The following is a 121896-nucleotide window of genomic DNA, read 5'->3' on the forward strand; positions in this document are numbered from 1 at the left end:
ACAAAATCTGTATTCTTAGTGTGAGCTACACACTTTACAATAGCAATGGCAGCTGGACCTTGCAATGCTTCCAACAACAGTCGCACAAATTCTCCATTTCGAATGGGCGAACCAGAAGAGGTCATGTAACCTCTCTGAGACCACAATTGCCCGAAATCGTGAACCACACCGAAACCATATTGGCTGTCAGTGTATATGGTGACTCTCCTTCCGCTACCTGCTATACAGGCACGAGTTAATGCAATGATTTCTGCTACCTGTGCGGAATGTACTCCTTCCAGGCAAGCGGCTTCCACAACTCCAGTAATGGTGCAAATAGCATAAGCTGCTCTCAACCGACCAGTATCGTCTCTTAAACATGAGCCATCGACAAAGTATATTTCATCAGAGTCAGTCAACGGCTCATCCACGATATCTGGTCTGGGCTTCGTGCATAGTTCAGTCACATCAAGGCAATCATGGTCTTCACAATCTTCGCCTTCTATTACACTTGGTAGTGGCATCAGAGTAGCAGGGTTCAAGACAGAGCATCTCTTAAGGGTCACGTTCTCCACAGCAAGGATACTTTGCTCGTAGCAAGTGAGCCTACTATTGGTCAGATGCTGCGTCTTGGTCCTGGTCATTAACAATTCTACTGAATGTGGTACATACACCACTAACTGGTGTCCCATGACAATACTCTCACACCTTTCAATGCTGACACCCGTTGCAGCAACGGATTTGAGACATCCGGGCAACGCTGCGGCTACCGGATCTAATGTAGCCAAAAAGTAGGCAACTGGTCTACGGGCATTTCCATGGGTTTGTGCCAGGACTGACAAGGCACATCCCTCTCTCTCACAGCAGTAAAGTGAAAAAGATTTCTCGTAATCGGGCATCCCCAGAGCCGGAGCACGACACAAGTCGTCTCTCAACTGCAGGAATGCCACTAGGCATTCATCGTCCCATGGTACCGGATCACTCACCTCCTTGTGCGTCAGTTTCTGTAAGGGCTTTGCTTTCAGTGAAAAGTTAACTATCCACTGTCGACAATAACCAACCATTCCTAGGAACATCCTAACTTCTCTCTGTGTCGTAGGCGCATTCATCTTCATTATCGCCTCAATCCTATCTGGAGACACCTTACGCTTTCCCTTTTCTAACCGGTGCCCCAAATACTGTACTTCTGTCAAACAGTACTGTAACTTACTCGGAGATACCTTATGTCCATTTTCAGCTAAATGGTTCAACAAGGCAATGGAATCTGTTTTACAAGCTTCCTCGGTCTCTGACGCAACAAGTAGGTCATCTATGTACTGAACCAGAACCGAATTCTGCGGCAGTACTAGATTTTCGAGATTCTTCTTCAACAACTGGTTGAAGATTGATGGGCTGTCTGTGAATCCTTGTGGGATTCGACACCATGTTAAGACTCGATTTTCCATTTTAAAAGCGAAAAGATACCTGCTTTCTTCATCCAATGGGATTGAAAAGAAGGCCTGGCAAAGATCTATCACTGTGAACCATTCTGCTTGGCATGGTATCTGAAACAGTATCACTGATGGATTCGGTACCACTGGACAACATGAAACAACTATATTGTTAATTTTTCGAAGGTCCTGAACTATTCTGAATTTCCCACTAGGTTTCTGCAAACCCATAATCGGGGAGTTACAAGGACTTCCCACGATTTCTTGTAGTATTCCCTGTTGAATCATTGACTCGATCACAGGTTTTATTCCTGCAATCGTTTCCTGGGACAATTTGTATTGAGGCGTTCTGGGATACTCGGCATTTGGCTTTACCATTATTTTCACTGGTTCTACCCCCTTGATCAATCCTATTTCCTCGCCTGTGAAATCCCATACCCCTGACGCCACAGCATCTTGTAGGTCCTGGGGAAGATCTTCTACAGTCAGAGTAGGATATAGTTCTATGCAAGATTTTGAATTGGCTACCTTGAAGGTAGCGTCATCGTCTGTAGTCTGTACCTCCACTCCTTGCGGGGTGCAGTATATGGTGCAATTCAATTTGCATAACAAATCCCTTCCTAACAGACATACAGGACTCGAATCACATACTACAAACTGATGTTCATTCATATGTTTTCCTATTTTCACGGATACTGGTTCAGTCAAGGGACTAGTCATCCTTTTCTTTGCAACTCCTACCACTTGAATTGTCTCCCCTGACATCGGTAAATCTGGAACCACCGCTGATCTCAGAGTTGATCGAGTAGCTCCAGTATCCACCAAGAACGTTGTAGGACATCCTGCCACTTCAGCCTCAACAAACGGTCCCCTTTGATCCACTTCTAGAACTGCCCCGAGGGTACAGTCCTCTTCTTTACTCACACGTTGTCCCGTCAATGGATCAATATAATAACACTTTTTAAAGACCTTTCCCCCTGTCGCGATTTTCGGTGGCTGTGGAAACTGAGCTCTTGGAGCCGAAGTCCCCCCTTTGACCACCTTGCTTCCTGGGACTGTCGCCTTTTGAGCTGGAACTTCTTGAACTGGCTCTTCTAATTCTAGCTCTCCATTTTCAGGGTTAAAGGGACACTCGCGTCTCCAATGTCCCACCTGGTGACACTGGTGGCACTTTGTCGTCTTCTTTAAAGTGGCAAAGTCTACTCCAGGTCTCTGCCCTTCTTCATTATCCTTGTTCTGACCATTCGACTTTCGTCCCATCCCCTGTTTCTGTTGTCCACCCTTTCCTGCCGACTGCATCTGCACCACCATCAATTTCTCCTTTAGATTTTTTTTTTTAGAATCTATTTCGTCACTGCAGTATCTCGCATATCGCAGGATCTCATCTAGTGGTTTGTTTTGCCAACAGATTAAATGTTGTTGAATCATCAAACAAATATCTGGTCTCAGCCCCAAAACGAACTTTGACACAAACTGTCCTATGTCTTTGGGATCCATTACATCGAGTCCACTATATTGTTTGAATATTTTCAGTAATCTTTCATAAAATTCATGAACTGTCTCCTTGGGTTCCTGTCTTGTTCTGTCTATTTTTACCCAATCTATATCTTGTGGAGGCACTTTATCCTTTAGCCAGGCTATTACTCTTTCATATTACTCCATGACACTGTCCGACGGTCCATTAGTTCTAGCATTCCTCTCAGGTTCTACATTTGGCCACTGGACACTAATCTTGCAGGTTACCCACAAATCCCCTGGAACCACAATGTCAAACAAGGTGTTCAAATCAATCCACAATACTTTGGAGATCTTTACAAACCTCTCTACCTGCTTATACCACTCAACTGGATTCTCCCTTAGCTTCGGAAATGAGTTGGTAAATGCAGCTAAATCTCCTCTACTCCAGGGCACATGTACATAATTTCCATTCGATATTTCTCGCAAAGGGAACGCCTCCATCTGCATTACCCTTCCCTCTGGAGACATCACACTTGTACTCCGTCTAACTGTACCCCTTTTGGACCATCTCTCCTCCCATTTGTCCAGATCTCTCCACACCCTTATTCCCGATATCAACTCTCTTATGTGTGTTTTTAATCCTGTAGTTCTCTTCTCGTCTAGGTCTTGGTCTGAGTACTGCAACCTATGGTTACTCTGTACCGTCTTTGTTCTGGACAAATCTACCATGTACCTGTCTGCCAGGTTAGACAGTTTCTCATGAATTGCTCTGGCCTTCCTAGTAATATCCTTTGCTATAAATAGCAGTTCATCTTGTTTGTACAAATCAATCCTTTCTAAAGGCACCGTCCCTTCTATAATCTCATCTAGATCAGATTTTAGGCTGGAGACGTCAAGCCTTTTAACCTTTATAGCTGCTTTCAGTACTTCGGCTCTAGGTGCTCCTTCAGCCTCTCTCCCATCCCAGCTCCTAGTTCTACGCCTAAGCTCTGGTGAGTTATGTGGAGTCCTCCCATGCTCCCATCTCTCTAGGTCCCATGCCTTTCCATCTTCTCGGGGTGGATGGTGAAACACTCCTTCACGCCTCATAGCCCCGCATTCCCCATCCTGTCTAGGTTCTCGGGATGCATGGTAAGTCATTCCGTTACTCCCTCTTTCTTCTCCATGCATCTGTGACCTCTGATCACTTGATGTATGACGTGATCTTTCACTGTTCCCTCTTTGCCAGTGTTGTACATCTTCCCCAGGTGCGTGATGAGTGCACCTAAACCTATCTCTGTACTCTTGTGTTCTTTGATCTCCCTCGTTTTGCATGAGGTGAGACATCTCCTCACACTCCATACTCCTACCATTCTGCTCCTGCTGTTCCCTCCCATTCATAGGACATGTAACTCCTCTATTCTCCTGGCCTTGTCCCTCTCGCCCCTGACAGCTTTCGCTAGCCCCGCAATGAGATACAGTCCCGTTACCTCGGTTTTCCCACTCGGGTTCTGTTCTCGACCTATTACTCGGGGTTACCGTGGACCCATCCCATTCTCTCAAGTCTGCTCTTAATTCTGTATAAGATTTCGGCCGTGGTCCCCTCAGGTCCATCGGTCCTCTCTGACCTGCCTGTCCTGTGTTGGGACCCACAGTCGTATCGAATGGGGTGTTCCACGTTATCGATCCTGGCAATTGCTTCCATGCATTTGTCATGTTATTCCTCCTTTCCATCTCAATCCTTTCTCTATCTAACCGTGCCTGCTCTTCCCCTCTCCCATGATCTGGATTGTAAATCGACACTATAGGTCCTATGGTAACAGGTACTTGAAGAGCATCCGGTAATCCAAAAGACTCAACCTTTTCGGTGATTGGCGTCTTTTGTACCACAAACCTTCCCACTACACTCTGTATAGTGTTGTTTTGAGGTGTCTCCTCGCCTTTAATAGGTGTCCATTCCGATATAGGGAGTGGTGTAAACCCCTATATGGCAGTCCCATCTTCCCTTGCTAGTCCTCTATCTTCAATTTCCCCAACTCTCGGAGGTGGTCTGTCTATCAACAATCTGTTTATCACATTGTCCTCCGAATCGCTCTCCTCATCCTCTTCCATGAGGTTCCTCCCACCTACCACGTCCCTCATTGGATACAACTTCTCTACCTCAATAGCCTGTACCCTCCATCTCTTTGCCTCTTCGTCCCATTTAGAATCTCGCACTGCTCTTACCGATCGAGTCAATCTTTGTTGACGCCTGTTCAAATTCCTGTCATGCGCTGCCCTAATCCATGCATTAAGGGCCTCAAACTGGGTTGGTCTAGGCGGGGGTTTCAATGAGGACATGGTTGCTTTTAACCGATGTAACACTTCTAACTTAAACGTCCCATACTTAGGGAACTGCATTTCTTCATTTCCTTCCGTAAGCTTATTCCAAGCCCCAATCCATAATATCGTATGCAGCCCCACATTCGCTGCCATATAATGAGCTGGTGTACCCTCCGGCGGTGCCTCTTCCCCGTAATAATGTTCACTTCTTTTTCTTTTAACCTTTCAAACACTTAAAGCACTTCATGATTTCTCTTTTCTCCGCGTTTGTTTACTTCCTGATGACAATCTACCAATCACCGCGCTGTTCTCGCTAACTGGCCTATCCGATCGCGGCTGTCCTCCGACGTCACTCTAGCCGCCCAACCAGAGCGCGGCTCTAGCTAATGTCACACCAACCGCTCAATCGCAGCGCAGCTCTAACCTACGTCACCCGTCCCCCTCTGCAGCAGTTCCCCTCCTTTTTCAGCTCGTCTCCTCGGTCATGCGTGCATCCCATTCATACTCTGAAAAATGATTACTTCTGTCCAAGCGATCCCCTTTCTTGACTGTACGCCCACAGTCTTTCTGTAGTTGTCACCTTAACTTGACGAAATGTCTTTCCGTTTACTTCCAGACAATCGCCTTCTCTGATAGGTTACTCACACACAGTAACTTCCGACCAGCGTCCGTTACTCATACGCTCACTCTTACACTCCCCCTATCTCGGTCCCACGGCGGTCAATGGTACCTCATGACTTCCGTACTATGGTCGACAACTACTCTGGATGTTCGATACACCCAAAACCACTTAAGCTCTGGCCTGAACTTAAGATTCACCAGTTCACCCGTTTACCAGGTAACCGGTTTACCAGGTTGCGCGCGCTCACAACCTTCTCTCAATCACACTACAGGCATTCAACTCCGCAAGACATTACAATCCAACTACCACACAAACACCGCAATCTGTTCACGCATGACCCTTGTTATACTCACTCTCCTCCGATACTGCTGCTTTTCTCGCACCGTCTGCACCTTCGGCGCACGATTCTTCCGCTGCTCGTCTCTCGATGTCTAGGGGCCTTGGGGTAAACTAACCTATCTAGATTACCTTCCTCAAGAAGATAACCATCCTAAACTGCTACCAACTGTTAACGCGGGGTTTCTGGTCTCTAGTTACCTTACCAGATCCCAAATCATGTCGACTGAATCGTTGGTACCTGTCATTGAGTAAAAGGTAATCTACTACTAGGTTAGTCAATTAAGAACTTACACCACTCTAAAGAATCACTTACCACTGGGAAAGGTTAAAAGTTTAATTCAAAGTCAAAAGTATCTGAAGATACAAACATCTCAGAATAAGATTCAAAAGGTATACAGGTATTAGTACAAAAAGATACTCTCTGAATATCCTTAAACGACAAAAGGAAATTATCAAAACTACTTAAAAAAGCATAAGCGTTGCAAGAATCGCTGTGAGTTGCAACCTGAGAGTCATTTACAGAAAAGGAAAATATAAGTTTAGTCTGTCCCTACACTAAACTAAGTGACATCCATACTTAACAAGATCTTTACCTAAAAAGGTGTCAGCCGTGGTGACTTCCTAAGAAGATCACGCACTTCTCTTAGTCTCTTCTGTAAATCGGTCTCTTGTGATCAGCCTATCTGCCTACCCAACCGCTTTCTTAGGCTCCCAAAATCATCTGCTCCGTCTCCTTCCCGGGTCGCTTTCCCTAATACAAAATCACATTTCCGACAGGAACGCCCCTCGGGACGCCCCTCACGTGGTATCAATTTCAGCGGCAAAACTCCATGATGATACTCTTCGGGACCCTCGTTAAAGTTGACCTTGGTTCCCAGGCTTCTTCTCCAGTTCGCTGGTACCCCCTGAAATTCCTGAAACCTCCTCCAGGCCTGCGCCAGGCGTCGCTAAACAAATCTCCATTCATTACGACTGATTAGGACCCCTCGCACCTGCATTCAGACCATCCTACAGTGGGCCTCAAATTCCAGACTCCACCATATCTATAGGCCATAAAACATGTGTAAAACTCTGTACTTGGTGCCTCTCGACCTCTTCTCTAACGAGCACATTGCAGATCAAAGAAACGACATTATCCTTTCAGGCCTACTTGATTTACATGAAGCGGGTCCCTGCACTCTGAAAACATTTAACTTAATTTAAACAGTATTCTTAACTAGCACACGCTTCTATAATATAATGCAACACATCTATGTAAAACATATACTTCAATACTATGCCTAATAATACATTTGCACTCTAATGACATTAAAATCCACGTCACTAAAAGTGTAGCAGCATCTTTCATTTCCTGTGAAATGCCATGTGGCCTACACATTTTCATGGTTTGCAAAATTACATTTCGTTCTCACTTATTCATTTAACGTGTGACTCCAACATCATTTTAACATTTCTACAATCTCTACATTAGTTTTCCACACTTATATATGTATCTATTCTAATAAAACCAAACACTCATATATTTTCTCTTATATAAGTTGACACTCTTGTGCAATACAATTTAAACTAACACTACGTGCTTGTAAATATGGTGTACTTATACATTTTTTCAGATTTGTGCTCTCTCATGACCATTAAAAGTCTTCATAATATACTAACTGGAGACGATGTGCTCCTCTCTCGCTGCAAAGTTACTGTTTGAATATGCACTCACTCTAAACGCGACCCGCTCAACCACATCTCCCTAAATTGTTACTTTTTTTCTTAGTTCCTAAAACTTTCAAATGTACACTCCTCTTACAAGTGTGCAATTGTATCAGCATTTTCTACATATTTTTCTGCATCCGTGTGCCTTATTAGACACAAATGTTTTCTACGCATATGTAAGTCTCTGTTGTACATGATTCTTTGATAGGATTGTTTGTCTGATGTCTGGATAAAGAAACGTGGGTTGTGAGTCTCCTCTATTTCTCTGGGTTATCTCCAAAAGAGCAAGCGATTTCTTCTTATCTGACAGATCTTTTTTTGCCTGCACAAAGATCACTCACACTATTCTCCCTACACTCATACCCTTCTCCCACACCTCTGATTATTAATCTGTAGGCGAAACCTAATGCATTTACCAGTGCATGTTAATTTTATCATGTGCTTGCCTGCAGATGTTTTCTGTCTTTCTATTATAAGTGTTAGCATAATGTCCACACCTAACTGGGCTGACATATTTCTGTTGCTTATATTATGGCCGCTGCCATAACATTATGAACCTTTACAGTTGTTAGAAACGGGGTAGGCCAGTGCGGAGCGGGTAGGCTAATCTCCGGAGGATTGTGTAAAGCATCTGCGCAGCACACACTCACAGGCGACACACTAGGCACACTACAAAAGAGAGTCCACACCGGATTGTGTAAAAGTAGCTTTTTGTATTAAGAAAGCACATTAGACTCGTAATCACAGTCACATACAACACTGTGCCAACTGGCACCAGGTAGCACTTTTACAGGGGAATTATTTACAGGGCAGGGCCCATCGGGCCGCTGCCAGAATCATCACAAGCACAGGTTGCAAAGGATAAATGCAAAACCACCAGTAATCACCACCAATAGCTACTGGTAAATAAATGAACTCAGCTCAGCACATTAGCATGAACCCCATTAGGCATAAAAGCGTTAGCATGAGGCCTACACATAACCCAGCCATGTAGGCATTAGGGAAAAACATTATCATGAAGCAGGAAACAGAGTAGGCATACGCACGTGAGCATCTGGCAACAACATTCGCCTACAAGCGTGACAGTAGGCATACCTCATTAGCATAAGTCACAGTGACAGTGGCCAGAACCGCATCAGCCTGCGGCATAGAATGAAAACAGCATTGTGTGACGGGAAACAACCTTTAAAACGCACGCATTACAACACATGTTTTTTACCCCGCATGCCATTACAACGAAAATGGCTTGCTGTAGGGGGTATAAGGTGTTGGATTTAACTTCAACACCTTCCCTACTATTGCACACACTGGAGTTGGAATAGGAAATTATACTATTCCAAACTCCAGCGCATCCCCGACAACAAGTCGGGGTAAAAAATTGTGTTGCAATGGCATGCGGGGTAAAAGCATGGGTTGTAACGTCATACAACCTTACGTGACATTAGTATTAGGCATCAGATTAGCATAGGTCACCTTGGGCATAAACAATACAGCATGCGTATCATTGGCATAGAAAACCTTATTAGCATAGATGCATTAGGCATAAATCATGAGGCAGAAAACCCATTACACAAAAAAACAGCAGGGTAGCTATATTTTACATAACATTACATTCAACCACCTTATGCCCTAAATCATATGAGGCCGCAAGTCTCGCAAGCATATACACTGTCTGCCCCAATCATTGCCACTGCCCACTGTCCAGCGGGGCAGTTGTGTAGGGTAAAGTTAGCACGGGTCCGTTGGAGCCCCTCCCTGGGGCTCGGTAATCAAAAATGCCCCCAATTGGGTTTTTAATATCCCTCTCAACGTTGCAGCGGCCCGCAACTGCAGTACCACTGTGTGTCACAAAGGGTCACTGGCCCATTGGAGCCCCCCTCCCTGCGGCTCCAATGGGCCAGTGTCAGATGGGGCAGCTGTAGACAGTGCAGCTGTAAAATCAGCACAGGCACCACAGCATCCTCAGAGCAACATAGGGGGAGGCAGGCACCGACAATGTGCCCCAACACCACCCACCCACCAAGCTAGGACTGAGCCCCACTCACCGGGCTCTCTGGAGACGCTGCTCTTTGCTCGGGCTCCTCTCGTGCAGCAGCCAACTTCCCCGGGAAGCCGGCGGTCAGCATGCTGGAACTTCAATGCGGCGGGGCAGGCACCGACAAAGTGCCTCGGGCCCCCCTAGGCCTTACTCTCCAAATGGCTGGTGTAGCTGCGGGGCTCTTCCTTCACCCTGGGATCCCCGCTGGACCTCCGCAGCACTGCTCCCGATGGCTGGAACCTCTCTCCCCTCCTGACTTCACCCGGGCCCCCACCTGCAGCCTGGGACTTTGATTGGGGAGCTCGCAAGGCTCAGGACGGCTTCCCACAGGCAGAGGGAGGCGGAAATGTAATTGTGATTGTGAGTGAGATTTATATAGCGCACGAAAGCCCGTGGGCATCCAGGCCCTTTCATAGCGGTGGAGAGTGCGCACGAAATTCCAGCTGTGGGAGGGTTAGTTTGAGAAGAGCCATGTTTTCATAAGCTTTCTGAAACCGAGAAGAGTTGGGAAGCTTTTGATTTTTAATGGGAGTGAGTTCCACAGTTTCGCTGTGCCCAGGACAAAGCTGCTTCCGCCCCACTTGACTTTTTTAATATTGGTGTATAAAGGAGTTAGCTCTGTGCTGAGCGAAGGTGTCTTGGGGGTGGTACCAGATGAGTACCGGATGGTCTCCCTCTGCTCCTTCTCTCGTTTTCACTCGTTTTTTTACCCTTTCTATCTTTCACCTTTCTGCTCTTTTCTGCATCTCTGCTCTTTTGTGCCTTATTTCTGCCTATTTTCCCTTTTTTCTTTATCCCTTCTTTCCTCCCTTTACCTTTCCCCGCCGCTGCTGCCCCCGCGGCCCCTCCCCCCCCAGCCCGACCGGCCCAATCCAGCTCCCCTTCCCACTCCCGCCTCCCAGCTGTCCAGCCCTCCCCGACCCCTACTTAATGGCTGCCACTACGCGGCCGCGCAGCGGGCAAGCACGTCTGCGCCCGTCTGCGACCCGTCCGCGACCAGCACCAGGAACCCTGGACCTCCGCCCCGCCAACGCTACGACCCAGCAGCACTCCACGCACTCAACCCAGGCTGCAACAACAACTGCAAGCTAGCATCACCAGCCGACACCCATGGACCCTTCAGCTGTCACCGCTGCCGGCACACCTGCAGCACTGCCAAGAACACGGATCCAGCACAACCCGCCCGGATCACTGACATAATATCGACGACACAAATATCGAGATACACAAATATCGAGTCAAAAATATCGATTGACAAAATATCGACTCCCTATCTTCAAACAGGTAAGTACCAAAATATCGACTCCAAAATATCGACTTACAAAAATATAGACTGTCAAAATATCGATTTTTTTAAATGTCTTAAAATTAAGTTAAAACTAATATAGTAATAAATATATTTAATATAAACTTAGAAATAATTTTTTAAAAAATGTAATTTTAATAAACAATTTATATAATTAAAAAAATTATATCACCAAAAATTACACACACACATATATATATATATATATATATATATATATATATATATATATATATATATATATATATATATATAAACATATTATTAAATAAACATATATAACATTTTAGAAAATGTTTAAAATTTATTGTTACAACTATAGTGAGTTCAACATTAGCAAAAGTGTTGGATAGCGTAGAGGTAAAATTTACTACTCCCACTCCAGTGGGTGCAACAGTAGGGAAAGCGCTGGATAGCGTAGAGGTTAAAATTACTATTCCCACTCCAGGGATGTATGACGTTACAACGCATACTTTTACAACGCCTACCATTACAACAAAACTTTTACAACGCAAAAACTTTTACAACGCATACATTTACAACGCAAGATTTTACAACGCATATACCTTTACAACGCATACCATTACAACATAAGTATTGGTAAGTATATAATAATTTTTTGAATATAAATTAATAACAAATATTATAATATAATTTAATATAATTTAATTTTATTAAATAAATGTAATTTAAATGTAATTTTACTTTATTTTTACAAAGTACCCCTTTACCCCAAAAACCCAAAACTGACCCTGAACCCTAAAAATACCCCTTTACCCATAAACTGAAAACTGACCCTGAACCCTAAAAATACCCCTTTACCCGAAAACTGACCCTGAACCCTAAAAATACCCCTTTACCCCAAAAACTGAAAACTGACCCTGAACCCTAAAAATACCCCTTTACCCAAAAACTGAAAACTGACCCTGAACCCTAAAAATACCCCTTTACCCCAAAAACTGAAAACTGACCCTGAACCCTAAAAATACCCCTTTACCCTAAAACTGAAAACTGACCCTGAACCCTAAAAATACCCCTTTACCCAAAAACTGAAAACTGACCCTGAACCCTAAAAATACCCCTTTACCTACAAACTGAAAACTGACCCTGAACCCTAAAAATACCCCTTTACCCCAAAAACTGAAAACTGACCCTGAACCCTAAAAATACCCCTTTACCCAAAAACTGAAAACTGACCCTGAACCCTAAAAATACCCCTTTACCCAAAAACTGAAAACTGACCCTGAACCCTAAAAATACCCCTTTACCCCAAAAACTGAAAACTGTCCCTGAACCCTAAAAATACCCCTTTACCCCAAAAACTGAAAACTGACCCTGAACCCTAAAAATACCCCTTTACCCAAAAACTGAAAACTGACCCTGAACCCTAAAAATACCCCTTTACCCAAAAACTGAAAACTGACCCTGAACCCTAAAAATACCCCTTTACCCAAAAACTGAAAACTGACCCTGAACCCTAAAAATACCCCTTTACCTACAAACTGAAAACTGACCCTGAACCCTAAAAATACCCCTTTACCCCAAAAACTGAAAACTGACCCTGAACCCTAAAAATACCCCTTTACCCAAAAACTGAAAACTGACCCTGAACCCTAAAAATACCCCTTTACCCAAAAACTGAAAACTGACCCTGAACCCTAAAATTAAAATATTTATCAATTAATCAATTATAATTAATTACCAATTATATTTTAATTAATTACCAATTAATAATTAATTAACAATTAATTTTTAAAAAATATCAATAAACAAATTAACATATTTAATTAATTATAATTAAATTACTTCCCACCCTATTCCCCTATAAACCCACAACCCGCTACAGAAAATAAATTACTAAAATTAAAATATTTATCAATTAATCAATTATAATTAATTACCAATTATATTTTAATTAATTACCAATTAATAATTAATTAACAATTAATTCTAAATTATTATCAATAAATAAATTAACATATTTAATTAATTATAATTAAATTACTTCCCACCCTATTCCCCTATAAACCCACAACCCGCTACAGAAAATAAATTACTAAAATTAAAATATTTATCAATTAATCAATTATAATTAATTACCAATTATATTTTAATTAATTACCAATTAATAATTAATTAACAATTAATTCTAAATATATATCAATAAATAAATTAACATATTTAATTAATTAGAATTAAATTACTTCCCACCCTATTCCCCTATAAACCCACAACCCGCTACAGACTTATATTACACAAAAAATAAAAATTATTATTAACTTACCTTAAATTCGATATTTTTGTTGTCTATATTATGTCTAGTCGATATTATGTCCATTCTATATTTTTGATTCGATATTATGTCCATTCTATTCGATATTAATTTTCTCTAGTCGATATTTTTGTTGTCTATATTATGTCTAGTCGATATTATGTCCATTCTATATTTTTTACTCGATATTCTGTCCAGTCGAAATAATTGACTCGATATTATGACTGTACACCAACCCGCCCACAAGAACACAACCGAACTGAAGACCCTGCAATGCATCCTCCTCAACGTCCGATCCCTCCACAAACACACCACAGAAATCTGGGACCTCCTCGACAGCACAACCCCAGACGTAGCATTCTTCACCGAAACCTGGACCAACACCACCTCGGGACCGGACATCGCCATCACCATCCCCCAAGGATACAAGATCTCCAGGAAGGACCGCCCCATCCACCCAGGAGGAGGAATCGCCATCGTCCACAAATCCAGCCTCCGCCTGAGCACACTCCCTGACGAGTCCACAGAACTGATGGAACACCTTCACTTCAAGATACTGGCCAGCCCCACCGCCGCCCTTCGAGGAACCCTCATCTACCGACCCCCTGGACCCCGCGGACCCTTCGTCAACTTCATCACGGACATTATCTCCCCGCAGGCCATCGCATCCACCAACTACACCCTGCTGGGAGACCTCAACTTCCACCTCAACAATCAACTGGACCCCAACACCACATCCCTCCTGGACAACCTCCACAACATTGGACTCCGCCAGATCGTGACCGAGCCCACGCACTCAGCAGGACACACCCTCGACCCCCTCTTCACTACAGGAAACTCCATCACCTTCAGCCACACCACCGAACTCCCATGGACCGACCATCGTTGCGTCCACTTCACCTTCAGAACACCCACCATCCACAGACACCAGCACCTGCTTCCACAAAGAAACTGGACCAAAATCACTGATGACCAGCTCACCTTCCCACTCAACAACTCCACCCCAACCATCGCGGAAAACGACGACCCCAACACCGCAGCCCGAACCCTGCATAGATGGATCTCGGACGGCACCAACACCATAGCCCCCCTCAAGAAAAACAACAATACCGGTGCCAAGAAAGCCAGATGGTTTACCACCGAACTTCGAGAGTCCAGGCGCACATGCCGCCGCCTCGAAAAGGCCTGGAGAAACACCAAATCCACAGAAGCCCACAACAACTTCAGAGCCGCCACCAACGCCCACCATCAACTCATCAGAGAAACGAGGAAAAAAGCGATTGAAGACAGAATCTCCACCCACGCACACAACAGCAAGGAACTCTTCAGCATCATCAAGGAGTTCGCCCAACCCACCAGCGAGTCTACCGACATCCCTCCCTCACAAGACCTCTGCGACAAACTCAGCATCTTTTTCCACCACAAAATCAAGAGCATCTACGGCAACTTCGACGAAGACAACCAACACACTGAACCCTCACCAACCACCCCCGACACCCGGAAACCAGCGATTGATGACTGGACAGCCCTCACCACCGAAGACACACTGAAGACAATGAAGTCAATCCACTCAGGGGCCCCCACGGAACCCTGCCCCCACCACATCTTCAACAGAGCCGCCAACACCATCGCACCCATGCTCCGCCAAACCATCAACCGCTCCCTGGCGACCGCCTCATTCCCCGACGACTGGAAACACGCCGAGGTCAACCCCCTCCTAAAGAAACCCTCAGCGGACCCCACCGACCTCAAAAACTACAGACCCATCTCCCTGCTCCCGTTCCCAGCGAAAGTCATCGAGAAAGCCATCAACAGCCAACTCGCCACATTCATTGAAGAACACAACATCCTCGACTCCTCCCAATCCGGCTTCAGAAAAAAACACAGTACGGAAACCGCTCTCCTCGCCGCAACAGACGACATCCACACCTTACTGGACAAAGGAGAAACAGTAGCCCTCATCCTCCTCGACCTATCAGCGGCGTTCGACACAGTCTCCCACCGCACCCTAATACGCAGACTCTACGATGCAGGAATCCAGGACAAGGCCCTGGACTGGATCTGCTCCTTCCTCTTCAGCAGGACGCAGCGGGTCAGACTCCCCCCTTTCCTCTCGGACCCCACACCGATCACCTGCGGAGTACCCCAGGGCTCCTCCCTCAGCCCGACGCTCTTCAACGTCTACATGGCTCCACTTGCCCCCATCGTCAGAACCTACGGACTCAACATCGTGTCAAATGCAGACGACACCCAGCTCATCCTCTCCCTATCCAACGAGCCCAACACCGCCAGACGCAACTTTCGAGAAGGCATGGAAGCCGTCGCCAAATGGATGAAAAACAGCTGCCTACAACTAAACACCAACAAAACAGAAGTACTCATCATGGGCCCAAACCCCGGCGCCTGGAGTGACACCTGGTGGCCCACCGCCCTCGGAAACCCGCCAACCCCCACAGACCACGCACGCAACCTGGGAATCATCCTGGACTCCGAGCTCAAAATGGGCCGCCAGATCAACTCTGTCTCATCTTCCTGCTTCCACACCCTCCGCCTCCTTCGGAAGACCTTCAAATGGATCCCCCTCGAACACCGAAAGACAGTCACTCACACCCTGGTCACCAGCAGACTCGACTACGGCAACGCACTCTACGCCGGAATAAACAAAAACCTCATCCGCAAGCTACAGTACAGAACATCCAGAACGCCGCCGCAAGACTGGTCCTCAACCTGCCAAAACACTGCCACATCTCCCAGCACCTGCGCACACTCCACTGGCTCCCCATCGAGGCGAGAATCACCTTTAAGATGCTCACCCACGCACACAAGGCCCTCCACGGCACCGGACCAGCATACCTGAACAGCCGACTCAAATTCCACGCACCCCAAAGGACCCTACGATCAGCCCAGCTTTCCTACGCTGTGGTCCCCCGCACCAGAAAGACCAGATCGGGTGGCCGCTCCTTCTCCTTCCTCGCGGCCAAAGCATGGAACGCCCTTCCGCTCCACCTCAGACAGACAACATCGCTCCCCATCTTCGCAAGAAACCTCAAAACCTGGCTCTTCGACAGACCCCCTCCTTGATGGAATGGAACCTGCACCCCCCAACCCCCCCCCCACGTCTAGCGCCTTGAGACCCTTACGGGTGAGTAGTCGCGCTTTAACAAACTCCTGATTGATTGATTGATTGAGATGAGATGTTGTCTCAGGTATGCTGGTCCATTTCCATGTAGTGCTTTGCGTGTCAAACAAAGGGCCTTGAAATCTATTCTCTTCTTCATGGGGAGCCAGTAGAGTTTTTTTAAGCCTTCTGATATGGACTGGAATTTTGGGATGTTCAATATTGTTCTGGCGGCGGAGTTTTGTGCGCGCTGAAGCTTGGCCATGTGCCGTTTTTTTGGAGGCCCAAGTATAGGGCTTTTCCATAGTCCAGTCTGGCCAGGACTAGAACCGTCACTGGAGTTTTGTACTGCTTCAGGGGGTATGAAAATGCGTATTTTTCGAATAGATTTTAAAATCAGAAATATTTTTTCCTTTTTTTAGTTTTATATAGCGCGAACTAGACCTGAGACATCAGGTATCAGAGCGCTTTACATGAGCACCAGTTTCGTTACAGATGAACACATTCATTTTTGTTAGGCACGGTAGATTAAGTGATTTGCTGAGAATCGCAGGATTTTGAGTATCATTGCCGAGACTCGAACCCAGTTCCCCAGGTCCGAGGTCGACTGCTCTAGCCCCAAGGGTACATCCTCTCCCCTATATCATTGATACAACCTTGTTGACCTGGTGTTGGAAGGACATTTTGTCATCAAAGATGATGCCCAGGTTCCTTACTTTTTGAACTGGGATAAGGTGAGCACCCATACTTGGGGGCCACCAGTTCTGTGACCAGAGAGAGGTGTCTGATTCCAGTAGGAGGACCTCTGTTTTGGTGCCATTAAGCTTTAAACAGTTCAACCCTGCTTGAGATTGATACCACAATTTGTGTGTCATCCGCATAAGATATTATTGTGAAGCCATATTGCCTGATGATGTTGGCTAGCAGAGTCACATAAAGGTTGAACAGGGTGGGGCTCAACAAGGAGCCCTGAGGCACCCCACAAGGTAGCGTACACTGCTCTGAATGGGAGTCGCCGACCTGAACGAATTGGTGCCTGCTGTTCAGATAGTATTTGACTAGTTTTAGAGCAGTGTTCCTGAGTCCTTCCTCTTGGATCCGTTTGATTAGTATATCATGGTTCATGGTGTCAAAAGCCGCTGACAGATCCAACAGGATCAAGGCGGCCTTGGCTCCTAAGTCTAGTATTGTTCGAATTTCATCTGCTGCCATAATCATGGCAGTTTCTGTGCTGTTCCCTTGTCGGAAACCGTACTGGGAAGGATCCAGTACGTCTGCCGAGGTGATGTAAGTCGTTAGTTGGGAGTTGAGAACTTTTTCCAATACTTTGGCCGGAAAAGGGATCCTAGCTATTGGTCGGTAATTACTATGATCGCTGGGATCCAAATTAGTTTTTTTTAATAAAGGCAGAATTTACACCGTTTTCCAAGCGTCTGGAAGGACACCAGGTGTTATGATTTCTTTGTAGAGTGTGCTAAATTGTTCGCTGATCATGTCTGGTGCCATGTAGAATATCATGCTCCAGATTTTATGGATTGGATTATCTGAGTCATTTGTTCAGTACTGGGAGGAGTAAAGGAGTCTAAGACACTGGTGGGACAAGGGATGTTTGTAGCGGGAGTGACTGCCATGCCATCATCCCAGTCTGTGAGGGATTCGAAGATGCTAAGCAACTTGTCCTTAAAGTATCCTGCGAGTTGGTTGCAGAATGCTACACAAGTATCCTTATTTTGTGGTTCTGGAAGTTTGACAAGCTTCTTCAGTGTAGAAAATAGCTCTTTGCTGGAATTGCCTGCTTTTTGGATTTTATCTGAGAAGTATTTACTTTTCTTCTCCATTATCATCTTTTTGTAAGTGATCAGTGACTGGAAATATAATTATTTTCCGGCTATTGCGTAGTTACTTCTCCAGCCCCACTTGGCCTGTCTGCGGGTCTGCTCATGTTTGCGCAAAGCATCACAGAACCAGGATTCAGAATTTTTGGTGCGCTTGCTGGAAATGCAGCCCGCTAGGCTTTGACCCAACAGGCCCCGCCCACCACCAGGCCTAAGCTTCCAGGTCGCCGTGGACAGCGCGGCGGCTCTCTCCTTGCCCTGGCCCGGGCTGCAGCGGTGATTTTGGTAGCAAGCTCACAGTGCGGGGTGGGCACCTGCAACAGGCTGCAAACATGCAGGGTGGGTACCCGACTTTGAAATAGATATGCAGGTGGCCGTTGTGCGGGGTGGGCACCCGCGACTCCAAATAACCATAAATGTGAGGTCGCAAACATGCGGGGTAGACTCCCGCGGTATTTGTAAATGATCGCCTCCCCCAGGCAACATGCGGGATGGGCACCCGCGACGGGCTGCATATATGCGGGGTAGGCTCCCGCTGTATTTTCAAGCAGGCAGTTCTTCCGGGCAGCGCTCCACTCCTTAGCGCTACCCAGCGCATTCAGGTCCCGGGCAGATTCTAGATGTAGCGCTCATGAGGTGCTAGAGTCCTCCAAAGTCCAGGGTCTCACATAAGCAAGTAGCGCCCACGCTCCTCACCTCATTGGAGTGCCAGCAAACGAACTGTGGTGCTCACGAGGCGCGAGGACAGGAGAGCAGGCAGGCAGTGCTGGGCAAGATCAGCAGTCAGTGGGCACTCATTGGTACAGGACAGCAGTTCCTAGGAACAGTCAACCCCCATATTGTGGCACTCCTACTAGCACAGCAGTTTTCACTCCAGTAATGGGCTCTCAGTGGCCCTGTGGACAGCAGAGGGGTATAGATGGGCACAGGGGCCAGCACACAGGCCCTTGTGGTGGTACCTCTTAGCAGAGTGTCCCCTCTCAATCAAAGTCCACACACAGTTCCCCACATGGAGTCTCAGCTCCTCTGTATATACACTCCTCACCCCACCTACCAGAAAGGGCTAGAACCTTCTAGAAGGCTCTCTGGGGAAACCGGTCCCAACTGGTTTTGGGGGAGGTGTAGAGCACCCTGTCTGCCAGGCTTCCCTCCAAAAGCTGGGGTGGTGTCAGACGGACACACCGAAGGGGGCCGAGCCAACCTTGGTCACTTCGAGCACGTTACCTGCAACCCACTTCAGGCAGGCACAAAACAGACAGAAATGGTGAATTCCAAAAATGACATTTCTAAAGCATTGAAAATAAACCTGCGTACACCATTGTGCAGCATTCATCATTTTCATCTCACACCACACATGGCCTACATCTTCTACCATGGGGGAGATATCCCCTAAGGTGGGATCCTAATATAAGCCTATGGAAGGCAGACGAAACTCGTACTTTGCACTGCTGACCAGCGTTAAAGTGTTCAGAACCCTGAAACCCACCAATACCATACAGTAAAAAGACTCGGGGGAAGGCAAAAAGTTCTGGGATGACCCTGCAAGCAGGGCCAAGCCAAACAACCGTGAAAACTGATTTGGGTCTATTGCATTAGTTATAGGGCCATATTATCTACATGTCAATTAATGTTTGTCACCACACTTATTTTTTTCACCTTAGGAATTTAGTGTCGCCAAACGTATAATCTTGAGATAAAATAGGCAATGATATACTATAAAAACGATGGTATATGACCACTAATTGGAAACAGCTTGGTACGAACTTACAAGCCAGATGTTGCGCTGGTTTGCTGGGACAGCCAGCCTCAGGCGAGGCTCCTCTGGGATGGGTGGAGAGAAGTGGCCTTCAGACCTGCACTGTTTACCATACCCGGGCAAGGGCTGTAAAAGAAAATAGCTAAAAAGATATTTTACACAGAAAGAAGGTATGCTGTGCGATCCGTCTTAAGAAACTCGATTTATAGTCTTGCTATTTTCTGCTTTTGTGAAGTTTTAGCTTAGCTGTTAGAAGTAGAGATAGGGTGTTAGGATGCTAGGAACTGTTAGGAATGGTCATATTGTTTTCACTGGCCTACTCATGCAATACTACATTTAATTTCTCATAGTGTGTGGTTACTATTCATATTTTATACACTAGACTTAGGTTATAAATGCATGGACTCAGTTCAAATAACTTTATTCGATTCAAAAAAAGAATCATAAAAGTATACTATTAAAATGACAAGTATCATACATTCAATCACAGATGGTATTTCACAGATCATGTTCAAAATTCCAAAATTCACGAACAATAAACACTGAAGGACTATACATTAATGAGGTAGATCGTTGAATAGTACTAGTTATAATCTTTCACGTTGACCTCCCATGGTCACTGAAAAAGTTTTTAAAGTGCAGTGCTTTCATAATATAAAAAATATCATATTTAAAAGGACATAAAATCAATAAAATGTCATCGTTCATAACGATTCCTAATCAAAAGTGCAGATCGGATAAAACTGAGCATAGAGCTACATATAGCAACAGATGACAAAGATCTCAGATACTCAAAGCCTTCCGTATGTGTACAAGGTCTAATGTTCTTCAGAAGGGATTTGAAAAATCGATCTCTTGGAACTTTATAAAGTGAACAGAAGAGAACAAAGTGCACTGTGCTTTGTTGGGCTGCATTATTACATGGGCAAGGGGGCAGTCTCTCACACCAGCCCCCTTGTTTCGGGAAAGCAGCCAAAAAGTGCAGTATTTGCAACCGAAATCTAGTCAAATAGAAACGCCATTGTGTGTGCGTGGTAAAAGACAAATAAAACTGTTGTTGTGATATGACCGCTTGATTATATGTTAATATTTCTTACCTATGCAATCCTTCAACAGTGTAATAAGCATTCTTAATGACCTTCTTCATGTTCAAATTAGTAGAGGCCGGATCATCATAAAAACTTTCTAACCCTATTTTATATCAAGTTTCCTTACATAGCGTAGCCAGGGTATCGACATGGCCTTATCGAGATTCATGCAATCCTTTAAAATTTCTTTTGAGAATGACAAATCCTCAGAGGTCCATATTTTTCCCCAGAGGAGTAAAGGGGACACATGAATTCTGTTCTTCACAGGTTGCAATCCCAACTCTGTATGGCAGAAAACATTTGGAGAACTGTTGGGGATTGATAATAAGCGCTTTAAAAATGCATTCTCCATGATTTGGATCTTTTCGCTTTTATGACATCCCCATACCCCTGCTCCGTAGGTCGCCACAGACACGCACTTTGATTTATATAGGGTCATCAAACCCCCTATTGGTTTTTGCCCTAATTTACTAGCAAAGCGGAAAAGGGCCTCTAGAGATCTAGATGTTTTTTGGATCCGAGTGTTTATCAAGTCATCCCAATTCAGTGTTCTATCAAAAAGATTTCCTAAATAATTAAAATGTTTGACTTTTTCAATGACCATATTGTATACAGTATATTTACAGGTCTTAATTCGGCCTGTGCCACAAGCCATAGCATATTATTTATTAAAATTGACCCTGAGATCTAAGCCCAACATGAATTCATTAAAGGCATCCAGACATTTCTGCATGCTGTTAGCCGTTAGAGTCATCAAAACGGTATCGTTCGCATATGACAGCAGCGGTACATAATTGCCGTTTATCTTGGGAAAATCTAAACATTTTTGCAATAAAAACTGTTCCAAACCATTTGTATAAATTAAAAACAAAAAAGGTGCCATGATACAGCCCTGGAGGACGCCTTCAAATGAGGCAATTTCCCCAGTTTTTTCGCCGCTTGGGCCATAATGTTCAGCAACAGATGTTGCAGCATGCAATCTACGTAACAGGGTGACCAGTGGCATGGACTCATTTTAAGTGTGCTATTCATTTATAAAAGAGGATTCGGAGTTCCGCTGTGTCCCTGAACCCTGAACTCATCTAGTGGAACTAATCATGAGCAGAAAACAACAGCTATGCAGAACTGCTCACTGCGATGTGTATGGGTCGCAGTCGAACTGGATTTCTGATTCGTGTTGGTGCATTGAACTAAGCCCATGCACCAGGGGATTAGAAATCCGACCCCTGCGTCTTCAGGAAGACCCCTGGAGTATGACTAGTCCAGAAGTCTTCTGAGTTTGATAATTCAGGGGAAGGTGCAAGGGGAGCTCTTCCCTAGCTTGTCCATCTCCGCTACAACATCGGACCCAAGCACAACCAATCCAGTGCGCTAAAGCTTTCATAACAACTCGACAGACAGAGGAATGTGGCTTATTTTGAGCGAAGAAGATTATCAGGGAACTCGTGATATCCTAGTTTGGGACCTCCAAATTTGGGGCTCAGGGTGTTTTGTGTACACATGTAGGGCATGTTAAAATGTCTTCAGTAATCTGTAAAGAAGAGCACTTGAAGCCTATAATATGCCACCCTTTGATATTCATGTAAAGACAATGATTACCAAATCCTACTGTTAATGGAGAGTTTGATTCAAGGTTTCTTGTATATTTCAAGTCACAAAGTCCTAATGGATTGCATTGCTCTGTGCCCTTTACGGTTATGGGCAGGGGACAACGGCAGAGTTCTCAAGTGTTATTCATTGTGGGTGAGAGTCACACGATTGAACTTTCACCCCACACCAGGCCTACTGTCACCAGACCTCCAGAAGCAAATCATTTCAGCTGTTAGGGGTCTTGGATGCTGTAGGAAGGTTCCCCTTCTAAAGGACCAGGCCCTTCAGTTTCTGGAAGGAGCACTCTGGACTCATCAAAGCTCTGGCCCACTGCATAAGTATAATACATTTTCCACATTTAATCAGGACAGCTGCCTCCATTATTTATTCAGTGCACATGGTATTCATTGATTATATATTGTTTTTAAATATATGGTGGTGAGGGGGCCGTAACATTGACATTATTTGAAAAGTGCTACCCTTACGGGCCTAAATGCTGTACATAGAGGCCTATCCCCCAGAGAGAGCCGCGACATTGACGCATGGGGAGGTGATAGAGGCCGTACAATAAACAGCAATTGTAAAGCGCTACCCTTACGGGCTTCAACGCGCTGTAGAAAGAGGCCTAACCCTCCAGAGAGAGCCGTGACATAGGCGTGTGGGGAGGTGCTGAGCCCGAACAATTTACAGAAATTGTAAAGTGGTACCCTTACGGGCCTAAAGGCGCTGTAGAAAGAAGGACCTCCCCTGCGAGCAAGGCCGTGACCTTTTGCAACTAGGCCTGAGGCTGCTGCTGCCAGGGGACCCAACCCTTCCCGTCCGTCTCCCTAACCCCCGAACACCCACGGTCACATCAACAGTTGACTGAATGGGGCAAGGCCGGGGCTGGAGCTGAGACAGTGCCCCTCACGGGCAATGCCCGCGTGGTGGGGCCCCCGTGGGCCGGGGAGAAGGGGAGGCGAAACAAGGCCCGCATTGGAGTAACCTCGTGGTCCGACGCGACCTTGATGCAGCAGCTGCAAAAGGCGTCGGGGTGAGGGACAAAGAGGCCGCCAGGTGGGCGGGGGAGGCATACATACCTCCCCCTTCCCTCACCTTGGGTGACGTATGGGACCCTGAAGGGGTCACCGAACACTAGGCTGTCCAGTGTGCCATCCTGTGGCACTAAAGGGGCCGCCCCCTTATGAGGGTCCCCTTCGGGGACATGTCGGTCGGCCCGCATTCATTGATTTTATATTGTTTTTAAATATAATTCATGACCAAGGCTGTGTGACCTCACTTCCTGTGATATGACCAACTATGCTAACAGTTAAGAACATTGTAAAGGTGATGCTTCTGGTGGGGTTCAGCTCCGCAACAACAGCATTGGGGCGTTAGCAACATGCAGAGAGAGGGTAACCGGGAAGAAAATCAATTGCTGTAGGTGAAGCGCCAAGAAAGCTTTCATTGAGGAGCTATATGTTGCCTTCAGTATGGGGCATACAGAATATGAGGACGTTGACAAGAAATATGTGCAGATCAGAAGTAAACGTGATCTCTACGCAGCCGGGGGACTGTAGGACCCTTGGGCCTTGTTATCACCGGGCAGCGCGCGTGAAACTTCCGCCGAGGGTTTATTGGCTGCCATTATCTGCTGGCACGCAAAATCGATACAGGAAAAGGGGGAGGAGCTGGGAAGAGCAAGGGTCATATGAGGTACAGGCGGCTGCTGGCTCCAATGCTTCCACAGCTCTGCGAAGATTCATTCTGTCCGCCGGCGGAGGTAAGTTGTCTTTACACTCTACCTTGTCAGATGTTTGTTTACTTGGTTTCCTTCTCAGTTGGGGCGTCTGGGCTGTGAGATCCGGGCCAAGATTAGCCACCCTCCGCTTTAATAATTTGATGTTAAATATCTCTCTTGAGCTGCATTTATATCAGGAACAATTGTCATCGGAAACAGTTCACAAGTGTCCGTTTTAGCGCTGCTTGTGTTTTTAACCAGTTCTACCACTTAGAATAGAAACATGACCGTGGTTGCATCCCACAATGTCCACAGCAGTTATCTGAGTATGGAACAGTACCTCTGCGGGTGCCCAGGACTGAAAAACACGGGGCGGGGGTGAAGGGAGACGCAGGAGGCATAGTGACAATAAACAAGTAAGCTTGCTTTAAAATGTATACATTTTTTTATGCAGCACGTGTTTATTCTGTGGGTCACGAGGGCGAAGCACTGAGTTAAAACACAGCCTACAGGCTCAGAGTTGTCTCAAACTTTTCATCATTAAATGTAAACAGGCTCTGCAGGTCCTGGCCAGAGAGCAGGTAATTCACCCGTGCTCACTCATACAGCAGTTTAAAGTGCACGTCCGGTGCCGAAGGCGCTTCTTGGAGCTGAAAACACCGCATTATTAACATTATTAACTCAGAGGGACCCAGGTCATCGACCTTTGATGAAATTCTGAGCGGACCGCCAGGATTCTAACCTGTAGCTATACGTTTATCAAAGACATTTGGAGCGAATACATCTTTAGTCTCATGAGATGTGTCAGTGGACATGCACACACGCTTCTGAGCCACAAAGTGTATTTGGGCAAGATAAAATTTACTGTCCTCAATCATACATTCATTCTGCAAACGTTGTTCACAGTGTGTGCCCCCCTGTGCTGCGCTGATGATGAGGAAAGTTGGCCCGGCATACAGTGGCGGCTGGTGACATTTGAAAATGGTAAGGCGTAAAATTATTGTCATACTGCACCGCAGCGAGCAAGCAAGCTCAAACAACCTAAGGGGGTTCGGGGGGCTTTCCCCCGAGAACATTTTGAAAAAAGATTGGACAAATGGTGCATTTTCCAGCAAATTTGAGAAAGCAAGAAGGTTAATATAGCAATTGTGAAAGTTCAGTTATTACCTTAAGAGATGTCATATAACTTAGGTAGCTGCTTATTCAGTATAACCACAGCGTTTCATAACAGAGTTCAAGATACAATGCATTGCTGAGTAATATCAAAGGGAGCATTTATTTATTAGCCACAGTGCTGTACCAAGACTCCAAGAGGTAATATGGAAACATGAAAAAGGATCAAGGTGCTGAAAAATAGCCTCGAACATAAGGTTCCCAGACCAGGACATGAGCTCAGCAGCACCCACATGTTTAACAGGCATACCTGCCTCGCCCAGGGAACTGGAAACCAAACACAGGGGAGTATTACATGTTTAACACGCCAGAAACTAGCTCCCCAACTTCAGTCTTCATACGGAACAAATCAAACATTCACCCCAGTTACAAATCTTGGTTAAATCTATTTTTTTTGCATGCCACGCCATGCAAAAAGTCCCAGAGTGACATAGTGTGATGGAACAGCTTCCTTCCAGCAACATCTAAAAATGTATTCCAGTCACCACATCGCCTCCATAAATTAGCACAACAACACTATTACCTGCTCAGATAACTACAAGCAAAAATCATTGAAAAGACGTTTTCCCCAATGCTGGAAATCAACTAAAAACTTTAAAGCACTAGAATTAAAATCAGATGAATTATGGATGTATATATTAAATAGATGTATCTGGCCCTTCACTGAAGGGCATCAAGTCCTATAATATATATATTATTTGGAGCAGTTACATTATTGAATTTCAACTAAGTTGTAAAGTCATACAGAAGCACCATTTACAGCTTCAAGCATCAGACTAGCCGGTTTCGATCTCACCCTGCATTTTCTCAAATGATGGTCTTTTAGATTCACTGCTCAGACTATTCTTGTTTATGGCCCAATTACGAGTTGCACTGTGCAGGGGTGCTGCAATTTCTGAGTCTGGGATCGCCGACTCCTGCCAGTAACTGCAACTCCATACAGTCCAGTTACAAGTTATTCTGCCTGGAATGGCTAATAGCACACATACCTGCTTTACTGGGTCAAAAGCAGCATGGGGATCCCATTCCAGGGTGAATAACAGACCATTTCTGCTCCCTGCTACCTCCATTCAGCAGGTGGTAAATGGAAGTGGGGGATTGATGCAGGCCAGGGACATGGGCGAGGAGGGTATCTGGGGCTTGCAGGGGGGGGTTGTTAAACGGCATGCAGAGTGTTTCATGCTCTCCCTGTGTTGTAGGAGGGGTGAGGTGGGGGCTAGGCAGCGTGTGTGCCCACAACCTCTACTCAACATGCACTCAATTTTACAAGGTACATTCCCCCCTAGTAAAATTGTGCTCAGAGTTCCTGCACCCAGTATTCCCCATACTTTAATTCACATTAATTCTCTGAGCAAGAAAGCATTGCTCAAAAATACATATGTGATTCCAGGCAAACTAAACCAATAAAATAGAATTTAGCCTTTTAAGTACCTTTCCCTGTTTCAAATTGATATCATGATTGTACCTGGATTTCTCTCAATTAATAATGCAGTGGAACCCATAATTAAAAATCGACCATGCTTTCTAACATTTGTGCATGTGTAAAATATTCCATAGTGTGGTCACCCTTACTAATTGTGCTAGCTGGAGGAACGGTACAAAAGCAATGCCTTACTTTTCATGATCAGAAACAGTTTGTAGACAAGGTGAAAAAAATGAAAATGTTTTCAGCGTATTTCAAAAAGAAAGAATGGCACATATGGACAAAAATACACTGCTACACTTCAGCCCATCTACAAATAAAATCCGACATGGAAGGTGTAATTAGTTAATCAAGGCTTTATGCGAGTTTAAAGTACTATCAACGAATCCAACCCTTCTTCATAAGCAAGTGTGAATCAGGCCCTTCACAACAGGCGCTTCATGACAATTAAACAAGTGTGCCTTAAGCACTTCATTAAAATGTAACATGTCTATCGAGCACTTCATCTGCATATAACAGGTATGTTTCATGCTTTTATTTGCCAATACAAGCGTGTAATGCACTTCTTCACAATTAATGGTGTGTACATAAGAGATTTCGTCACGAATAAACATGTGTGCATGTGCATAGCAGGCACCTCATCACCATTAAACACAAGTGTAGAAAGCATTTATCATCCTTGGCATGTGTGTACCATGCAGACATCCACTTAATCTCTGTGAGTCAGAAATTTTATCATCAGTGATCATGTGCATATCAGGCACGACATTAGCGTCACATGTATGTTTATCAGGCACTTCTTCACCAGTGACAGTGTGTATCAGTCACTTCGGTCCACGACGCTCCAGTGTATTATTAAACAGGTGCTCCTTATCAGTGAACAAGGCTCACTCGTGCACTTTATTCTAATTAAAGGTAGTCGCGGCTTGCAATAATCGTTGACGCTGTGGTACCAGCATATTCGCACCGTTTTTTCGAGGAGACCCGGAGCCGGTATTAACAAGACGAAAAGCTGTCGGCAATGTAAAGTTGTAGGTTGTAAATAACTGGAGGACCACTGGTTATGTTCCAGTAAGTATATTTATTTATATTGTAAATTACGAGCTTAATAGAGGAGCGCCGGCCGGCGCTGCCGTTCTGTGTTCTCCCCGGCGTGCAATGAGGAATGCGCGCGCAGCGCGCCAACATGGCCGCCGCACGTCACGTCTGACGTGACGTGCATAAACTAGAATGCGCACTCTACATATCTCCCCTTTTTTATCAAACTTTAACTGAGTCACTTACAGTCCAGTGTCCAACTCGAAATCTCGAAATCTGGAGGGCCTTACCACCGGCCTCCCACTTCTTGTAACCTTTACCGGGTTCTCCATAGTTTCTTGGCTCCCCTCCTCTTGGCTCTCTGCTCCTTCTCTCACAGCTCCCTCTTCATTCATGCTTCTCTCAAACCTGTCCATTTCCATACCTCTACTTCCGTTCTCTTCTTCCTCTTCTCTATCCATTTCTCCCCTTACTCTGTCTTGCTGCTCGCCGGCTTCTTGTCTCTTCTCCACGTTCGCACCTTCCATGTCTTCCCATTCAGTTCCATGTTGCTCCCAGCTCAAAACCTTATTGCACCTAGCCATCCGGTCCTGGGACCACACGTTTCCATCGCTCAGCAGAGCGGCTCGATCGTACACCTCCACAACTTGCATCGGCTTGCTGTACTTGCTGTCTCCCTTCTTCTGTAGAGTGGCCAACTTTACTCTCACCCACTCTCCTTTCTCCAATCCTGTACTTTTGACATTCCTCCGTTTATTGTAGTGGTCGCTGTAAATTGTCTGTGCTCTTTCCAGGTTGGCCCGCACCACTGCAGGGGACCATTCGCTGGTGACGACCTTTTCCTTCCAAATCCTGTTGTCATGGGTGAAGGGTTCACGTCCCCTCAATATTTGGAATGGGCTGTACCCCGTGCCAGTGGGGGTTATTCTGTACGCCCACACCATGTTCTCTAACGCCTTTTCCCAACTCTGTCCACTGGATATGGCAGCTTGGATGGCTCCCATCACTACCCGGTTAAATCTCTCCACTAGGCCGTTACCGGCCGGATGGTAGATCGCCGTGTGCTTGACAGTGATGCCATTCCTTTGCATGAACTTGTTCCACCTTTCCGACGTGAACTGGGGCCCATTGTCACTTAAGATCGATTTGGGTATTCCTTCCCGGGTGAAAGTCTCTGACAGGAACTTTATGATGTTTTCTGTGTCCATGGACTCATCTATTTTCACCTCCGGCCACTTTGAATATCGATCCATGAGTACGCACACGTATTTCTGCGTGCCTTGGTCATCTAGGACGGGTCCCAAAATGTCTATCGATAGTTCTTCCCATGGATTAGCGGGAGGGTCAAACTTCCCTATTGCTGGTCTCAAAGGTTTTAAGGTCTTATCTGCTCTTTGACATTGTGGACATTCCCTGACATGCCTCTCAGCCTTTATGTCCATGCCTGGCCACCAGTAGTTTTGCTTTGCCCTTGCTTTTAGTTTTCCTATGCCTAGGTGTCCTTCATGTAGCAGGTCCAACAGTTTCGAGGTGAGGTTCCTGGGGGGGATCACCTTGTCTCCTCTGTAGATGAATACCCCCTTGTCCCCTACTGACAGTTCCTCTCTGACTTCAAAGTACGGCTTGAGGCTCGCCCTCACGTTCCTTTTCTCAGGCCATCCTTGAACAATGTTCTCTTTTACTTCTTGCATGTCCGTGTCTTCCTCATAGGACTCTGACCATTCTTGTAAGCTTATCAACCTTTCTTGGTCCTCTATAAGGGCTACCAACTCTCCTTTGCTTGCAGGGTCTTCCTCTCCTGGTTCCATGGCGGCCGCCCTACTCAGGAAATCCGCCACTCGGTTCCGGTTCCCGGGAAGGTACTCCACGTCATACCTAAACTCAAGTAACTTTAGTGACATCTTGGATATTCGGGGAGTGGCACTGGCGTGTCCACTCGATGTCAGCACCTTCACCAATGGCTTGTGATCTGTTTTGAGTAAAAAATGTGTCCCCCACAGAAATTGCCTGAACCTCGCCATGGCCCACACAACCGCCAGCATCTCCTTCTCAATCACGCTGTATTTTCTCTCTGTATCCGTCAGTGCCCTGGACGCAAAACTGATTGTCTCCATTTCTCCTCTTCCTCTGTCTTGCATGAGCACAGCGCCCAGGCCCTTGTCGCTGGCATCCGTCGTCAGTACAGTGGCGCCTTGTGGATCGTAGCCCTGGAGGGGAACAGCTCCTATTACATCCCTTTTGATCGTTTCAAACTCAGCTTGTGCTTCCGGTGTCCATTGGAACACGGTGCTTTCCCTGGTCAGTAACCTCATGTTATGGGTCTTTGAGGCGAAGTGGACCACAAACTTGCTGTAATACTCCGCCATCCCCAGGAATGACCTGACCTCTTCCTTGCTTCTGGGTGGTGGAGCATCAGCGATGGCCTTTACATTTTCCAACTTGGGTGTAACGCCCTGTTGACCGATCTCGTGTCCTAGGTACGTTACCGACTGTAGTCCCAACCGACACTTCGCCCACTCCGCTGTAAGGCCTTTTGTTTCCAGCGTCTGTAGCACGTGTTCCAGCTTTCGGTCATGATCATGCTTGTCTCGGCCCATCACCAGGATGTCGTCCTGGAAATACTGGACGTCTTTGCAGTCTCTGAATAGTTGGTGCATCATCTTCTGGAAAACTGCAGCCGCCGAGGCCAGCCCGAACGGCATGCGACAAAACTGGTAACAACCAAACGGGGTGATGAAAGAGGTGAGACTTTTGCTGTCCGGGTGGAGTGCTATTTGGTGATAGGCTGATGTCAAGTCGATAGTGGAGTACCACCTCACTCCTCTGGTCTTGGCCAACATTTCTTCAATTCTGGGGAGAGGGAACTTCTCCACCACGATATTTTTATTCAGTTCTCTCAGGTCCACGCAGAGCCGGACCTTCCCATTGGGCTTCATCACGACCACCAGGGGCGCCAACCATTCCGCACATGTTATCGGTTCTATTATCCCCTTCTTTTCCAACTCCTGAAGTTCCTTCTGGACCGCCTCTCGTACCGCAATCGGCACGTTTCTCACCTTGTGAGCTACCGGTATGGCCCCTTCCTTGAGCACGATCTTGTGTTGGAACTTTTCCATCCGTCCCACCGTGCCTCCAAACACTTTTGGGTAGTTCTCCTTCCACTTATTCAAGTCCGGCCATTCCTCTTGTTCTGCGAGTAGTATTTGTTCCTTTCCACCTGGATCCAGCTTTATCCCCAAGTCACCCTGGTCCAGCCATCCAAGGACGGAGGGTCCTTTCTCCGCTATATATAGCTTGCACCACGCTGATCGGCCTCTAAATTCAAACAACAAGTGCCGGAACCCCATCATTGGAATGCGGTCGCCATTGTAAGTGACCGGCCGAATGTCTAGTTTCTCCAGCTCTGGGCCCAACTTGGGTCTGAACATTTCTTCCCACACTGCTCGCTGGATAGTGGTGAAAGGGGATCCGGTGTCTGCCACTACCGTGATGGTGATTCCTCCCATAGACATGTCCAGAATGGGTTTCGTGGATTTCTTCCCTTCTACGCTTAGTACTTGGTCGTATATACATAAGACTGTGATCACCTCTTCCTCTGCGATCTCCTCTAGGTCTTCTTCGCCTTGGTCTATGCTTTTCACCATTCCCTTGGGATTTTTCTTCCTACACACCTTTTCGTAGTGGCCCAAGATGCCGCAGTGTAGGCACTTAGCTCTGAACGCGGGACATCTTCGATCACGTGCGTCCTGGGACCAACTGCCGCACCTGTAGCACGATTTCTTGCCTTCATTGCCTGCTTGTTTCCCTTGCCATCTGTTGGTTCCTCTGGCCATCGGTTCTTTGCCTCTCTGGTCTTTCCGGTGGTCTCCCTCTTGAATCCTGTTCACCATCGTTGGGGGCGCTATGTCTTTCTTTGTCGCATCGGCACATCTCCGTGCGAGTTCCGCCCTTTTTACAATGACCATTACGTCTTTGAGTGTGGTGTCGCCACTTGCCCATAGCTTATCCTGGACATTTGTGCTAGTGGTATGCATCACGATCTGGTCCTTTATGAATTCGTCTTCCCACAATGCGTATTTGCACGGGGCAGCTAGCTTCCTCAAGGCCGCTACATATTCCTCAATGTTCTATCCCGGCCGTTGTTTTCTCTGCTGGAAGTTAAACCTGTCCACTGATACGCATATAGTGGGGCGATACCGTTCGTCCAGATCTTCCAATGCGTGTGCATATACATCCTTGTCTGCATCGTCCCTCTTTTTGGGCACCAGGCTCTTGTAAATCCTGAGGCCCTCCGGACCCAGGTTCAGTAATAGGATCCGTTTCTTCCTTTGGGGGGTGAACGACTCTTCATTTTCATCCTCCAAGACCCCTATGAAATTGTCGATATATTCTTTCCAGTCCTCCCACTTCATCAGGGGGTCCCCTGGTTTCGGTAGGAATTGCACCGGCGCAATCGCATAGCCTGCTGGCGTGCTCATCCTCACCTCCCTGATCGCTGTCGAATTGACGTCCTTGCTGGTGGGACTCCCTGGGGTGCTGTCCTTCACCTCTGTGGTGGTGTCTTCCAGGGGACTCTCAGTGCTAGTCCCCGCCTCCTCCTCTTTGGTAGCCAGCGCTGTACCTCCAGGGCCCGGCGTGGTGGTAAGGGTTGCACCGTGGGCTGTCTCCTGTGGGGCGTGCTGCAGCCTCTCCAGCCTCTTCGCCGCCTCTCGGTTGACTGTGGCACTGCCACGCTCCTCTGCTCGTGTGGTGGCTCAGCTGTGCCTTCCCATGAACCCTCTGCAATGTGGGCTATGTGGGGCAGCTCTGCATCCTGCTGTAGTAGTGTGTGGGGTTGCCTACCCTGCTGCTGTCCACGTGGGGGTCCGTGTTTTTTTTTTTCCATCCACGTGGGTGGTCAGCTGGAGCCTCCCGACCTCGTCGCCACTGTAAAGTTGTAGGTTGTAAATAACTGGAGGACCACTGGTTATGTTCCAGTAAGTATATTTATTTATATTGTAAATTACGAGCTTAATAGAGGAGCGCCGGCCGGCGCTGCCGTTCTGTGTTCTCCCCGGCGCGCAATGAGGAATGCACGCGCAGCGCGCCAACATGGCCGCCGCACGTCACGTCTGACGTGACGTGCATAAACTTGAATGCGCACTCTACAGGCAACACCCGGGAAACACTTAAGGAACACGCCGGTACTGGAGGGTTAAGCAGCAGCCTGATATATCCAATTGGTAACGTGCGGCGATATTTACCGAACATTTTATACTCTAAAATCCATAATTCAGATTCGAATATCCGACCGCAACATTGTGTCACATCTCTTAACGAACTCATCATTTAGACGCCGCGCCATATATTCGGGACCTCACCTTGAGGAGTGCTGCCATCTAGATCATTAGTCCGTGGGTCTGTTGCGCATTCTCGACATTAAATCGTAAGGATGATACTGTACAATTGCTCCATTTAACATTATAATTTTGTATATATGGGCGTTTAATATTATCCACAACGATATACGGACAGAGCTTAAACCACAGCATATCTAGACAATCGTTTTCTTCTGGAGTAGTGGACTGATGAAGGCATGTATGCCGAAACGCGCGTTGTAGACATCTGCCGCACTGCCTGAGTCAACGTCTTCGCCTACCACCTGGACTAGTATATTCTGTTGAATTTGTATTAACTGATTTATTTGTAATTAATTGTTGCAATTTTGATTCAAATTCTTTTATCTAAGTCTAAACATCACAAAACTAAAAAAAATAAGACAGACATGATATATATAATAAGAATAAATAAATAATTTGAACAGTTATAAAAGTTCTATTCTTGTTGTTGTAGAATGCTTGTCTCGCACAGTCACATATACCAGACTTTACAGGGTATTCTTTAAGGCAATAACTGTTTAGAATAAGTTTCTAGCTATAACTTCCTTACACTAGTTTGCATTCCCTATGTTATAGCTAGTCTGTTTATAGGGGTCCCTTGTTTTCTAAACGTACCAGCATATTCTGAAAGGCCTTTATTTCAACCCACACAAGTTTCTGCCAAGCTTCACTTGCCTTCAGAGTGCCATCTGTGAAAGGAGCCTCCCTCATTCCACATTTAAAGCAATCAGTCATTAAAGCCTTCCGAGTGAGCAGCCTACTGTTAAGGCACAGTAATCCGGAATGCCAGCCGGCCTGCGTAGAACGAGGGTTTAAAATGGCCTGCACCCATGCCGAGAAGTGTTGGCCTGCTTTCTCAAATTTAAGAACAGCAGCAAGTACTCCTTTCCTGTCAATTTAAACGACTATCGAAATTTGATAAAAAAAACCTTTATACACAAAACCGGAGATATTCCTTACAGAAGTTTAGAAATGCAGGCTTTTCAGTTAGCAAAATAAAATGACTCATTTACGTAACAAGTCAACAAGCCTACGGAAGCAAATATGATTTTAAGCAAATAATGTAGGCCCACGCATACACCAAAAAGGTGTTAGAGAGTGACACAAAAAATAAGGATTGTTAGTTTAAGTCCATTTGAGTAAAAGGGACATACGTCATCTCTACCGGCAAACCAGCAAAAACGGTGTGTTTATCACAGCAGCCCCAGAGCATATCCCCTGACAAAAAACAGTGGGGGAGTCGCGGTGGGGGGGGGGGGGGTATCGCGCGGGGGTGGGGGACCGGGGGTTAAATATAAAGTTAAATAATGAAACCTTGAAAACTTACCTGACATGGTCGTCCGTGCAGTGTGTGCTCCTGGGCCGGAGTCCAGGTTGGCGCCTTCGTAGTGACTGGTTGCAACCCCTCTCTCAGCCAATCCAGACGCTGCTCCAGCAGCGCCAGGATTGGCTTGAGCAGGGACTGTCCCCGCCCAAAGGTGACCGGGGGCTGCGGCCTCTGGCCATTAGCAACCCTCGCCCTCGCTCGCTCTCCTAATGGAGAGCAATGCAGGCTAAACTAGTGCGCATGTTAGGGCTGGGTAGAAAAATGAACAGCCTGAACCCGAACATGCGCACTGGACCTGCCCGACTGCAGCTGCCTGTCAGTCAAACAGAAACAACAAACACAACCCTGCAGTGAGTGCTGCCCCACCTCCTTCAGAGTCCTGACTCCTGACGGCCGATTTCGCGTCAGGACGGTGTGAGGAAGATTACGACCATGCCAGTTAGTGGGGCAACGCCCCCAATGGACGCACCGCCACTGCCGGCACAGCTGGAGGACGCCTCCTGGTTCAAGTAACATCTAAGCCAAGCACATATGCAAAATGTATATTAGTAACGATATCACGCTAAGACCTACGATTACAAACGCTGAAAACTCATTCAATGCACCTTCAGCATCGAAGAGCAGGACAGCGACTCTGATTTCTGACCCCTGGATAAACAAACCTCTTTTGGCGCTGGGTTTGAAATTATGATCTACGATTTAGTTGGTATTAGACTTGATATTCTTGAGATAGTATTTCCCTAAACTGTTTGCCCTTTCCTCCTGGGTTATGCTGATTCTCTTTTCATAGCCCTAGGACTCGTAGCACTTTCCCACTGTAAATACTGTGTGAAAGTGCACATATCCTTCCTACACATGTTAGGAAGTGGTGCTTACATGGTGATTTCAAACATGTCAGGGCTGCCATTAGGGGCCTGTGTATGCGCACTTGCACCTGTGGTGTGTTTCAACATGTGTCAAGTTTGCTATTGAGGCCTGTGTATGTACACTTGTACCTGTAGCGTGTTTCAACATGTGTCAAGTCTGCCATTGCAGGCCTGTGTGTGCGCAATTGCGCTTATGCTCTGGTTGTCCTCTCTAAACCACTGGTTAATCCTGCCCTGACCTTTCACTGCCCCTAGATTACCGCTGGGGCTAAGTCTTAAGGGGTGAAGCAAGTGGTAGGTGAAAGGCAGGACAGGTACACATGCGTGCTCCTTGCCTAGATCGTGAAGAATACCCATGTGTGTTTTCACTACCTGTGAGGTCTGCTCTTCCCTTAGGTTAACACGGGGGAATGAGTGGCTTGAAGCTGCAATAGTGGCTTACAGTGAGCAGCCTCATCATGGTAATTGGATTCACAATGACAAACCCTCCCTTGTGGTACAGGTGGATTTGTCATTTGTAGCTTAAAATTGCCACACCTGGAAAGTGGGCATTTCTTCTCTAAAACTCTTTATGTGCCTTTTTGCTTGGCTCCAGTCCACACCAGAGACTGTGGTAGCACATCCGTGAATTCCCCAGCGACAGCTATAAACATTGGGCATGCAACTGGAACAACAGACCTCTGCCATTTGAGGGTCTGGCTGGATAGATTGGAGGGAGAGATTTAAGCACTTAGCCTCTGGGAGCCACAGCATGGCCCACTACAGATTAAAATCTGCATTCCACAGCCTCATGGCAGACAGGACTGAAATATTGGGAAGACATCTGTGCTTCGAAGGGAAACCCCATGAACCACCTCCAACTTCGAAAGCACACTACAGTATAACTACTGGTGCCATACTACAGCTTGGCAGAGATACACTTGTGGGGGCGCAGGACCAGAGATCCTGAACTGTGTGGTACACGTTGTCAGAGGAATATGCACAAGGAGGATTACTGCCATCGGAAGGGACTAAGGCCCTTTATGAATAGTTGTGGCCTGGCTGACTTCCTGCTGTTCTGTGACACCCTGAAGTGTGCTCTCCAGGGGCTTGTTGGCTTGCCCTCTGTTCTCTTGTGGAGGTCTCAAGGACATCAAAGTCCTTCCGCGAGGTGCTCACACCATTTACTGTGACACCTGGAAAGCGGTATCTGGTTGCACGTCGTGAGCGTGAACCTAGGCATTGTGCCTGGAGACCGGATTGTTGTGTGTGGAGCCACAAAAGTACTTCCCCCATCTGAGGTCTGTGGCCCCTGCATCGTGGGGCCTCAACACGCCTAAGTGCCTTGTTTGTAAACAGTGGATTTATCGGTTGTGGGATCCAGTGCGGCCCATTTCCAGCCGCGGTCGGTAAGGGAGTACCTGCCGGGGCGGTGACATGGGGAGGGGGAGGGGCAGGGTGGGGGTTAGTAATGTATGGATAATGAAGGTTTGCAGGTAAGTAAACATTTAAATAAATCAAACGAATTTCGTTGCGCGCACTGCATTGCATTTGGGGATGCAGTGCACGCAACGAAATTCGTTTGATTTATTTAAATGTTTACTTACCTGCAAACCTCCATTATCCATACATTACTAACCCCTACCATGCCCCTCCCCCTCCCCACATCACAAACCCGGCAGGTACTCCCCTACCGACTGCGGCTGCCCATTTCGTCAATGGTACTGCATTGCTCTTGTGAGACACACTGAATGCAGGCTCATTGTGTGCATTGTCCGATCCATAGTATGGTCTCATTCTACCTCATGCGGCACTGCTGAAATTATGCTTGTGTGATTGACTGGAATTGTCTGGTGCGGCCCGTGCCTCATTTGTAGGGAAGTATGGAGTTTACAACTCTTCGTTGTGCATGACTAGAATTGTCTGGTGCTACTCGTATCAATGCACACCAAGAGTTGTGCCTCATTTCCAGGGAGGTGTGCAGGAGCAGATTTGGGTTCTGGGGTGCCCGGATTGCCTGGGCGCTACTTGGATTGACATGTGCCTGACGCTGTGCTTCCTTCTTCTGAGAGGCTCCCCTGCTTCATCTCCCCATTCATCAATAGTTCCTTTTTGTGCCTCAGTGCAACAGACCAATTGCCCTCTCTTATCTGGCCCGACGACTATGTGTTGCCAGTTATTATTGCCGGAAGGGTCTTGGGGGTGAGAGTTAGCGATGGGCTGAGGAACGCTTCAGAAAGCAATTGGAATTGGGTTAAGAGACTGCATGACCCCCTGTCCTTCGCAGAGCTGTGCTGGTGCTTCTCCCACATCCTGTGGGTGAACTTTCTGAGTGGTGCCCAAACCCCCATTTGTCAACTGCCTCCTTATTAGCCCTGCTACCTACCCCGCCTTCTTCCCTGGCACCCTGACTAAGTGACTCAGCTCACAATCGCCTTTTCTCCGGGGGAGGTCTATCTCCAGCCTGTGGGTGTAGGGTAGTTGGGGTAAGTTGAATGATGGAGGAGGGCTTGGGCCACGGGGTCTGCATGTGTATCATCAACAGACTTAGCAGATATCAGTGGCATCACGTGACAGTGCGGTGTGCGTGCGTGTGTGAGTGTGTTCGACACGGACCTGCCTGATATCCATTGCATTGCATAGCGGTGATGAGTGAGTGTATAGGAGTGGCTTCGCGGGGACTGCTTGGTATGCAATACATCATACAGCGGTGTCATTTTACACATTGATTTCTTGCCAAATTGAATACTACGTTTGGCATTGGTTTTTACCCATTGCTGTTTAAAAAGTTTTGTAATTATCTGTGTGTACACACTCCTGAAATCATTGTGATCTGGGGTGCACTCTATAACTGTGTAGAATTGAAATGTAATAATTGGCAGGGTGGGCCTAGTTCATACATCGTTTGGAGCCATGTGAGGGTGCTGTGGTGGGGGGAAGTAGGATCTTTCCCAAGTGCGCATACTACTGATGTCAATTTAACACGGTTGGGCCTAGTACTGCTTGTAAAATTTCCAAATCTGATTTATTTCCAGAAATACATGATGTTCATGTTGTGCTTAATACAAACTTTATTTACATACACTATGTGTGACATCTCTTTTGTGACGCTCAGTGTATTTATTGTGTGAGTGAGTGCTGTTCCAATAGTTCACACATTGCCTCTGTGATAAGCCTGACTGCTCAGTGCCAAGCTAGGCAAGGGTGAGCGCAAGTTATACAGTGAGTGTAATCACCCACCCCTGATGGGAACGGGAACGGTAGGTTCTGCCTGTCCAGGGCACCACCTCAGCCATCCCGCAAGTGGCAGTTCCAATAGTCTTTCATTACATTTGAGTAAGTCAAGTCTGCCGGAATTTAACAAGCAAAGTGTACAGTATTTATGGTACCATGTATGTTTTGGTCTGGTAAACACAAAAATCTAAATGTTGTTCCCAGCAACTCATAGTAGGTGATATTTATTGCACCCAATAAATAAGCTACTTCAGGGTTTCTCTATCCGGTGCGATAAAAGCACCTGGATTCTGATGAACTCAGAAGCAGGGACATAGTGTGGTAATACTAGTTTAAAAATATATATTTTTTCACATTATGGCAACAGCCAGCCCAGCACACATTTGACATGCAACATATTTTAATACGGGAACAGTTGTGTATATAGATTGGCATCACCATATAATCAAATTTCAATTAAAAGTTCTAAACACAGCAGACAGACAGTCACATTCATGGGGGCATCACCGGAGAGTCCGGGGACTACAGGGAGGGAGAGGGGTGGTTGGACACTTCAGTGTGACAAAGGTAAGTTTGTAAGAGAGCCCAGATGTCTTTGGGATGGACGGAAGGGTGTATAATCTCGTCAAATTGTTCAGTCGTTCCTAGGCAATAAGTCGAGTCACAGTGCCATTGTTTTATTAATGGCACATCATTGCATCGAAAGTATGGCGACATGCCTGTTATCCAGCACAAATGGAATGGAGGTGAGCCGCCGATATCCAGTAGGTACGCCTGATCGGTCGACCAACAAAGCTGTCTGGGGGAAGGGTCGAGGGGAATCCTTAATATCTCAGTCTTGCCAGTGCTTGTAAGTGGGGGCATGCCCATGCAAAATGCAGAAAATCAGCAGACATAGTTCCCCATCTCCCACATTGGCTACGTTTATCCCCATCAAATTTAGCAATATGATACGGGGTGTAATAGTATTGGTGTAAGTATTTAAATTGTATCAGCTTGTGTCTGTATTGGAGAGGAGCGTACTTTACTTGTGCACAGAAATATGCCCATGCCTTATCAGTCAGCTTGTAGTCTAGGGAGTCGTCCTATTTTCATCTAGCCTCAGTAGGCATGTCTGTAGTGCTGGCCATGAAGTTACAGTAAAAGCAGTGGCAGCCACCATTAGCCAAGTGTGGTAGGGCGAGTGAGGGACATGTCAAAAATAAATAAAATAATGTACCTACCACCGCCGGCCACCTCCTGCGTTACGTCACTCCTGCTGGCCTCTTACTTGTCCCAGTAGCCGCTGTAACAGACTCTCATTCAAACCCCGTGCAGCAGAGCAGCTTGGGGATTTGCCTGAACGGGCAGGAAAGACGCTCCGCTCAGGTCATGTAGTCTTTGGGGTTTCTCCGGTGCGACTGCTGAATGCAGCTTGGCTGGAGAAACCTAAGTGCGCATGTGTGTTTTGGTTGGTGGGCCTGAGACAGCCGGCAAACACATGTGCGTACATAGGGAGTGCACAAGCACTCCTCCACCCACCTCCCATGCCCCGCCCCTCCATGCACATGCTGGCTCCGAGCCGGCAAATGAAAAATAAAACAATATGCGCCAGGCAGTGGGGCGCTGTTCCTCTGCCGTTGTGGACGAGTCGCCACTCAATAAGTAGGTGGTAGAGTGCCGATTGTCAGCCGGGCCTATGCAGGTCATAGAGAGTGGCATTTCTGTTTGCAACTCGTGAAATGTAGGGAGACCTGCTCTGGCTGTTGATAGTAGCTTGAGGTAGCAGAATGGTGCTAACGGTGTTGTGCCAGTATGGGCACAAAAGGTGCGTTGTGAGATAAATGTGACATTCTGATGGAGCTCTCCTAGCATCATCAGCCCCGGACAGTAAAATTGGACCGTGTCGATCTTTTTCGTGGTGGGTGGGAGCAAAGAGTTACATCGAGATAGCAGCGGTGAATATGTTTGTTCAGGTTGCTTTCCCCTCGCCAACTCTCATAATGCCCAACACGTAGTTGCAAGGATGTCTACATCACATCGAGCCATGCGTGGTAGTGCTCTCACCACCTCGAAATAGATTGTACCCTTGCTCTAGCTTTCCGTTCTGACATGCATTGGCACTGTCTACGACGGGCCCAATATTTTAAATAATGAGCTTGTGCAACTAGATACTGTGTTTAGAAATTAGGCAGTGCAAGTCTGCCTGCCTGTAACGGCCTAATTAATAAGTCCTAGCGCACCTGTGACTGTCCCCTTCATCCCCATCCCCCCAAACCAACTGAAAAAGGCCTGACATCAGTGCTTAATTTGTAAAATATTAAGTGCAGGTACTCATATTTATTTTTAGAAGGCCACCGCCACTTCCCACTGCTCCACCCACTTGATTTGCTGGCTCCACCAATTTCCTTTATTGGCTTCACCCACATCCTCAAGCCTCAACACATCAGAGCCTTCTCTTCACTTCTTGAGTCTCGCAAGATGCTGAATACGTGGCTCCTCACATATGCACCACGGGGACCTCTCACCTACCCACCTGCCCAAACTCCTGAATACCCTCTGAGGTGAATAGTGCATTATACAAATCAATATAATAAAACAAAACTTATGGAAAGCCTATGAAAACAACTCAAAAGTTAACTCAAATTTGTGAATGTGTGTACATCTCAAAATTCTGAACAATCAGAGGGTTTTGAAGGAGGTCCTTTGTTTCACAAGGAGCCAGTGGACCGTGGACCCCCAGCTGTGCTGCCAACCTCGCCTGCACCCCTTCCACTCCCATGGCTTTGAAATATGTGAAATAATCCATGTTCCATGAGCAAAGGCTCTCTTATCCAGAAATAGCATACTACAGGAGCTTACAGGAAGCCATGCTCCGATCCCTCGGTTGGTGATTCAGAAAGAAGCAATGCACTGAGGAAAGCTTTGAACAGATACACTGCGCAGGGTTCTACGGCAGAAACATGTGCAGTGTATCTGTTTATAGCATGTGTGTGACCCCATATTACTGAGTCATGACTTGTAACTCTGTTACATCAGTCACATGGTCTGTGACAAGCATGCTGTGAGTAAGTGCCTCTTTTACATGCTTAGCCTCCCACTTTTTGCCTGGTTTTAAATGTAGTACACAGGGTCCCTGCCAACCAGGTCCCCTCTGCCAGTGCTCCTTCCCTAAAACAAACTCCCAATTGGTACTTTTGCCCCCCGTAAGCGCTCAGTAGATGGTCCCCTGGGTACCTTGCGACTGAGAGCTGAATAGAGTCTCCTGGGACCCCCCTTACAGTGGCCATGCCACTGCCCTTGCAGCCTGCATGCCCCTGTTAGGGAGATAACAACAAAGGCGACAAGACACCCTGCCTGGGTGCCATGCCAAGTTGCACTGCCTGGCAGCATAGGTAAGTCACCCCTCTAGCAGATACCTCCCGGACCCGGTAGAAGTGGGTAGGTTGTGGCAAACGCTGAAGTCACTTAAATCCTTCACTTATAAGCAATGTCTTACGCGTGACCTACCCGGTACTGTTGAAGCCTGGTTAGTCTACAGAATTGGGTAGTTCAAGGTCAAACAGGTACATAACTAGGTAGTTATTTGGTTGATGTGAGAATGATTCCATGTCACTGATTCTAAAGAGTACATAGTTTTACTGTTCTGGTCCTGAAGAATCGCAGGTAGAATTTACTTTAAGCGAGAAACATGTTGACCTTCACTTATCAATAGGGACGCTCAACCTCAAGACATAAAGCTTAAGAGAGCGCCTCATTGTTTGTTTTTACTTAGGGTAGGAGACCCTGAGAATAAAGTTTGGATGTTCTGGTACTCCCAGTCCTATTTTAAATCACTCCCAATAATCATACATCTACAAATTTCTGGCCCCTCACCCCCACTTCACCATATGGTTATTGGAAAAAAATCTCAGATAAAGTGCCCCTATTATAGGGAGCCCGTTGGGTATTGCACCGCCGACCCAACGAGGAGCAGCCCAGATGATGAAACGTGGCACCTGAAAGGGTGTGTGAGAGTATTACAATTCAATATATGGATCCCCAACTTTGAACCTTACCGGGTCAAGTTAGTTTTTGGTTCCCCCACTCTGACACACTATCAATGAGGAACAGCATAAGTATCGGTTCTACCCCTTTAGCAGATCCCACAGCCCTAAGGCAGGGTGCACTATACTACAGGTGAGTGCATATCTGCAATAACAGATATGCCCCTACAGTATTGGAGTCCATTCGTTAATATTTTGCCAGTGAAGCCATCAGGGGTACATGGGCTGGAAACTCGACAACTCAAGTTCCACAGCAGCATGATGGCTTCACTGAATACTGGAGTGTTTGGTACCAAACTACTCCTTTCAATAAACCCACACTGTGCTGTGTGGAATGTATTGCCCCATGTACCCACAGGGCACCTTAGTGTTGCCCCCTGAATCCCTGCCAACCCTAGTGTGGTCTCTGACCGACTGTAGGCAGCGAACCTCCACCAGATATGTTTTCGGACCCCTGGGTACAGAGCCCTTGCTCTCTGGGACCAGAAACAATGCACCTCCTCAGAAGAGATGTCATGCCTCCTCTACCACGATGAGCCAGTGCTCAAAGAGGGGAGCTTCAAAGGCCTGCCACCTTTGTAATGTGACACCCAGCCTCTGCTGCTAGTAGCAGATGGCAGCCCATGGTTTACACCCCCACTTTCTGTTGCAAAACCGGCAAGAAAATTAAAACGGCTAAGAGGTGTGCCCAGCTCTGCCAACTCCACCCATAAGCGAGGTGAAGCACAAGTTTCAGTCACCACCATCTTGAAGATGGGGGACCCCTCCAATGAGGGCTAGGTCTATGTCCAATCCCACAGGAGGGTGGCATACTATAGGGTGTAGTCACCCCAGGTAAGGTAATACTCCCCTAAAATGCCTCCTAAATTAATTTTTTAGTTGGCTCCTCCAGACTTGACTCACAAATCTGCGACAACCTAAGAAGAAAGAAGACACTCTGCAGCATAAGCCAGAAGACGACAACTGCCTGGCCCCAACCCTACTGGGTTGTTTCCAGCTTAGACAACCCTGCAACCTGTCTTGCAACAACAATCTCCATAACCCTGGGCCAGACTGTTGCCTTCAATAAAGACTTTAATCTCCTGAGGAAAGCAGACCTGTCCAGAAGAAACGGACTACGGATCCAGGCGGATCCTCGTCTCTGGCCACTCTGCACCTGACGCCCACGGGCCGAGTCTGAATGGCTTACGTGTGCAGTGAAGTCTCCCCAGCCGACCCTGTGCTGCTGGCGGTGTATGTTTGGTGCTGCTTTGCCCCCCCTGTGCTGGTGTAACCCCACAAAGCTTGGCCCCTCCAACCGATTTACCTTACCTGCAAGCAGTGTGGCTCCAGGCACCCCCTGGCTCCATTGGAAGGCATTGGATCGAACTCCGATTTTGACCTCTGCACCCGCCCCTTTGCCATTGGTGGTGCAGTTTTGGTACCTACCTGACCCTGGGTCTTACAGACTATTGGCTCTGAAGACTGAAATCGCAAGTTTGATACCTATTTAAATGCAATATTCTTTTCCCCATAGGATAACACCGGACAGTTTAAAAAAGTTTCTAAGTGTCAATTTTTTTAAAGTGAAAAGTATTTTTAATTAAAAACTTACTTACCTGATTACAAATACCTGGGTCTTAAAATAAAGTGCAAATAAAGTATAATTTTATAAAATTGGTCTGGATCTCCTTCTCGAGTCTTGTGTCCATTATTGATCATGTGTGTACAATAAATATCTCACACTTCTCTGTGTTAGGCCTAAGGCTGCTCGCCCACACTTCCACTAATAGAGCACTTTGGGTTTTGCATTGAGCCCTGTACACTTTGGGGGAGCCCCTTGACTCTGTGCACGGTATTACCACCTAGTGGCAATATCATATACAGAGCTAGCTTCCTTTCACACCCTCCTTCAAATGCAGCTACCTCTGACTCCACCCTTTCCCAACTTCTCACAGGGTGAGACGGGGTCCAGTTGTAGTTTCTGACCCCACCTCAACCTGTGACAACTTGGGAAAGAGTAGGGTGGTGAGACAGCCCCAGAATGATTGACAAGCAACCCTGGTAAGTACAGATCTGATGCCCTAGACACCTGGGCCTTCTTTAAATTGTGACACTACTGCATGTCATCTGTGGATGGTTCCATAGGAGCCCCGAGTATTGAAGGCCAGGGCTGGCACTAAGTCAGCCAATCGTAGTCTGTGACTTAAAGGCACCCCAAAAATTGTTTGCTGGAAACTTCCTGACCCTTGCTTGAGCGAGAGTTAAATGCAGCTCGGAACCGAGACACATACTATTTTGTTAGGCATTGTTGTGGATAGTTATTGCTCTTAGCCGTTACCATAAATAGGCTTCACAAAATTGGGAGGGTGGAGCCCCCATCTCAAAAGAGTCGTCCCTGAACAATAGGTCATTGCAGACCCTTCAAACAATAGAAGGAGCGATCTCAGAACCAATGCAAGAAAAAGACACATTCTAGACACATTGTTTAATGGCTATACGATTACAAGAAACATGTTTTAATGGTTTTGACAATGTTTATAGGCTTCTAATAAAAGTCTTTAACCTCTTCCGTGCTCATGATGGCCCCTGGCCATCATGAGTCACGATGGGCGTGTGCGCATGACAGGCGGGGGCCGTCCGAGCCACACCCGCGAATAGAATATAACAGCACTGCGGAGGAATTAGCGCCGCAGTAAAGAGGTTAAAAAGAGAAATACTCTATTTAATTACTAAAAGCTGTTTCTTCAGATTTCAATACAAAAAACGTTAAAACAAGGTTTCTCATAGTTATTTCAAGACAACAGCCCTTTTTTGCAGAGGCTGCTCCCGAAGGGGGCTTGAGAGCCGGCGCCATAACCTGCGCCGTGCCCCCCCCCCCGGATAAAGTAGTGGTGGGGCGGCGTTTGGCGCGAAAAAGACAAAGAGGCCAAAAAGCCTCCCCCTCTCTCTTCCCCCCGCAGCAGCCACCGGACTGGTACAGACACCCCAGCCAATGGGGGTCATGGCGGGTTACAAACCTCCCCCAATGGAAAGGGGGGCCTAGCGGGAGGGAAGGCGAGCCAGGGGGCATATAAGGTCTGCTCCCCCAGGCATGCTCCTATCTTCACGGAGCGGGGGGAGCAGCAACGACGGCGGAGCCCAATCTTGTACCTGGGACGTAGTGAATTCTACAGAAGGCGAAGCTCTGCCGTGCTGCAACAAAAGGAAGAAAGCGACCAGGTAGCCAGGTGCTCTCCAAGGGAGGCCAAGCCTGTACATGCGCCGGAATCCTGGGCTGAGAATTGCGGCGGAGAACTGTTGGAGCGGGGAGCACAAGCAAGCACCAGTGGCCGGGGCGCAGGAGCAGGCCCCCAGAAGAGCACACGCAGGTCCGACTAAGGCCTGCCTGAACGGCGGCGCCATGGATAAGGGGACTAGGCCATAGGCGGCGAAATGGCAGAAGACCAAGGCGGCGGCAACGTTATGCGGGCCACAATCGGTGTAACTGGGACGGGGAAGCGAAGAACCGTCGACCATCAACCATCCGAGGGCAGAGGACCTTTAGCGAGGTGGGGCTGGCCGTTAACCCCCAAAGGAGCACGTACATGTCCAGGGCCTGCAGCCGGAACGGCGGTGCCATTGACAAAGGAGCCATACCATCACGCAAGACGATTTCGGCCGGAGGGTCATGCGCCACGCAGGGGTCGGAGCGGGCGAGGATGCCCCCGAAGCCTCGTGGCAGCAGAACGCGAGGTAAGCAATGGCGCAAAACTGGGACCCGCCCCCCCAGCAAAAAAGGGGCAGCGAGCGCGACTCGGGGGAAGCGGACAACAGAGACTCCCGACTGTAACGCGGGAGACAGGGCGAATCTCTCCAGGGCTCAACGAGCGGCCACAAAGTTAGAGGCCTCGGCTTCTTGTAAACAAATTATCAGCAATAATGCCCTAAATAGCCCAGTGAGGGCAGTATAACGCCAAATTCCATTATGTTGCCCCCCCCTCCCTTTGTTTATTATAACCGTCTTCGGTTGTACATGCTACGCCGATGTTTCTCCAACCCCCAAAGCGTCTTATTTATTCATCTTTTGCCCGCATAGACCAGAGCAGTTTAGACGCTAGACATCTAAAAAAAAAAAAAAAAAAAAAAAAAATGTTGTGTTTCAGTTGAATCCGTCACGGTGTGGCTCATTTCACTCCTCGGACTTAAATGCAAAGCAACAGCAACAAAATACTTGCTGGGCGAAAAGCCATGAGTCTCGCTCGGGGCTTCAGAGGGAGCTGCCGGATTTGCGAGTTATATAGTGTGCACGCCAGGGACTGAGGTCATATGCTACGGAGAGCAGCCTTCCACACGTGTGTCGTGTAGCACTCAAGAAATACTCACAGAAGTCAAGTTAAGGGATTTCTTCCGGCGAGTAGCGCATGCTACATGCCTACTGGGTCAGCTACCATGGCTGTTCTGGGAAAGTGTAAAGGCTGGCAAAATGTTCCTAGTTCTTATCGTTTCAGCAATCCACTTATCTTATCTGCAATAGTAAACGTGTATGCAGATTTTAAACACAAGCTGCTTTAAACAGGTTATAGTTTGGTTATTTCAATAACTCCGGGTCGTCATTCGGCGTTACCACATCTTTCAACCTAAGGTAGCTTGCTCACGAGGACAGAAAAAGTGAGAGCTCTCGGGCCACTAGAGGGCAGTATAAGGTATGGTGGAGGGAGCAAGTTCAGCGCAGTTTGAGAGTTCCCATTTCGGTGGGATGCAATGTCCGGGTCCAGAGGGTGCAAGCAGCGGAGCTAGGAAGCTGCTGTTAGGTGGAGTTCGGAAGCCAGTTTACCCTTGAACTGCAATAATCAATGTCACGGGGCTCTAATGACAGGGATAAATTTATATCATACCATTCACCATTCCCTAAAACGTAAGGGAAAGCCGTCACACCCAGGCCATATTCCAGAAATGCCTTAATTCCCGGTTGTGTAGAGGGCACGGCGACAGGCACTGAATCCCAAATACGAAATATACATGAAGGTTCTTTATTTCCAATAGAAATAAATCCACAACAGCAGGAACACCCAGGTCGGACTAGGGACGGCAGGACACTGTACATCCGACAGTTCTCAGGACCTCCTGAGTATTGCATGGAATAAAGTGACCGAAGCACAAATACATTCTGCTTATTTCATCACGAATATATGCAAAAAGAATATATTCGAATGACTGCAAGTGGCATACGAGGCCCGTTTCGAGGGGTATTACTTGAGAGTTTCAGCAGATTAGTTTGGGGGGGAAATATCAGAAAGCGTGCGCAGGGCCAGACACATTTCACATCGTCAGGAAAGCCACAGATTGCTGGGGCTCTAGGAAACAGGTTTGTTAGGGCCTGGTTGCAAACTAGACACTGTAAATACATGTTGCTATAAACTAGCAATAACATTCAACATATCGAGTTTACATTGTGACTGGTTTGGATGGACAGCATGAGAATAGAGAAAAACACAGATCTTTCATCCCTCAACTGAGACACAGGTGTGACAAGGCAAGGATCAAACTCTTGGGGAAGACCCTCGAGTATGCAAAGGCAGAAGCATACAGGCCATATCCGGGGGATCTGAGACAATCCGTTGTGTGAAAGCAGAAGCAATAAGAGGCAAATACATGTGAGAAAGCAGAATCATACTGACCAACCCCCTTCCACTGGAACTCCACCGTTATGCAAAGGCAGACACTGTGGTATGTTTTAGGTTCTGTAAGTCTGAATTAAAAATTGGTGTAATTTTAATCATGTAATGTCTAGCTAGTTTAATATGGCCTCTCATATCAGAATGAGCACTGGCACATTAAGGATTTGTGGAGCCTGGGGCAAGATACATGTTTAGCGCCTGGCCGGAATTAACAATTTATTACGCTTTTGTGGGCTCATTCAATCTCTTGTGATGCCAAACAAAATGGAATCATAGGTTCAATGTCCGACATGCAAATAGCCAAGCCTTTGCAGGCTCCCTGCATCCAGGCCACCGACAGTGCGCAAAGACACTCGGGCAAAGTTGAGTGCGCGTACAGCTAAGATTCACAGATAAGGGCGGGCGTTTGCAGGACTGGTAACCGGGCAGCAGCTGCTAAGGAATCCTGCTACTAACCTAGGTTACAACCGCCCTTGGGGCAGGTCACTGTCAGCGAGCAGGACACTTGTGGAAAGTCTAAAGGGTAGTGCCAGCGCTGAGCAATGGTTATAATAGTTCACTAGTAATGTGGCTGTTAACCCATGGGTCACTCTTGTCAGTGATTAGAGGCTAGGTCCAGTTTTTATGGTTCAGCCGATAGTCAAGGCAAAAGTGCAGGAGCAGAGTGGGTTTGTCCCCAACCGGCCAGACTGGAGTCACGCCTCCCCGTTGTCAGCACCCAGGCAGCCATCACTCAGAGATTCCTCAGCGGATCCAGATGGGTGGGGGTTTCAGGAAGAGGCACAGGTGAGGGCACTATCAACCACAGAGCTGAACAGGCACTTCCAATGGTTTATAATAGCCAATTCCATATTGGAGGGCACCGGGATAGGCGGGTGATTGATAAAGATCATACTACACACCCCAGCGGGAGGCCCGGTGAAGGTATAGCAAGTGAGAGGAACTTTGAAGTCCGCTGACAGATAGGCTGAGCAGCATCACAGGAATGATAATTGCACAAAAAACGCCTCGGCGTCGGGTAAGGCTCAGAGTGGGGCACGGTTTGGAGTGCATTGAGTTCTCCGTCATACGATGGTAGGTGACCGAGTCTGTGCCCTCAAAGAGACTAAAAGCTTCCAATCACGCAGCATATTCTGTAGAGAGGCTGGATAAGGTAGCAGAGGATGCCATAAGATGCTGGGAAAGAACTTTCACAGGCAGCGGGCAGTGCGGCATATGGGGCAATTGGTCCAGATAAATAAATACATTTGGAACCACTCGCAGTTAGATTTGAGTCTCTCCCAATCATTAACATTATGCAACAATCCGTTGGAGGCCCAGTCTAGGGACGAGGACAGGGTGGGCAAAGCCAGCACTGGGGAGGGTCCGGCAGCAAAACCTAGGTGTCCCGCCGAGGCTGGACAGGGCAGCGACAGATTGGGGCAACAATCCCATTACAGAGGCCCCCCTGAGGGCCGGCCGGAATAGGCTTGGGGCTAGTACTAACAGCTGCCAGCATCCTCCAGTGACTTGCGTGCAGACACAGCAGGGCAGCCGGATGTGGTGATCATCCACCCAAAGGGTGAAGTGCCAGGCTAAAAAAAAAAAAAAAAGGGGCAATCCTGCACGACATACAGAGAGACCTCACAGGCACAACAAGGGCGCTCGGGAAGACCTTAATGGTCTAGTCAGAGCGGTTCAGGTGGCACGAAGGGCACTGAGCAGACTCCCAGAAAGCGGGCGAGAAGTCCCGTCAGAAAAAGAGCCTCTCAATGAGTGGGGTTTGCAAGTGACAGAGCGTAGGGCGTAGTTGGGGGGGAGCCGCAGGAAGACGGAAGCCTCCCAGACGGCGTGGCGGAGAACTACGCTGATATCGGTTGGTACGGAGGCACACCGGAGGGCGGTGTGCCAGAATAGGTTCACTCACTTTCAGATGCCTCACGGCTGGTGAGTTGGCCTAAGGACAGGTGGTAGGACCACACACTCTGGGATGCCTCACGGCTGGGTAACTTGGCCTACCGAATAGGGGGGGGTAGCAAACGGAGACGGCGCTCGCAGCCCAGCCCCCGCCGGATGGCAGGGCACAACAAAGTCGGACAAGGTAGCGAGATAAACGTGTACGTTGGCTTTTCTTGTTATAAGAAGGAATACAGTACAGGGGGTATATATGACATACAGGAGGGAGTGGGGCAGAGTGCGGGGGTTATTGCACAGGCTGCTCCCGAAGGGGGCTCGAGAGCCGGCGCCATAACCTGCGCCGTGCCCCCCCCCCCGGATAAAGTAGTGGTGGGGCGGCGTTTGGCGCGAAAAAGACAAAGAGGCCAAAAAGCCTCCCTCTCTCTCTTCCCCCCGCAGCAGCCACTGGACTGGTACAGACACCCCAGCCAATGGGGGTCATGGTGGGTTACAAACCTCCCCCAATGGAAAGGGGGGCCTAGCGGGAGGGAAGGCGAGCCAGGGGGCATATAAGGTCTGCTCCCCCAGGCATGCTCCTATCTTCACGGAGCGGGGGGAGCAGCAACGACGGCGGAGCCCAATCTTGTCCCACCCACCCACACCTAAGGATTAGCAATGTCGCAGGGCTGAGGAAGAAGCAATGCGTGGCGGAGAACTACGCTGATATCGGTTGGTACGGAGGTACACCAGAGGGCGGTGTGCCAGAATAGGTTCACTCACCTTCAGATGCCTCACGGCTGGGTGAGTTGGCCTAAGGACAGGTGGTAGGACCACACACTCTGGGATGCCTCACGGCTGGGTAACTTGGCCTACCGAATAGGGGGGGGTAGCAAACGGAGACGGCGCTCGCAGCCCAGCCCCCGCCGGACGGCAGGGCACAACAAAGTCGGACAAGGTAGCGAGATGGCCTAACTCCAGGACAGAAGCTACTCCCTTCCCGCGCAAATGGGGCGCAAAAATCCAACCTACCAAAGGAAACGACCCAGAAGGGTCAAGAGACAATACCAAGGAAGTTGTAATAGCATGATGCAAAGTATATACATGTTTCCTTGTATTCCTAATAAACTGCGGCCAACAAATGACCACCACAAGATAAACGTGTACGCTGGCTTTTCTTGTTATAAGAAGGAATACAGTACAGGGGGTATATATGACATACAGGAGGGAGTGGGGCAGAGTGCGGGGGTTATTACCAATGTTTCAATAATTCCTTCTGTGAAATTACAGTGAGGTCATAAAATAAGTAACTTTAATTCCAACTTCAGAAAGACGCTCCTGCCTCCCAGTTGACCAAAGGTATGTTTTAATTCTGTTCCTTAAGATGTTGCAGCATATACTTGTTTGAGGCCGCACACATGTAGTGGTCTCAGAATAGGGAGATGTGTGGGTAATCGCACCTGATTTTGGTATGTGTGACTGGTAAATCACAGTTTGATTCCTAACGCACTTCCATTCATCCTGCTGTTGAAAAAGTGACAGCCAACCAATTGACAATAGTACTACATTTTAACCCCCTGTGCGCGGTGTTAATTCTCCTGCTGTGCGGGAGAATTAACGAGTGGGCGGGATTCGGATGGCCCCTGGCCGTCGTTAGCACACGCCCACCGTGACGCGTGACGGCCGGGGGCCGTCATGAGCATCGAAGACTCTGCCAGGAATCTGCTGTATCCTAAATCAAAATAAAATGGTTGGTGTTAGCACGTTATACTCAGCAGATCTCATATGAGGTGGCTGAGCTACGTTGATGCTGGAAGCTACCAGGCCTAAAGAACTGCCAAAGAGTAGATGCCTTTATATACCTTTGCAATGAATGCAGGTACACCTTCAAGATGCAGAACATATGGAATGTGTGACTGATGGGCGATGTCCTGCAAAGAAGTCACTCCATTATACCTCAGTAAGCTTGCCTCCTAATAGTTTGTGTTAAAATAACAAACATCATGCTTTTGGGTGCTTTACTGAAGCTTACAGCACATAAAGTGTCAAATCCACTAAAATATCTGTTGTTTTTAAATACTGCAGGGACAATGTTCATTATAAAGTACAACATTTCTTTGACATTTCTGCATAATTCCTTTGAGAGCAAGGGCCATAGTTTATATAATGGTTGTTCCTATATGTCTATACTAATTATAGCTATTAGCCTGGCCTGGGTATATACAGGTTCAATCTTAAATAGAGCAGAAGAGAGACACCCTGCCAGATTGTCATTGTAATACTGCAATATATATGCAGAAACTAGACTTTACCTTGTGCATTGGTTTTGCATTGGCAATCTATTATACACCATATCAGAGCCGTTCTGCTTTTGACAGACACAGGCTTAGTTTGACAGCAGAATAAGGTTTCTCAACAATGCAATGCCTACACAAGGGAAGTGCTGGTGCACTGTCTCTGCATAGATACCATTCTACACTGCCATTCAATGCCCTCAGGGAAACTGGTAATGGAGGCATTCACTTTAGATGGAAGGGGTATGCCTTTGATTAGATATAAATGATGGTCCTTTTTATGGGGATTAGGTGTAGGACAGCACAGCAAATCCTCTTGCTGTGCTGCCCTACGCCAAATTGAAAGGGTAGAAATGCACTGTATTTATGCAATAAGGCGCGTTCCTGTCCTTTCTCCCTGTGCTAGCGTTGTTTCGGCTGCCTAGTGCCAACGCAGGTACCCTTGCACTATAAAACTGTTTTTAAACAGTAAGGGGCATATTCCTGCCCAGAAACAATCGTAAGAGGCGTTTTCCTCATTCTATGTGTGATGCAGAATGCAGCATACATAGAAAGAGGAAATAATGAGGATAAATAAAGACATTTCTCCTCATAATGCCTCACCTTGGGAGGCGTGAGGATTTCGTGGTTCTCCAGGTTTACATGCACTTGTAAATTTAGGGCAGTGTCAAAATCAAGGGGTGTTGCATGACAAAACCCACAGCAACTCCCAAGGATCGCCTTCCGAGCACAGAGTAAGGCAAAGCAGCGATTTGTGCTGGCTTGCCTTAATCCATATCTATGAGGCCATTCAAAGCCACAATAGTGGCTCTTGCGTGGCCTCATAGATATGATTTTGTAATCTGCGCTGCTGGAGTGCCACAAAAATTGACACTCCATCGGCACAGGGGGATCATAAATAAGCCCCTACATGTTCAGACTTCACATAGTAGAGCGATCTCCCAGTCTGTCCATAGGTCAGGTGCTAGAGACATGAGCTATTCCTCAGACTACATTGCTCCATCACAAAAGGACCGAGCCACAACCCATCATTTCTGCTTGGTTTGTTCTAAAACTGCCACACGCCCTACTTCTAGTACCTGATTGTACAAAGTACATACATTGAAAACCTTTACCTGCAAGATATGATTTGAGTTCTTCGTTACAAAGTGCAATGTACGCCCTAAGCCTTCGTGGCACTAAACTGGCTAACAAAATCAGAAAAGGTGTGAAGATAACCAATAAAATAGATGAATTTATGCCCCGTCCTAAACATAAAAAGAACTTCTATGTTCGAGGCATATGAGCTGTAGATTGTATAGTTTAGCATAGATTACCATCTGGTGTTGGGCTCGGATGCTTGCATCTTGTGTTTGTTGAAGAGGTCTTTGTAGTCACGGGATAGGGGACTTCTCCTTATGGTGATAGTGCGCATGGGTATTGACTCCATCTTCAGATTGTTTTTTCCGCCATCGGGTTCAGATGTAAACGGCTGCGCTCTGGGTTGTTATCGTGTTCGATTTTCCTTTGACGCGCAATCCTTCACCGCTTGACTGTATTGTTTTCGATCGCGCTCCTCAAAGCAGATCCATAAATCTCAACACCTTCCATTCCAGTCGTCAACGCGGGCCATTGTGCCTATCCTCGCCATCAGGCCCTACAGCTAATGGAATGAACTCCATTCAAAAAATGCCCCCTGTGTGGTGCCAAATTCCCACACACTGATCGCCATGAGGTCTGTAACCTTTTCCTCTCTTCAGAACACGAGAACAAAGATTGCCCAGCCTGCACTTCATTTTGATAGATGAAAACCATACGTGATCGCCGGGCTCGACGTCATGTAATGGCTCGATCCACTACCTTGGTGCCGGACGACATCCTTGATGCAGGCCCCGATGCTCCCGAGGAAGAAGAACCGGATAATGAAGACATCAGCGTCCCCGAGACCGATGAATCAGAGACCGAAGATCAGACGTTTACTCCAGGTCAGCGAACTGTGAGTACCGGCATCAACACCCCTACCTCGTCTCAAAAACATAAAGCTCCGGTAACACCTTTGCCTTCCAGCTCAGGTTGACATTGTGACAAAACTTCTGACGCTCTGCCTTCGGGCTTGGCTCCGAAGCCCAAAGACAAGCCTTCAGGCGGCTTGAAACCGAGCCAGCCACACATCGGTACCAAACTACCATCCCCGGTACCGAAACCCAAACTTTCGGCACCGAAACACCAGCAGGATAAACACTTGCAACCGAACTGGACCACAAATCTACAGAGCCAAAAAAGTCCTCAAAGCCGAAGAAAGACCATAAGTCCTCAGTGCCGAAAAAGTCCTCGGACTACACAGCTAAACACCAAAACAGCTAAACACCAAAACAACCAAAATCATCAGTACCGAAAAATTCACCAGATGTCCCAGATCTCCCAGATACAGACTCCTACCCATCTAGGCCATCCCCCCAGGCGACAACATAGGTTTTGCACAGCTCATAAATTGAGCCGCACAATATTATGGGGTGGAATTACACTCAGACCCACAGGAGGAAGATTTTTTGTTAGAAACTTTCACACAGTCACAAAAATCAACAAGCATTCTACCCATGTTAAAAGGTATCATCAAACATGCACCTGACATTTATAAAGATCCCGTCAGAGATAGAGTTCTCAACCACAGGATTGAGAAAAAATATAAACCAGCTCCCAAAGATCCAGCTTACTCTAAAGCACAACTCCCTCTAGATTCCTTGGTTGTGGCAAATGCATGTAAACAAGCAAATTCCTAAACATCAGGGGATGCCCCACCTCCAGATAAGGAGTCAAAAGTACTAGATGCATCTGGCAAACGTGTTGCCTCACAAGCAGCAAATCATTGGCGCATTGCCAACACCCAAGCTTTGCTGATAGGGCTCATTACGATGAGCTTGAAAAGCTCATACAACATCTTTCCGATCAGTATTAGACCAAAGCCAATTACCTCATCCAAGAGGGAAAATTAATTACAAACAGTTCTATAAAGTGTGCTCTTGATGCAGCCGGCACAGCATCTCATGCGGTTAACACCAGCGTTTTACTATGCAGAAACGCATGGCTGCGCATATCTGGGTTTAAACGGGATGTGCAGTCCACAACTCTTAATCAACCTTTTGATCAAGAACACCTATTTGGACCCACTGTAGACACGTTTTTTCAGAAAATGAAAAAGGACTCAGAAACTGCTAAGTCCATGGGAGTCATGCAGGCAACAACCTCTAGAGGTTCTTTTCGTCGCTCCTTGTAGAGGGGTGCCTCTAAAAATATTGGCACAGACAACACCACATCCTCCTACAAATACAATACTCAAACCTCCCCTAACAGAGGCTATTTCAGAGTAGGCCATAGAGGCAACAATAACAAAAGTAGAGGCCGCGGTAATAACACCTACAGGTCTCCTACTACAGTGACTTCCCTCCACTTCCCCCCGACCATTCCACTCCAGTCAGGGGAAGACTATCACAGTTGCTACCTGTCTGTAATTCCATCACCACAGACAAGTGGGTAAGACAAATTATCCAGTATGGTTACGGCCTGGAACTCACTTCAACTCCCCCATTCATACCACCCAAACAACGTCCAATGTCCACAGAACATCTGACGCTTTTAAAACAAGAGGTTCTCTTCTTATTACAAAAACATGCAATAGAACTGGTTCCCTTACCTCATCAAGGAACAGGGGTTTACTCCCTTTACTTTCTTATCCCAAAGAAGGACGGTACTCTCACTGGCCAATACTGGACCTCCAACCATTAAATCTCTACTTACAGTCAGACCACTTCCACATGATCACTCTCCAAAAGGTTCTCCCACTGCTCCAACAGGGCGATTTCCTTGCACTCTAGAGCTCAAGGACGCCTACTTTCATATTCCTATTCTCCCCACTCACAGAAAGTATCTATGGTTTGTAGTGGACTACAGCACTCCGAGTCTTCACAAAATGTCTCACAGTAGTCTCAGCTCATTTGCGCAGACAACACATTCACGAGTTTCCTTATCTTGATGACTGCCAAGTCACACACACACTGTACACAATACACAGAGAACAATCCAGTTGCTTCATGACTTGGGATTCACAATAAACCTACCCAACTCACACCTTCGGCCATCTCGCCTTATTCAGTATCTTGGTGCCCCCATAGATACCTCAAAAGCACTTGCATACCCCAATCCAATCATGATAGCCATCATTCAAGCTCTCATATCAAGGTTCCAACCTCAGCACTCTCTTCCAGCTTGAGTGTTTATGCAGCTAATATGGATGATTGCCTCTTGCATCCTCATCGCTCCTTATGCAAGACTTCAGATGCGTCCTTTATAGGAATGTTTAGCACATCAGTGGAATCAAGCTCAAGGACAGTTAACAGATTTGGTGGTTGTGTACAGCCGCACACATCGCTCTCTGCAGTGGTGGAATACACCAAAACCCATCAAAAGGGTGGCCGTTCCTCGACCCAGTTCCACATATAGTGCTAACCACAGACGCATCGCTCACCGGCTGGGGAGCTCATCCCCAAAACCAAACCGTTCAGGGTATATGGACCCATCAACAAAAAAAACTCCACATAAATCATCTGAAATTACTAGCAATCTTTCTAGCAATAAAGTATTTCCAACTCTTGCTAAAAGGCAAAGCTGTCTTAATCCATACAGACAACAAGACAGCAATGTGCTGCATACAAAAGCAGGGAGGGACACAGTCTCTTCAGCTTTCATAACTAGCACAAAGCATATGGAGATGGGCTATTCCTCAAAACATTTACCTCCTCGCAGAACATCTACCAGGAGTACACAATCAGATTGCGGATCTCCTCAGTCGTCAAACACAGCAGATCCACAAATGGCAACTTCACCCTCAAGTTCTTCTACCATTCTTTCAAATATGGGGTCATCCAGACATAGATCTGTTTGCCACACACCAAAACGCAAAATGCCCAGGCTTCGCCTCCAGATATCCACACCCATGTGCTATGAATGAACTGGTCAGGCAGATTTGAATACGCTTTTCCACCTTTCTTGCTCATTCCGTTACTGGTTTGGAAGCTCAAACAACACTCCCTCACAATAATCCTAGTTGCTCCAACATGGTCATGCCAACCATGGTTCACAACCCTGTTGGAACTTTCAGTAGTGCCACATAAAAAGCTACACCTCTCCCCCAAATTCCTCACTCAGAACCATGGAGAGATAAGACACCCAGATCCCTATCAACTCAATATTGTGATCTTGCTCCTGACTAGAGTTTGGCTATCTCAATCTCTCACCAGACTGCACGAACATCATTAAAAAGGCTAGACGTCCTACTACTTGAGAATGCTATGCAGCTAAGTGGAAGCGATTTGTAATTTATTGTACGAATAACAAAATCGATCCACTAGATGCTTCAATCAAAAAATATTATCTGTTATTTTTTGCATCTACAACCGTGTAACCTAGCATATACATCTATACGGCTACATCTTCCTGCAATTGATGCTTACCTCCAAAACAGACAACATTTATCATTGTTTCGGGTGGCCGCTATTAAAGCTTTTATGGAAGGACTTAAGGATAATTCCACCTAGAATTCCACCTTCTCCTGTATGGAACCTCGATATAGTCCTCACCAGACTTATGGGACCCCCATTTGAACTTCTACACAAATGCGAGTTGCAGTTCCTTACTTGGAAAGTAGCCTTCCTCGTAGCTATCACATCACAGAGTGAGTGAACTCCAGGCATTAACCACACAAGAACCAATTTTACAAATACACCATAGTAAAGTGGTTCTTAGGCCTAATCCAAATGTTTTACCTAAAGTGGTATCTGCCTTTAACCTTAATCAGTCAGTTGAACTTCCAGTATTCTCCCCTCAACCAGACTCAGTAGTCGAACACGCTCTCCATACGCTAGACGTTAAAAGAGCGATACTCCACTACATCAAAAGAACTAAAAGTTTTAGAAATCTAAAACAACTTTTTGGAGCTTTCTCCCCACTTCACAAAGGCAATCACATTTCAAAAACAGGTATTGCAAAGTGGATTGATAAATGCATCCAAATATGCTATCCCAAAGATAAGCGCACATTAACTATCCCCCCTAGAGCTCATTCCACACACAAACTAGGGGCTTCTATGGCATTCTTAGGGCACAATCTCCTAGATGACATCTGCAAGCAGCAACTTGGTCTACTCCGCATACTTTCACTAACCACTATTGTGCAGATGTACAAGCAAAGTAACAAGCTACTGTGGGCCAGGCTGTATTAAGAACCCTTTTTCAAACTACTGCAACAGATACTGGTTGCCACAGCAAAAGGGGAAACAACTCCTTTACAGTCAATGCTAAAGTGTACAATCTACAGCTCAAATGCCTTGAACAGAAAATGCTACTTACCAGTATGCACCTGTTCTTAGCATGTAGAGCTGTAGAGTTCTATACGCCCACTCACCTCCCCGGGTACCTTTATTTCTTGCAGTATTATCTTATTTAGATACATCGCATGGACATCCTCTTCTATTCTCTTACTAACTCCATCATTACCCTTTATGGCGAAAAACAATCTGAAGATAGAGTCAATGCCCATGCGCACTATCACCATAAGGAGGAGTCACCTATCCCGTGACTACAAAGACTTCTTCGACAAAAACAAGGTGCAAGCATCTGAGCCCAACACCAGATGGCGATATATGCTTAAGTATACAACTCTACAGTTCTACATGCTAAGAACAGATGCATACTGGTAAGTAGCATTTTCCTTCATGCAGGCCAAGATCGCGTGCAATACAAATAGAGGCAGCAACAGAAGAAACTTCATGACCGGTCATGCTGCCAAATTCTACGTGCCTTGAAGCTTATAAATAGCTGAATCACGAAGGCTAATTATAATAAAGTGGTGACGTCGTAATTGATCCAAAAAGATTAAATGAAAGATGTTGGACAGGCGGCACGGCTTCCACTCCAGGACACCGGCAGGAACTTAAGTCATGGAGTGGAATCAAGTTGGAACCAAACAGGCATTCCACACACGCTCTGCTCACGCTCCATTACAATAGCAGGCAATACAGTACAAAAGCAAAGCGTATTAAATAAGATACACAACACATCCCCCCTCTTACAATACAAAAGAAATAAAGCAATGGAGAATGAACAATCAAGTCAAAACAAAAACAATACCGGTTGCATAACATATTCTTTTAGCCACCCAGGAAGAACTATTTTCCTCTTTCCATTGTCACAAGAAATTCCCCCAACAGATTCAGAGGTGCCAGATTCAGACGTGCCAACATGCCCCTCCCCACTTTCCCCAAAAGAAGCTTCCTTTGAAACTAGCATGTCCTCCTGGACTTGTTGACCAGAATCTGCAGTAACCTGGTTATCCTCAAGAAGTTCATAATTGTTGATGCCATCAGAAGCCAACCCCGAAGGTCAAAAGCTGAAGCAGAAGGAAAGTGTCACACTTGAAACTACTGGGTCGGCTAATGCTGATATAAGCTCAAATCTGGTAAAACAAGGAAATATCCCTCCTGCAAAGAGAAATAGGTACCAGTTGAGATCTAGGGAAGAATTAAAAGGGAAGGGCGTTTCAGATTTTGAGGAGAGAGAGCGACCTATGCCACTAACCCCTTGTAAAAGCAAAAAGAAAAAGATCACCTTAATTAAAAAACTTAAGGGAGCTTCTCACGAGAGTCAAGCTGTGAAAAGTACCCCCTCCCTTAAATCTTTCTTCAAAGTCCTAGATCTGGCTAAACGTTCCCCAATTCTGCCAGAGGACAACATCGGCATCATACCCTCAGAAAACCGTTACGGGGTTTTGGAGAATTTGGGAAATATGGAAATCGCAGAGGAGGGAACAGAATCACCGAACATAGCAAGTTCAGAGCTGCACAAGAGTCAGCCAAATCTATCAGAGGTTGAAAGCACAAAGATACTTCAAGGATCAAATGCTCAGGGCAACCTAATTAAAGCACCTCCTGCAGATAAAGCGAGAGGGAAGCAAGATACTAGACCCAAAAGTCAAGCTGTACATAGCAGCTTTAAGGAAGGTGAAGACGGGACAAGAAGAAAAGATGTAAGCAAAGTCAATCCATCAGACTCTGTTCAAATGACTCTAGGTACAAGGAGAAGGTCTAAGGACTCTAGTGAGCAGGAGAGTGATCGGCTAGGGGATCTTTTTCGATCCTTAAGATGTGATATGATGTCGAAATTTGAAATATCGGAAAATAACCAGAAAACAATCCAGGACAGATTTGACGTGTTAGAGGCAAAGTTAGAGGAAGTCACTTTGCGTACAGGGAACCTGGAAACAGAAGCAGCTGCTTTGAATAAAACTGCACACAGTAATCAAAAAGACATAGAACTTCTTAAAACTCAAAACAGATCACTGGTTATGGACATTGAGAGGTTGGAGACTCATGCTAGGAGGAATAACCTAAGGATCCTAAAGATTCCGGAAGGGGAAGAGTCGGAGGACTTAAAGGGCTTTGTTTGTGGACTTTTGAGGGATGGTGTTTTAAAAGATCGCCCGGATATAAACCTGGAGGCAGAAATCCAAAGGGTACATAGAGACCCATACAAGAGACGCTCGGATAGGAAAACACCAAGGAGAATTCTAGTAAATTTTCAAACTTACAGCGTTAAGGAACTTATTTTAGGAAGATCCCTATCAAAGTCAGATCTACGTTATAAATCTAGTCCTTATATCATAAGGTCCGATATTGGTGCGAGAACTGCACAAAGACAATGGGAGCTGGGTACCAGAATGCCGGATCTAAGATTAGTGGGAGCGCATGTTCAGATGAGATTCCCGGCTATGCTCAGGATCATGTGGAAAAATAAGACATACAGTTTCACACAACCAGAAGAGGTCGATAATTTTTTGGACCGAATAAAAAGCGAGCAGGAGGAATAGTAACGGGTAGAACTGGCAATTACTTTAAAGGATGAATTTAATAAAAAACAAAACAAAAAAAAAAAATAATAATAATAAAAAAAAAAACAAAAAAAGTTATAACGTTAGGTAAATATAAATATAAATATGCTGTATGACAAAACAGAGGGACTTGATGATTTAGTTGTGATTTAATTTTGTCTCACCAAAATACAGTTAAAGGCTACGGGCACCACCCGGTTGCTCCGAAAGGCGAAGACATCGCCAGGTATGCAGGGGGGGTTCCTCGGGGGGGAGGGGTTCAAGGGATGGGGGGTGCAAGGGGGCAAATAAAAAACAAAAAATCCTCATATATAAATAATTCTACACTGAACAAAGGCTTGGATGGGCATGAACCTATATTAGACCCATGATTAATTTATACAAACTTAAGGTCCTGTCATGGAACATTAACGGTATAGGGGAAAAAGTAAAACAGAACAGAATTTGCGAATTCTTAAAAAATTCAGATGCTCAAATTATAATGTTACAGGAAACACACTTAGAGGAGGCACTATGCAATTCTCTCTTTAAGAAATTAAGATGGGTTCAAGACATAATCAGCTCTAGGCAATCAGGTGTTACAAGGGGTGTTTCTATTATAATTCGGGCGAATAGCGGGATAAGCCTGAGAAAATTCGAGACAGATCAATCTGGAAGATGGTTAACTGCGGAAGTATTTATTCAAAATACCACCTATACAATTGCAGTGTACTATGGTCCAAATGAGGACAATCCTGTTCCACTGTCTAAATTGGAATTAGCACTATTTATGACAACTGGCCCTTTAATCTTAGGTGGTGATTTCAACTTGGTTTTTGACCAAAAATTAGATAGAACTTCTAAGGCGAAATACCATGCTCCCTTAAAATCACTTGCCATCTTAGACGTCCTAATGAAAGATTTCACCCTAGCAGACGTTTGGAGAAAAAAATACAAAAATAAATTAGGCTTCACTTTTTATAGCAAAAAATACAAGAATTACTCCAGAATAGATCATCTTCTAGTAGATCAGCACTTACTTAAGGACATTAATTACCTTTCCTTTACACCTACAGGCTTATCAGACCATGCTGTACTGGAAGTGGTAATTGAATTGAACATAACTTCATTAAAACCTAGGTGGACACTGGAGAGATCACTTCTATTAGATAATCAATTAAAAGAAGAAGTTAATGAAAAAACATCAGAGTTCTTCGCGATGAATTTAGGATCTTCCTCCCCCCAGGTTGTTTGGGAAACATACAAAGCCTATTTGAGGGGAGTTCTAAGTTCCCTAATGAGTTATAAGAGAAAGAGCATAAAAATAAAAAGAAGGGAAGATTTGGCAGTAATAACAAGAAAAGATCAAGAATTACAGAATGCAATTTTAGAGAACTCCAGCAGAGTACACTTGATAGAGAAGGAACTCATCGATTTACAGCTTCAATTAAAAGTATCGGAGGAGAGAATTCTTAAAGAAAAATGGGAGTCTAGTAGATTAAAAAATTTTGAGTACGGAGAAAAATGTGGAGCTCTTTTAGCCTGGAAAGCCAGAGAAGAGAGAACTAGAAATAACGTCAAAGTCCTATTACAAAGACAGACAGGAGAATTATTGGAAACAGACGTAGAAATCAGAGAAGAAGCAAGATCTTTTATGAGAAGTCTCTATACTGAGGATAAAGATCCTAAGGGGGAAGAGTTAGAATCCTGGCTGATAACAAAACATTTGCCGCAACTACCTGAAACAGATAAGGTGTACCTGGATAGTGAGATAACAGAAGGGGAAATCCTGAGTCAACTGAAGAAAATGAAAAAAGGGAAAGCGGCAGGCTCAGATGGGTTGCCAGTGGAGATCTATTTGGATAATAAAGACCAATTAGTGTCTCCATTAAAGGAACTTTTCAACCTTTTATTGATTCAGGGTTTCTCAGCACCTCCCTCATGGGGAGAAGCCATTATAACGCTCATACCAAAACCAAATAAGGATGTCAAAAGAATAGAGTCTTACAGACCTATTTCTCTGCTGAATACAGACATGAAGATTTACTCTGGTATTTTAGCAACTAGACTATCGAAGGTTATTAAGTCTATAATTCATCCTGACCAGAGAGGTTTTATCCCAGGGAGACAGTTAAATGAACTAACATTTCAAGCAATAGGAGCTATAGACTACGCCAACGTTAAAAATCTCCCACTGGCCCTGGTCGCCATAGATGCTGCTAAGGCCTTTGATCAGGTCAATTGGAAGTATCTTTGGGCCTCTATGGCGGCTTTCGGGTTCCCTCAATTGTTCATAAAGGCGGTTAGATCCCTATATTACAACCCAAAGGCTAAGGTTTTAGTTAATGGAATTCTATCTGAATGGTTCGATATATCCCGAGGTACCAGACAGGGTTGTCCCTTATCCCCTCTTCTGTTCGATGTTTATATGGAGCCTTTTGTTTGTGGGATTAGAGAGGACAATATTATCCAACCTTTTTTGCTCGGAAATCTGTCCTTGAAGGTGGCGTTATACGCAGATGATCTTCTTTTATATACCTCCGACCATTTAGTAGCAATACCAAGGTTATTTTATTTATCAGAAGAATTTGGGAAACTGTCAGGTTACCAGATAAATAAGGAGAAAACTGAGATCATGGGATGGAATAACAACGTACCTATATTAGGCGCTAATCAGAAAATGAGGTACCTGGGAATTTATTTAACCCAATCATTAAAAGACATTACATCACTCAGTTGGAATATGGTGGTTAAAGATATTAATAAAACATTGATAAGATGGGGAAACTTGCCCCTGAATATATACGGTCGAGTTAACCTCATTAAAATGACTATTCTCCCAAAAGTGACTTTCCTATTCAACTGCATCCCCTTATCATTCTCACTGAAAGATATTAATACCTTGCAGGGTAAAATTGGATCATTTATATGGGCCTGTAAGTTTGCAAGAATCGCATGGAAGAAACTGAGGAGGGGTTTAAGTTTAGGAGGGCTTGCCCTCCCAGATCTCCTGTCATATTGTCACGCATTTCATTTCAGAAATTTTAGGATTCTTGCAAATAAGTTAGATGCATCATCACAGGGCCGCTTGTTTCAAGCCTTATTAACTGACTTACCCTATGACCACGATTATTTTTTGTTTAAATTTGGAGACCAGAAATTTTTAAAAAAAATTCGCCTTAAAATCCTATCGACCGCACTAAAAAACTGGGGGTTCATCAGGAAGATATTTGATATCCCATATTACCATACATATACCCCAATTTGGGACTCTCCTGGTACACCTTTATGCCTCCAAGATCATCTGTCACAACCTTTGAGAAATGCTGGGTTAAAAATATGGGGTGATCTTAGGAGGGATTCGGGCCTGGTGGACTGGAATTCTTTAGCACAACTTACTGATGGGCAGTTAACTAGGTTCAAATACTATCAACTATCTTCCTGGTGGTCCAGTCAAAATATGCAAAAAGAGAAAGACACAGATATTTTTGACTATATAGGAAGGAGGGGGAAATGGGTAAAAGAACTCTCATTTTGGTATAAACTGTTGATCAAAGAAGAAGAGAGTAAAACCAATTCAGAGGTTATAAATTTATGGGGTCATTGTATACCGGACACTCCTGATGAAGTTAACAAAGTATGGTTAGATTCCTTTTTGTTGTCATCGAGGCTAATTAAGCCAGCAAACTTAAGACGTAACCATATATTTACGGCCTATAGAGTATATTGGACTCCGGCCAAACTGAACAAGATCACACGAAAAAACTATTATTGCCCCCGATGTAAACATAATGCAGCTGACGATATTCATATCTTTTTAGAATGTCCAGCCATTCAAGACTTTTGGAAAGCGGTTATGGATTTTTTGTCTGATGTACTATTAACGACTATTATTTGTTCCCGTAGACTTGTTTTTTTCGGTTTATCGAAAGATTATGATATCAATAGTCCGGACTCACAGTTTATTTTTTATATAATAATCATTGCTAGGAGACAAATTTGTATGGAGTGGAAGTCAGTGTCTCCTCCTCGCTTTGCAGAATGCCTGAAGTATATAATGGAAGTCTGTAAAATGGATTTGGCTGGTCGAATAGAGAACACTGAGAATGTTTGGTCTAAACTGGTGGTCTGGAAAAATAGGTGAACAGTCCTGTGATTATGCCAGAGGTTGAGTCGGTCCTGTCCTCCACCAGGCCTAGGGCGCCCAATATAGGCTTGGAGGAGTGGGATAAGGAAAGCAGCCTACCTCTGGGACTTCTCTGTATGCTATGATACTGTCTCCATGGCGGACTCGATAAATGACAGTATAAGAGGCATCGGTGAGACCCATCTAGAGCAAATATATTCTGGTGGCAAATATGAGGACAAAAAAAAAAAAAAAAAAAAAAAGAAGCCAACCCCGATTGGACAGTGCTGCTATCAAAATAGTCTTCCACTCACTCAAAGTTCGACAAACCTTTAGAGGATGGGGTTTCATCAGATGACATACCTAGTTTATGTCCCAAATCAAAAGCAACACTCTTAAGGTTCCAGACTCTACCATCCTTCAGCCTGACTGCATTGAGAAGAACTTCTACCACTTCTTGTGGCGCATCAAATTGATTCTCACCCTTAGGAACTTTAGTGGGTCTCTTCATGTGAACCCCATCACCCACCTTAATATAGACATCTTTAGAGCCATAACTTTTATCATAATACTCATTAATTTTCTCATGTCATCAACCGTAAATTCTGTTTAACCTCGGTAGGAGACCATTGCTCCAGTTTACCTTCTAAAAGCCAACTTGGATTGAACTTACACCTGGATTTCCTGCCCCTCATAATAGCGAAAGGAGACAAACCAGTGCCCCATGAGTGGTTACTCTATATGCCCAAATTGCTTTTTGAATTTCCAATTTCCAATCCAAATGTTTGCTCATGGCTGCTTGAATCCCACCCTTCAGAACTCGGTTAAACCGCTCCACAGTACCATTCCACTTGGATTGTACAGCGAAGAAGTTCTGTGTTTGATACCATATCTCTCAAAATAAACGTTAGCATTTCTTGAGGTAAATTGAACCCCAGTGTTGCTTAAAACATTAACAGATAAGCCTTCCATAATAAACACCTTGTCAAGAAATTCAAGAACAGTGTTCGTGTCAACCTTATCTACAATGTATACATCAGGCCATTTTGAAAATAAGTCAGTAGCAACTAAACCATATTCTTTGAATTCACCAACTTGTCCAAAAATATCCACAGTCACCACTTCTCAAGGAAGGCTAGGGATTAAACCCTCACTCATGGGAGGTCTCAAAGGGCCAGATGTAGGTAAATGTCATTTACCGATTCTTAAATACCGATTTTTACCGAATCGGTATTCAAGAATCGGTAAATGAGATGTAGGGAAAAAAATCGGTATTATTTACCGAATCGGTAAAATTTGGTATCGGACATTCGGAATTTACCGAATCTGTATTTCCCATTCATTCTGAATGAGAAATACCGAATCGGTAAATACCGATTCAGTAAATACCGATTCGGTAAATTCCGAATCGGAAAGCAAGCAAAAGTGAAACTAAATAAAACAGCCAATCAGGTGCTACCACCCTTCCCCTCCCTACCAGGAAGTGGCTACCCAGGCAGCTGCAACTAATTAGAAGGTTCTGGAGAGGCAGTCAGAGCTGAGCAGAGACACAGAGCAGCAGGGAGAGTTTTTCTGAAACTTTACCAAAAAAAATGGCAAGCAGCAGTGAAAGCCAGAAGGCAGAAAGAAAGAGGAAAATAAAGTTCTGCAGCATGGAGCTGCAGGTACTTGTGGAGGAGGTAGTGAGAGTGCACAACAAACCTTTTGGCAGGCACTCCCTCACTGTTCCTGAGTCTGCCAAATGAAAAATCTGGCTGGCAATTGCTGAAAAAGTGAATGCAGTGGGAGTCACAGCCAGGAATACAGAGGATCTCAAAAAAAGATTTTATGACATCCGGAGCCTCACAAAGAAGAAAATGGCTGAAATCCACAAGCAGGCTGGTGTCACCGGTGGAGGCAGGAACCTAGCGCCCCCCCTGACTGACCTGGAGGAGTTGGTGGCCTCAACCATTGAGGCAGACAGCGTCTTGGGACTCGGAGATGTGGACAGCTCAGCCCGAGCTGCGCCAAAACAAGGTAAGACGCATGTGCAGCATGACACCCCATACCAACCTGCTTCCCTTTACCTTTTGTGGACAAGCTAACCCCAGTCCAGTACTGCTAGCGCTATACAGGAGCAATGCATGATGGGAAATGTAGTCAGCTAATGTAAGACCATGTGTAACAGCGCAGACATCAGCAAGTTACTGAAAGTAATGCAGTTAAATGAAAGTGAAATGTGCAAAGCATTTATTGTAGGGACTGTGACACAGTAGCACTCAGTTGATATACGCTTATTTATACCTAGGGGCAAAATCAGGCAGTCGACCCACAGACACAGAAGGGACTGCACCAGCGAGGGAGGAGAGTGAGGAAGCAGGGCCAAGCCAAGTACAAGCCTCGCAGGAGGAAGGTGACACGACTGGCAGCACCCATGAAGATGACACTGTACACACCCCACAGTTGCTGCACTCCCCACAGCTTTCACAATCCCCTCCCTTGGTATTCTCACCAGAAACCTCACCATCACGGTTACAGTCCACTTCTACAACCCCACCAGCCAGGAGGCGTGTCGTGGCCCCACTACCTGTAATGGAGGCAGCAGAGGGTGATGGTGAGGCTCAAGTCACCGTAGATGTGAGTTCAGCAGCACTGCAGTCCAAGAATGAGACAGTCACAGCTCGCAGAAGACAACGCAGACCCAGCAGTGCAGGTGGACGTGGTGATGGCACTGTGTTCTGTGGGCTGGAGGGGAGCATGGTGCGCATTCAAAGGATGCAGGACAAATCCATCCAAGCCTGCCACCGCCAATTCCGAGCCCTGAATGAGCAAATTGGAGACATGGGGAAGGGCATGAAAGACCTTGTGGAGGCAAATAAAGAGGTTGCAAAAACAAATGCGGACATTGCAGCAGGGATGCAGCAGATGAGCAACTCAATAACACAGCTATGCTCCAAACTAGACAGTCTGGAACACACAAGGCGCAGGGAGGCCCGTGTCCACAATACGGCCATCAATCGTTTGGCCACTGCCACATCCCTGCTATGCAGGAGGGGCATAAATATGCAGGATGCCTTGACACAGAACACAGCTGAGGTCACCAGGGGCATGGCCAGAATTACAAGTGCACTAGAGGCTATGCTGATTTCCCAAACTACACAGAATCCTGCCCTGGACGTGGCAGAGGCTGAAGACACTAGTAGCCGGAGCAGCATAGCTAGTGCTGTTGTGGAGACACGGAGGAGTAGCAGGCGCCCAGCTGAGGCTGCAGGGCACGCTGAACACAGCGACCAACACCCTAGTGGCTCAGGGAAGCGCGGGCGCAAGTGACATTACCGGTCATGGGTGAAGTAACCCGGGCCATACAGTCCCCACGTTTATAATGTTAATTTTGTTGCACTTAAGTGCTTGAACGTTGTGGCAACATTAAAATACGTTGGTTCCCTACACAACCTGTCTGTGTCTCATTACTTACTCAGAAAGAGTTGTCTGTAATCTCCTCACGTCTGTATCTGCCATCACTTGGTGTTGACACCCCAGCAGGTTGTGTTTCAGGCACAGCAATGTCGTCGTCATGATCCTCATAGTCTGACAACTCCACCTCAGTACCCTTCTTCACAGCAAGGTTGTGCAACATAGCACAGGCAGCAATGATCTTACAGTAGGTGATGGGGGTATACTGCAGTGCACCTCCACTCTTGTGCAAGCACCTGAACCTGCTTTTCCAGATACCAAAGGTACGCTCTACGACATTTCTTGTGCTCTTGTAGGCCCGGTTATATCTCCTTTGGCTGGGTGTAGAGGGGTTGAGGTAGGGGGTGAGTATGAAGGAGCGGAGGGCATATGCACTGTCTCCTAAAAGGAAATGCGAATACATGACTCACATGCATACATGTACTTCTTACTGCAATAGATGTTAAAGGTGGTTGAACACTGTGTCTTACCTAGGAGGTATCCTTCACCAAATTCCCCTGCTGTCAGCCGTGCATAGATGCCGCTGTTCTGGAATATAAAGGAGTCGTGGGTACTCCCTGGAAATTTTGCCACAAGGTCAGTGATGGCGCACTTGGCATTGCAGATCACCTGCACATTGATGGTGTGGGTGGACTTCCTATTCCTGTATATATATTCAGTGGCAGCAGGGGGACAAATGGGAATGTGCGTGCCATCAATGCAGCCAATGATATTAGGGAATCGCGCCATCTGGTAAAAGTCAGATTTTGTGTGGACCAGCTCAGCATGGGTTGCAGGAAAAGTTATATAATGCTCCATCCTCTGTAACATGGCGTCAAGGAATTTGTTGAAAAAGCGTGACAGGCTGCTCTGGGTCACCCCACCTACCGCAGCAACCACGCTCTGGTAGCTCCCAGACGCAAGCAGGTGTAGGCTGCACAGCACCTGCACGTGGGGTGGAATAGCGTGTGTCCTTGGGGTACCCAAGTTGTGCCCGTGTGCTCCAACAGTGGTTGGAGGTCCCTGATGAGGTCCAAGATGGTGTCTGGGGCCAACCTGTACCTCTGGAGTATCTCTGCCTCTGTGAGCATGAACAAGGTGATCCTCTGTCTGTAGACCTGCTCCTCTCTCTGCCATTCCCTCTCTCCTTCCTCCTGTAGCCGTAGCCGTCTTGCAATGGCATAAAATGCCGCCATTGTGCAAAAAGAATTACATTTTGGGTCCTTTTTTATAGGCTGCACCTGGTTACCACCTGATTACAATCCATGGTAAATACCGACTTTTAAATACCGAATTTCAAGCAAATTCGGTATTTAAGAGCTTACCTACATCTCAATATTCAATTTTACCACTTCTTATTTACCGAATCGGTATTTTACAGAATCGGTAAATTTACCGATTCAGTATTGGATTTGGATTTGTAAAGCGCGTAGCTACCCGAGGGCGTCCCAGCGCTATAGTATCAGCCTAAAGTGATCCTGAGGAGGGATTATTGGGGGAAGAGCCAGGTCTTCAGTAGCCTGCGAAATGACAGCAGGTTGGTTTCTTTACGGATGTGAAGGGGGAGGCTATTCCAGAGCTTAGGGGCGTTGTATGCCAAGCGGCGACCATCGGTGCACGCTTTTCTTATTCTGGAGATGGTGGCAAGGAATAGGGAGTCCGACCTTAGCTGTCTGGTGGATTTATGGGGTTGGATGAGTGGTTTTAATATGGGTGGACCTTTACCTTGTAAGATTTTATGGGAAATGCATAAGGTCTTAAAGGCGATACGCTCCTGGATGGGGAGCCAGTGAAGAGCTTTGAGAGAGGGCTTAGCCGAGCATCTTGGTTTAGTTCCCATGAGGAGTCTTGCTGCGGCATTCTGGGCGTGCTGAAGTTCTTTGATGACAGCTACTGGGGCGCCCAAGTATGGGGCGTTTCCATAATCCAGCCTAGAGATGATAAGGCCCTGGATGAGAATTTTTCTAGACTGGGGGGGGATGAGGGGGAGGATCTTCCGGGCAGCTCGCATGAGGCCAAAGCAAGTGCCGGCTGTCTTTCTCGCTTGGGATCTGAAGCTAAGGTCCTGGTCAAGCCAAAATCCCAGGCTCTTGATTTCGTTTTTTGGAGTGGGGCGGGGGTGCCCATGCTGGGTGGCCAGGCGAGGGATTTGGGGAGTCTGTGTGGGAAATCTCCGATTTCTCACCGTTGAGTTTTAATCGGGAGTCGCCCATCCATTTGGATATGTTATGCAGGCAGGTAACTAGATTCTCCATAGAATGGTCGGCCTGGTTGATGGAGACGACTAGTTGGGTGTCGTCGGCGTACATGACCACCTTTACGCCAAATGGTGAGACTATGTCGTCTAAGGGGGCCATGTAAACGTTAAAAAGTGTGGGGCTCAGGGATGATCCCTGGGGAACCCCACATCGAAGGGGAAGAGCTTTGGAATGGCAGTGACTATCGGCCACTTGGAAGGTCCTATGCTCTAGAAATGATTTTAGCCAGGGCAGTCCCAGTGATTCCAGTGTTGTAAAGACGGTGGAGAAGGATGGTGTGGTCCACCGTGTCAAAGGCGGCGCTCAGGTCCAGGAGGATCACTGCCACTGATCCCCCTGTGTCCAAGATGATCTAGTCTCTTCTGTCACGGCCAGGAGGGCGGTGTCAGTCCCCTGTCCTGGTATAAACCCTGTCTGGGAGTGGCGGACGAGGTTGTTGGTCTCTAGAAATGTTGAGAGCTGTTCGTTCACGATTTTTTCTGCCACTTTGCTGATGCCAGGGAGGAGGAAGATAGGTCGAAAGTTTGAGGGATCTGTGGGGTCTGGGTGGGGTTTTTTAAGGAGTGCGCGTACTATCGCACTTTTCCAGTTGGAAGCGACTGACCCTTGGGAGAGGGAGGCGTTTATTAGCCTAGTTAGGAGGGGGGATATAGTGGGAGCAACTAATTTCAGTTTGCTCATGGGCGCTGGATCTTCCGGGGAATCACTTTTCAAGTGATTGAGGGTGGCCTCCAACCTCTCGATGGAAATGGGAAGGAAGGCATCCAGGGAGGGGGCGTCGTGGTTGATGGGCCGAGCTGGAGGGTCGGTCGGGGGGAGAAGCTGGGGGAAGGTCTTTAGGATCTTGAGAATTTTAGCTGAGAAGAACTCGGCGAGTTGGGAGCATCTGGCGCCGGTGGGGTCCGCGGCAGGCTGCGGTTCGGGGACTTTCATAAGTGACCGTACTATACGGTAATTCTCCTTGGAGGAGTTGGATGCGGCTAGAATTTTCTCTTCGAAGTAGGCAGTTTGCGTATTTTTTATGAGGGTTTTATACTGTTTCATCGATGATTTGTAAGTTTCTTTGCTGTTTGAGGTCCAATCTTTCCTCCAGAGACGTTCGAGTTTTTTACATTTTTTACGTAGCTCACGCAGTTCCGGGGTGAACCAGGGTGACTTGAAAGATCCCCTCTTACTGGGGAGGTGTTTGCAGGGAAAGACCGAATCTAGGGATGTTTCTACCCAGGATCGAATTTGGATGTCTGCTAGAGAATGGTCCGGATCTAAGGTGGGGATGGAGGCTATCAGCTGGCTGGTCCAAGCGTCCGTGTCTAGTTTGTGCCACGGGCGAGAGGGTGCTTGGGGTGGAGGCTGTGGGTGGGTTCGGTGGAGATTGGGAGTTTAAGAAGGATCATGTGGTGATCTGTCCAGGGGATGGGGAGGGGTAGAGATGTGGTGAGTTCCGGGATGTTTGAGAAAATAGGGTCCAGGAGATGGCCCTTATTGAGGGTGGGGTGAAGATTTTTCAAAGGGAGGCTGAGTACGGCTAGATCTTCTTTGAGGTCTCCTGCTAATTTGTTCCCTGGGTCATCAAAGTGAATGTTAAGGTCTCCTAACACCGTGAAAGTGGAGGAAAGACAGGCTAGGGAGGTGGCTGTGTCCACCAGTGAGTTGGGGAACTGTCCGAGTGGGCCCGGGGGTCGGTAGATCAAAAGTCCCAACAAAGTTTTCTCCGGGGAAAGGTGAATGGCGAAATGAATGTTTTCGCAGTCGAGGTGTGGGCTGTCCTTGAGTTGACAGGAAAGGTGGGCTTTGGTGATGATTGCTATGCCACCCCCTGACCCTAGAGGTCTGTCTAGGTGTTTAATTAGGTAGCCCGGGGGTAAGGCGTGAACTATGTCTGGATCAGATGCCGAGTTGATCCAGGTTTCTGTTAGAAACAGTTCTTCGATATCGTTATTCAATATTAGAAGGTTGATTTCGGTGCTATGTTTGGGGAGGGATCTGCAATTGAGCAGGGCCATTTTAATTGTACTAATTTTTTGGGGGGGGATTGGGGGGTGAGTCTGTATGTGCAATGGTTGCATTTGTTCTGACGCTCTTCGAGAGAGATTGAGTGGAGGCAGGGGTCGGGGGTACTAGTCATGAGGTGCCGGAGTGTACCTGCAGAGTACGTGAGGGGAGACAAGCTGGAAAATGCAGAGGGACAGGGCCCCTGGCCCGTCCTGGCGTGGACGGGCGCAGACGGGCTTACCTTTGGCGCGCCCGCAGCGCGAGTCCGCTGCGAGTCCGGCCGAGGCACATCCTTTTAGGGGGGAGGGGGCGTGGCCTCAGGGCAGTGGGCGTGGCCCGGCTTCTCGGCTGATGGCGGCAAATGGGCGATCTGACCCGCGGCAGCGTTTAGATCGGCTGCGCGGGGTGGACTTAAGCAAGATTCAGGAGGGGGAGTGCCCAGGAGCCAGTCCAACACAGGTAAAAACAACAGTTATTTTCCAAATTAGTGATTAAAAACGAGCGAGCATTCCTCCCGGCTTCTGCCTCAGGAGATGTCAATTAAGGCTAATGCGATCTCAATGTGCAGCGCGACTTATGTAGCGGCCAGGGGGGGCGTGGCCTCAGGGCAGTGGGCGTGGCCCGGCTTCCCAGCTGATGGCGGCAAATGGGCGATCTGACCCGCGGCAGCGTTTAGATCGGCTGCGCGGGGTGGACTTAAGCAAGATTCAGGAGGGGGAGTGCCCAGGAGCCAGTGCAACACAGGTAAAAACAACAGTTATTTTCCAAAGTAGTGATTAAAAACGAGCGAGCGTTCCTCCCGGCTTCCGCCTCAGGAGATGTCAATTAAGGCTAATGCGAGCTCAATGTGCAGCGCGACTCATGTAGCGGCCAGAGGGGGGCGTGGCCCCAGGGCAGTGGGCGTGGCCCGGCTTCCCGGCTGATGGCGGCAAATGGGCGATCTGACCCGCGGCAGCGTTTAGATCGGCTGCGCGGGGTGGACTTAAGCAAGATTCAGGAGGGGGAGTGCCCAGGAGCCATTGCAACACAGGTAAAAACAACAGTTATTTTCCAAATTAGTGATTAAAAACGAGCCAGCGTTCCTCCCGGCTTCCGCCTCAGGAGATGTCAATTAAGGCTAATGCGAGCTCAATGTGCAGCGCGACTTATGTAGCGGCCAGAGGGGGGCGTGGCCTCAGGGCAGTGGGCGTGGCCCGGCTTCCCGGCTGATGGCGGCAAATGGGCGATCTGACCCGCGGCAGCGTTTAGATCGGCTGCGCGGGGTGGACTTAAGCAAGATTCAGGAGGGGGAGTGCCCAGGAGCCAGTCCAACACAGGTAAAAACAACAGTTATTTTCCAAATTAGTGATTAAAAACGAGCGAGCATTCCTCCCGGCTTCTGCCTCAGGAGATGTCAATTAAGGCTAATGCGATCTCAATGTGCAGCGCGACTTATGTAGCGGCCAGGGGGGGCGTGGCCTCAGGGCAGTGGGCGTGGCCCGGCTTCCCAGCTGATGGCGGCAAATGGGCGATCTGACCCGCGGCAGCGTTTAGATCGGCTGCGCGGGGTGGACTTAAGCAAGATTCAGGAGGGGGAGTGCCCAGGAGCCAGTGCAACACAGGTAAAAACAACAGTTATTTTCCAAAGTAGTGATTAAAAACGAGCGAGCGTTCCTCCCGGCTTCCGCCTCAGGAGATGTCAATTAAGGCTAATGCGAGCTCAATGTGCAGCGCGACTCATGTAGCGGCCAGAGGGGGGCGTGGCCCCAGGGCAGTGGGCGTGGCCCGGCTTCCCGGCTGATGGCGGCAAATGGGCGATCTGACCCGCGGCAGCGTTTAGATCGGCTGCGCGGGGTGGACTTAAGCAAGATTCAGGAGGGGGAGTGCCCAGGAGCCATTGCAACACAGGTAAAAACAACAGTTATTTTCCAAATTAGTGATTAAAAACGAGCCAGCGTTCCTCCCGGCTTCCGCCTCAGGAGATGTCAATTAAGGCTAATGCGAGCTCAATGTGCAGCGCGACTTATGTAGCGGCCAGAGGGGGGCGTGGCCTCAGGGCAGTGGGCGTGGCCCGGCTTCCCGGCTGATGGCGGCAAATGGGCGATCTGACCCGCGGCAGCGTTTAGATCGGCTGCGCGGGGTGGACTTAAGCAAGATTCAGGAGGGGGAGTGCCCAGGAGCCATTGCAACACAGGTAAAAACAACAGTTATTTTCCAAATTAGTGATTAAAAACGAGCCAGCGTTCCTCCCGGCTTCCGCCTCAGGAGATGTCAATTAAGGCTAATGCGAGCTCAATGTGCAGCGCGACTTATGTAGCGGCCAGGGGGGGCGTGGCCTCAGGGCAGTGGGCGTGGCCCGGCTTCCCGGCTGATGGCGGCAAATGGGCGATCTGACCCGCGGCAGCGTTTAGATCGGCTGCGCGGGGTGGACTTAAGCAAGATTCAGGAGGGGGAGTACCCAGGAGCCAGTGCAACACAGGTAAAAACAACAGTTATTTTCCAAATTAGTGATTAAAAACGAGCGAGCGTTCCTCCCAGCTTCCGCCTCAGGAGATGTCAATTAGGGCTAATGCGAGCTCAATGTGCAGCGCGACTTATCTAGCGGCCAGGGGGGCGTGGCCTCAGGGCAGTGGGCGTGGCCCGGCTTCCCGGCTAATGGCGGCAAATGGGCGATCTGACCAGTGGCAGCGTTTAGATCGGCTGCGCGGGGTGGACTTAAGCAAGATTCAGGAGGGGGAGTGCCCAGGAGCCAGTGCAACACAGGTAAAAACAAGTTATATTCCAAATTAGTGATTAAAAACGAGCGAGCGTTCCTCCCGGCTTCCGCCTCAGGAGATGTCAATTAAGGCTAATGTGATCTCAATGTGCAGCGCGACTTATGTAGCGGCCAGGGGGGGGCGTGGCCTCAGGGCAGTGGGCGTGGCCCGGCTTCCCAGCTGATGACGGCAAATGGGCGATCTGACCCGCGGCAGCGTTTAGATCGGCTGCGCGGGGTGGACTTAAGCAAGATTCAGGAGGAGGAGTGCCCAGGAGCCAGTGCAACACAGGTAAAAACAACAGTTATTTTCCAAAGTAGTGGTTAAAAACGAGCGAGCGTTCCTCCCGGCTTCCGCCTCAGGAGATGTCAATTAAGGCTAATGCGAGCTCAATGTGCAGCGCGACTTATGTAGCGGCCAGATGGGGGCGTGGCCTCAGGGCAGTGGGCGTGGCCCTGCTTCCCGGCTGATGGCGGCAAATGGGCGATCTGACCCGCGGCAGCGTTTAGATCGGCTGCGCGGGGTGGACTTAAGCAAGAATTAGGAGGGGGAGTGCCCAGGAGCCATTGCAACACAGGTAAAAACAACAGTTATTTTCCAAATTAGTGATTAAAAACGAGCCAGCGTTCCTCCCGGCTTCCGCCTCAGGAGATGTCAATTAAGGCTAATGCGAGCTTAATGTGCAGCGCGACTTATGTAGCGGCCAGGGGGGGCATGGCCTCAGGGCAGTGGGCGTGGCCCGGCTTCCCGGCTGATGGCGGCAAATGGGCGATCTGACCCGCGGCAGCGTTTAGATCGGCTGCGCGGGGTGGACTTAAGCAAGATTCAGGAGGGGGAGTACCCAGGAGCCAGTGCAACACAGGTAAAAACAACAGTTATTTTCCAAATTAGTGATTAAAAATGAGCGAGCGTTCCTCCCGGCTTCCGCCTCGGGAGATGTCAATTAAGGCTAATGCGAGCTCAATGTGCAGCGCGACAGTTGCGAATCTGTAAATTTACCGATTCGGTAAATTATCCGATTCGGTAACTTTACCGATTCGGTAAATTTACCGAATCGGACGATTTTCGGTCTCCTACATCCCAAATGCTCAATACCGGTCGGTAACGGCCGAAAATACTGATTTTCGGCCGTTACCGACCGGTAAAGGGCTACCTACATCTGGCCCTTAGTCTTTAAACACTCAAACAGAACACTCTCTTACAAATCTCTCTACCTCCTTACCTACTCCTGGCCACTAAAAGATACTTTTGACCACCAATTTGGTCCTTACCACTCCAAAATGGCCTTCGTGGCACAGTTGCACAACCATCCTTCGCAATGCTTTAGGAGGAATTACCCTGTCACCTCTCAAAATCTATTCCTTGTCCACTGATAGTTCCATTCTCACCTCCCAAAAAGGTTTTAAATCATCTGTAATATTATCTTTCTTAGGCCAGCCCTTGCAAATATATTGTGATATCGCTTATAAATCCTTGTCTTTATGTTGTTCCTCCATCCACTCAGCTTTAGTGATTGCTGGTGCTCCAGAATCATGAACAAAAGTGATACTAAAATTCCCCTAAGAGTCATCCGCACAATCTTCTAATGGGACACGTAATCTTGATAAACAATCAGCCACAACATTGCTCTTGCCAGGTACATAAATGATCTTGTAAACATATTCTTTCATCCTCATAGACGTCCTAGCTAATCTGGCAGAGGCCCCTACACTGCCCTCAGTGGTTAAAATTTTCACCAGAGGTCGATGGTCTGTGCGAATGGTGAAAGTCTTGCCCCAGACAAAAGCAGAAACCCAGGCGCTGGCCAGTGCCTCCCTTTCTGTAATAGGATATTTACTTTCAGTTGGGGACAATGCTCTGAAAGCAAACAAAAGTATTCTCTCATACCTGTCACACTTTTTCTGCGATAAAACAGCACCCCTGACCCTTATCACTTGCATCAATAGTTAGGTAACATTCTTAGTTTGGGTCAAAACTACTTAATGCATTCACATTCTCTAAATCATCTTTGACAAGGGAAAACTCTGCTTCACATTCTGTCGACATTTCAAATTTTGCATTCTTCTTGAGGAGGGAGCGTATATTATACACTCTGCTGGCAAAAGTTTGAATACATTTGGCACAATATTCGGCCATGCCAAAAAAAGATCTCACCTCCTCTTTCGTAGAAGTAGCTGGAGAATCAACAATGGCATTTATCAATGATGGCTTGGGTTTCACACCATCTTCACCTATAATATGTTCTAGGTAAGACACGCTCCTTTGCGCAAACTTGCATTTACTAAATTCTACTATCCTATCTATTCCTTGTAAAACTTCCAACACATCATTCAAAATCTGATCATGTTCTTCTTTGCAACCAGCAGCAACTAAAATATAGTCTTGAAAGAAACTCACGCCCCTCATTTTGCCAAACAGTCTATGCATCAGTCGCTAAAAAAACCTCAGCGGCTGAGGCAAGGCCGAAAGGCATACGCCTGAATTGGTAACACCCAAACGGGGTTATGAAAGCAGTTTGTTTCCTTGACTCAGGTGAGAGTATGACCTGATGGTAAGTTGCTGATAAATCAATGGTGGAAAACCAAGTCGCCCCTTTAAGTGAAGAAGCCATTTCGTTGATCTTGGGTAAGGGAAACTTTTCAATCACAATATTATCATTTAAGTGGCGCAGATCAATGCACACACAGATTTTTCCATTGGATTTGTACGTGATCACCACCAGAGAACTCCACTCTGAGCTCTCCACTTCTTCAATCACACCATTTTCCCTTAAGTTCTTTAACTCTTTATTAACCTCAACCCTTACCAACGTAGAAACTGGTCTAGCTTTGTGCAACTTGCGTTCAGCATCTTTCTAAGTACTATAGTGTGTTTGAACCGCTTAAGTGCACCTAAATCTTTTCCAAAATCTCCTGGAAGTTTTCTAACCAGGACGTCTCCCAACTTACTGGTTTCATCAACCACTAGCACTTTTTCTTCACTATTCGGGTCAAGGATGATATGTAGTTTCTTCTGATCCATCCAACCCAGTACTGATGGACCAAGTTTTCCCACATACCATTTTCCTATTGCTGACCTCCCTATAAATAGAAAGGTAAACCATCTGAAACCCAATATATTGATTTTATCACCAGTGAAACTTACAGGGTTAGCATATGTGGGGTATAACTGGTGTCCTATTATCTTCACACATTTATTTTTCCCCATTTCTTCATTCACTATCGTATAGAGTGATCCCGAATCAGCGAACATGTTGACTGATATTTCTCCCATTGATTTCTCACATATAGGCTTACTTTTAAGGGAATTGTCTGAAACATTCAAAACCAAGTTCCCCTGCAAAGTTTTCACACCACTCCAGTTGTTACTTTCATTCTCAACCTCTACATCCGTACCATCCTCTTCATCCCACACATATTTGATATTATTTGTCCTTCTCCGACACATTTTACTAAAATGGCCCATCAAACCACAAATGCCACACTTCTTTCTTGCAGCAGGGCAATTTTTGCTGTAAGCCAAATGTTCCTTGCTATAACATCGGTAACATCTTCATTCCTCTAGTTTCCTCTCTCACCATGTATCCCTCTGTTGTAGACTCTGACTACGACCCATAGTATATTGATATTGATTCCTACTCGCAGTTTGTATTTTGAAAACTCCTGCTGAATCCTTCTCGATTCTTTGACCACATTGGCACATTTCCCAGACATTTCAGCTTTTCTCAAAATAGCTAAAACATCGTCCAGTGGTGCATCCCCATTGACCCACAAACAATCTTGGATGGGAGAATTATTATGCATTACTAATTGATCGCGGATAAGGTTGTCATGTAAATTCCCAAATTTACAGTCAATTGCCAATTTTTTAAGATCATTCCCCAGTCATCAACAAGTTCTTCTTTGTTTTGTTTCCTTTGTAAAAATCTATGACATGCCACACCAATACAAACTTTGGGGGCAAAGTATTCGTCTAGGTCTTTTAAGGCCAATTCAAATACATTAATATCTTCACTGCATGTAATTTTAGGTATGCGGGTATTCGTTTTTAATCCGACTGGTCCAAGCGAATTATGCAAAAGTCTTTTCATATGATCAGGTTTCATTTTACCAGCTTCATCACAGCTTTAATATAATTGACAAAATAATCATTCCACTCCAACCTGTTGCCCAGAATGGGTGTGGAGAACTTGCTGTATAGTATTTTAGGACCCTAGTGTAATATTCCAGATTCATGCTCTTAAATAGGTATAAATTACCTTGTCCTTATATAGATAGGCATACAAATCATAACCATATTTAGACATGGCCGATCCAGTCCAAATACGGCTTGGCTACTTCCACTAGTTCCGAAAAGCCACAACGATTTCTTGGAAACTGGGCTTCAACAGTTAGGGACTTCCCCTTGCTTGAATATTAATTTGTCCAAGAACTCATGAAGTTTTCAAAGAACTATGACTCTTTGATGACGTTATTATGTCCAACTGTACGTCAAAGTCGGCACCTTCAAGGTATAAATATGCCCACACTTGCCATAGCAAACACACGGTGGTTTGGAGCAGTTCGACTATCTACTTGCCTGACTCATATTGCTACAGCAAGTGCCGAAGGAAGCCGACACTCCAGCAGATGCATGAGAGAGTCCCTCTCTTTTCTCTTGCCGAGAAATCTAGCTCCAGTGTTTCCAAGCTCCCCTTGCGGGGTGTTGGGAAATCGAGTCCGGAGACAGATAGATACCAGACCTCCTTCATTCTAAACCAAGGTACGGAGCTGATTAGACCCTAAGAGAAATCTTGGATAGATTCTTGGCAAAAGAATCCTAAACTTATGCTACACCACACTTACTTCTTCTCTCGTACTAGGCTTAGGTTGGGTACATCGGGGTAGGCGTATTTTAGAAGCACCAGTTGAGTACTTTTAGTCTTTATTTATTTATGTATGTATTTTATGGCTTAGAAACCATATCATGCTTTTACAGTATTATTTTATGATACTCTTCTTGCTGCATGCATTATACTTTACATCCAGTATTACGATTGTAGCAGTTCATTTCTTCTGCATGAGAAAGTTGAATAAATATTTTTATTAAAAACTCCTGTCTCTCTATATCTTTACCCCTCTGGTGAAACGAAGCATGCACGAATGACTGAGTAAAATATCTATGTATTGTTTCCACGACTCTGAAGATCAGTTTTATCTTGGGGAAACAAAGTTGTCATGTTTTTGCGGTTGTTAGAAACTAATCCCTTCTTGTGAATTCGAGAAAGTTTCTAATGACCTCTGAGCTAGCTGGCACTCACAATTAAGTCCAATATATTCGATAGAGACCTAATAGATATAAGTCCTACATCACATCTATAGAATATATTATTCCAATGCGCAGAGCCTATTGGGAATATATGAACTACACTACATGGTGCCCAATGTTTGTTAAGGCCCTAATATAATGCTATATACTAGAGTAGCTCAGTTATGCTTTTCACAGAGACCCCTTTTTCCCGTAAAATACTCCAATAGACGTCTGGAGTGGGTTAAAGGATAAAATATCCCCCATAACTGAGTAGGACGAAAATCCTATGTATTAGTTTTTGGTTTCATTCAAAGTTGAAGGATACTGTGTTCCAAAATATTGTGCAACTTATCTTTGTTTCCTTGAAACTTGCTCTGCAAACTTTCAGTCAACAAAATGATGAATAGTGATGAGGAAAACGGTGGAGATGCATTAATTGCAAACCAACCGAGTTTAAATTTTTCAGGTTTCCAAGAAACCGGTGCGAATGCTATAATCATCCCCGAAAATGTACGGAAAACAATCGCTCTAAAGCTTATACAAAATGGCCTATCATCAAGAGGTGGTGGGGTAATATTTATCATAGAGGCACACGTATATCGGCAGACAGAGGTATTCTTGTGATGGTATGTGTTATAGCCATGTAATTTGGTAAGTGTCTCTTTAAGACATAGAATGTATTTGCCTAGTGAATCTATTTTAGTAGGTTCTTTTTTGTTAATGTTATTGAAGCTTTGACAGTTGACCAGTGACTGTTTTGTGGCTGGGGTTCATTAAATCCGGCTTGAAGAGGAAACCTGCTTATGCCTGTTTTATTTATGTGTGGAAGACACCACATTATTTTGGCGACGATGGAACAAGAACCCAGAACCTCAACACAAAGGAAAGTGTAATTTTCACCTCTCCTCCAGCGGCTGTAATTCTACGAAGTGAAGCGTTGACTTCCCAGCGGCAGTTAACTGGAGAAAACGACACCCGATATTGGGTTATTGGAGAGGAGCATGGTGGGAGGTTTATTTTGCTGAACGGAAAGGATTTAAAGGAATAAACAACCTGTAAATTGAAAAGGAGTAAGCCGTCCGTGTGCGCGAGAGATTTGAAATCACTGGAGCGCAAATAAAAAAACAAGGAACGTGCGTTCCAGTGACGGGAGGAGTCACGTTAGGAATAAGAAGTGCGCACAGTTACGGCCTTACGGCAGTGACAATGTGTTAGACGCATGCGTTTCACTGACGTAGAAGTGACGCTCTCAGGATTGTAACGCATAGCCTGAGAAATGAATGTCTCCTAGCAAAAAATAAAAAAATAAAAAAATCGGAAAGCTTCTCGTTGGAAAAGCACTCGGGAAACGTATGAGAGGAGAAATCATAAACACTTAGGAAACAAACGTGGAAGGATGTTCATTACAAAAAGACTTGGGTTAGTTTGCTGACTTTCTTTTAACCTGAGTTTATGGATATTTGTCATTAAATTATTTGATTTAAGCTGGTTTAGAGTGGACAGAGGTTAAGAGAAAACAGAAAATAAATATATTTATTTAAGTTTTTTTTTTTTTTTAAAAGAGAAGAAGAGTATACAAATAAAACACACTTTTGTGGAAACATAAATTAAACAAATGCAGAATGTAACTCAACCTGCCTTTTTTTAACAAGTCCAGGAGAAGAACCCAATGGAAAATGGAAAAAATGGAAGAACATTTTTGGAAACTAAGCTAGGGTTTGTGGAACAAATCTTAGTGCAGAACGCAAACATTCGTTATTATTACATTGTTTAGGAGGTGAAGGGCAAGATGTTCTGGAGCATTTGCCTGAGCTGAGTGCAGCAGAGCAAAGGAACTTGAATGAATATGAGATAGCTATACTTCAACTTGATAGACACTATTTACCAAGACTAAGCACAATAATGGAGAGATACCATTTTGGGTTACCTGAACAAAAAAAAGACGAATCCGTTGAGGAATATGTTTTGGCATTAAGAAAATTAGCATCCTCGTGCAATTTTGGACAAATCCTGGAGGAAAGGATCAGGGATCAATTTGTTTTGAGGTGCGCACATGAAGAAATACGGAAGGAACTTTCGCTAAAAGATGAGCCTCCTCTGGAAGAAGTTCTGGTTATTGCAATGCAAGTTGAACACGTGACCAAATGTGTGGAAGAATTAAAAGGTGCAAAGGAGAAAGTGTCAGATGTGGAGACTAAAGCAGAATCTAAAGTTGAAGAAGTTGTGTGTCAAGTTAAAAGACAAGATAATATCAATTCAGGAAAAAACAATACGTCATCTTATGTTGCAAGCTCAAGTCCAAGTAACAGATTTACATGTTTTAGATGTGGGCAATTTGGTCATCTGACGAAATCACCAAGTTGCCCTGCATTAAGGTCTGTGTGTAATACATGTGGGAGAAGAGATCATTTTGCAAAATGTTGTAAGACAAAAATGTTTAGAGGGGATGGTACAACAAAAAGGTGGTCACAACCACAAGTCAAAACTGTGGCTTTTCAAGTGAATGGGTGTTCATTAGAACATCCCTCACATTTAGTTAATTTTGAAAATGAAATGGTTAATTTTAAATTTGATTCGTGTTCACAGATTACCATGATTGATGAGAAGGTATACTTGCAGAAGTTTACAGGCACAGTGAAATTGTTAAAAAGGGACATAAATCCATTGGGTTATGGAAGTAAACCTATCGAGTTGTTGGGATATTTTATGGCACATATTGATATGGGGAGTAGAATAACTGTAGGGAAAATTTATGTGGCTAAAAAAGGAGATTCTTTATTGGGTTGGCCACATCAACAAGAGCTTTGTGTAAAGCTCAATCCCAATGCTTCGCCACAAGTGCAAGTTCAGAAGGTGGATGATGTGTCCTTTCACTTTGCTGATCAATTTCCTGAAGTTTTTAAAGATAGTTTGGGATGCTTAAAAGGCTACAAACACCATATTAGATTAAAAGGGAATGCTGTTCCTGTTGTTGCGAAAGTGAGGAGAATTCCTCTATCCGAACAAGATAGTGTACAAAAGGAAATAGAAAAACTTATCAATAACGACATCATTGAGCCTGTGGAAGCCACTGAGTGGTTGTCTCCAGTGGTTATTGCTAAAAAACCTTCAGGGGAGATTTGTCTTTGCATTGACTTGCGCTCTTTAAATAAAGAAGTTGTGGTAGACAGGTTTCCTTTGCCAAACATTGATGAAATGGTTGGAACATTGGAAGGTGCGAAATATCTTACATCACTTGATTTAGCCTCAGCCGACCATCAGGTTGAGTTAGATGAGGTTTCACAGGAGTTAACTGCTATCGTTACACCGATGGGTACATTTAAATATAAGAGAATGTCTTTCGGCCTCATTTCAGCAGCCTCTGTGTTTCAACGTATTATGGCTAAAATTCTCAAAGGGTTGATTGGAGTAAGATGCTATCAAGATGACTTGTTAATCTTTGGCAATGATATTTTGGAACATAATAAACGTGTGTGTGCTGTTTTGAATTGTTTGAGTGTGGCAGGCTTACCACTAAAAAAAGAGAAGTGTAAATTTTGTGTAGAGGAAGTCAATTATCTTGGACATCGTATAACGTGTGAAGGGGTTTTTCCTAAAAGAGAGTTGGTTGATTCTATTGACAAGATTTCTGAACCGCTTAATAAGGATGAGCTTCTTTCTTTTCTTGGAATGGTAGAATTTTATGGGAAATTAATTACGAATTTTGCAGATAAAACTCATAATTTAAGAAGACTGACTGCGAAGAATGTGGTGTTTGACTGGTCAAGTGAGTGCAGGAATGAGTTTGAATGTATAAAAGAGGAATTAAAGAAAGCACCGTCTCTTCACACATTTATTCCAGGACTTCCTACCTTTTTGTTCACAGATGCTAGTGATAAGGGACTTGGTACTGATTTGATACAAAAGAAGAATGCAAAAGAGTCATAAATTGCATTTGCTTCAAGATGTTTAAGGGGTTCAGAGTTGAACTATTCGGTAATTGAGAAAGAATCATTAGCAATTTTTGGGCACTGAGAAAATTCCGGAATTTGATTTGGGGTACTAAGGTGTGTGTAATGTCAGATCACAAGCCATTAAAAGAGGTATTTTTAAAGAAAGGTTTAGACGCAATATCATCTAGGATCAGAAGATGGATCATCTCTTTACAGGAATTTGATTTTGATGTACAATATATTCCGGGTGTGGACAATAAAACAGCTGACTGTTTGTCTAGGTTAGTAGATAGGGATTGTGTAAATAGTGAGGATTTAAGTGAAATAGAGGAAGAAATTAATGTTTGTGAAATCACTGAAGGTGCTGTTGATGAGTCTGAGTGGAAGAAATAATTAGAAAAGGATGAAGAGTTAATCATGGTCATGGGTTTGTTGAAGGAAAAAATAAAGGTTAACTAAACCCTGGTCTCTTGTGGGTGAAGAACTTTCTGTAACTAATGAAATGTTAACCAGGGGTACCAGACTAGTTCCCCCTTCTGGTATAAGAAAAAAATGATGCGCATGCAATTTTGGTGGCCTGGCATGGATCTGGAGATTGAGAGGATGGTCAGGGATTGTGTTGAGTGTTGCGCAAGTGACAAAGTTCTTAAGACAGAGCACATTCCTATGGTCTGTAGAGAGTTAACTTGTTATCCTTGGGATTGAGGTTGCCATGGATATTCTTGGTCCCCTTACTGGTGTCTCAGATACTCCTTATTTGATTGTTCTTATTGATTTATACTCAAGGTGGATAGAGGTGTCTGCTGTTAGGGATGTTACTTCATATTCGGTTATCAAGTTCTTAGAAGGGATATTCAAGAGAGAAAGTTTTCCAAATAGCATTTTGACCGATAATGGCCCACAATTTTGCTCAAGTTTATTTGAAAGGTTTTTGGAAAAGTGTGGTATTATTCATAAAAGATGCTCTTTGTATCATCCCGAGACGAATGGAGCAGTGGAACGTTTTAATAAAAATCTTAAAGAGTGCATACAGTTGGCAAGAGTGAATGGTATGAGTTGGAAGATTGCTCTTCAGGACAGGATTAATGCTTATCGTTGTTCTCCTCACTCCACCACGGGAAGATCTCCTTTTGAATTGTTTAAAGGAAGAATTCCTAACGCATTGTGGTGTCCTGGATGGATGAAGTTAAATAAAGGTCTAGTAGATAATAATTTAGGATTATGGAGAGAAAGAGAGTTGGGTAAACAATTGAGAAGGAAAGAATATTTTGACGAAATAAAATGTGTACAACATCAGGAGATCAAAGTTGGTGATTTTGTAAAAATAAAATTACCGGTTGGTTGTAAACCCTGGTCTAAATACACAAATGTCAGACCTGTGGTCAAGGTATTCAAGAATGCTATAAAAACACAAGATGGGAGGATTTGGAACAAAAGTCGAGTTGTTGTTAAGCATCCTGTGGTTACCCAAAATGGTTGTGGTATTGAGAAAAATGTATACAATTCTAGCAATTTCTCTGTCAATAGGTCTAACCCTGCTTTGGGTGTTTGTAAAAGAAGTCATAGAATACGCAGGCCTCCGGCCTACATGAAGGATTACGTTTAATTTGTTTTATTTTATTTTTTATTTTGTTATTTTATGTACTCTTTCTTCTTGCTGTTTTATTTTGTTGAGAAGGAAGATATGTGATGGTATGTGTTATAGCCATGTCATTTGGTAAGTGTCTCTTTAAGACATAGAATGTATTTGCCTAGTAATTCTATTTTAGTAGGTTCTGATTGTTAATGTTATTGAAGCTTTGACAGTTGACCAGTGACTGTTTTGTGGCTGGGGTTCATTAAATCCGGCTTGAAGAGGAAACCTGCTTATGCCTGTTTTATTTATGTGTGGAAGACACCACAATTCTATTCATGGATTATCTTCCCTGAAGCAAATGAAATGAAATGAAATGAAATGAAATGAAAAATTGCATTTGTATAGCGCATAACTGCCCTGAGGCCTCGCAGCGCTTGAAGATAAAATGGTTTAGCGCAGACTCAGAGCAGATCAGCAGGATTTAGCAAACAAATGCGTTTTCAAGGCCTTTCTGAACGAGAGGAGGTTGCTATTTCCTCGGATGGCAAAGGGGAGGGCGTTCCAAAGTCTGGTCGCCGAATGGGAAAAAGAACGGCCACCCCCAACGGGCTTTATTAATTTTAGAGGAGGTGGCCAACTGCAGAGTACCCGACCGAAGGGGGCGTGTAGGGACATAAGGCGTGACCAGAGGGTGCAGAATCGCTGGGCCTACACGATGAAAGGATTTGTGCATAATGCACAGAGCTTTAAACTGCACTCTGGCAGTCATTGGGAGCCAATGGAGGTCCCTCAGAGCCTTCCTCGCCGACTGCCGACGGGACAGATTGAACAGTAGGCGGGCGCACAGTTTTGTGTGACCTGGAGCCTCTGAAGAACCGAAGCCGGTGCTCCCAGGTAGAGAGCGTTCCCATAATCCAGGCGAGAGAGAATCAGGGCCTGGACCATGATCCTCCTCGCCTGGAAAGGGAACAAAGGGAGCACCCGCCGGAGCATCCTCATGAGTCCGAAGCAAGTGGCCGCAGTCTTAGTAGCCTGGACCGAGAAATCAAGGGCGGTGTCAAGCCAGATCCCGAGGCTCTTTATCTGGGACTTGGGGACAGGAGGAGCGCCAAGACATGGTGGCCAGACGGGTGCAAGAGCAGAAGGGGAGGGATTTCCGAGGAGAATGATGTCTGTCTTCTCCCCGTTAAGCTTGAGACAGGAGGCTTGCATCCAACTGGCAACAGCCTCTAGACAGGGGCCTAAGGTGTTGGATGATCCATCAGCGTGGTCTAACGAGACCACCAGCTGCGTATCATCCGCGTAGGTGACTATACGCACACCAAAGGGATGGACTATCCTGTCCAGAGGCTCCATGTAGGCGTTAAAGAGGGTCGGGCTCAGGGAGGAGCCCTGAGGGACCCCACACCTGAGAGGATGTTTAGGAGAGACTATCTCACCCTCGAAGACCCGGAAAAAGCGCTCACTCAGAAAGGAGGTGAGCCAGTCCAGAGCCGCGCCCGACACGCCCATGCCCGCCAGTCGGTGTACTAGCGTGGCATGGTTCACCGTGTCGAACGCGGCGCTAAGGTCTAACAAGATAATGGCCACCTTTCCTCCCCAATCCAAAGTCATTCTTGCTTCCTCTGTGACCGCCAACATGGCGGTTTCTGTGCCATGCTGAGGGCGAAAACCTGTCTGGGAGGCACGCAACAGACAGTTGGACTCCAAATAGTCTGTTAAGATATTGTTGGCGTGCCTCTCCAGCAGTTTACTCAGCCAGGGAAGCAACGAAATGGGACGGTAGTTGGACAAGTTGTTTTGGTCCAAGGAGGGTTTCTTGAGAAGCGCCCTCACCATGGCACACTTCCAAGCAAGCGGGACCGACCTGGACACAATAGAGGTGTTTAAAGCTTCCAGGATAACAGGACGAATAACGTCCAGTGCCTTGACAAGGATCCGGGGGGGTGCCGGGTCATTAGGAGAGCCGGAAGAAACTTTGGAGATTAATCCATCCAGGCTGCCGGCATCAAGAAGCGGAATTGTATCCAGCTTGCAGAGAGCCGGAGAGTCGGCTGGCTTAGAAGGGACGGAGGGGGTGTTGACCGTAGGATTACTAAATGAGGAGTATATGGTCGAGATTTTCTTGGAAAAAAAGGCAGCTAGCTCATTACAGCGGTCTTGTGCCCCTTCAGCAGTAGGACGCTCAGCTGGAGGTGAAATCAGGGATTTGGCTATCCTAAAGATTTCCCTAGGCGCGTTGGCTGCAGCACTAATTTTCCCTTCATAGAAGGAAGTTTGCGCCATTTTAATCTCTGATTTATAGAGCCTCATTGCGAAACTATAATCATCTTTCCTAGACAGAGAATGGTCCTTCCTCCACGCTCTCTCTAGTCTGCGGCAGTCAAGCTTTAATAACCTCAGAGCAGGAGTGTACCAGGGTGCAACTTTAGGTCTTCTGATGAGTTTACAGGGGCGTTTGGGAAGAACTTTGTCTAAGGTGCTGGAAATCCAGTGATCAAAGTTGCTAGAAGCAGAGGCAGGGGTCGAGGCCCTTCTCGGGGGGTCTTGAGTGAGAGCCGTTGTCCAGTCGGTGAGGGGAAGTGAGGACCATTTCCTGCCCATGTACTTGGTAGAGGCTTCACAGGGGGAACAAGAGTTAGAAAGCCAGGTGAACGGTATCAAAAAATGATCCGTCCAAGGCAAAGGAACAGGGGACTCTACATTAAGATTGATATTACTGTATATGTGATCAAGGAGATGTCCCATCTTATGGGTCGCCTGATGGCCTCTCTGGCAAAGGTCTAACGCTTGCATGTTGGCCCGCAAGTTATTAGCTGCCATATCCTGGGGGTCATCTGAATGGATATTAAAATCCCCAAGCAGAGTGAGGTTAGATGAGGTCACGACTGCGTTGGCGGTGAGATCAGTAATTTGAGTGATAAAATTATTCAGGGAACCTGGTGGTCGGTAGAGTAAAATACCAGAAAAAGTGGTGGTGGGGGAGAGATCAAGTGCAAAGTGTAAGCTAAATCCAAGAACACATGTGTTCCACTTCTACAAGATAGGGGAACCTCCAGCGGAATATGTTCCTTTCGAGGTCATTGAAATTCCACTAACTTCCCAAGAGCATCAGCTCTGGTTTAAAGGCGCCCTACAACATCAAAATCACATTACCAGGCTCGGTCCACTAGGTAGACCAGGAGCAACATGGCCGGTACTATCCGGCTATACACCACATCCTGACATTGAAAGAATGACAGATGTAGAGCTGTTAGCTCAGCTAAAACAATCAATTAAAATACATAGACAATTGGTTCAATATGTCATGTGGACTCTAACAGTCCAACCTGCTATAAGAATTCCACAGCACACCCCTCATCAGGGGAACACAAACAAAATTACACCACAGACTATACAATCGGTCATTGGTAAATTACCCACAAAAAGGGAACACATTCCATTCTGGTTAGCTCAAACAATTACTCAAATCGAGGCAGTATTTCCCGATAGTACACCTCATGAGAAACACAGGATTCTAACAATCTGTTTACCAATGGGGATCGCACCACACCTGGAGGACTGTGACACTTGGGGTACAGTCTTTGCTGCAATCTACACAAAAACACATGGTGTTCGGTCCATGGCGGTAATACCAGACGTCTTGAAACAGATTCAAAATGAATACGGGGCAGAGCCTGCTTTAAATCTCGGTATGAAGTTACTGAAGGATTTCAGGTCTCAGCTATAATATTAGCTAATATTAAAGGTGAAGCAGCATCCGTGGCAATTCACCAAAAACTAAAATAACTTGATGAAACTGAGCAACCATATGAACTGACCAGAATAATATAAAAATCCTAAGAAGAACTAGGTAGAGATAGTTTGGGTGGGAAACCAGTAAAGCCCAAACTAACAGAAAATCCTGAAAAAGTCTTTATCAAAAACAATCTCAGTACTCCTAAAAAGAAGTGGAAAAATACTAGACAGACACTTCCTAAGAAGAAGCGTTCTCAATCCAGAGGTAGGTCTCCTCAAAAGGAGCCCTCTGAAAAGAGGTATAACCTCAGAAACAGGGATAATTTGAGAAAACCTGATAGATATCATGATACTGATACACGTTCCTCTCGTACCTTTCAGACTTTCTCACAGAAATCGGAAAGAAGAGGACAATCAGAACACAAGGAAGAACTCGTGAAGTCCAAAGACGATCAACACGTTCCAAAAAATAAGAAAACTCAATTCACCAAAAAGAAGGAAGCAAGTCTAAAAATCAGACATGCCGAGGATCTTGAAGACACAACTCAAGAATGGAGAGTGGGCCCAGACAATGCTGGACAGCGCAGCAGAAGTTACCATAGCTCGCAAGGGTCATCTGGAGACAGTGGACCTGAATGGATACATTCAAGTTGAAACTGCCGATACCAGGGTTAGTGTACCCCATAAATTATATGAAGTAACACTCCGGATAGAAGGGACATAACTATAAAAATAAGAGCACTCTTTTGGGAAAACATCTCTAAGGGTTATGACATCCTTTTGGCTGAAAAGGACTGACCACCTGAATTTGTCAGGGAGTGCCCTCATGGCGAATAGATCATAATGCCAGCCTTCTCAAATCATATTCCTATTCATAAAAAAATACACCTATGCCAGAAAATGGGCTGTGGCCCAGGCTCCAGCACTATATAAATTTCATGTGGGATGGGATTAGGACTCTCCTCACCATAAGATCCAGTTAAAAAAATCCAACCTACTGCTCAGAGGCAGTATCCAGTTAAGCAAGAAGCTAAAAAACAGGTCAGGGAGATCTTAGATCAACTTGAATACCAAGGGGTGAATGAAACATGTACTTCGTCCATGAACAATCCTTTGTTTCCTGTCTCCAAACCAGACAATACATATCGTCTAGTTTTGGACTACAGACATTTAAATTCTTGTTGCAAAACCTTTGCAGTACAAAATGCACACAGTGCAGCACTGATGAATAACTTTGTGTGCAAAAAATATAAAACTGCATTAGATATTTCAAAATATCGCACCTGATAGCAGGTACTTGACCGCTTTCTCAATAATGGGGACACACCGGCACTTCTGTCGTCTCCCCCAGGGATTCAAGTATAGTCCAGGGTTATTTTCAGCCAGATAACAGAGTTACTGCAAACGTATGATGATGAGGCATTATCTTATGTCGATGACATCTATCTTACAGATGATGACTTGGACAGGCACTTGACCAGGGTGAACACCATAATACTTGGATTCGCATCTGAAGGGTACAAGTTCAACTTTAAAAAATCAAGAATTGCCCATCTCAGTGTCCTATTTTTAGGATACAAGCTTTCAAGTGAAGGGAAAAGCCTAGCAGCAAACTTTTTAGAAAAATGTGCGCTGCTCAAACCTCCAAAAACGCTGAAAACTTACAGTCAATTCTAGGATTCCTGAATTTCGGAAGAACTTACATTCTAAACTACGCAGAAAGGGTTAAACCTCTCTACAATTTAATCAAACTTGATTTCAAACCTACTACTTGGACTCAAAAACACACAGAAATTTTGCGTTCAGTGCAAACAGACATGTTAGCAACAACCCATTTACAGACACGCGTAAACATACGCAACCTTGTAATCTGAATCATCCCAGGGACATGCGGATTCACGTACCTATCCTTTAATGAAAGTGAAAAGGTACCAATAGCTTATAAATCACACTTGTACACACAAGCTGAAAGGAAATTCACTTCAACAGAAAAAATTCTGACAGCGGTTCAAACTGCAGTAGCAAAAGAGAGAGCTCTCGCACAGGGAAAACGCATAAAAGTCGTTACTCCTGTACCTGCCTTAGAGGCAGTGACAAAAGCAAGCATTCCAAAAGCAAAAGCTTTACATCCGAGATGTATACAATGTGTTAACTCTCTTGCTGCAACAGACGTTGAATACGTTTTTGATGTACATAACAGGTTACATAACATATTCTTTTAGCCACCCAGGAAGAACTATTGTCCTCTTTCCATTGTCACAAGAAAATTCCCCCAACAGATTCAGAGGTGCCAGATTCAGACGTGCCAACATGCCCCCCCCCCCACTTTTCCCAAAAGAAGCTTCCTTTGAAACTAGCATGTCCTCCTGGACCTGTTGACCAGAGTCTGCAGTAACCTGGTTATCCTCAACAAGTTCATAATCGTGGATGCCATCAGAAGCCAACCCAGATTGGACAGTGCTGCTATCAAAATAGTCTTCCACCCACTCAAAATTCGACAAACCTTTAGAGGATGGGGTTTCATCAGATGGCACACCTAGTTTATGTCCCAAATCAAAAGCGACACTCGTAAGATTCCAGACTCTACCATCTTTCAGCCTGACTGCATTGCGAAGAAATTCTACCACTTCTTCTGGCGCATCAAATGATTCTCACACATAGGAACTTTAGTGGGTCTCTTCATGTGAACCCAATCACCCACCTTAATATAGACATCTTTAGAGCCATGAATTTTATCACAATACTCCTTACTTTTCTCATGCATCAACCGTAAATTCTGTTTAACCTCGGTAGGAGACCATTGCTCCAGTTTACCTTCTAAAAGCCAACTAGGATTGAACTTACACCTGGATTTCCTGCCCCTCATCATAGCGAAAGGAGACAAACCAGTGCCCCATGAGTAGTTCCTCTATATGCCCAAATTGCTTTTTGAATTTCCAATTTCGAATCCAAATGTTTGCTCATGGCTGCTTGAATCACACCCTTCAGAACTCGCTTAAACCGCCCAACAGTACCATTCCACTTGGATTGTACAGCCAAGAAGTTCTGTGTTTGATACCACATCTCTCAAAATAAACGCTAGCATTTCTTGAGGTAAATTGAACCCCATTGTTGCTTAAAACAGTAACAGGTAAGCCTTCCATAATAAACACCTTGTCAAGAAATTCAAGAACAGTGTTCGTGTCTACGTTATCTACAATGTCTACATCAGGCCATTCTGAAAATAAGTCAATAGCAACTAAACCATATTTTTTGAATTCACCAACTGGTCCTAAAATATCCACAGTCACCACTTTCCAAGGAAGGCTAGGGATTAAACCCGCACTCATCGGAGGTCTCAAAGTCTTTAAAGATGTGTCTGCAGAACAACAAACAGAACACTCTCTTACAAATCTCTCTACCTCCTTACCTACTCCTGGCACTGAAAGATACTTTTGACCACCAATTTGGTCCTTACCACTCCAAAATGGCCTTCGTGGCACAGTTGCACAACCATCCTTCGCAACGCTTTAGGATGAATTACCCTGTCACCTCTCAAAATCAATTCCTTATCCACTGATAGTTCCATTCTCACCTCCCAAAAAGGTTTTAAATCATCTGTAATATTATCTTTCCTAGGCCAGCCTCTGCAAATATATTCTGATATCGCTTGTAAATCCTTGTCCTTATGTTGTTCCTCCATCCACTCAGCTTTAGTGATTGCTGGTGCTCCCGAATCATGAACAAAAGTGATACTAAAATTCCCCCAAGGGTCATCCACACAATCTTCTAATGGGACAGGTAATCTTGATAAACAATCGGCCACAGCATTGTTCTTGCCAGGTACATAAATTATCTTGTAAACATATTCTTTCATCTTCATAGAAGTCCTAGCTAATCTGGCATAGGCCCCTACACTGCCCTTAGTGGTTACAATTTTCACCAGAGGTCGATGGTCTGTGCGAATGGTAACAGTTTTGCCCCAGACAAAAGCAGAAACGTGTTCCAAAGCCCAAGGGCAGGCCAGTGCCTCCCTTTCTTTAATAGGATATTTACTTTCAGTTGAGGACAATGCTTTGAAAGCAAACAAAATTATTCTCTCATACCTGTCACACTTTTTCTGCAATAAAACAGCACCCAGACCCTTATCACTTGCATCAGTAGTTAAGTAATATTCTGAGTTTGGGCAAAAACTACTTAATGCATTCACATTCTCTAAATCAGCTTTGACAAAGGAAAACTCTGCTTCACATTCTGCTGACCATTCAAATTTTGCATTCTTCTTGAGAAGGGAGCATATATTATATACTTTTCTGGCAACATTTTGAATACATTTGGCACAATATTCGGCCATGCCCAAAAAAGATCTCACTTCCTCTTTCTTAGAAGTAGCTGGAGAATCAACAATGGCATTTATCAATGATGGCTTGGGTTTCACACCATCTTCACTTATAATATATTCTAGGTAAGACACGCTCCTTTGCGCAAACTTGCATTTACTAAATTCTACGGTCAAACCCACTCCTTGTAAAACTCCCAACACATCATTCAAAATCTGATCATGTTCTTCTTTGCAACCAGCAGCAACTAAAATATTGTCTTGAAAGAAACTCACGCCCCTCATTTTGCTAAAGAGTCTATGCATCCTCAGCTAAAAAACCTCAGCGGCTGAGGCAAGGCCAAAAGGCATACGCCTGAATTGGTAACACCCAAACGGTGTGATCAAAGCAGTTAGTTTCCTTGACTCAGGTGAGAGTATGACCTGGTGGTAAGCTGCCGATATATCAATGGTGGAAAACCAAGTCGCCCCTTTAAGTGAAGAAACCATTTCGTTGATCTTGGGTAAGGGAAACTTTTCAATCACAATATTATTATTTAAGTGGCGCAAATCAATGCACAAACAGAGTTTTCCATTGGATTTGCACGCGATCACCACCAGAGAAATCCACTCAGAGCTCGCCACTTTTTCAATCACACCATTTTCCCTTAAGTTCTCTAACTCTTTATTAATCTCATCCCTTTCCAACATAGGAACTGGTCTAGCTTTGTGGAACTTGCGTTCAGCATCCTTCTAAGTACTATATTGTGTTTGAACTCCTTAAGTGCACCTAAATCTTTTCCAAAAACTCTTGGAAGTTTTCTAACCAGGACGTCTCCCAATTTACTAATTTCATCAACCACTAGCAGTTTTCTTCACTATTCGGGTCAAGGATGATATGTAGTTTCTTCTGATCCATCCAAGCCAGGACTGATGGACCAAGTTTTGCCACATACTATTTTCCTATTGCTGACCTCCCTATAAATAGAAAGGTAAACCATCTGAAACCCAATATGTTAAATGTTGTATACTTGTAAAGCGCACAGCTGCCCAAGCAAAGGGGCGTCCCGGCACTGTATACCGCTGGGGAACCCGTCCTGGCTTTCCCTGTGGGATGGTCCCTACTGGGAATCCCCAAGGTGGAGCCAGGCATCCCTGGCGTTGATGGGGCCGTTGTGGAGATTAGGCAAGCTAATGCCCAGAGTTGCCGAGTGGGACCCCAGGTTAGAGTAGGCACCGAGGCGAGAATTGTCGTGTCCGCTGACCTTGGTCCACGACCCTGCCGCGTCGGGAATTGAACCCTGGTCCCAGGCCGACTTCTGCTCCCGAGTCTGCCGCCTCTAACCAGTGAGCCACACCACTCCACATATATTGCTTTTTCCACCAGTGAAACTTACAGGGTTAACATCTGTGGGGTATAACTTGTGCCCTATTTTCTTCACAAATTTATCTTTCCCCATTTCTTTATTCACTACTGTATAGAGTGCTCCCGAATCAGCGAACATGTTGACTGATATTCCTCCTATTGATATCTCACATATAGGCTTACATTTAAGGGAATTGTCTGAAACATTCAAAACATAGTTCCCCTGCAAAGTTTTCACACCACTTCATCCCACACATATTTGGCATTATTTGTTCTTCTCCGACACATTTTACTAAAATGGCCCATCAAACCACAAATGCCACACTTCTTTCTTGCAGCAGGGCAATTTTAGCTGTAAGCGAAATGTACCTTGCTATCACATCGGTAACACCTTTATTCCTATAGTTTCCTCTCTTTCAGCCGCGGGCCGTGGAGGGAGTTACGGTGGGGCAGGGAGGCGGGGAGGGGGAGGGTAAGGGTGGAAAGGACTAAAAACCGGCATATGGATAATTACAGGTAAGTAAACAATTTAAATAATAAAATGAATTTCGTAGCGCGCACTGCATAGCATTTTGAGATGCAGTGCGCGCTACGAAATTCGTTTTATTATTTAAATTGTTTACTTACCTGTAATTATCCATATGCCGGTTTTTAGTCCTCTCCACCCTGCCCCTCCCCCTCCCCGCCTCCCTGCCCCACCGTAACTCCCACCACGGCCCGCGGCTGCTCTCTTTCCATGTATTCCTTGTAGACTCTGATTACGACCCATAGTATATTGATATTGATTCCTACTCGCAGTTTGTATTTTGAAAACTCCTGCTATTTTGAAAACTCCTGCTGAATCCTTCTCGATTCTTTGACCACATTGGCACATCTCCCAGACATTTCAGCTTTTCTCATAATAGCTAAAACCTCGTCCAATGGTGCATCCCCATTGACCCACAAACAATATTGGATGGGAGAATTATTATTATGCATTACTAATTGATTGCAGATAAGGTCGTCATGTAAATTCCCAAATTTACAGTCAATTGCCAATTTGTTAAGATCATTCTCCAGTCATCAATAAGTTGTTCCGTGTTTTGTTTCCTTTGGAAAACTCTATGACATACCACACCAATACAAAAAAAAAAAAAAAATCAGCTTCAGGAAGAAATCGACGCAGATCCGTCTCCGCTTGTCGCCAATTGTAATAAAGAGGTGACGTTGTAATTGATCCAAAAAGATTTAATGAAAGACGTTGGAAGAAACAGGCGAGAGTCAATCGGCACGGCTTCCACTCCAGGCGACCGGCACGGACTGAAGTCCTGGAGTGGAATCCAGGTGGAACCAAACAGACATTCTACTCACGCTCTGCTCACGCTCCATTACAATAATAGGCAATACAGTACAAATGCAAAGCATATTAAATAAGATACACAACACTAATGAAGCAAGCATCGGCATAGATCAATCTAGAAATGGTAGTAGCATTAATGAAACATGATTTAAAGTGGAGCCGAATAAAACGATTTTGCTTCAAGCTCCACATTTTGAAGTAACAGGATTACACAACTGCAACAGCTGAATGAGGATGGTGAAAATATCATAATTGTGATCTTGTGTGACATCATTCAGTACAGCCAGAGGGGGAGTCTCAGTGCCTAAGTCAGGTCTTAAACTCACCTGGCTTGCCGCTAGTAAATGGCGCTCTTCAAGATGTTTTAGATACATTGTGAGCAAGAACTCTTCACCCATTTTAGTGATTGCTGAAAAGAAAGATAAGTCTATAGTTAGCATCTGTGCTGTGGTCCAAGTTTGATTTCTTTAAAAGGGGTTTGACAATCTGTTGTTCCATCCACTAGGGCAATTTTAAAGTCCTGACTGGATATTCATCATCTGGGGATCCCATTTTGTTTACGCACTAAGGAAACCTCCTTCCTTAATCGTTGGGACAGCTGTTAGAAGGATTGCAAGAAGGGTGAATGTTTGTAATTATGCTGCAGGAGACAGGATGCAACCAGAAACTAAGCAATATCCTCATTGGTAGAACCTCTGCTTGTATGAACCTCTGCTTGTATGAACCTCTGACCTGGCAGTCCATTGCTCCAATGTATGTAAAGTAAGGGTGATAATTAGAGCACTCTGGAGTAACTGATACCCTGGTGTGGGGGTATTTAATAGGTAGCATTATTAATTTCTCCTGAGATCCTCAGAATGAAGCCCAAGTTGTGGGATCAATGTTTACCACGCTAATTATCACATAGTTTGCATACAAGTCCATTCTGTTCTATTCTGATTTAAAAAGTGCATGGCTGCCCCAACAGGGCTTCCTAGCGCTAACAGTAATGGGTATAGCATGGAAATAGAAGCTTAAAAAAGCCAGATCTTTAACAGCTTTCTGAACTTTTTAACACAGTTACATAAGCATAGCTTACGAGGGAGGGAATTTCACAGTTCAGGACCAAAAAAAGCAAAGAAGCACCCTCCTTGCCTATCCAGTTTTATCAGGAGTTACTGTAAGATTGTCATTGCTTCAATATAGCACAAGACTTGTAGAATATGGATGAACCAGTGATATTAAATATAAAGTTTCTGGATTGGTCATCGCTTTGTGCGTATAGCACATAGCCTTGATCTGAATGTGCTTTGGCAATAGGAAGCCAGTGCAAACTCCGAAGGTGATCGGAAACCAATGCAGATTTTGGAATGTGAGAGAGAAGGCAGGTTGCCACAATCTGAAGTCGCTCCCATAAGAATTTGGTAACACCAAGATTAATAAAAGTGCAATAATCAATTCTAGAGATGACCATGGCCTGCACAATTGTTCTTTAGAGGGAGGCAGGTAAAAGCTTAAGTATTTCTCTCAGATATCTGAGAATGCCAATACAGCGCCCACCTTAATAATATGCTTGTTACCTCGTGAGCTGATCATTCAGCCAGAAGTCAAGATCTTTGATTACTTGACTGTGATTAGCCCAAGACACCAGTTTATTCAGCTTGCAGTGAGGGGTCCAAATATATGGATGATTGCCAATCAGTAAAACATTGGTCTTTTCACAATTTACCAGTAGACAATTGCTCCTCATCAGCTAGCGACCTCCACAAGGCAAGGTTTGAGGTTGGGCGATCTAAGGCCATCATTAGGAGAAAGTGACACAGTATTTTGTGTGTCAATAGCATATGAGAATAGCTTTTTTCTTTACAGCTAGTACAGAGTCATTGAACCAGGGGGTCGGGAGAGATTTAAATGTAGTGACCAATTTTAGTAGGAGTACTGAGTCTAATGTGATCTGGGCCTAGTTAGGAATAACTCTACAGAGAGTGTCCACAGTCCCTCCGCAGTCTGTTTGAAACTCTTGAAGAGGAGTACAAAAAACAGTGGAATAAAGAGTGGACCATCGTCCAGAGAGGGTTTGGGACCCGCAATGGACTCTGCAGACTTAAGAGAATAGGAACAACATTGTGGTCTGACCAAATAAGGGGCATAACGGGTTCAACCAATTTAGTCGAAAAGTTAGGGTTGAATATTCTGTACATTTGATCCGGACAGATTTTTTTAAGGATTTTTCTTGTAAAGTCTGTCAGCAGAATAATTTGGTAACTGATGCTCAACTCAAGATTTAAATCTATATGCAAACATCCATTTGTGCAAGGATCGGTATTTAAAACACAACTTTGAATCGGGGTCTAAGTTTAGGGCCTGATTTAGATGTTGACGGATCGGGTCGGCCCGTCTCTTTTCCAATGGTTTTCCCACCCGCCGCCTTGGAGGTCTGTCCACTGTATTTAGATATTGGGCAATCTATAGAGAAAAGACCATTGGAGTAGCGCAGTCTCTGTCAGAATCTTCCTCTTGTGTCAACATCGTCATAGGCAAAATCAGCTTTTGGAGGGAGTCCTGCCTACATTACCGCTGTGCTGATTACGATGTGCCTTTTCATAGAGGTAACTGTGGCGGGGAAACCTCCAAACTCGAGATGGCGAAATAGAAGAGAAAGAGGTGAAAACGTATGTTTTTTCGGTTTCCCACTTCTGTTTCCATCTTCTACCCCAGTGTGTAGGTCTTTCCTGTGCTGCTGCTACTTAGCCACAAAGCAAAACAACTGTGTAGTCGCCAGAATCTAAGGTAGGCTTCCGTGCACTTGTCTTATTTGAATAATTTGTTTACATTTGATGTGGCCTCGAGTACTTTTATGTTACTCCTACATAAACATTATTTATATGTAATATATAAGTGCTCATCTTACAAATTATCGTGGTAGAATGTACACACCTATATTGACACTTAAAAATAAATTTATTTGGTGGTGATGGTTAGGGGTGTTGTGCTTGCGGTGCTGTGGGTGTACATTCAATGGTGTGTGTATCTTGTTGGTGTACTATGCTATTTGTTAAAAAAAGGCATTACACATATCCTACACATACATTTTGACCCATTCACAAAATATATGTGTAGTGAGGCAAAATTGAGTAGTACTTAACTGTTTCTACACCACCAGGGACTCACTCCATCAGAAATCCACCGACAGAACTACACCAGAACAACAGGAATATTTAAATCCGCTTGGTGCAAACCCGCTGGCCTGACGGCGATGGAGTACAAGTAACCAGCAAAAAAGACCTCCGATGCTGTGGGAAACAGTCTGTTGATGCCACATCTAAATACTGTAGAATGAAAGCTCTCAGTTCGACTGAGTATCTGGAACACACCGCGACTTGAGGACAGTAGACCTGCCAAGATCTAAATCAGGCCCTAAGTCACTGTCTTTATATAATGCAAAGATAGGTTATGTCAAATGAGATTTTCCTAGCGCTGTCTTGCCAGTATTATGACCTTGCAACTCTGTAGGTTTTGAGTATGTTATATTGAGTCTTAGGTGTATTGATACAGAGTTGCATACTCTTAAAGAGGTGCCAAAGAGCATTTGCAGAGGTGTAGCACATTCCTTGGTGGAGTGCCAAAGTTGGAACAGTGTGTGTTTGCCATGGAGTTATGTCAAATAAGATTTTCCTAGTGCTGTCTTGCCAGTATTATGACATTGCAACTGTGTAGGTTTTGAGTATGTTATATTGAAACGTAGGTGTATTGATACAGGGCTTCTAAAGAGGTGCCAAAGAGTGTTTGCAGAGGTGTAACACATTCCTTGGTGGAGTGCCATAGTAGGAACAGTGTGTGTTTGCCATGTGGACTGTATGGGGAGATTGTTGGCATATGTCAGGACCAAACATATAATCCTAATAAGTTTTATTGGTATGCCTCTGTGTTATCTTGAAGAATAAATTAATGAGAAATTGGTTACTTACGTGTTCATTTCCAATCAATGGATAGCAGTCAACAGGCGCAGGCTGGGTTATGTCTGAAGTGTTTTGGTTTGTCAATATGGCTGAAACTGTCATGAACAAAAGCATAGCTGTGCTTATTCATAGGTGTGGGGGAAACATGTGAGGATAGACATGGCTGCACAAGCCCAACCTTGCCATCTATGGAGTGGTCTATGAATGTACAGTTTAACCATATAGAATGTCGACAAAGAGGAATTATTTTCTGAGATATAATGTGAGACTCAGTTCTAGAATACGTCCTTTTAATGGAAACATAAAAAAGCTTTGGATTATGTACAGACTGATTGTGTGTTACTAAACATATATATATATATATATATATATATATTACCTACTGGCGGTCGCCAGTAGGTATATATAGTTAGGATTTTTTCTCTATGGGTTTTTTGAAAATTCTATGTCTAATAACTTTGGCGTTTGTGGACGGAATTGGCTGAAATTTTCAGGAAAATGGCACATTTTGTTTCTGAGCAGCCCTTGAAAATTTGGGGGGTTCGTCAAGGGGGGGCTGAGAAAAAAGGGGGGTCCCAAAACGTGTTTTAACATTGAGTTTTCCATAGGGCGGTTGGCCTCACTTTTAGCCCGAACGGGTGAATGGATTTGCACGAAACTTGGCAAAATTGTAGGGACTGGTAGCCCGATGTGCCTTTTGTAGGTCTCAATATATGTGCTACAGTGGATTTTGAGAAATTAACGTTTAAAAAAAAGATATATATCTGTAACAGCGGACCGGGCAGCGCTCCAGGACGCGTACTTTTCGCGCAACGGAGCTTTGTGAAGCGAAGCTGATTGGTTCTCCGGCGTCTGTCAACATTCCAAACAGTCCGTAGCGGCCGCCATCTTGTCTCTCGGTAGGATCGAGAGACAAGAGGAGGCCAAAGCGAAGGGGCAAATGACCATAAGGGGGAATAGTAGATCCTCGCTGACCCCCTACGTTTGATGTGGAGGTTTTAAAAGGGCAAAAAAAAAAAAAATAATAATAATCGAACGGCTGAATGGATTTGCACGAAACTTGGCAAAATATTAGGGACTGGTAGCCCGATGTGCCTTTGCTAGGTCTCAATATATGTGCTCCAGTGGATTTTGAGAAATTATCGTTCAAAAAAAGATATATATCTGTAACAGCGCTCCGCTTCGCGTACTTTTCGCGTTACGGAGCTTTGCGAAGCTGATTGGTTCTCCGGCGTCTGTCAACATTCCAAACAGTCCGTAGCGGCCGCCATCTTGTCTCTCGGTAGGATTGAGAGACAAGAGGAGGCCAAAGCGAAGGGGGAAATGACCATAAGGGGGCATAGTAGATCCTTCCTGACCTCTTAGGTTTGATGTACCATTTTGCCAAGTTTGGTGTAATTCCGTTCAGCCATTCAGGCTGTAGACGTATGTAAATGTCCTATGGAAAATTGCATGGGGAAAACACATTTGAAAGTGTTGAAATTTAGAACCAATTAAAATGTTACTTTGGTTTTGTATTTGTGTGTGATGAAAGTTAATTGGTTATGTATATATTTCAAATGAGAGGAAACCACAGCCATTTTGTGATACTACTGTCTGAGGTACATTTGTGAGGAATTTTTGGTGGTGAATTTCTGGTGTTTAATTTACACAGTACTAACACTTCTCCTACTTTTAAAAAGGTGAGTTGTTAATTTGTAAGGGGAACTATGTTGTACACTTGAAGATAATTTGAAAAATGTTTTCTGTTATTTATTTGCAGTCCTTCTGTTATACTAAATACTTGATAAAGTTAGTTTTATATTATGTATTACTAAAAACGATAAATGAAAGTGATTATTTTTTTCTGCAATTTACAGCAAGCAATTTCAAAATAAAATGGCTCACAATGAAGAGACCGTGGCAATTTCTTTTGAATTGTCCACTACATTGATTGAAATTGAGAGCACCAATAATGAAATATTGTCACAAGGAGGACATGACTTGTATGATTCCATTAGATTGATTGAAATGGACAGCACCAAGAATGAAATATTGTCACAAGGAGATGACTTGAATGATTCCACTACATTGATTGAAATTGAGAGCACCAATAATGAAATATTGTCACAAGGAGGAGATGACTTGTATGATTCCATTAGATTGATTGAAATGGACAGCACCAATAATGAAATATTGTCACAAGGAGGAGATGACTTGAATGATTCCACTACATTGATTGAAATTGAGAGCACCAATAATGAAATATTGTCACGAGGAGATGACTTGAATGATTCCACTACATTGATTGAAATTGACAGCACCAATAATGAAATATTGTCACAAGGAGGAGATGACTTGAATGATTTTTTTGATCAATCTCTTGATGGCGAATTTATCGAGTGTTTGGAGACCATAGAGTTACAAGAATCATCATTGGAGACTTTTCATGAGGACATTGCTGATGAGGACATGTTACTAGTTCTTTCAAATTTAGAAAATTCTGAAGAATAAATTTATATTTAGAAATCAAAAATTGTTTGAGACATTATTCATTTTTATTTTTAATTTATGAGGTTGTAGCGAAGTGATTGTAGTATAAAATGAGACTTATAGTATAGAGTGCAACATTTTTATGTTACATGGTAAGTTTACTCATATTTACTTCCCTTCTGCCACTATATTATCTCCAATGTGTATTTGACATCTCTTCTTCATCTCCGGCCTCCTTTCTCTCACTGTGTGTCTCCGATGCATCTTATCGCTGCTATTTTGTGTAATTACAGAAGAGAGTAAAATAAAATAGTTCGGAACGTGAAAAGGGGGCAAAGTAGAGTACTCCTCACCCCCTAGGCCTTTTTAGGTGGTCCCAAAAGGATCAGTTTCTGCTTTCCTGAGAGATTATGGTATGAGTTCCATATACCACAATAACTTGCATTACAACATGCAAGATATCTATCTCCTATTACCAACTTTTGGAGATATTCGCGCTAAGCGCGAATATCTCCAAAAAGTAACACCTGCCCTGAGCAGTTCTTAGCCATGTTATCCAATGGGAGGTGGATAACATGGCTAAGAGCATTAGCTCGGTAATGCATGAATATCGCTGAGTTTTTAGCGATATTCATGCATTGCGGCCGTTTATTATCGCATTTGCGATAAACCTTGATAATAGCAAGGTTTATCTTCGATAATTTCTGACGATGCTTAGTGGTAAAAAATTCGTTGGTAAGCATCGTTAGCGATAAATATCGCTTAACTTTGGTAATATGCCCCAACGTCTGTTAACGTTCGATTCGAAGGAAATGAGGAAGTGTTGAAAAACATTGTCTGCGCCATCTTGCCTTTTTTGAAATGCCACACTTTTGTCGTGCACGGCAGCCATTTTAGATGTCTTGACCAGACCCACTCTCTGCACGCTGTCGATTCGTAGCATGGCTCCTCACCCACGCAAGCATCTTCCCCAGGCACTGGTCACCACCGCTCTCTGTCTTATGCATGGGCAATAAACCTCCCCCCATCTGCGCTGCTCTTCCCTGAGAATCACACTCTGTGCCCGCCCGACACCTCCCTTTCGCCCTATTCACTACCGCACCCTCTGACACTCCTCTTCCTCTGTGTCCGATTGTCCAGGCTATCAGCTAGCCCTGCAGATGTAGTTTATGGCCCCAGCTGTAAAGAATCACCCCTCTTCAAAGGAGTTATAGTAGATCAAGGCCCACACCCGATGAGATCCGTCACACCACACGTGTTCCTACTATCTGAAAACCATCCTGTATTGTGATTGGGGAGGGGACCGAGCCTGAAGCGGAAGATTCCAGGAATGACTCTTTGTACATCAAAGTTTTTACAATTATGTGTCACATTAAAAATATATAGCACTCCAACAAAGTAGTAGGAATATAAAACTTTAATAACATATAAATATATACAACAAAACAAAAACAGTAAAAACATTTAAACAACGAAGAGACCGTGGCAATTTCTTTTGAATTATCCAATAGATTTATTGAAATTGACAGCACCAATAATGAAATATTCTTGTCAGTAGCGGTCTGTTGTGCGAATAGTTCCAAGGCAGCAGAACGCGCTGAAATCTAGATGGCACGAAGGTGATGTCTAGTAAGTTGCCGCCCAGCGGCGTGGGGCGCCGCGGGGGTGAGTGAGTCCAGTAGGCACCACAGCTATTCTTACCGGCATTGCAGAATTACTGCTGGGGACAATGCCTGTGCTGTAGCAGGGTCACAGCAGAAACAAAAAGGATTCTGTTGAAGATGTTGTTGGTTTTCAATTTGAAAACAGTTCTGGTGTCAACTGCTATGCTAATGTAGTGGTTAATGTTTTGTTTTCTCTAGAAAATGTAAAAGAGGGGGAGGCAGTCCAAAGTTCCGTTAAAAGGGCAAAGGAAAGGATCGGTGGTTTGAACTATCAGTCAAAAAGGGGAGGGGGTGCAATAATTTTTCCTACCGGGTCACACTGTGCTTTCACCGGAAGTGAGGTCTGCAGGATTCTAGTAATTCAAAGTGAGGCTGGTGCCAGCATGGGAGCGCCGACGTCCCGCGGATACAGTTTCGTCACTCCACGGGCGATCATGGCAGTCATTCCCCATCGGGGGTCGGAGACTCCCGCGGCTCCTCTAGAATCTTCAAGGTCGTGGAGGACTACGGTGGTGGAGTCAACCAGTGACCGGGCCATTTCTTTATGCTGGGCCCGCTCTTGCCAGGTCGACCGCCATTTTGAGAGTTCGGCAGCTACCGGCGATCGCGGGGTCACATGAGCGGACGGGCTCCACCCTGCCGGGCGAGACGTTGCAGCATGGCCACAGTGGAAGAACCCTTTTCCGGGCGCCTGGAGCGCTGAGGGTGCAGCTGGGAAGCCTCCACCTGGGGAGGCGGGAGAGGCCTGTTCGCACCGTCTCTCCCTCCCAGTGCACCCCACGGCGTCTCGCTTGAGATTTGTTATGGCCGGACCAGGCGATGAGGACGAGGGGGGGGGGGTCGGAGGCATGTGCAAGACATCCCCCCCTGTGTTGTCGCAGCCATTATTCAAGAAAGAAGAAGTGTCCCGTCCGTCTTCGGGCCGGGCTTCCGGTAGATGTCGGCCGGACGCCCCTGGCTCTGGCCCCATGAACGGGTTTCTTGGTTTATCGGCTGCAGCCGGATCCCGTCGGCCTCGGCCCCCCGACCGTTGGTGGCCGGACCGGAAGAGCATGTGGCGGGACTACCTGCAACTCTCAAGGGCCACCGCGGCCGGACTGGGAGAGAGAGGGGAGGGTCGAGGAGACATTCCCCCCCCCTGCAACTGTTCAGCGTTGTAAAGGCAATCCCCTGGCCGGGTCCCGCTGGCCTCGGCCTCTCCTCCGGCTACACCCTACGTTAGGATCTCCTGGCCGAGGCGTGGCAGCAGGACCTGCCTTATATGGGCTGCTCCCGGCTGGGCGTAGCCGGAACCCTGCCCCACCTTGGAAGTTTCCAGAGTGGGGGCGGATGTTCTACTGACTTGCATTTTCCCTAGTCTATCGATTTTTTTGGCGTGGCAGGCGGTGGGACAGCGAGGGGTGATTTGGTTTCTCTTACTGTTTTTCTGGTCTCTCACCACTGGCATATTTTAACGTTTTCTTGTTTCTAGGACATTAATAGGTTTTATCATTACGTTATGTTATCGTTTCTTTGTTCGTTGTTTAATAAAAGTTCATGTTCATCAGTGGCCTACTGATTTTCGTTTTCCTATTCTTTTCTTTCCAGGTTGTTTCATGCTAAAGTTTCTGTTAACAGGATACAGTGATCACTTCGTTATTATTGCATATGTCCTTTTCACTAGGGGTGCTCTCTGGTCGGGCCAGATGACGTATCTCTAGTAAATGGTCCGGGTGAAACAGGTGCATCAATCAGTGGGGAGTAGATAGGCATGACAGATTACAACGGGGGAGAAAGGTCCGCATTACGTACCCTTTCACTACTTGCAAAGATTTTCCTACGTTTATTTGCAAACAGGGAATACCTCCAAAAAGAACTAATTCCCAAACAGTCAATGTTCGGACAATCAATCAATCAATGAGGAATGAAATAGGTACGACGTGTTAAAGGCTTGCGTTACCTACCCTTCACTATCTGCAAAGGGAGAGAGAATATTCCTATTCTTCCTCGTTTGCAGGCAGAGAAGATCCTTAAGAGAATTAACTTCGAACAATTCAATGCTCGATTCAAACAATCAACAAGGGGTACTGTGAACACAAATGAACGCCGCTTATGTACATACGCATTGCTATTTTCAACAGGTTGTTCCTAATGTTTCTATTTTAGCGAGGTCAAAAAGAGATCCCATTAGTGGCCTACTGATTTTGCTCGATTCCTTTTGTTTTTTTACACGATTTTTCGCTATCTGCAAAGACTAAACAGAGTATTGCGACTCTGTGCTTGTTTGTAAATAGAGAATGAACCAAAGAGAACAATCAATCAAATGGAGAGAGAAGCAGGCACGACGGATTACAAAGGGGGCAAAGGGCTGCGTTAACTACCCTTCACTATCTGCAAAGAGAGAGTACTCCTAATAGAAATGAGGGGTGGGGGGCAGCATTCAAAGCAGATCAGTGTGCATAAACACGAAAATGTTTTTACTTACCACGTACTTGACATTCGACAGCTTATGATATTTGCTATTAAAAAACCATTGAAATTCACTGAAAAAACCATAGGTTATAGACCATATATAGTTAGTAATTAGCATTTACAAAACCTTGAAAATTCACTGAAAAAACCATAGGTTATACACCATATATAGTTAGGAATTAGCATTTAAAAAACCTTATTTTACTCGCACAAAACCATTGAAATTCCATATATAGTTAGTTGCACTAACTATATATCGCGCACCCGCAATCCACTGCTGATCATGTCACATATTACATCATTCATGACATGGTCAGTGACATCACTGATGACATCACTGATGACATCTCAAATGACATCACTGATGAGATCACTGATGACATCTCATTTGACATCAATGACCACATCACTGATGATATCATTCATGTGACAATACAATGCATCTCCTCACGTTTTAATATAACCTCTGTTTCACCCAGTGTTAAATACAGAGTATAATTTTTGAAACCATTGACACACCAATACTAGTTACTACATACGTACTCACTGATTCCTACGTCTACACACACATTCACTCATTCACCCATACAATCATTCATACATACAATCACTCATCTTTACAACACTATCATATGCACTCATACACCTATACAGACACTTACACTCTGCCACTCATCCATGGAGTTACTCACACACCTAGTCAGTCCTGTAAAGAATCAATCACACTTCCATTTTCTTGTCTATACAGTTAAACATAGAGCACCTTACATTTTCAAACATATACTAACACATACTTACTTTCTTATACAATCATTAATACAAGTACACATTGATCTGCACAGAGTCACACACCTCCCAGCCAGCCACACACACACTCAGTCTCCTATACAAATACTTGGACAATCAATCAATAACCCATATAGTTAATCATATAGCTACTGATCAACACATGCAGCAGTTTACAGAACAACAGACATAATGATGCACAAATTAAGACAGTTTAGTCACTAACCCATGCACTCAGTGAGACACATTTAATCACTCACTCATACATTCAGTCATGCACCTACTAAATCCTTCGTCCAGACACTTATACATCTACTCATTCTTCAATATGTAAAACATATTTAAACTTTACAGAAACACACAGTCACTGGATGATGTCATCAGTGATCTCATCAGTGATGTCATTTGAGATGTCATCAGTGATGTCAACAGTGATGTCACTGACCATGTCATGAATGATGTAATATGTGACATGATCAGCAGTGGATTGCGGGTGCGCGATATATAGTTAGTGCAACTAACTATATATGGAATTTCAATGGTTTTGTGTGAGTAAAATAAGGTTTTTTAAATGCGAATTCCTAACTATATATGGTGTATAACCTATGGTTTTTTCAGTGAATATATATATATATATACTGAAAAAAACCATGGGTTTTAGGGGTGTTATAGTTAGCTGGACATTTCACTTGTACAAAACCATTGAAATTCCTCTGTAATAGTTAGTTCTGCTGACTATAACTCGCGCGCCCGCAATCCACTGCTGATGATGTCACATTCATGACATAGTCAGTGACCTCACAGATGACATCACTGATGACATCTCAAATGACATCACTGATGACATCACCCAGTTAATGTGATTTGGTTTGTTATTTAAATATGTATTATATATATATATATATCAATATATATAGCAATCTGCATTGAAGAATGAGTGGATATATAAATATCTGGATGGAGGATTTAGTAGCAGTGTGATTGACTGTTTACTTGACTAATTTATAGTGTCTCACTTAATAAATTGGATAGTGACTAAACTGTCTGAATATCTGTATCACTTTATCAGTTGTTGTGTAAACTGCTGCACCAATTGGTTACTCAAAGGAAAAAAGAATGGAAGGAAAAAGTAATAAAGGAAATAAAGAAAGAAGGGGAAAAGAAGGAAGGAAAGATGAAAATACAGCAGGAATGCAAATAAAGAATAGAAAGAGGAAAAAGTGAGAAGGGAAAGAAAAAGAGAGGGAAGAAAAAAGGAAGGGAGGAAAGAAAGAAAAGAAAAAAGGAAGGACATGGAGGAAATGAGACAAAGAAGGAAAGAGCAGGAAATAAGGTAACAAAGAATAAAATAGGGAAATAAATAAATAAGGAAGTTATGAGGAATGGAAAGCAAAAGTAGGAAAGAAAGAAAGAACAGTATAATGATTAGAGAAAGAAAGAAGAAAAGAAGAGAGAGAGAGAACAAAAAGGAAAGAAGAAAAGAGAAGGAAATGAAAACTTTTGGAAAGGTAAAACGGAAGAGCGAAGGAAATGGAGAAGAAAAGAAAGAAAGGAAAAATAGAAAGAAGGAAGGAAAGACTATGGAAAGAAAGAAGCAAATAAAGGAAAAATGGAAAGAAAGAAAAAACAAAGAAAGAATGAATATGGAAAAGAAGGAAAGAAGGCAAAAGACAAAAAGAAGGAAGATGGAAATAAATTTTAAAAAGTGATGCAAATTAAACATTATAAAGGCTAATTTTCTTGCTAAGCAAAGTTGCTTTTAAAGCCATTGGTGAATTTGTGTCCAGATGAATTTGTTCTGAAGAATTATCCGCTTATGAATGCTCATGTATAATATTGAAGCTTTCGGTTTGTGTACGGCATGCATAGTAAAACAAGAACAACTTAATACAGAACGGTTTCAAATCGGCGGTCTGTTATACTGTGAATTACCAGCAGTCAGATAAACAAAAGACACAACAAAAGTAATTTACAACAGCATTGGCAGAAGATGTGATCAGATAAAATTTGACTGTGCCCTGTGCTCACATCAGAAGCTTCTGATTTCACTTCAGGCACTAAACATAAAGGCAACAATAAAGTAATTATAAAGTAAAAACAAAAACACTGGCAGTGAGAGGAGCTAGCTTGTGTGCAGACTCGCTCCTTGTGAGAGTGCAAAATGCAGTCACTCAAAGTGGAGTTACCCAGTGACAGTACAACAGACCAATGGGTGAAGTGAGCTGCCTGTAAGCCCCATTAATTAAGTATAATATATATATACTATTTTAGTACAAACAAGAGTTCTTGGCTACTGTCAGAACTAGAAAAATTGGTGAGATGTAGATGAAATGATAGTGACAAAAGGAGATAGGAAGAAGAAAATGCAAAAAGAATGAAAGCTTGCAATAAAGAAAGAAAACAGGATGGAAAAAGATTGAAAGGATAGAACGAGCAGAAAGAGGGAAAGAAACATCAAAAATAGAGAAAAGAGAAGGAAAGAAAGAAGGAAACGTTACTATTGCATGAAACTTCCCCAAATGGGTTAGTATTGAATTCTTTACTAATCCATGCAGCGCTATTGGTTCAAAGTGGGGTGCACTTTATTTTCAGATTTACTCCATTGGTTATCATTAGGTGCAGCTTAGCACGCATCAGCTGAAGAGTTGTACATGTTAAGGAGGATGTAGCAGCCTTGGCTGAGAGATGTGGGTGGGGGAGATGTTGGTAAAGCAGTGTTAAACTAGCCCCGGGCGGAGACCTCCTGCCCAGGGAGTTTGCAGAGATTTGCCTTCTCCACGTTCCGTGGAGAATGCGGAGAAGCTAGGATTAGCGAGATGGTGAAGAGGAGGAGGAGGGCAGTCCATGGACGCCGCATGCCAGGTAAGTTGTTTTAATTTTTTTATAATGTTCAATTACTTTTTATAATGGGGGGGTGTCGGCGGGTGGTGTAGCGTAGTTCCACAGAGTTTCTTTTCAACTCCGTGGACCTCCGCTTAGCCCCGTTACGCACACTGCGCCAGGGGTTATTTTAAACGAGGAGGTGTTCATCATGCGTGCCTGGACCTGCATCACTGTGTCTTCATGGAGTAGGTGCTGAAACAAAGCCATGCAGTCTGAGCCTTAGAAGGCACTATGTCTTCCACTGTGTTGCACTTTCATTACGAGGCACCTCTGATTCTGTTCAGCACATTACTTTGACCTGCCTCAGATGTCAGTTAAATGGAAGTCACACAAAACGTCTCCTGTTTGCCCCCGCCATGTCCTCTGTAGCCCTGGCAGCATCCATTGCACATGCATGAGACCATGTGGACCACATGGAGGGTGGGAATTCTTGAGTGGCAGGGTGGCAGCAAAGCTCGCCATGCTGCTCATGCAGTAGCATAGTTGCCAAGTTTTCAGATTGCTATGTGTGAAATTTTTATAATTTCAGTGTAATTATCAGTGGCAGTTTAACGACTCTTGAGTGACACTTTTCTCACAAGCAAAATCAGGCAAGGAAGTCAAGGGAAAAATAAATATCACAAATTACACCCGTTTGAGCAGCTAAAAACTTTAAGGAGATCTTAAGAGTGTTGCACAGCACAAGAAATGGAAGGGTACTTACCAAGCACCCTTGTAAGCTGATCATACCATGAAACACATGTGTAACCATGAAGGCTGTCCAGACCACTGATGCTGTAACCTACGCCAACCTCCATATTATTTGCACAACCCCGAAGCTGAGGATTGAAGCACAGGTGCTAGTAGTGACAGTTACTGTGCTCCCACAGCGGTCCAGAACAGGTCTGCAGGTCAATAGACATGAGAGTCCCATACGCACAGGCAGACTCTATGAAAACAAGCATTGGCATAGCCAATAGGTCTCGCTTTTTGGACCGTATAAGTGTTTAGCCATGCAACAGTTGATGTTGTTGCACCAAGGATATTAAATGTGAATGACATCTAACGTGGGCTTCAAATGGAATTCCATAGAGCATATTATCAAGCCCATTATCGCAGTTTTAGTGGCAGATTTCTGGTAAGAAATATCGTTATCAAAAATAGTAAGATCATTAATATTGTTTCCAAAAAAATTGGGGGTCATTACGATGGTGGTTGGACTTTTATTCAACGCCATCGCTCCGGTACAGGGACCGGCGGCCTACCCACCTACCGCATTACGGTGCGACTGCCACCACGGTGGTCATACCAGCCATACTTTACATCGCGGCGTGTGCTGCTGGCTATAGCACCTGCCACAATGTATATAGGGCACTGTTTACATTTCTCTGCACTATGTGGCAGGCACCCCCAAGAGAATGTGTCCGAGGTGATGGGGGACCCGCTATGGGCCCCCAAGGTCTCTTTCTGCCAACTTGTTCATGGGGGGTGATCCGCCATGAACAGGCGGGCGAAAAGGGATATCATGATCCCAACGGCGGTGCCTACAATGCGCCGCAATGCTGCTGTTCCGACAGGCGGCTGGAAAAGGACCGCCTGTCGGAACCGTGGCGGTCAGTCTGTCAGACGCCAAGCTTCCAAAAAGCTTACCCCTGCCATCATGATATGGTGGGTGGAACTTCGCAATGCGATGGTCTGCCACCGACCAGCTGTCGGTGGCAGGCCTTCCGCCACCGTAATCAGGCCTATAGTTGTTGAAAAAATAGTTTTTTAATTAGCGCTACATATTTTCGTTTTTATTTTAACCCCTTTGGTGCTCGTGATAGAATGGTTCCATCATGAGCACCAGTGCTCCTGTGCTCAAGACGGAACCATTCCGTCATGAGGACAGGGTCACTAAATACTTCTGCTGCAAACAGGAGAGGGATTTCCATTATTTGGGGGGCCTCTGGAGGTGGGGAGCTTCTCCAACCTCCTAAGGCCCTTAGATGGGAGCAGTAGCCCCTGATCTGCCCCAGGGGGGGAGAAAGCCCACAAGGCACCAGTGATTTCTGTATTATACGTAGTGGTGGAGTTGCCCAGAATTGGCATGCAATGCCCCCACCACCCAAAACAAATGCTAATCTTTCTGCGCCCCCTGGAAGGCAGATGGGGCAATAGCCCCTTATCTGCCCCCCTCCCCCCAGTGGGGCAGAAAGCACCCTAGGCACCAGGAATTCCCCCCCAAAGTTCAAGGTGGGGGTTGCCCAGTATGGGCATGCAAATGCCCCCCCCCCCCAAAAAAAATGTCACAGTCTTTCTGTCCCCCAGGAGGCTGATGGGGGAAGTAGCCCCTGATCTGCCCCCGGTGGGGTAGGAAGCCCACTAGGCACCAGGGATTTTTTTTATACATAGTGGTGGGGGCTGCCCATGCCAATGCCCCCACCCCCAAAAAATGACCACAGTCTTTCTGCCCATCCGGGAGGCAGATAGGGACATTAGCCCCATATCTGCCCCCTTGGGGGCCAGAAAGCCCACTAGGCATCAGGGGAAAAAACAGAGGTGGGACCTGCCCAGAATGGGTATGCCAATGCCCCCAACCCCCAAACAAATATGCCACAGTATTTCTGCCCTCCAGGAGGCCGATGGGGGTGAGGTGCCAGCAATTATGCTGACTTTTTTATACGTGGGGGTGGGGGCTGCCCAGAATGGGCATCCCAATGTCCCCACCCACCCCAAAAACATAGCCAGTGTTTCTGCCCTCCTTGAAGGCATATCAGGGCAATAGCCCCCAATTCCCCCACCCCCTCCCCAGGGCGGCAGAAAACCCATTAGGCACAGACTTTTGTTTGGAATGTGCCTACCTGTGGATTTTGGGTTCTAGCGCAGCTGGCACCCAAGGAAACCTAACACCCAGGGGAATCCAGGATGTGGTGAATTGTGTGGCTTCACTCAGTTATGTTACCCAGAATCCCTTGCAAACCTCAACCTCTGTAAAATAAAAAAATTAAAAAATCCTCACAATTCTGTGATAGAACGTTCTGGAATCTGTGCAGACCCACAAACATCAATCCACCCCGCATTCACCTAAGTCTTCGGAGAGAGAAATGATACCTCACTTGTGTGGGTAGGCATAGTGCCCGCGACAGGAAACAGCCCAAACCGCAACGTGGACACACCACTTTTTTACTGTGCAAATTGACCCTTTATTTGCAAAGTGCCTAGCTGTAGATTTTGAACCATAGCTCTGCTGGCACCTATGGAAACCTAGCAAACCTATACATTTTTTAAAAGTAGACGCATAGGGGAATCCAGGATGGGGTGACTAGTCTGGCTCTTACCAGGTTCTGTTACGTAGAATCCCTTGCAAACCTCAAACTTTGGTAAAAAGAACACATTTTCGTCATATTTCTGTGATGTAAAGTTCTGGCATCTGCGTGGATCCACAAAATGTCACCCATGCCTCATTCCTCAAAGTCTTTCAATAAAAATGATACCTCACTTGTGTGGGTATTCCTACTGCCCGTGACAGAAAACGGAACAAAAAGGCAACTTGGACAAACCACATTTTTACAGTGAAAACTGACCCTTCATTTGCAAGGTGCCTAGCTGTAGATTTTAAACCATAGCTCTGAAAACTAGACAGCCTGGGGAGTCCAGGAAGGTACGGCTTGCGTGGATCCCCTAACGTTTCCTTACCCAGAATCCCTAGCAAACCTCAAATGTAGCTGACAAAAATCACATTTTCCTCACTTTTCTGTGTGGGAAAGTTGTGGGATCACCAGGCTTACACAAATTTCCTACCACTCAGCGTTACCCAAGGTCGCCTGATAAAAATGATACCTCACTTGTGTGGGTAGGCATAGTGGCTGCAACAGGAAATTACCCAAATCATACTGTGGAGACATCAAAATTACTTATCACAAAACTGCCTGGTTTTGCAGAGGGGGGCACCTGGTTTTTTGTCCCTGGGCTCACTGCCATCTAGGGAAACTTACCAAATCTACACATTTCTGAAAACTAGACACCCCGGGGAGTCCAGTGAGGTATGGCTTGTGTGGATCCCCCAACGTTTCCCTACCTAGAACCCCTGCAAACCTCAAATTTAGCAAAAATAAATCACTATTTCCACACATTTTTGTGTGGGATCACTGTGCTGGCTCCAATATCCTACCACCTAGCATTCCCTTTGATCTCCAGAGTAAAATGGTACCTCAAGTGTGTGGCTGTCCAATATACAATCAGCTAAAAACATATTCTTAAAATAAATGTAGCGCTTAGAATTCGCGGTGCTAAACTTTTAATCCATATGTTTTTCGTTGGCCCAACCACACAAGTGAGGTATCATTTTACTCAGGAGAACAAGGGGAACGCTGGGTGGTAGGACATTTGTGACGGCACGGTGATCCCACGCAAAAATGTATGGAAAAAATGATTTTCTCAATTACATTTGAGGTTTGCAGGGGATTCAGGATAGGGAAACATTGGGGGCCCCATGCAAGCCAAACCCCATTGAGGTCCATGGGGAGTCTAGTTTTCAGAAATGTGTGGGTTTGGTAGGTTTCCCTAGAAGGCCACGGGCCAAAAAAACAGGCCCCCCCTCTGCAAAACCAGGTAGTTTTGTGATAGGTAATTTTGAAGTCTCCACAGTATGATTTGGGTCATTTCTTGTTGCAGCGGTGCCTGCCACTTGGTGCATGGAAATGTAGGGGGGGACCATAGGTGCCCGCTAACCCCCAAGAGAAAGTGCCTGGGCTGAAAGGGTGCCCACTAAGGGCCCCCAAGGTCCCTTTCTGAAAACTTGTTCATGGCGGGTTAATCACCATGAACAGGCAAGCGGAAAGTGATATCATGTTCCCAATGGTGGTGCCTGCAAGGTACCGGCGCAATGCTGGGCAATGTTGCTGTTTCGACAGGCAGTCAGAAAACGACCGCCTGTTGGAACTGTTGTGGTTGATCTTTCCGACCTCCACGTTTTACCAATGCTTCCCCCTGTCATTATGATATGGGTGGCGGAAAAGCACAATTGATTGGCGGAAGGCCCGCCATCAACAGGCTGTCCGTGGCGAGCCTTTAGCCATCGTAATCAGGCCCTTAGATAGGGTTTGCATAGTAGGAGTACGCTCAATTAAAGTCATGTATCTATATCCCTGCATATATTTACTGTTTTAGCACCATCATAGAATGCTACCTTTTATTTATCTGTTGGTGCTTGTAATCTTATACATCTGTTTCTGTCTAACGGTTGTCCCAGCAAACATGTTTTATACTAGAATAACGCTGGTTCAATAAATGCTTATTAAAATCGTCCCCACCGTTTATTCTGTGTATCTCTCTGAGGCTGAGTGAGCACGAGTGACTGAGCAAAAAGTACTCTACTGTTTCCACGATCCCTGAAGGATCAAGGGTTGCCATGTTCGCTAGTTGCTAGAAACTATTTGCTGCTTGGTAAGGTTATGGGTCCTATTGTGGCACTGTGAGCTAGCTGGTCTAAAGACTTACATATCCTTTGGGGGTGTCTGGAAACAGTCTGGACACCAAGCCCTTAGTTTATGTTGTCTAAACACGCATTCTGATGCTTTGATAGCAGCAATCTGATAAATATTAAAAAGCCTACCCCAAAAGAATTTGCACCATAAGCAGGAGACAGAGGGGCATATGTAGAAGCCTCTATTGCCACCACAACATCACTTTTTCGGACGTTGTGGTGGCGATAGGGTATTATCCTTATTTCCAAGGCAGCATTAAGCCACTTAACTTGGCTTAACGCTGCCTTGTAAATAAGGCCCCTTTCATGCTATGGTTAGCGTGAAAGGGGTAGGTAATGGGTGTTGTGGCGGGTGTACCACCGCAACACGCACTGATTTCGACGCTGCTCCCTATGTATAAGGGCAGCATACATAGGAGGCAGCCCCAAAATTAATACCACGGAATCCCTTGTCTTAACTTGGCGAAACGAGAAGAAATGCCATATTTCTCCTCGTTGTTGCTTTTTCAATGTGTTCTGCCTTGTGCAGCACATGTGGAAAAAGCAAAATGCCATGGATTGTTTATGTACAGGAAGGGTCCGTAAAAAAATGCCATTTTGTGACTTTCATGCGTGCTGCATAAGCAGCACACATAAAGGTAACATATTTGCATTTTAGGATTGTTTATATGCAGGAAGGGACACCTTCCTACACATAAACAATCCTCTATTGCACTCAGACACATGTTGCACTAGGTGCAAGGGTGCCTGCATTGGCACTACACTGCTAAGTGTAGCATCAGTGCAGGGGTAAATGCAAGGCTACACCATATCCTTGTAAATATGGTAAAACCCTGCATTTCTAAAGTGGCGGAGTTAGGCGTTAAGCCATGACAGCTAACGCCTCACTCGGCCGACTTCACTTGTACATATCCCCCCGGAATTGATAAAGTTTGAATGTGTCATCGGCTCAACAGGGAAAACTGGTATAAAGTATCCTGCTATTTCATCAGACTTCAAAGACAGATGGGCTCCTTGTGAAAGAGTGGAATGCACTCCCTCAAAGTGAAGTCATCCAGTGGCTGAAGTGGGATGTCACCCTCTCCCATGCTGTATGCTGTAGTGGGCGGAGGCAAAATGTGAATTACACACCCACAGACCAATGGATGAAGACAAACAGCTGAAAGCCCCTTTATATAAGTATATTATACGTAAATATATATATTTTTAAAACAAAAGGTCTTGCTATTGCCAGATCTAAAAATAGATCAGAGGCAGAATAAAATTTCAGTGAAGGAACTAAGAATACGTAGAAAAAACAAAAGATTGCAATAAAGAAAGATAACAGGATGTCAAGGAGATTAGAAGGAGTGAAAGAAGAATGAGACATCAAATAGAAGAAAAGGACAGTACATTCACGATTCCCAGTTGTCCATCCTCCCATGTGCCTGACAATATACTTTTTTGACGCACTATATTACAAATACTTTCATCTTTTAAAACCCTCTGATGTCATTGCTATTGCTTGGTCTTCTTAACTGCTAGCCTTTAACTGTCTTTAATTTTGTTGTATCTTTTTCTCTTTCATTAAGCACAGTGCACTGTTACAAGATGGCCGACTTCCACATACGGGTATACAAGGACAACGATCATATGACAGTGCGGAAATTGTTTGCAAACGGACTTGAAGAGTACATTCCCCCATTCAGAAAGTATGTCTTGACCCTTCCACGAACCAGGCTTTTCCTGTTGGGGGTCCATATTGCAATCCTGATGGGCTTCCAGTGCTCATACATTTCTGCTCTGCAAGCCACATTGTGTGCAGCAGCTGCCTGGTGTGGAACACTGTCATTTGTGTGGTTGGGCGCAAACTATACCTTCAGTACCTACATCCAACGTAGTCTGAAAGAGGACATGCTTGACATACAAAAATCTTACATTCAGAAGAAAAGAACTTGTTTTTGGGTGGCGGAGTCCAATGGGAAAGTTGTTGGCATGGTGGCTGCCCGCCCGTACAGCGCTAGTAATGGAGAGACCACAGTGGAGCTACTGCGGCTGTCGGTGAGCAAGGAACACCGGGGACAAGGAATCGGCAAAGCTTTGTGCCGAACAGTTGTAAACTTTGGCCGACAGGAAGGTTATGAGTCAGTGGTTTTGGATACCTCAATGATTCAATATGCGGGACGGAAGCTTTATGAAAGCTTTGGGTTCACACTCATAAATTCTTTTATTCCACCATTTTTTATCTATAGGCTACTCCACTTTTGTGTTCTTACCTATAGTTATAATATTCATACGCATAATTAAAATATCAGGCGTTATGAGTTAGCCCAAATGGCTCATATGCGCTTGATTTTTATTACACCTTAGATTTTTGTGTTAGGAACATGTCCCTGATTTGGTTCTGTAGTGGGGCTTGATCAACAGGTGAGGCAACAAGGGTGTATTTTGAAAGATATTGGACCCCCTGAGCTCATTAGCAATGGTTTAGGGTGAGGATATGCTGCTACAAGTAGTTGGGGATGACCCTCACAGGGTCCACTAGGATGACCTCCCTCCAGGTCATTATGGAGACCGTATCCAGCTGTGAACTTTTATGTGTTAGCCTAATGCATTCTGGGTGTTCAAGTTGAGTAGAACTAATTAGACCAAGATGCCTGAAATTAATGATTCAGAGGTGTAAAGGTCAGGATTGCAGATCATGTCCGTAATGATATGGAGTGAGGTGGTCACCTAAGAGGAATGGAGTTCCTTAAAGCTTGGTTGAGAGTTCACCTGTGCAAAGGTATGCAGCACTGTGGAAACTGTTCAGAAAGAAGTGAAAGCAATGGAAAAGAGACATTTTTTGCCACGTGTAAATGTTGTGTAAAAGTGGATCATGGCTTCAGTCATCTTCACGTGACTCAAGATTAAGGAGCATGCTCTGCTGAAACTATCGGCCCAGACACTGCTCTTTGAATGACCTCCTATCCAAGCACCATGAATTCTTCATGACTACTCTGTCTTGACACTCTGTTAGACACTGAACAACATCCAACACAAACTAACTGAACATCTGACAATGGCAACGAAGTATGGTTACAGATTGGAAGAGGATTCTTCACAATCTCACACCATGCAGGCAAGTTTTGTTGGTGTACACAACCCATCTTTACACAGTGTGTGTCCTCGTTTATTTTTTGGGGACTCTGGATACCAGTTTTTGACCTTTGGTCAGTATAGTCGTACAACACAGTTGCAAGCTGCATTTAGACCTCCTCAAATATGAAAGACCATTTATCAATTATCATACTAAACATTTTTGTAAGTTATTTGTAACAATTAGACAGATTGTATATGCTGTCCAAAAGTGCATTTTAATTGTAATTTGCAATAAGTCTACTTGTGGTAAAATGTACACAAAGGTGCATTATGGCCTTAAGCATAATGATGTTTCAGAGCAGGCTATGCCAGGTTTTTAATAAATACAATTGAGAGACATTGCAAAAACCAAATTTACCAATTTGTATGTGGGTATGAAGAGTGCATTAAAAGTTGTATGCTATTGCTTATTTGGTAATATAAAAAAGTAGGATGGATGTATATGTGCTGCTCATTTGTATGCACTAAGGAGCCATGTTCGAGAAAGTAGAAGTTAAAAAACTTAATTTGTAATAAACACTGCTAGAAAGAGATACAAACTCTATTGTTGCCGGTTGTATGTAAATAAAAACAAAAACACTAAATCAATACATTGTATTTTTGTTATTTATACTGCAGAAATAAAGTTATGAAGGTAACAACCTTTCTGCCTAAATGTTTTTTTCCATCTTGCAAATATAGGGCTCATTCTCTGTATGTCTGAGCTGGTGTCTGGAATGCTGAGAGCGGATTGGTGAGAGTGAGCAGTGTGTGTGGAGTGGAAACTGGGATACTCGGACGGTGGATTGAGCTGGGACTAGACCACCCTGCTGTTGCTATATCCTAAGGGCCCAACTTAAAATAAAGAGCTTACCTGACCTATGCAACTTCGGGAAGCAATACATTTAATGGGAACAGTGACAGAAGGAGAGGCATTGGTGACTGTGCACTATGATTTCTTAATTAAGGTGACTGTGGTGCAGACTAGTCCATGTCTTTGTAGACTCTTGTGTGCCTGCTTGGTGTTAATGTACTGCAACATTTGCACATCAATCCATTTGAATTCAAGTATCACTTTTGCTACGTCCATACATATGACAAGCCCATTGAGTGATGTTGTGAGGTACCATCTCTGCCTCCATTGCTAGAGGGGTGTGACAAGCAAGAAACCTGATGAATGCATAAGGGTTTACCAAGACTGAGGAGGACAGCATGCAGTCTCTTAGAGTGCTGTTAAATGCATTCTACATAATTCATGAAGGAACTGACTCCGGCTAGTGCTGTGGTCAAGGTGATGAACATCGGTCTTGTGATAATCTGCAGCACCAGGTAAATGGGAACTTTCCAATCTGAGGTGAGTCAGTTCAATCAATTA

The 121896-nt window shown here is 45.2% G+C and overlaps 1 protein-coding gene across 2 annotated transcripts; it reads left to right on the top strand.

Annotated features, from left to right (window-relative positions):
• Positions 1-24515: 24515 nt before the first annotated feature.
• LOC144817770 (N-acetyltransferase 8F1-like) lies at positions 24516-121185 on the top strand. 2 transcript variants are annotated; one of them, XM_078674570.1, is made up of 2 exons: positions 24516-24601; positions 118994-121185. In XM_078674570.1, exon 2 carries the CDS (start codon positions 119013-119015, stop codon positions 119706-119708), a length of 696 nt encoding a protein of 231 aa, XP_078530696.1. In that variant the 5' UTR covers positions 24516-24601; positions 118994-119012; the 3' UTR covers positions 119709-121185. The 2 variants fall into 2 exon arrangements, with proteins under 2 accessions (XP_078530696.1, XP_078530697.1); XM_078674571.1 differs by having other exon boundaries at positions 24529-24601; positions 118999-121185.
• Positions 121186-121896: the final 711 nt, after the last annotated feature.

Source organism: Lissotriton helveticus, chromosome 2_1 (genome assembly GCF_964261635.1).
Source record: "Lissotriton helveticus chromosome 2_1, aLisHel1.1, whole genome shotgun sequence".
NCBI lineage: Eukaryota > Metazoa > Chordata > Amphibia > Caudata > Salamandridae > Lissotriton > Lissotriton helveticus.

What these genes read in the sequence shown, in the direction of transcription:
- LOC144817770 (XM_078674570.1), top strand. Translation starts at nt 119,013, where the DNA reads ATGGCCGACTTCCACATACGGGTATACAAGGACAACGATCATATGACA.